At 50.1% G+C, this 103,054-nt stretch overlaps 33 protein-coding genes across 33 annotated transcripts; 9 read left to right on the top strand and 24 right to left on the bottom strand.

Moving 5' to 3' along the window:
- Window positions 1-896: 896 nt before the first annotated feature.
- KY384_005160 (uncharacterized protein) lies at window positions 897-1,657 on the bottom strand (the record flags this gene model as incomplete). Its single annotated transcript, XM_044813661.1, has 2 exons — window positions 897-932; window positions 1,391-1,657. The coding sequence occupies 2 exons, from the start codon at window positions 1,655-1,657 to the stop codon at window positions 897-899; spliced, it is 303 nt and encodes a 100-aa protein (XP_044668962.1).
- A 6,162-nt stretch (window positions 1,658-7,819) lies between these two features.
- Window positions 7,820-8,665, bottom strand: KY384_005159 (uncharacterized protein; the record flags this gene model as incomplete). Its single annotated transcript, XM_044813660.1, has 1 exon — window positions 7,820-8,665. One exon carries the CDS (start codon window positions 8,663-8,665, stop codon window positions 7,820-7,822), a length of 846 nt encoding a protein of 281 aa, XP_044668961.1.
- An 862-nt stretch (window positions 8,666-9,527) lies between these two features.
- Window positions 9,528-10,784, bottom strand: KY384_005158 (uncharacterized protein; the record flags this gene model as incomplete). The annotated part of the gene is made up of 2 exons (XM_044813659.1): window positions 9,528-10,202; window positions 10,278-10,784. 2 exons carry the CDS (start codon window positions 10,782-10,784, stop codon window positions 9,528-9,530), a joined length of 1,182 nt encoding a protein of 393 aa, XP_044668960.1.
- A 402-nt stretch (window positions 10,785-11,186) lies between these two features.
- KY384_005157 (uncharacterized protein) lies at window positions 11,187-11,825 on the bottom strand (the record flags this gene model as incomplete). Its single annotated transcript, XM_044813658.1, has 2 exons — window positions 11,187-11,572; window positions 11,681-11,825. 2 exons carry the CDS (start codon window positions 11,823-11,825, stop codon window positions 11,187-11,189), a joined length of 531 nt encoding a protein of 176 aa, XP_044668959.1.
- A 476-nt stretch (window positions 11,826-12,301) lies between these two features.
- KY384_005156 (uncharacterized protein) lies at window positions 12,302-14,323 on the bottom strand (the record flags this gene model as incomplete). The annotated part of the gene is made up of 7 exons (XM_044813657.1): window positions 12,302-12,504; window positions 12,584-12,685; window positions 12,736-13,022; window positions 13,106-13,206; window positions 13,261-13,281; window positions 13,347-13,681; window positions 13,732-14,323. The coding sequence occupies 7 exons, from the start codon at window positions 14,321-14,323 to the stop codon at window positions 12,302-12,304; spliced, it is 1,641 nt and encodes a 546-aa protein (XP_044668958.1).
- Window positions 14,324-15,227: 904 nt separating this feature from the next.
- On the top strand, window positions 15,228-19,926 carry KY384_005155 (uncharacterized protein; the record flags this gene model as incomplete). The annotated part of the gene is made up of 6 exons (XM_044813656.1): window positions 15,228-15,491; window positions 15,550-16,013; window positions 16,067-17,509; window positions 17,767-17,833; window positions 18,341-18,407; window positions 18,752-19,926. 6 exons carry the CDS (start codon window positions 15,228-15,230, stop codon window positions 19,924-19,926), a joined length of 3,480 nt encoding a protein of 1,159 aa, XP_044668957.1.
- Window positions 19,927-20,881: 955 nt separating this feature from the next.
- Window positions 20,882-22,121, bottom strand: KY384_005154 (uncharacterized protein; the record flags this gene model as incomplete). The annotated part of the gene is made up of 2 exons (XM_044813655.1): window positions 20,882-21,944; window positions 21,994-22,121. The coding sequence occupies 2 exons, from the start codon at window positions 22,119-22,121 to the stop codon at window positions 20,882-20,884; spliced, it is 1,191 nt and encodes a 396-aa protein (XP_044668956.1).
- Window positions 22,122-27,328: 5,207 nt separating this feature from the next.
- On the bottom strand, window positions 27,329-27,952 carry KY384_005153 (uncharacterized protein; the record flags this gene model as incomplete). Its single annotated transcript, XM_044813654.1, has 1 exon — window positions 27,329-27,952. The coding sequence occupies one exon, from the start codon at window positions 27,950-27,952 to the stop codon at window positions 27,329-27,331; it is 624 nt and encodes a 207-aa protein (XP_044668955.1).
- A 1,038-nt stretch (window positions 27,953-28,990) lies between these two features.
- Window positions 28,991-29,581, bottom strand: KY384_005152 (uncharacterized protein; the record flags this gene model as incomplete). The annotated part of the gene is made up of 1 exon (XM_044813653.1): window positions 28,991-29,581. One exon carries the CDS (start codon window positions 29,579-29,581, stop codon window positions 28,991-28,993), a length of 591 nt encoding a protein of 196 aa, XP_044668954.1.
- A 667-nt stretch (window positions 29,582-30,248) lies between these two features.
- KY384_005151 (uncharacterized protein) lies at window positions 30,249-31,424 on the bottom strand (the record flags this gene model as incomplete). Its single annotated transcript, XM_044813652.1, has 1 exon — window positions 30,249-31,424. One exon carries the CDS (start codon window positions 31,422-31,424, stop codon window positions 30,249-30,251), a length of 1,176 nt encoding a protein of 391 aa, XP_044668953.1.
- Window positions 31,425-31,778: 354 nt separating this feature from the next.
- KY384_005150 (uncharacterized protein) lies at window positions 31,779-33,566 on the top strand (the record flags this gene model as incomplete). The annotated part of the gene is made up of 1 exon (XM_044813651.1): window positions 31,779-33,566. One exon carries the CDS (start codon window positions 31,779-31,781, stop codon window positions 33,564-33,566), a length of 1,788 nt encoding a protein of 595 aa, XP_044668952.1.
- A 2,115-nt stretch (window positions 33,567-35,681) lies between these two features.
- Window positions 35,682-37,995, bottom strand: KY384_005149 (uncharacterized protein; the record flags this gene model as incomplete). Its single annotated transcript, XM_044813650.1, has 2 exons — window positions 35,682-37,859; window positions 37,933-37,995. 2 exons carry the CDS (start codon window positions 37,993-37,995, stop codon window positions 35,682-35,684), a joined length of 2,241 nt encoding a protein of 746 aa, XP_044668951.1.
- Window positions 37,996-39,937: 1,942 nt separating this feature from the next.
- KY384_005148 (uncharacterized protein) lies at window positions 39,938-44,593 on the bottom strand (the record flags this gene model as incomplete). The annotated part of the gene is made up of 6 exons (XM_044813649.1): window positions 39,938-41,650; window positions 41,722-42,494; window positions 42,550-43,683; window positions 43,743-44,148; window positions 44,214-44,470; window positions 44,527-44,593. 6 exons carry the CDS (start codon window positions 44,591-44,593, stop codon window positions 39,938-39,940), a joined length of 4,350 nt encoding a protein of 1,449 aa, XP_044668950.1.
- An 830-nt stretch (window positions 44,594-45,423) lies between these two features.
- On the bottom strand, window positions 45,424-45,971 carry KY384_005147 (uncharacterized protein; the record flags this gene model as incomplete). The annotated part of the gene is made up of 2 exons (XM_044813648.1): window positions 45,424-45,541; window positions 45,598-45,971. 2 exons carry the CDS (start codon window positions 45,969-45,971, stop codon window positions 45,424-45,426), a joined length of 492 nt encoding a protein of 163 aa, XP_044668949.1.
- A 1,211-nt stretch (window positions 45,972-47,182) lies between these two features.
- On the bottom strand, window positions 47,183-51,342 carry KY384_005146 (uncharacterized protein; the record flags this gene model as incomplete). Its single annotated transcript, XM_044813647.1, has 2 exons — window positions 47,183-50,763; window positions 50,811-51,342. 2 exons carry the CDS (start codon window positions 51,340-51,342, stop codon window positions 47,183-47,185), a joined length of 4,113 nt encoding a protein of 1,370 aa, XP_044668948.1.
- A 257-nt stretch (window positions 51,343-51,599) lies between these two features.
- Window positions 51,600-53,411, bottom strand: KY384_005145 (uncharacterized protein; the record flags this gene model as incomplete). Its single annotated transcript, XM_044813646.1, has 2 exons — window positions 51,600-53,285; window positions 53,409-53,411. 2 exons carry the CDS (start codon window positions 53,409-53,411, stop codon window positions 51,600-51,602), a joined length of 1,689 nt encoding a protein of 562 aa, XP_044668947.1.
- A 946-nt stretch (window positions 53,412-54,357) lies between these two features.
- On the top strand, window positions 54,358-55,486 carry KY384_005144 (uncharacterized protein; the record flags this gene model as incomplete). Its single annotated transcript, XM_044813645.1, has 3 exons — window positions 54,358-54,769; window positions 54,817-55,076; window positions 55,145-55,486. 3 exons carry the CDS (start codon window positions 54,358-54,360, stop codon window positions 55,484-55,486), a joined length of 1,014 nt encoding a protein of 337 aa, XP_044668946.1.
- Window positions 55,487-55,692: 206 nt separating this feature from the next.
- KY384_005143 (uncharacterized protein) lies at window positions 55,693-57,346 on the bottom strand (the record flags this gene model as incomplete). Its single annotated transcript, XM_044813644.1, has 3 exons — window positions 55,693-56,803; window positions 56,860-57,206; window positions 57,263-57,346. 3 exons carry the CDS (start codon window positions 57,344-57,346, stop codon window positions 55,693-55,695), a joined length of 1,542 nt encoding a protein of 513 aa, XP_044668945.1.
- Window positions 57,347-61,804: 4,458 nt separating this feature from the next.
- KY384_005142 (uncharacterized protein) lies at window positions 61,805-63,262 on the top strand (the record flags this gene model as incomplete). The annotated part of the gene is made up of 1 exon (XM_044813643.1): window positions 61,805-63,262. One exon carries the CDS (start codon window positions 61,805-61,807, stop codon window positions 63,260-63,262), a length of 1,458 nt encoding a protein of 485 aa, XP_044668944.1.
- Window positions 63,263-64,033: 771 nt separating this feature from the next.
- On the top strand, window positions 64,034-65,107 carry KY384_005141 (uncharacterized protein; the record flags this gene model as incomplete). The annotated part of the gene is made up of 3 exons (XM_044813642.1): window positions 64,034-64,210; window positions 64,327-64,688; window positions 64,930-65,107. The coding sequence occupies 3 exons, from the start codon at window positions 64,034-64,036 to the stop codon at window positions 65,105-65,107; spliced, it is 717 nt and encodes a 238-aa protein (XP_044668943.1).
- Window positions 65,108-65,590: 483 nt separating this feature from the next.
- On the bottom strand, window positions 65,591-66,682 carry KY384_005140 (uncharacterized protein; the record flags this gene model as incomplete). The annotated part of the gene is made up of 3 exons (XM_044813641.1): window positions 65,591-66,279; window positions 66,474-66,580; window positions 66,627-66,682. The coding sequence occupies 3 exons, from the start codon at window positions 66,680-66,682 to the stop codon at window positions 65,591-65,593; spliced, it is 852 nt and encodes a 283-aa protein (XP_044668942.1).
- Window positions 66,683-68,513: 1,831 nt separating this feature from the next.
- Window positions 68,514-69,930, bottom strand: KY384_005139 (uncharacterized protein; the record flags this gene model as incomplete). The annotated part of the gene is made up of 5 exons (XM_044813640.1): window positions 68,514-68,579; window positions 69,134-69,217; window positions 69,267-69,581; window positions 69,636-69,778; window positions 69,819-69,930. 5 exons carry the CDS (start codon window positions 69,928-69,930, stop codon window positions 68,514-68,516), a joined length of 720 nt encoding a protein of 239 aa, XP_044668941.1.
- A 23-nt stretch (window positions 69,931-69,953) lies between these two features.
- KY384_005138 (uncharacterized protein) lies at window positions 69,954-71,242 on the bottom strand (the record flags this gene model as incomplete). The annotated part of the gene is made up of 4 exons (XM_044813639.1): window positions 69,954-70,415; window positions 70,474-70,507; window positions 70,558-70,579; window positions 70,654-71,242. 4 exons carry the CDS (start codon window positions 71,240-71,242, stop codon window positions 69,954-69,956), a joined length of 1,107 nt encoding a protein of 368 aa, XP_044668940.1.
- Window positions 71,243-73,814: 2,572 nt separating this feature from the next.
- Window positions 73,815-74,632, top strand: KY384_005137 (uncharacterized protein; the record flags this gene model as incomplete). Its single annotated transcript, XM_044813638.1, has 2 exons — window positions 73,815-73,895; window positions 73,934-74,632. 2 exons carry the CDS (start codon window positions 73,815-73,817, stop codon window positions 74,630-74,632), a joined length of 780 nt encoding a protein of 259 aa, XP_044668939.1.
- Window positions 74,633-75,481: 849 nt separating this feature from the next.
- On the bottom strand, window positions 75,482-77,014 carry KY384_005136 (uncharacterized protein; the record flags this gene model as incomplete). Its single annotated transcript, XM_044813637.1, has 4 exons — window positions 75,482-75,618; window positions 75,696-76,094; window positions 76,327-76,565; window positions 76,890-77,014. 4 exons carry the CDS (start codon window positions 77,012-77,014, stop codon window positions 75,482-75,484), a joined length of 900 nt encoding a protein of 299 aa, XP_044668938.1.
- Window positions 77,015-79,838: 2,824 nt separating this feature from the next.
- KY384_005135 (uncharacterized protein) lies at window positions 79,839-80,864 on the bottom strand (the record flags this gene model as incomplete). Its single annotated transcript, XM_044813636.1, has 1 exon — window positions 79,839-80,864. The coding sequence occupies one exon, from the start codon at window positions 80,862-80,864 to the stop codon at window positions 79,839-79,841; it is 1,026 nt and encodes a 341-aa protein (XP_044668937.1).
- Window positions 80,865-81,983: 1,119 nt separating this feature from the next.
- KY384_005134 (uncharacterized protein) lies at window positions 81,984-84,083 on the top strand (the record flags this gene model as incomplete). Its single annotated transcript, XM_044813635.1, has 1 exon — window positions 81,984-84,083. The coding sequence occupies one exon, from the start codon at window positions 81,984-81,986 to the stop codon at window positions 84,081-84,083; it is 2,100 nt and encodes a 699-aa protein (XP_044668936.1).
- A 933-nt stretch (window positions 84,084-85,016) lies between these two features.
- Window positions 85,017-85,562, bottom strand: KY384_005133 (uncharacterized protein; the record flags this gene model as incomplete). Its single annotated transcript, XM_044813634.1, has 1 exon — window positions 85,017-85,562. One exon carries the CDS (start codon window positions 85,560-85,562, stop codon window positions 85,017-85,019), a length of 546 nt encoding a protein of 181 aa, XP_044668935.1.
- A 1,112-nt stretch (window positions 85,563-86,674) lies between these two features.
- KY384_005132 (uncharacterized protein) lies at window positions 86,675-87,208 on the bottom strand (the record flags this gene model as incomplete). Its single annotated transcript, XM_044813633.1, has 1 exon — window positions 86,675-87,208. The coding sequence occupies one exon, from the start codon at window positions 87,206-87,208 to the stop codon at window positions 86,675-86,677; it is 534 nt and encodes a 177-aa protein (XP_044668934.1).
- A 679-nt stretch (window positions 87,209-87,887) lies between these two features.
- KY384_005131 (uncharacterized protein) lies at window positions 87,888-92,401 on the bottom strand (the record flags this gene model as incomplete). The annotated part of the gene is made up of 8 exons (XM_044813632.1): window positions 87,888-89,433; window positions 89,485-89,617; window positions 89,675-90,256; window positions 90,563-90,579; window positions 90,636-91,528; window positions 91,581-91,838; window positions 91,891-92,222; window positions 92,266-92,401. 8 exons carry the CDS (start codon window positions 92,399-92,401, stop codon window positions 87,888-87,890), a joined length of 3,897 nt encoding a protein of 1,298 aa, XP_044668933.1.
- An 806-nt stretch (window positions 92,402-93,207) lies between these two features.
- Window positions 93,208-93,814, top strand: KY384_005130 (uncharacterized protein; the record flags this gene model as incomplete). The annotated part of the gene is made up of 2 exons (XM_044813631.1): window positions 93,208-93,220; window positions 93,273-93,814. 2 exons carry the CDS (start codon window positions 93,208-93,210, stop codon window positions 93,812-93,814), a joined length of 555 nt encoding a protein of 184 aa, XP_044668932.1.
- A 3,661-nt stretch (window positions 93,815-97,475) lies between these two features.
- KY384_005129 (uncharacterized protein) lies at window positions 97,476-98,746 on the top strand (the record flags this gene model as incomplete). The annotated part of the gene is made up of 2 exons (XM_044813630.1): window positions 97,476-97,572; window positions 97,716-98,746. 2 exons carry the CDS (start codon window positions 97,476-97,478, stop codon window positions 98,744-98,746), a joined length of 1,128 nt encoding a protein of 375 aa, XP_044668931.1.
- Window positions 98,747-100,970: 2,224 nt separating this feature from the next.
- On the bottom strand, window positions 100,971-102,277 carry KY384_005128 (uncharacterized protein; the record flags this gene model as incomplete). Its single annotated transcript, XM_044813629.1, has 4 exons — window positions 100,971-101,391; window positions 101,530-101,974; window positions 102,024-102,060; window positions 102,110-102,277. The coding sequence occupies 4 exons, from the start codon at window positions 102,275-102,277 to the stop codon at window positions 100,971-100,973; spliced, it is 1,071 nt and encodes a 356-aa protein (XP_044668930.1).
- Between the last annotated feature and the right edge of the window lie 777 nt (window positions 102,278-103,054).

Genomic DNA, 103,054 nt, shown 5'->3' with positions numbered 1-103,054 from the left:
TTAGGACCAGCCTAACAAGAAGCATATTTCTGACCGCTCTGGTATAGAGTCGAAAGTGGAGGGCCCAAAGCTTAATGTGCCAGCCAATGTCAAGAAGAACATTCGATCTTCCAAGTTGATTTATTATTGCGAGAAATGGTGATCGCGTCGGACGAAACCGCCAGCAGCTGGTAGCGTGAGCTAGAACCCCCTCTACACCCTTTTAAAGTATTTGTGAACACAACGAAAGTTTTTTTGACAATTTGTGTCGAAAGAACATTAGATGGGAATAGCAATTTGAGAAATTGGACCGATCAAGACTTTAATCGCAGCTAGTATCGATCAATGATCTTCACGAGAAAAGAGAGTAGACTTCAGACTTTGTTGTAACGTGCATATGGAAGCTCACCGCTGTCGGAACAGATTGCAGAGGTTACGAGTTGCTTGAGGAATCCACCGATCAAGGTGCTATCCTTGTGCATGGTGCACTGTATGAAAACATGAGCACTCGGGGACTCCCTAAATCAATTCTAGAAGCTCTGAACGCTGACGTAGAATGGTTGATACATATCCGAGTGAGTAAAGACAGCAGGAAATAGGCAAAAGAACTCTTGTTCCAAGAGTCTCTTGGCAGTCGATTCGATGACCGACGTATTGAGCGAGTCCTTTGGCGTCATCAAAGAGTGACAGATGATGTTTTCACTAATTGGTTTGCCAGAATGCTATGTCTTTCCATTATGTTCAGTGCACCCTCATCAGGAACTTTCTGCTAGGCGCATAAAAGTGTTCCAGGGAAACCTTGCAATAGAGCTATCACAGACCATAAATGTAACCTCGAATCGTAGACTCGTCATCCACCTCTCAAGAGCTTCTGACAACGCTAATGGCCACCCACAGGCGCGTGAGTTCAAAGCTGACTAACGGTATTCTGCATCGTCACCGATCTTGTGTGCCTGTAAAAGACGTTATCAAATCTACTTGTGTCAAGATCGTCACGAGCGACTTGGAAACTTCGGTTTGTTGAACCAGTCCACGACTGATAGCTATCTTTTGAACAAACGATCTTGTATGTGGTACGAGCCATTTTCATTGAAGCAGATAGTTATAATGTAGCCACCCGCAATAATCTCGTCTGTGTCCTGAAGAGTAGTACGAGGTACAGAGTGTCTTATCCTTCTCGACCAGAAGAGTGGGCTCGGTCTCTGATTATGCTTGTCGACAGAGATCTTGCACTGGAGCAATTGGAGCCCCCTCCAGGTTCTGATGCTGAAAGACATCTTCTAAAGACGCATTAGAGTGCTGGCCGTCGTAGTATATATTGTTAATTGAGACTTTTGTCGTTGTGAATGGAATGCCTTCCTTCGGAGCGGAGCCCATATGACGAAATTAGATTAGCAGTAATTTGACTCACAATGTGTAGAGGGGAAGGTGGAATTGGAGGCTTGTCCTCTGCAACACCCAACCAGCCAGAGGTATCGTCATCGAGATCTTCTTCAATTAGGACACCCTTGACTTCTGCAGGGTCAGGCGATACCTTGTTAAGGGGCGCTCTAGATGCGAAGGCTAGACGCATGTTGAGGTTAGAGGCTGGATCAACGTGGGCTGCGAACTGCCTCTTCCATTCGCTGAGTAACCCTGGTGGAGCGATGACCAATGTAGGGATATCCCTGACTTTCATTTGTCTAGTTTGTCCAGTCCTAACACAGAAGCATTGGATATGTAGGTCGTTCTCGCGTAAGCATGCGCCTGTGCTATCCTGTTGACGATGTATAGGTGTTTGCTCTGCGCTCAACTTAGCGCTCGATTGCTCGAAACATTCTCGCTAGAGAAGGAGGATCTGACGACGGAGACAGATAATAGCATAATCAATAATAGTCTAACATGTAATTAGCTAATGCGAAGCTATAGCAAATCAACCGTACCTTGCCTAGGCCCATGAGATAGCCTACGATCAGCCCAAGTATTTCCTAACCGACCCCTTCCACGATCCATTGAACAGGTATTTCTCAGAAGAGAGCATTAGTATGCTAATAATGAATGGGGCAATTGTCTCAGGTCAAATTCGGGCAGCCCTTTCTGAAAGCCTCTCGGCCGCTCCTCCCGCTTCCACGGCCCAATCGGGGGGTTGATGGTGGTGATGGTGGTTGATTGATACTGGAGTCACCCAGCACCACGCGGATCGTACACTGACAGCAAGACTATGTTACTATTGGCCTTTTTGTAATGCAGGAAATGGTCTATAGACCCTTGTTCTTGCCATATTTGTCGGGGGAGTACGGTTGTTGATGCACTGAGACTTCGTGTGATGAAACCCACCTCTCTGAGGGGATCAGGCTGCAAGGGCTGCCGATCACAACCTTCGGTGTCGCAGCGAAGACCTTCCAAGACTGGAGATCATGCAGTGGTTTATCCAGCATATTCGTCCATCGTCTTCAGTAAAAGCAAAATATTTCGAAGCATGCCGATATTGGACGATTCAAAGTGGCATCCTTGGCTTTTGCTCTTTGGCTCGACATCGTCAGTGACGTAGAGTAGAGCTTCAACTTTACTCACTCTGTCAACTCCAAAGCCTGAATCATGCATAAAGACAGCGACCACTGCCTTTCTCTCCTCCGAAGATTGTCGCCCACCTGGATTGGTCTCACTTAGGCATGGGTTCTTCGTGTTCGCTATGCCTATCAATGATGGCTTTGAGTTCGATTCTCGTTCCTGGATCGTCTGGCCGTTCGTCCGCCTCCGAAAGGGTGAGTGATGGTAACATTAATGTTTCATCCTTGACAGCGAAAGAGTCTATGATTTAGACCCTTTTATCATACTAGATAAAATATACTGTTTGCGTTCCTTTCTCGTAAAGGACTCGCTAGATTTGACGTGCTCCGCTTTGAATAACGACAACAGCCGCCATGATACGTAGTGCATCACCTCATGGCCCTGCAAAGACGGCCTCGTCAACTGCTCCAGTGCTGCTAGATTGAATCAAACTCTCATCTATAGTAATGTGGTCTAGATCGAACGGGTGGAGGCAACCATTCATGATACGATTGCGGAGAAGCAGTCGAGTCATTCTCAGCCGACGTTCTGCGTCGTAAAGCAAACGGTGGGATCCTTCTTAGCTGGCCTTGGGATTTCATCTCACGCTCGAGCATCCGAAAATCAGCCCTGGCGAAGGCCACATGAGGCCACATTTCCATACTTGAGTCGGAGGAATTGGTCTCCTTTGTATATAGTGTCGTGAGTGACCGGAGATCTTGGTATGTAGGTGGGCTCTTGGAGATCAGGAACGTAATTGAGCTGAGTAGTCAAGAAGGGGATGATTTCTTGAAGATGCCCCCGCGTTGTCATGATCAGCTGTGAGAGGGTGGTAACGCGGGAATGCCGAACATTCTTGTCTTTATGCAGGAATTCTGTGCTGTTTTGAGTCATCTGGCGAGGTTCTGCTTTTGTTGATTCCATTTCATTGAAAGCCAGACAAAGTTCGTCAATCCATGCAAAATGTGCGGGTCAATAAAAAAACCAATATTTCCCAAGGGTACTAGGGGAGACAGCGAGAAAACGCCCCAAAAACCCTTCAACCAAATAGAGAAGTGGAGAGAGGCAGATCAAATGACTGCAACGAAAACTTGTGGTGGTGTGGAAAACTCTTGAGCCAAATGCAGACCGCCTCTCTCTCGCTTGGCGTTCGCCCACAAGCCACGTACGGCTGTTTCTGGAATCCTCTCGTTGCCAGGACGTAACTTTGGAAATGAGAGAGTTTGTAGGAGAAAAGTGTGAGGACACCTTTCCTTTCCCTTCGAGACAGGAGAGAAGACGGTTAGAAGATGCCGAAGGTACTCCATTCTTCTCCCTTAAATCGTCGTCGAAAATACGTAAGAATGTCACAAGATCACCTCATAGGTAATAAGACCCCTGGCCTATTGTTCCTTGTGTCATGTTTGGTTGTTTGAGCAAATCTTCCTCTGAGTCTTCACTACTGTCGCCCAAGAGGTGATCGATAAATTCTTCGGGATCTTGTCCTTGGAACCAAGTGTCGCGGCAATCTGGGTCGCTCGGATCTTCATGAAACGTCGGTATAACATCAATGTGCTGTATCATGAGATATCTAATTCAATAGCTTTCGAGTGACAACGCCACAAGGCTCTCACACACAAAGCATTAGAGTCTTCCACTGAAGTCTATCCATCACAGTAGGGTTCGGTGGCATTTTCCAAGACTCCTAGGTCTCTCAGCTTGTCACGACGCTGACTTTCGCTATAAAGACGTGCCACTGCACATGTAGACGCAGAAACTTAACTCAGCCAATATTGCCCAAGATCCAAGAGTTGTCCTCTTCACATCCTCAAGAGAACATAATTGAGAATGGACGTAATTTTCATCGCTGGTTGTTGAGTATCAGTGCTCTCAACAGACGACTCGAGATCATCTGACCTTGTTCTCAGGGTCTGCAAGTGTACTATGTTTGTGTGTTGCTGTCATCGTCCTGCGGGGGTAACACGATCATAACCCAGCACCAAAAAGTTTTACATACGTTCATAGATTTGGCTCATGTTCGAGCCACAAAAGTCTCCTCCGTTGCAACGGAAGAAGGGGCAGTACTTAAGTTGTGCGAGAGCGGCAACGAATCTCTCAAACACCCTGTAGTGTCGGCTGACCTTTAGCAGAACACAAACATGACGATGATGTCCAAGTTTGTTGGTTGCATACTATTAGGAGATTTTCATGATCAGATCTTCTCTGTGCGCTTGATCTATGACTTTGAACAGCCCGACCACCACCAGTAATCTAGTGTTTGATTTTGCCATTGCAGCAAAGCAGGCGACAATGCAATCGATATCGTGAAGACCCATCCCAGGCGCCATAGTATCTTCTACTGCACGCAGATACAACTGCTGAATATGCTCCTCTGTCATCCATGTTCGAAGAACTAAAGGTGTAAGTATTGAAAGTCTTGCGAGCTCCTGCATTTGATAGCTTCCGAGATGGTGAAGAGCTTGGAGACGAGCCCATCCTGGTGGAAAAGGAAAGTGACGAAGTGCAGCTGAGTAGAGATCAACGGCTTGAAAGCTGACAGATACAACGGAGATGTTTTTTGGCTTGCAGGATCATGAGGGTCAGTAAATCCTCGCTTCGCACCCCAAAAAAGTTGGTAAGATTCGTTACAGATCGCACGATCATTACCGCGAGCCAGATGATTAGTATGCTATGAGGGTTCAATATGGTCGGAGCTTGTGAGATGGTCAGGATCACACACTTCATGGCTAACCTGAACCCGATCAACTATGTCGATCTTTGTTGGTAGATGGTCTGGGGATATTTGGAATTTGGCGCAATTTCTGATCCGTGAATCTATCAAGATATTACTCAGCGAGTCTCATGTTTTCAAAGGTTATAAGACTGTCTTTTCAGCCCGTCCTCATTCTTGCTCCTTGGCTTTTATTGGCCATTGAGGAATTCAGTAGGTCATGAGGCAGGATGTCTATGGGGATTTCACCGACCGAGCGAGGCGGCGAGACATAGCACCCTTTTATATCATTGACGGATTCGTTGAAGAGTGCTCTTCAATCCACCGAGCATAGACTTGCTTCCTCATTCATTGAAAATGACTCCAGGCGTCGGTCCTGAAATTCCTTCATTTGACGTAGGATACGCGTACAGAGTATAACTAAACGCCATCTTCAAGCCTAATAGAGTGGCGTAAGCCATGGGAAGGTACCATGTTCGTGACAAGGTTCGGCTTGGTGTCCGGTATGAATGGATCAAGTGTCGTCCTGTGGATGTCGAATCCGAAAAGGGCCTGAAATCAAAGGAGCTGATCGGCATGTCGTGATATACTTTCTGTAAGGAAATCGGCTAAGTCTAGGAAACTCTTCGATGTTTCTTGTGAAGGTACACTAGTACCCGCAATGTTGGCTGCAGAAAATGTCCAGATGCTTCCATGTCCATCGTATCCTGATGCTGCAGGAAAGGATCAGTTCTACCTCACAGCCTTGGTGGTTCGGCTTGTGAGGTTGGTCAGAACCCATCGCACAAGTCTTCCATTGTGGGACTCATGGCGACTCCGCCATAGTCTAAGCAAAAGCTTGCGGGGCTGACTGATCGTTCAGTTGTGCTTTTTCTTGGAAAGAAAGAATCGAAAGTGTTCCCTCCGACTGGGACGTGGACCCTACCCACAAGCTGGTAGGCTGTTGGGCAATAACACGGTTTTAAAGTAGGAGAAAACTTATGGAGTATACTAAACAAGAGTAACAGGCACGCACGAACATTCGACCTGAAGAACATTATGCTGTCAACATACCAGACCAGACATGAAACAGATACAGCATGACCGTTGAGCTGTAACTGTGCTGGTTGTATTGTGCACAATTTCATCGTAATTGTGACCGCCTCTTTTGAGGAAAAGTATGTCAGTGAAGTGCATCCAACGCACCACAACAACAACAATCTTGCCGAGCATTCCCAAGGAGAAAGTTTTATGGGGAATGAAAGAGATTTAACGGTGATGACTAAAGCCAACAGCAGAGGCAATGCCCCAAGAATTAAGTCCAGCGTATCACCCAGAGACTCACTCCAAAAGCCACAACGATCGTAAACTTGTCGACTCTTCCCGAGAGAAAGAAAGTGTCCTAAACAAAAAGAAGAAAGTCGGGTTGCTTGATGAACCATCAACAGAGAAAGCACCACAATGGCGTAGCAACGCCGTCTGATCGATAGGGGAGTTGTTGGGAGGGAGGATCTTATCTAGAAAAGACATGACTCACTTACTATCCGTCAATTCCAATGGTCGAGGCCTCGATTCAAGCCTTAATGTGGCGGGAACAATGGTCCGAGTCATTTTCATTAACAGAGGATCTCCCATACAAGATCTGTTGGCAGCCCAAGCGGTGAGGCGCGGCATAATCTTGAGAAAGATCCAATTTACGCCAGGAGGGATCATATGATTCTTCATGTCAATGTACTGTTGGAGTGGCAGCGAAGCTCTCCGTTGTTCATGAGGAGGGAGAGAGGGAGGGGAGAAAACACACTAGTACGATTCTCCAGAAATTGTCGTATTCTTCAAGTATGAAACAGAGAAGCATATACATGAACAAGAAGGATGATAGGAGTAGAGCGTACATATATATTTACCGCTTCCAGTAAGTAGCAATGGGGAGAAGAAGGAATTGAGGGTAGAAGCTGGCTGAGTATAGGAGTAAGAGGGGCAAGGAGGCTGGCAAGAAGACAAGAGAAGGAAGAAAGAAAGAAGAAGGAAAAGGCAAGGCACACGAACTCTTAAATAACCCCCAAGCCCCGCCGCTAACGACGATGAATCAATGCTAAACCTAGCGTATAGTACAAGCCCGCTCGCGTGAAGAGGGTAGTGATGGAGGATCTTTGCCACCGCTGTGTGAATGTTTCCTGGATTTGGCTGCCTGACGTGGAGAAGGGGACCGGGGGGGGGGTGAGACATTTGTGATGATGGTGGCGGGACGTGGGGAGTGAAGGCGGCGGAGGAGGAGGTTGGGATTTGGTGACGGGGGTAGGTGGAAGCTGGAGATGTCTCAGATGAGCTGCTGGTTGATGAAGTGGCCAAGTCCTGGTATCTGTTCTGGAGATTTGCTGACTCTCGGTTGATGGACCATAATGTGCTCAGGCCACCTCGGGAATGTACTCTGCGGTGCATATCGAAGAGGTGGTGTAGCCACTGTGACATCGACCACGTTGCGTCATTTGAGATCATGAGCGGCCATCTTGTCATTCAACTTTCGCCCCCTCCGCGCCTTCACTCCTAATTTGCCTCCACAACCACGCTGTCTCAGGACCCCCTCACCGTGAATGATCTTGATTTCTCACAATTTTCACCCCCTCAAGGCTCCACATCCCTCAAACCCCCATCCACCCCATCACGATCCAGCATATACCCAAACTTCCCCCTCCCCTCCTCCGTCAACAACACCTCCGGCAAATCCCTATTCCCCTCGACGCGATCATAAACCTCCCTAGTCCTATTAAAAAGATCCCGTCCAAACCTCACACAATCCACCAACCAGCCAGTCTCGCGAAACTTCTCCAAATTATACTCGACATGCGAAAAGCTCGTAATCTTCGTCCTCAAATCCTTCAGCGTAGCAAAACACGACGAACACGACCACGCCGCGTTATAGAACTCGAAATACGGCTTACTCCAGATACCCCCGCGCAGCTCATGCGGGCCAATGGTGTCGTTCATGCCTTTGAAGAATGTGGCTTGAGGGTGCTCCCATAGTTTGCCCCGGTGCTTCCACTGGAAACTGTAGTAGTAGAAATCACTCCGTAACGTCGTTCGTGCTGGGAACGCGCAGTTTCGGAGCACGGGAATAGTGCTACGTCGTGGGACCTCGTCCACGTCCGACACGATCAGTACGTCGCCGAGCTGGGGGGCTTTGTTGCCGATCTGGGAGAGGAGAGCCTGGTCGTACATGGCCTGGCGCATGAAGTTCTCTTGCTCCCAGGTGTCGTTTTTCTGCATGGTGAGCGGGGAGAAGTCGACGACGTGGTGGATCATTTTGGAGTGGTAGCGGCGGAATTTGGACCAGGCGTTTTTCACGTGGAGCGGCTTTGGGGTCTTGGTGAAGGTCGTGACGGCTTCGACGATGATGAAGTAGTCGACTTCGTGATAGAGCTCGTGGAGGCGGATTTCGAGCCAGTCGAGCTCTGTGCTGATCATGGACATGTCGTACACTTTGCGGGGTCGGTCGCGAGGTGAGTACGGGGTTAATCTTCGTCGAGCACAGAAGTCTTTGGCGGCTTGGGGGGTACGAAGCCATGTTTATCAAGTTTGAATCCTCCAGCGCTTCCGCTGTGGTCGCTGCTGGAAGAGTGGAAACTTGGCGTCATTTGTCCTGAGGTTGGTCGTAGGCTGTAGATGAGGATTAGAAAGACTGCTGCCGCTACGAGCCATCTTGAAGCTCGGTTAGGCAGTTGATAAAAGCGCATTGAAGACTGAGGAGAGCCCCCAAAGTGCTGATCATGCATGAGAGTTTAACATTTCTTCGTTGGGCCCATGAGCAGACAACGTGAGCAGAGTTCGCAGAGACGACTACAACGCTCGCTTGCAAGCAGTGCAACAGCAGCAGACCTGAAGTTGAAGATGGAAAGAACAGATGATATCAATGAGATTTGGAAGCAATCGGAACACGTCCATGTGAGCTGATGCGTTGCAACATTGGGGGGCCAATCGCCAGTCTCAGGCGTGCGGCACGACCCCGAATGGTCTGTGGCGGCAACGGCTGGAAATAGATTCAAGAATCTTCATTGTAAGACACATACGACATGGCAAAGAAGCGCTGTGTAACAAGGTCACCCTCTTCAGAGATTCCTGAGAAAGAATTCGACTCGAGTACTCGGATGGGTTATTCGAGCGCGCCAAAGTCTAGATATCGAATGAGGCATGACGAGCTGATGAAAGTAAGGACCGTTGAGAAGATAGTCTACGAGTATGATTCGAATGTGCATGAGCTCTTTATTAGAGGAGCAGTGTCTCCCATATTGCCGTCATCACATTCCTCGCGTAAAGCTCCTATCCGAAATCATCCCTACACATGTGCCCAACCATTTCCCCTCAAAACCTGCATCTCGTTGATCAGACACACCTCTCCCTTTTCCTTCTCTCCACTCTCCTTGCCATGCGCATCAACCCTCCTTCTCACCACTCCCTCCTTGATCCTCGGACTAGTCGCCCATCTCATGACCCTATTCCTCCATGCGCCAGCGATTGTACCCCAAGAGCCTGGCCACTGTCCATCCTTGGGATGCATAGCCTCATATGCTTCAAGCGAATACCCAACTCTTACGTTCGGATTCACCCACACCCCTCTCGTCGAAGATAACGGATTGTCCACGTGCACGAGACAGCACTCGCTTCCCTCCAAGTGCTTCATTGACAGCGCGTCAGATATGCCCCTGAATCTAAGGCCCGGTGTAGATGTCTGTTCATTCTCTTGGGATGAGTGGGTGGAGTAGAACGGCGCGGCGTCAAAGGCGACGATGCCATTCCAACAGCTGCGTACCGGGATGGGCTCGTGAGCTAGGATTGCCTTTCGGGAGGCACGAGAGCGGAAGAAGGGAAAGGTGGAGCTGGCGGCTTCGTGACCTTGGGTGTCTCGGAGGGCGAAGGTGTCGTAGTAGTAGGGTGGCTTGGCGAAGTCGAGGGAACAGGCTGCCGCGTAGTCGCCGTCGCGAGTGGCGAGGAGGGAGGCCACGTCAGCGGTCTATCATGCACTGATCAGCAGTCATCCAATGGCTTCCGGCTTAGCCAATGGCAGCCAGAGGAAAGGCCGACATACTGTGAAAGCGACATCATTGAGGAAGAGGGTTTTGTCGAATCTTGTACTGTTCTCTTTGTCTAGATCGGTAAGTGGCTGCAATGCTAGATTCCTCAGTCTTGACAGATATGGTATCCGTCGCAGCTCCTTCTTTCCGGCCTTCGTATCAATCCATCCCTCAGCATCCGGGCCCTTCTCTAATATCTGAGCGTGGGTTGTCTCATCCAATATAACTGACCGAGGAACGTTAAGCGTTGCAAGTTCCTCATCCAATTGTCTCAGCGCGCCTTTCGTGTCATCCCAGCTCCCTGATTCGTAGATCGAGATGTAGACATTCGAGGGGCCGAAGTATTGCACCAGACTTATGACGGCGGCATTCCACGAGCTGCGCAGTATTTTCTCATTGTTCCAATGAATGCTGGTTATGAAGACGCGGTGAGATTGCACATTAGGGGAGTCTTCGTCGTCCGGTGAGCATTGCGATAGGTAGTGATAAGGGATAGGAGGTCGATGAAGAGGGCGGCGCATATGATGAGGAGGGCTACTCGAAGCAGGCGAAATTGGGAAGAGCGACGGAAGGAGGCCCGCGGCATGCCGTGTATGGATATTGTTGCATCGTTACAAGTGGGCAAGGCACTGAGGCGTGGAATGAAATCTGAGGTGAGAAATTGCGATAGCTGACGGCAAACCTGCGGAGCGTGAGTGCCGGGCAGCTGCTGTGGGGGACTGGGTCTCCAACACAGAATCCAGGGCAGATTAGATGGAAACATGCCCACTCTCTTAAATTCAACGCTGGAGGTAATGGTCTGAATATGGTGTTGAGACTCGCCATTGTATTCTCTCAAAGTATCTGAGAATAAGTCCTTCTCTATGGCAGGGTCCACACCATATGCCGCCCGTCACCTAGAGCCCTTTTCCACTCCCCAGGGATCACAACTTCGACCTCAGCACCCTCATAGCCCCCCTCTCCTTCTGATCAGCCCGATCCCACTCCCCAATATCAAAGTCTTTCCAAGCCAATCTCCCATACTCAAGCTCCTTCAGTATCTTCCCTCCCTCCCCCCAGAAGATCGTCGTATTCACCACCATGGTAACCGTATCCCCCTTCTTTGCTCCCACAGGCAATTTCTCTTCCGACCCCGGCGGTGCATCAATCGCAAGCTCGAAAGTAGTGATGACCTCCATAACGGAAATGTGGCCGGGGTCACTGGAACCTGCAAGGGAGAGCGCGGTGACCACCTCCGATGCGCCGACTTTGGAGAAGGCCTTGTTTAAGGCGTACCAGGCGTCACGGTCGAGGCGGACTGCGCAGAGGGCTGTAATGGTGTGGTTAGTGGGTGGAAGCGGGTGGGAATGGGTGGGAATAGGGGAGGGATTTGGATGGCTTGAAAGGGGTGGAGAAGGTGACTGTGGTGGAGACGTACGGATGTCCGTCATCGTGTAGCCTGGGGCTTGCATTGCTCGAGTGGTGTCGGCATCGTGGGTCACGAAGGCTTTGTAGTACTTGCGCGTGAGCTCTAAAAGCTTCTTGTCGGGATGATGGGCGATGCGGCGGTCGTCAAAAGACATGATGACAGGGTATGTTGTACTGCGAGGAATACTAACTCTGATTGATGAAGCATGAGCGACCGAATATGAAGAACGGGAGATTCTATTTTGTTTTATCGCTACATAGCAGCCGATTAAATCCTTGACAAGCTCGCGTGCATATCGGTTTTGCTCGGATTGAGGGGCAATCTCAACACCATCGTACAATGCACCGTGTCTACCCCGCATAATTTGCATGTTGATCGGACCTTTCGCTAATTTGTTGCCTATCGGGAAACATCGGTGGAGTAGGAACAGACTTGATGTGTGCTAAGGCGCATGGTAGTGTACTAGTGGACCTGACTAACAATCTCCATGGATGCAATTTTTGAAGCCGGTAAAGCCAAACGAACATGGACTAAAGATCAGCCAGAGTCTCCCACTTGCTGCAATCCTGTTGAAGTCATTGTAAGTCTCAGTTGATCCGGGTGTCCCACAGCAAAAATCCCGCATCCTAATCATGCAATTTTTGAGCCTTCTCTTTTCTTGAAGACTAGCATCAAGGGTCCAGGCATAACGGTGAAAATATCTTGCATATCGTCGGTGATAGCGTGACCAGTCTCACCGGGTGCCAGGCTCACATCGAAACTTTGGACGATGATGGAGGTTGCAAGTCGGAGTTCCTTCAAGGCAAGTCGACTTCCAACGCAATTGTAAGGGCCTGTCAGCCCGCATCAGTCACACGTCTGGTTGTACCAATCTCCAGCTTGACAACAAGAGGGATCAGAGATGTATCATACCTAAGGAGAAGGGCGCAAAAGCCGTCTTGTCTTTGATCATCTCCGGGGCGGTACTCCACCGCTCGGGTACAAATGAAATGGCGTTTGTGAAGCAGCTTTCCACTGGTACGATTCAGCATTAGGTCCCATTACTTCCACTGTCCCCGGCTCACTTCTAGCAATGGTATAATTTGGCGCTACACATGTGACACCACCAGGTATGTACTGATCGTCAATCACAATACCTTCGGGTGGCGTCGACCTTGGCATTCCACCTGGCACGGGTGGATGAAGTCGTAATGTCTCGTTGATTATGCCATTTAGATATGGTAGGCCTTGTAGTGCGTGGTCGTCACGGATGTCGTTGGCTTGCTCAAGCTCTTGACGGAGAGTTTCGGCTATTGAAGGCTCGAGAGCGAGGTGATAGAATAGAAAGGTCAACGCGGAAGCTGTGGTGTCACTGATTTCCAAAACGAGTCAGCACAGAGCATCTTGACCCTCAGAGCTCTGACAGCTGCTATCGCCTGTGGAGAATCCTCATACCTGCCAGCTATGATAGCCAGTACAACATCACCTTCTAAGCTTGGCATCTGTTCGTCTTTTTTGATTTCAGTCCTATAAGCCTCGATAAGCCATGCCAATATCTAGAGACCAAAAGTCAGTCTCGTTGTGTAAGAGTGTTCGGACTGGCGGCGTACATCTGGATTCTCAGGCTCTGACTATAGGGAGTTAGCAGATCCTGAAAGGGTCAAATAGATTGGTAGCTGCATATCACTAAACATACTTTGAGTCGTTTCTCAAGAATGATATGTGCCTGTTGGAAAAGACGACGCCACTTCCATGCGGCGCCAGGAATGGCCTTTATCAATTCGAACAGCCATGGTACTGGCGTTAGGAGCGCTCGAGCTCCAGCTCCAGCTTGAAATGTTTCTATGATCTCTTCAACATCTGCTCCTTGGAGCATGTTGAACTTGGTATCAAACGACACATCGCCCATGACGTCGAAAGTATATCGATAGAACAGCTTTGTCGCTTCGACGGGTTGACCAGCGCCTCTCGCAAGTGTCTTTTCGAGAAGGTTTGTCAATTTGAGGACGCGTGGCTCATATTGATCCAGTGCTATGTAATGGTTAGGGTGTTCTAGAATACAAGCTCGATAGAATGCTCACCTTTCATGCTGAACGCATGGTCCCATACTCGCCGCTTGTGATCATGGAACGATCGATCGCGCGTCGTGACCAATGAAACATTCGGGGTAGAAAAATCGTACCAAGGAGCCTTGATACACCGCGAGCGCGAACCTAAAAGTATTGGTAGAGCGGCCGCTCTGAATATCGTGAGCTCATTGGGACCAGTCCGGACGAAGTCGCCGTAGGTAGAATGAATCTCATCAAGCTGGCGGTAATTATCGAACTTGCGGCTTCGGAAGACATGTTCCAGCTTCGTCAAACCCATCAATTTCGGGCCATGAAAGTGTCGCAATGGATGGAAATATTGTCGATAAATCAATACGCTCGACAACAGTGCACTCAAGTAGGCTATTGCCATCAAACTCGTGTTACCCAGGGCATCTCGCATCGCGAATTTGTACAGCATGACTTGGAACGTAGTCACTGCGATGAAAGATAGAATACTATATGTGACAAGACGAGGTGTTTGCATGTGGTGTTCGCCTTTGATGAAGTAGCCCAAGTGTGAGGTAATGCCGGCCAAAGCGCAGAGTCCCAGGGCATACGTCAGGTTGGGGAAAGGCACGATCATTATGGTATAGGGCGTGGGCTTGCAAGAGTAAGGACACAGGGAGACTCCTTATACAGGCTCGTTGTTCGAAGGAAAGGCTGTGGAGTCCTTCCAAGCCTCGGACTTGGGGGCTTGTGAGAACGTAAGGACTTCTCGTGAATGCTTTCTCTCTCGCCAGAGAAGGGCAGAATAGAGGTACCTTGGTTGGCGTGAAGAATATTTTGATGGTCTGTGAAGAAGTCTCAAGGCTAGTAATGCGGAGGTGATAACTTTGAATTCGGGGGTTTTGACCTCGTGGCAAGGGCCCCACCCTTTTGTATGTGCGAGAGAGGTGGCCAACCCCTATATCCCTCACACAAAGCAACCGTTCCACTGGCTCGCCTCATGGGACCAGATAGAGAATGGTGCGATAACAAGCCAAGCGGCTTGATATTTGTCAAGCGGGGTTCCCCACAGAAGGGGAAGCGGGGGCTGTCAGCGCAAAGAACGACTGGCTACAGGGAAAACGAGCTGCAAGAGATAGCGGTCTTATCGTGCATGCAATGAAAACAGCGATGTAGCGACTGGGTTGAAGGGAGGAGAACCAGGGAATCCATCCGCACAGGAAAGCATGTCAGGAAGCGTACTCTGTCTTACCGTCATGCGGTAGAGGGTTGAGCAATTCCATGGTGGAATGATAGCAGCGCTTAGATTCTGCATATCCATGCTCGCCATGCCACCACATCACTGCATGAGTGCATAGATGCATATGATGTGTCAACAAGCGGAAGGAGAACGCTCCGAAATGACAACCTAAATTTTGAGCTTTACGCACTAACGCTTTACCGTTGCCAAGCCGCAAATGTTGGACCAATGGTGCCTGCTCACTTACCTCTCTGTACCAATGCTTTGCGTGCTTACTGTGCCGTAGATCCTGCCTGAGTACATGGCAAGGACGTCACGAATTTCACTCAACGGCACGCCAAATGGCCTCAACGGTCATGCCCATGAAGTCAAAGAGCATGGTGGGCATCCCAATGGCGCTGCCAATGGAACCTTCGAGTCAAGCTACACTGGAAGTACAGATCTCGAGCGCTGGCGGCTGCTGGATGAGCGAGGCCGTCAGACTTGGCATTACTTGCACTCTGCTGAAGACGTAAAAAGATGGCCTCAGACCGTGGCTGATAGATACCACCTGGGTTTGCCATTGGTTCGTGACCTTGCGAAAATCTCGAAGCTTCAGTAAACGCTGATGCCGGCATTCTTAGCATCTACCCACACTTCCCCGAGCTACGACCCCCCACACGTCGGCGCAAAATGGACTCTCCTTCTTTTCCAAACTGCAGCTAGGACCTGGCAATTGGGCCTGTGAATATGGAGGGCCAATGTTCCTGTTACCGGGCCTTGTGATTGCCTGGCACGTCACTGAGACTCCAATACCCTTACCAGTAAGAATCGAAATAAAGAGATACCTTTTCGCACGACAGAATGCGGAAGATGGGGGCTGGGGCTTGCATATCGAGGGAGAGAGCACTGCGTATGGCACATCGATGACCTATGTCATACTGCGGCTATTAGGTGCCACTGAAGAAGATCCAAAAATGATCAAAGCAAGAGCAATGCTACACAAGCTGGGCGGTGCAATCTATGCGCCACACTGGGCAAAGTTTTGGTTGAGCGTCCTGGGCGTGATGGAGTGGGAAGCTGTCAATCCCATTCCCCCCGAGCTCTGGTAGGTCTGCAATGCGGAACACCGAACATCGAAGGGCTGAATTTTGACCATAGGCTACTGCCGGACTGGGCTCCAATCGCTCCATGGAGATGGTGGATACACATGCGTCAAGTCTTTCTACCTATGTCCTTTGTCTACTCAAAGCGCTTCGTCTACCCCCAGTCACCATTGATACTCCAGCTCCGCAAAGAGCTGTACACACAGTCATACCAGACCATCGATTTTCCCTCTCACCGTAACTCGATATCACCTCGGGACGATTACCATCCCAAATCGTTATTATTGCGAATCCTTTTCTGGGTCCTGGCCACGATCTGGTTCCCCTTATTACGGCCTAATTGGCTCAAACGCAGAGCTGAGGCTTGGACGCGAGACCTCATACGACGAGAAGATGAAAATACAGACTACGCGGACTTGGCCCCGGTCAGTGCACCTATGAACACTTTGGCTTGCTTCATACAAGACGGCCCCAATAGCGATACGTTTGAAAAACATATAGACCGGCTGCGCAATTATTTGTGGATGAAGAATGAGGGCATGTTATGTAACGGCACAGACGGCGTCCAAAGCTGGGACACTTCCTTTGCGATTCAGGCCGTGTATGAAGCTGGCCTAGCTGAAGACCCTAAGTGGATCCGGATGCTGCAAAAGGCGCTGGAGTTCCTGGATGATCAGCAGATCCGACACAATTGCTTGGACGAAGACGTCCGCTACAGACAAAGGCGAAAGGGTGCTTGGGCATTCAGCACAAGGAAGCAAGGGTACACAGTCAGTGATACGACAAGTGAAGCTTTGAAAGCGGTCATGATGTTGCAAAACCTCCCGTCTTATCCTACCTTAATATCAGAAGATCGCCTCAAAGACGCTATCGACACGCTCCTTACTATGCAAAATCCTTCCGGCGGCTTCGCCTCTTACGAGCCACAGCGTGCGTCTGAGCTTACCGAATGCTTGAACGCAGCTGAGGTGTTTGGTCGCATCATGGTTGAGTACGATTATCCAGAATGCAGTACCGCAGTGGTGACAGCACTCCGCTTGTTCTCCGAACATCACCCTACTTACCGCCGGCATGAGATCGACAGTGCCCTTCAAGGTGCTGTACGGTATATTCGGAAAGCTCAGCGTGCAGATGGATCTTGGTATGGAAGCTGGGGCATCTGCTTCACATACGCTGGTATGTTTGCACTAGAGTCGCTAGCGTCGCTAGGGGAGACCTACGAAAACAGCATCAACGCCAAAAAAGGATGCGATTTTCTTCTCAGCAAGCAGCAAGAAGACGGCGGCTGGGGCGAGAGCTACAGAAGCTGTGAGACTGGTGTTTATACGCACCGAGAAAGTCAAGTCGTCATGACGAGCTGGGCTGCCATTGGTCTAATGAACGCGGAATATCCTGACCGAGAGCCTATCAAGAAAGCAATCCAGTTGATCATGACCAGGCAGCAAGCAAACGGAGAGTGGTTGCAGGAGGGTATCGAAGGAGTGTTCAATAAGAGCGTGTAAGTCTAGCTAGGGTCGAATGTGAGCGCTCTCTCTGACAGCTGTAGTATGATCTCGTACCCGAACTACAAGTTTACGTTCACGATCAAAGCACTTGGAATGTTTGGCCGACGATTCGGTAACGAAGCTTTGCTGTGATAGCATTGACGGGGCCTGACAACGCAGTGAACAAAGCCATTAATTTCCGTTTCTGAGGTGAATGAGAATTTCAGCGTGACTGGAGACCGGAGAAAGCCGTCTCATGTCACGCAGAAAGCTGGACGCTCCAAGCCAACGTCCTCATCAAGGCCAAGACCTGGAGCCAGACGAGTGAGCAAGGTTACGTAAGGACGGTACGGCCGATCTGGTACCTAATCCTTAGGAGGGTAACCTGATGCGATCCCTACAGATCCGGGTACTACTGCAACCCACCCAGGCACCCACCCTCTTTGGCTTATTCACGAGAACGCGTCGGAGTATTCTTGGCTTCTTCGTCACGCCCTCCAACTGGGAAGTCACGAATTGTAAACGAGGGAACGAGCAAAGTCATATGGCCAAAATTCTGTTCAAATGCCTCAACTCAGGAGGTGACGAATGGTAATTTGAAGGATGACTGTCATGGGCAACACTTTTTGACCGTGTGGCAAATGCATAAAGCCTCAAATTAAACAGATTTCAGGGTCGATTGAGAGCAAAATAGAACCCAAGATACGTCTTGATCACTTCAGATCGTTGAGTTTGACCTACATGCTCAACCACAGGATTATCGTTTCTATTTCAAGAGTCTATGTGGTGAGAAAATGCCGGACTAACCGGGGAAGGCCTATTCTCTTTCGCGTGTGGCTGTCAAGAGCGGCCTGAAGATGCTGTGGCTGGCTTTCTCATACACTTTGTTTAACATGATCCACACACCACGAGGTAAGCGGTGTGACTTCTGAAAACCACTCAGCCGTGTGGACAGCGTCATAGTCATCTCAAATAGTGGCATTCTCGTGCGTTAGGCTTACCAAGAAGCCTTACTGACATAGCGATGGGACTTGATCGATTGCCCTCAGAATTTTCACCGAGGTGGGCACGACACTGACAAACCGAGAGTCAATTGATCTGTAAAGGTTAAGCAGCTCGCACAAAGCATGCAAGGTCTATGACAAAGTCTCCTACGGGGACTTGATGGAGGGTACATCCAACAAGATAAATAGGTTCTTAGAGCCCCGTGGAGGTTGCACTATCAACAGGTTGTGACACCGAAGATTTTATTTGAGTCGCCAAAACGCCAATAGCCTCCAGAAGTCGAAGTACGATGCTTATTCCCTACGGCCTACTGATCCCTCTTTGGGCATGTATTCAATTGTCGAGCTCACTACCCCTCACCCAAACCTTCACGAATGATACGACATCGAGGCATGTTGCATCCTTGCTAAACGCAAAACCCTTCTTCAGCAGCTCTCTTGGCTCTTTGCAAGCCATCACCGCCAAAGAGCTCCCAATACTTGACACGTTATCAGTGCAACGTATCGTCCTCGAACCTGGCGCGATCCGCGAGCCGCACTGGTACACAAACTGCAACGAGGTAGCCTACGCCATCACTGGCAAACTCCTTGTCACCATCTTCGGCAACGTCGACACCTTCTCCAGCTTCACAATTGACGCCGGCCAAATGTTCTACACGGAGTCAGGCTACCTCCAGGCCATCGAAAACGTCGGCGACGAGACCGCCGTCATCATCACCAGCCCCCGCAGCAGCCTCCCCGTCGACATCTCCCTCTCCGCTACCTTCGGCTCCCAAACCGACGCCGTCCTCGGCAACACCTACAACGACACCTCATCCTTTTGGTCCCCCATCGCCCGCACTTCCGCCCCAAATTGGATCGTCAAGCGTAACGGGCCCCCGTCAATCCCCTCCACCGCCGGTCTTCCCGACCCACGCAAATTCGACATCGAAGCACAACGCGCACCAATCGACTTCCCCTACGGCACCGCAAAACTAGCACGCTCCCAATACTGGCCCGCGCTCGAAGATCTGGCCTTCTACTCCCTCCGCGTCACGGACGAAGGTATGCGCGAAGTCCACTGGCATCCTACGACTGTGGAACTCGGCTATGTCATCAAAGGCAGCGCGCGTATGTCCATCATGGATCCCGACGGCTCCGTCGATACTTATGTCTTGAAGCCTGGGGATATGTATGCTGTGCCGGTCGGGTATCCGCACCAGATTGAGGATCTTGGCGGGGAGGAAATCCATTTTGGGATTTTCTTTAGTCAGAGCACGGTGGGTGATGTTGGGCTCAAGGCTGTGGGGACGGCGTTGTCGAGGGAGATGCTGGCGAGCACGTTGGGGGTTGAGGGGGGTGTGTTGCCGGATCTGCCGTTTACGCCCGCGGATCCGCTGATTGTGCAGAGGGTTAATCCGGTGGATCCGGTTAGGGTTGCGAAGTAGGAGGTGGATATGGGAGATTGAAGTTTGCCAGGTCGAGAGACTTTTTAGACGTGATTGATTTCAGATAGATTGAGAGTTGTAATTTTGAGTGAGATGTGGACGCAGAGCAACTTCCAAAGTGCACTTATCAAAAGACCAGAATCACCAACTTCCCTTCCTCTGATCCACTGCACTTCAAACCCCTTCCCACAGGTCTCGCATTGCCTGTCTGTTCATCAAAAGTCATGCCACCACGCCCCCACCCCGCTGACTCTCTTGACAACCCCCTTCCCCAACGTCGAGTTCGAGGAGCTTGCCGCCGTGCTTTTCGAGAGTGGAGAGCGAGCGCATGGCCGAGGCCGGAGCAGACGTCTGTTACGAACCAGACTGCTGCTACTATTGTTCTAAGATTGGAAGAGTGGAAGCTGGTTTGGGCATAGGGCATGGTAATGAGTGCTTAGAGCTGTCGAGGCGGCTGTGTGGTAACGATGTGTTCGATATCCGTGTTAGCGTGGTTCATGCTGGGAAGTTTTGTGCATTTCAGATTTGGTTGTAGGGATCTTTGTTTTGGGACGAAGATAGATTGGATTGTGCGTGTACGGGGACGCGATCAGTCGGCTTTGATGAAGCTATGGCTAGTCTGAGGCGAGCGAGCTCGTGGATTGTAAGGGTCACTTAACACGCACCGCCGCATTAGTTTGTTAGCTTCCACATGTAGGCTCCGATTTCGTTTTTTTGTGTTAGGAAAGCAGAACAATACCCATTGGGTGATGGACAAACGATGTCGATGTCATATCAGCTACTGTATTCAATTATAGGAGAGGTTCTGGAGAGAATGAAATAGTCCCATTCGGTACTATGCTCCGACAGGAACGGCGAGAAGGAAGCTAAACGCTTCTCGATTTTTGGCAAGAAGAAAGTATGACTTGAGCATCGATCTCTGGAAAGGATCATTACCCATCCACATCCGGCCATGCTATGAAGTAGCTAAAGTTCCTACTCCGCTAGCTACTTGCAACGTGTCGCTAGGAGGCGGCGTACGACCCTTAAACATCCTCATCTTCCCAAGCGGGTGATCCGCGAAGATGATGACCGCCTGGTATCCTCGGTACCTGTCTGGGATCCTGACAGCGTTTGTGACACGTCCGAGGATTGTGAGTGCTTGAAGTACCATCCCTACCCTGAATATCTCTGGCACCCCGCCCCTGGACTCACTGATCGGCTGTATGTCGATTGTGAAATCGAGAGATCCGTCGTAGTAGGTGTCGCCTGTGAATATACTGAATGCGTCTAGCTCGGAGAAGACGATGATGCGGTCCATGATAGTGAAATACCACTGGAAAGGTTTCATTAGTATTGGACCTGATGGGACGAACGGCCCCATAGCGAGCATTATCGCTGGGTCGTCGGTAAAGTTATATTTGATGTTGGATACCATGGTGATGTTGTATGAACTGTCTGACTGTTGGATATTCAGCGTGTTGTTGTCCAATGCACTAAGGTTTGACGTTGGCATCGCATTCAAATTGTCGAGAGTAGTATCATCGATAGCGTTCAGATCCTTCGAGAGAGCTGACACTGGAAAAGAAGTTTGAACCCCCGTCACAGTGCTTGTAGGCGGGCTTGGGGGAAGACGGCTCCGATGGAACAAGCTACCACCACCTAATAAACTCGCTCCTATCTTAATTCTGAAGTTCGTTTCCCCGTACTGGAGTCGTCCAACTTGATTGTCTTCCGACCAGGCTGCCATAGACACCATCGACCACATCATGTGTTTAGTCATCATGTACGGAGGGGCGGGTGTGTCCTGCCCTAATACGTTGATGCCAACATTTGGTGTCGTGTCCCGAGGACACTGCATGAGAGCTTGGCGACCATTCCAGTCCGCAAAGCCGAGAGTGCCTATGCAGTTTATGACTGCTACCCAGGTCTCCAGTCTACCTAGATATCTGAAGTTCTCCCTGCGACGAGGTTCGAGAAAAAAGTTTTCGGGGGGAACTTCTTCGTTGAGAGATAGCGAATTATTGCTGATCGATAGTCTGAAACCAGGTCAACAAATCAACCTTGAATTCCTTGACAGTCACTCACAGCTCGGCTGATACATTCAATGACGATGTGATCGGATCTCCAATGAGTGCAGCACCGCCGATGCTCACAAGCAGTGATAAGAAAGCAAGCGCAGTATAGCGCCACCATCCTGCCTTACTTTGGGCCATACTTCTAAGATAGGAAACAAAAACCCCGGTATAGCTTCCTCCTCTCCGTGGGGAACATCCCACTTTAAAAATGGGTCATCCCCTCGGGGACAAAACCCGAGAATTTGAGACCAACAAACATCTCGTAAGGCTTTCTCTGTCTCCTTTACCGTCCTAGACATTCAATCTCAATATTTTGGCGGCGCTACAAGACCTATGCAGGATCGATAAGCGGTGCCAGAGCCGATGTCGTAGATTATTGTTTTATTTAGATTGCGCTTGTACTGGAACCTCAACGTCTGGCGGAAATATGTCGCACAGTCTCATAGACAGTGCTCTTGTCCAGTAAGTCTTCAGTCAATACTTCGTGTTGTTGTAAGGGTGTCAGCTAAGTCGTATGGGCAATCTGGGAGGCTGACGATCTCAGTATCACCAGGGTCCTCCACGATATTCAATGCGCTCAACCTATCCTCGAAAATTTTAGCACGCTCCGAGCTTCCGAAGGCCGCGAGTATTTTCAATCTTTGCTGCGTGTTCTTGATGGAGGAGGTAGGTGGTGCTGAGGTTGCTGCGATATACACCCACGCTCGGAATATCGAGAAGATTTTCCTATCTTCGTCTTCTACACCCCACTCCAACAACCTGCTTTTACCCCATACACCCTCCTTGTCGATCCGACAAAATCGACAGGTGTGCCCATCGGATGCTGCTCCGAAAACGCAGGATTCTGCATGCCATGGTCTTCTTTGTACTCGTGGACAGCCCCCATGTACGCTGTCAATTGACCGATGCATGTATCAGTATATCCGGACTGTTTGGCCAACACAATGATAAGATTTGTGGCAGTGTTGGTCTTTGCTCGTGTATCGTGCCGTACAGTGTAGTCAGCTAATCCACTTAGCAGTCGGGCTTCGCCTTCGTACGTTACCTCTCGCTGTGTGGGGGTCTTTTGTTACACATTAAAAACGACTGGCCCTTTTGCCTTTGGTGGGTCTGAGTCTTGGAATTTTGCAATAAGACGCTCTTCATATATTGCGGAAATGAGTATTTGGTCAATGATAGTTCGCGACTAGGCCTTATTTCCTTGCAGAAACGGTACCGCGATAGCTTGGACTCTGGCTATATGATCGGCGAGGTAGTTGAGGACTGGAAGCAGGGGGACCTTGTTCCAGAGAATCTCAGTCGAGATGCTTAAATTGAAGATCCAGTGTGTAGCTGCAAGTCCCAACGATGACGGCGCCAGTTGTTCCCGGAAGTCATCTTTATTTACACCTCTCCGTCACTTTTGTGAGTTTCAGGAGCCATTGTGTCGAGGTGAAAGCGGTAGCTATCTGTATCTTTAGTGTAGAATCACAGCAGATATGTTGGCATGCCTCCGAGCTCATATCGCCCAATTAGGCCTAGCTCAGCCCTACACTGCTTGGCATCCGACTCTGCTCCCACATCATGTGCTTAGATAGCTTGTTAGACAATCAACCAATCAAAATATTATAAACCCCACTCTACATGAGCTTGCTTTCAAGATAATTGCAAAAATGTGCGAGTCAGAGATTGGGTGTTGGGCTGACTTAGGTGGGACGCGGCTACGACAAGCCCTGTAAACGGGAAAGGGGTTGGACAATTGGGGCACCACAATTCTTAAAACATAAGCGTATGGGGCAGGCTCTGGGGAATACCCCCTTTTAGCGAGCCCCGAGATTACCTCCCAGGACTTTGGCGTAGGCACGTTCCGATGGGATTCACGACAGACACTTCTTATCCCCAAAGCCCTTAAGGCGAACGGCTACGCTTATTATGCGTTTCTCTTTGATGACACGGCGAATCGCAAGCCCGAAGATTGTTCACCAGTGGCAAATGAGGTGGCCAGCAGCTGCTGGTATCTCGACTGTTCAGTTAAAATGGTCAAGCAACTGGAGATTTGCAAAAGTATTACGACGAATCCCTTCGCTACGAAGCCTTTGTTTCTTCCAAGTCTGCTCATTACTAAGACAGCAGGCAGTCCTGAATCAAAGTGGGAGTTTGCTACCTTAGAATCAATGCTATGGCTGTAAAGCATTGAATTTACCTTCAAAGCTTTTTGTACTCGGCCTTGAGATATAACAGGGGTGCAGCGGGTCTGTCAGTGCCAATGAATATGTCCGAAACTGATGTACTCAATACTCTTTTCTTCAACGATTCGGTACAAGCTTACAATACCGCCGCGTGCGATCCGGATGCCGAAGAGAAACAAGAGAAACAAGGGCTTTGTCTTGAAGGAATAAACAGTAATTCCGATCATGAATAAAAGGCACGCAAATTGTCAGATCGCTCAACTCAACACGATTCACAAGTTAAGATGTATGCTGTAGCCAAGTCAGAAGAACAAAAAACTGCCTGAACACAAATGTGGACATGTTGGCCAGACTTGTTCGCGTGTACGCTCACCACTATATTAGGTTCTTAGAGTCAAACAACACTTACAAGAGACAATACTTCAACTTGAACTTTGAATATCGCTCTCATTGCCACTCTAACAAACCGAAGTGGCTTTTCGGCAACATAGTTCTCGGTGCTGGATGCCTCAAACTAGCTGCGCTCCCTCGTATCGGAATCCACGGCAGCTAAGTCTAGCATTCTCATGAAATGTTGACACGCTCACTCACAGAGCGTCTTTGATATTGTCCAAGGTTCCAATACCTCGAGTAAGAATGACGGTGACAGAATCAGCCTTTTCTCCTAATCAATAATCATTCCGAATATCCTGCGCGGCGGTGAACTCCACAGGTACAAACACAGAGATCGCTACCGTCTGAATTTGGGAAAGGAGGTGATATCATTTCGGTTCAGGCGTGCCAGGGGTACAACGGTCTCAAGACCACCCAATCTACATCTCCTCATCTGGCACAGCCCTGCGCCATAAGGACCTATGCCCCTGACTAGATAAAGCCTTCAATCATACAAACTTTCTCTCGCCAAGACGCCGGAGACTCTTCCGAACGTATTGATTGGCTGTTTCGATGAGCTATAATCTCCGCCGCATTGAGATCTTCGGATCTGGTGCGCGACAGGAGCGGGTAAAGGGGCTAGTTCAAGGAAACAACTTAAGGCGTCCGACTACTATGTGGAAGAGACGTCACTTCTTTGACGTGCCGCAGCGATTCTCGCTTCTTGGTGCGTGAGGGCTGCGGTGCGGCTGTTTTTGGAATTTGGGGCTCTTTTTTTTGACGCAATATCATCATAATTGGAAGAATTCGGTTGGTGGCATGCTGGAAGACCATCCTATGCTATGTGAACTACAAAGAAGAATTCTTTCCTTTCTGATGGGCGTGATACTCAGAGTTGAAGACATGCTTATGGGCTCTTCAAGCCTTTCAGAGGCCTTGATATCTCGAAATTATGAAGCGCGCCTGAGGTTTCGATATGGCCCCATGCTTTAAAATAAACGCAAGCCGTCATCTCATCTTGAGGCGGTGCCGGTAGCCTCAACGATGTGGACTTGGTTGTATCATCCCGTTCGAGCGATATATCGGCTTTAGGTTTGTTTCATATGTCTGCAGTCAGCATTGGCAAGATGCTCAACTCAGTCCGGATGGTCTGCCTTACAATTATAGAGTGAGATCATAGATATATATTGTGCCTTCTTGTCCCTGGTCTTGTGAGCACCCATCGCCGTTGTCACCGATTAAGGACAAGACTGACATACTCCGATTTCTTTTCTCAGATCATAACACAAGTTCAGCTTCCTCACTTAAACCCCTATACGAGATGCATTCATTCGGACCCATCGCAATTGCAGCCCTTGCATATTGCTCTGCCGTCACGATGGCAAATCCTATGGCAAACCCCATCGGCCCTGGGACAGCAGAATGCAGATATCCTCCCTACACAGTCCACATCGACAGCCAAGACACCGAGCCAGGAAACCCAACCCAGACAGCCGGCTATTGCTTCACCAAAGGTAAGTGCAATCCCATCTCCTCCAAATCTCTACACATCTTACTCACAATAATTCTCAAGATTGCGTCAACACTCGAGAGAACAGCTACACAATCGGCACAAGCTGGAGCGTCGGCGGCGACCTAGGCATCAACATCCTCGACATCATCAGCGCAGGCGTCAACACCGAGTTCTCCCACACCGAGGAGACCGGGACAGCAGAAGGTGGCCAGGCGCCATGTGACGGGCCATGGTACTGCGCGCTCAAGATCGTCCCGACCGTGATCCGCGTCAAGGGAACGATGCAAGGACGAGATGCGTATTGCAGGAATGTGGGGGGCGTGAAACCTTATGAAGTGCAGATCCCGCTGAAGAAGGATGGGCAGATTTCAAGAGAGGGCGTTGGGGCGTGTGCTTGCCCGGATTTTGAGCACTGGGCTGATCCGGGCGCGCCGGGGGTTTGTCCTGCTCCTTGTGGTCATTGAGTTGATTTGAGGCTTTTGGCGATCACTATGAAGGATTTTAGCTGTGTTTATTTGGATCGATTCATGTCCGTTGTGATACTCCTGGGTGAGTGGATACATATCGAAGGCGCTCAGCCAAGTCTCGTACAACCTGTCAGATTAATTACTTTGTAACATACAACGCACACTGTCTCAAGCTTGCAGATCAAGGATTTGCTCTGCTATGGCGATTGAGGGATAGTGGAGAATCATGATTAGATTGAATAAAGTTGGGCCAGACTTTACCAAACAAGCTCTGGCACTGTTCTCTCACTTGCCTTACAATCCATGAGGCAATTTCGTATATTTCACAGCATACGATAGTAGTATCACAGCTTTAATATCGTTTGATTTGGACCTTCTCGGCAAACGAAAAAAATCGTCCGCAAAAATCAAAGGAGTCATTTGTTCGGCTATCTCTCCCTGGCCGGGCAGTACAAATTTACTTCCACAATGAACTACTGCTTCTAATGATGCATCTTAGTAGAAATACCATACTGTAATTTTCCCATTCATTGGATACCAGACAGCGTTCCAAGGGAAAGAAAAGGCCATTCGCCTTCAGCTCTGATTTCCGGGACTCAAAACAGCATTGGGAAAGGAAAGTCAAGACCATAGACGAGATTCCTTCGTATTTGATCGTAAAAGGTTAGCCCGATTTCAACAGACACCGAAATATTCTCTCATGAGCCACCGACAGTCACTCCCATCTGACTCTCTCCCCACGCCCGCACTGAGCTTCAGTCCCCAAGCAAGGTCCACAACCTTCTTCACCCCCTCCCCTCCCCTCGCTCCAGCGCACGCATCCATCTAAGTAGCGGTACTGCACCCGCCCCTCTTCGGACTAAAGCACCCGCCACCAACAACATCCACACGATCCCAGCCCGCCAGCGTCGTATCACCACCCCTCCCAATTTTAATCTGACTCTCATAGTACGAGCCCGAGGGCGCATTCGCCGGGTCCGTCACGAAATCCGCCAAAGTCTTCGTAATGTCCAGCATGCCGCTCCACGTGAATGGTTGCCCGTTCGTATTGTTGTACTGGGCCCACGTCTGGCCGAAGTGCACGTCGGCGCCGATGTCGACGGGGTCGGTGGGACTCTGCACGAAGGTGCCCGAGAGTGAGAGCCCTTCGCCTGGGTGGTAGGGCGCGTTGGGCTGGTCCTGCAGGGCTTGTGTGAGGGCTTGCGTGAGCTCGATGAGGGCGCTGTAGAGGGCGGCATTGTTGATTGGGGTGGATGAGGAGGGTCTGATGTAGATGTTGAGGGAAGAGTCTTTTTGGAGGGGGGTCTGGGAGAGGGGGAGTTGGGGGTCGTAGTTGGGGTTGGGGATATGGTTGCCAATGGTATTGTTAGAGCTGCTGGGTGCGGCGTTTGAGCTGCTGAAGGTGAGGAAGAGGGGGGCGAGTGCGAGGAGCGTGTTGGAGAAGTACATGGTGGCTGATGTGGGTGTAGATGCTTAGACAAGAAGGAAGGATTTGATATATGATTTGTTTGTGGAGGAGTTGGGAAGGAAGATTCTATGATCAAGAGTAGTCGAGAGCTTTGTGTCGAAGTGATGGCTTGGGACTATATAGAAAGCGCGGGCTTGTCTTCTCGGCGTGATAGTGTTGGCCGTGTCTTAAGGCAGCCTAATTTATTGTCCCTCAACTGTATGCTATTATTATCCAGAAGGTTCGATGTGATGTCCAATTCGCCATTGAGCTGCCATTTGGACTGGCGTATGTTGGTATCAGGAACATTTGGCTACGCGATACTCGGATCGTGAGCCCGAGGCGGCTCCTGTTTCGCCTTAATTTCACAGCCTCATCGCACGGTCGTCATTTGCCCTGTTTCCCCCTGTTTCGTAGTATATAAACCTTTGGCATCGTTTATGCGACCACGATCAACCTTAATTGAATGTGTCAAGCTCAGACATCGACCAAGCTACTTGCATGGGCCCCTGCTCTCTTGCTATTTCGAGCAGAAACGGGATGTTTTCAGACTTAACGGCATACTTCCAAACATCGCAGCAGGCAATTGCTTGATCAAGGCCTCCTTCAATATCATATTGTCGCGTATAGTTCTCGGCCCCTTTTCATACCACCAATCTGAATATAGCCACAAGCAACACATTGAACCTGCTCGTCCTCGCGTGAAAAAACGTTTGATCTTGCAGAATACCAAGTCCCACGTCTAAAATTCTGTCCAGCAGAGACCATGACAAAGACGTAAGACATATTTCACGGAATATTTTCGCCTTAAAATTTAAATCTTACAAATGCTCGTCAGATTGGTAACGAATATTCAATTTAGTAGCATCCTATGTCGATGCATAGCGATTATCAAGCCACTTCGGAACCTTTCGCCCCGAAAATTCTAGTCCATCTCTGTAAACAGGTAGAGCAACAAGCCAATTCCGTTTGAAGGATCCAGGCAGCTCTATCGAACTGGATCTTGCCCAAATCGAGCTTTGCTCCTCGCCTCGATCGCTTTAAGCGGTGCATCCATTTTCGCGGGCACTGAAACATCCATGCCCAATGACTACACCTTGTGCTGTGACAGAAATAACACTCTCATGGAGAGATGCTCCTCCTCCATTAGCCCATCCCCCCTGAAGTGTCTGGCAAATATCTTGCAAACCCTGTATGGTAAATTTTTGCAAGGTATTGTACTGGTCTTGAGTCTGCCAGACACTATACTGTACACCCTGAAGAGACGTTGGGTTGCCGCTGGGGGGGATAGCCGAAGGCTCCGAAGGATGAGGAACGGAAGTCGGTCCGGCGGGCTCAGGGGCGAAGGCACCCTCAAGGTTGGGAGTGCCAGGGACATAGACGGCGGAAGCGTTCTCGCTCAGGGCTGCCGTGAGCTGGCTAGAGACCATGTTGAGGGCGAGAATGACGGAGTCTGGAAGCAATTGTCCACCAATGGGTGTAGGGTTTATCGTGAGCTGTATCGAGGTATCACTTATGAGAGTGAGTGTCTGACCTGGGAGGGTAGCAGAATGGCTCCATGGAATGCTTTGGACTGTATCTAAGAGGAGGGGAGTGATGGTGAAAACGAGGGAGGCGGTCAAGAAATGCATAATGCTGGTTGTTTTTGACTGACGATGTGCTTAGTCTGAGGGGTATTGTATTGAGTAGGTCGATTGGTTGAGATGAAGATGTAGAAAGACATCATGAATATATAGTGTCGCTGAGGATCCAAATACTCGGCTGGCATGAATCTAGTCAGGGGATGTTTCGTCGCTTAGTGAACAAAGACGGCTCATTCAAGTAGCCGTGTTACAGCCTCCACATGGGTCACCAAGACTTTGTCAAGCTCGATGTTTCGTATGACTTACGCGACGATCGATTAACCTTATTTCAAGATATTTCTCCAGCCTCATGGAATAATGACAAGCATTAATGATGTTTTGTAGTTACGTCCAGGGCGACGTATTACGCGCTCCTTGTCAGAACCAACAGGCGGGGAGAAATCAATTGACCTTCGACATAGGACCGTAATTATCAGGGCTACAGATGGACGGGAGTTTCGTGTCTTTCCCGATATAATTGTTTCGTCAGTGGTCATAGAATACCCAGTACTTTCCGAGTCCCGTTCACCCTGATGATGTCAAAGGAAGGAAGCAAATTGCGGTTAGAGGTGACCATTCTCATCAAGGGTCATTACGTCAAGGCAAGTCGACTGTAGGAGACGGTCTTGAAGTATGTGCTGTTGGGCCAATGATCAATCCAGTTGAATCGTTTTCTTTAACCAGTTTCATTATGAGACCCCATATCCCGGTAGATCCAGAATTGCGCAAAGATAATCAGGTCCAGCACCAGCGTACCAGCACTGCCAATGAGCCAGCTCGCGTTGACAGCAATGTAGTTCCCATACTGCTCCGCCCACTCATGAGGTAGACATCCGCCCCCTTCATCGTTCTTGGGCCCTTGGCCAAGATCTCCACCCCCGTAGCCATGCAATCCCGACAACCCCGCACACGCCGGCTCGTAAGCAAAAATGCTCATCACATATGTAGCATTGCCCACGCATGCGAAAATGAAGAACAGCATGCTGACACCTTCTGTACTCTTTCTCCGCTGATTGAGAAGAATTTGCGGGATCCTGCTACCCAGATACAGCACTGCACAGAGGTAGCCGAAGATTTGACCCCATAGGTCGAACCTGAGTTCTTCGTCCGATGTCGCGACCGTAACAATGCCATCTGTATTGCTTCCATGAAGATAGCCGATATGTGTGGAGCGAGTGGATAGCCACCAGCCCAACACGCCTACACCACAGACAACGATCAAAATGCTGGTATTGAAAGTAAAAGTCTTAAGGGAGGGGGTAGGCTTGAGAGTCTCAGCTGCGGCAGGCGTAGATGTTGCGGTCTTTGGAGGGATGAAAGGCGTTGCTGGCGAAAGATAGGTTGCGTCTACGTTGCTGGCGCTGGCCGCAGAAATGTAGGAATGAATTGAAGAGAAGGAGCTGCGTTTGCCCCGATCGGCGTCGCTGATGCGCGGGCGTGGTGGTGTACGCGAATCGGGCATAGGAGATGGCAGTAGGGATGTACGCTCGTTTGCATCTTGTGATCTCTCTTCATCAGGTGCAATGGCTTCCTCTTCTGCAATTTCATCCTTCAGTGTAAATCCCTTGTAGTAGAAACATTGACCGAGGAGGACAAGGTCAGCAACGGTGTAGTAAATAGCGAGGATGATCATGGTGGGCAAAACACCCTGCAAGACCGCTCCAAGAATATTGAAAACATCTCCCGCAAGCCATATTACAATGAAGGATAGCGAAAGGCCTTCTGCCGATGATCGGCGGAAGTTCTCTATGATCTGAGGAGAGAAGACGACGACCCAGCAGGCAATTGAGATGGAGCCACAGATGCCGCTGAGGGCTTCGATGTCGATTGAAGAGCCTCTTGAGGGAGACATTATTGTGGGTGTGATGTGGCAGAGAAGATGCGAGGTGGGGAGAAGAATTCTTTACCTAATGACAATAATTGTGCGCTTTATGCATGCTCTAATGCATGACCGTTGCCAAGACATAAGAATTGTACCCACGGGTGATCCTGGTGAGCAGCTGCCCGATCCTTCCTACGTTAGGTTCACCATACTAGAGCGATTCCATTAGGCTGCTTGACTGACCGACCCTCGGGAGCAATTGCTCTTCTTCAAATCGCCAATCATATGGACATGGAGGAGCGAGCACAGTGTAGATAGGGTCTCATCCCGATGACCTCAGCTCAAAGGTCTTGATTAGATCTATGATCTTTCTTCTCGGCCAGTATGGCGAATGAAGAAGTATATCAATACACACCGATCAATGCTGAAACCATTCGCCTCTTTACGATTGTTACCACAGCCACGAGCATCTCATGCCAAGTGCATCACCATGCAGTCAATGACGTTCCTTCATACTGTGCTCTATCATACGTCTGGGGCGATGAAGAAGCGTCCGAATGTGTGAAATGTGATGGCAGAACAATCAGAATCTCGCAAAATCTATGCCTTGGTCTTCAAATGCTTCACAAACAAGTAGGCTCCCAGCTGCTCTGGGTGGACGCAATCTGCATCAATCAAAGTAATGACCAGGAGAAGGCGGCGCAAGTGCCGCTGATGAGCCAAATCTATGCTCTTGCTCAGAAGGTCTACATCTGGCTTGGACCGGTCTCCGACAATAGTGATCTCGCGATGAGCTGTCTTGCTTCTCTTAATGAGACTTTCAGTGTGGTTGATAATCTTGAGGCAGTAGATCGTTCCTCTCTGGCATCATACGATCTACCAACCTTTGATGATCCGATCTGGCCAGCAATCACCCGACTGTATTTCAGAAAGTGGTTCACACGGCTCTGGGTTATGCAGGAAGTTTTGCTGGCAAAGGACATCTACGTCTTGTGTGGAGAACAAGCGGTCACGTGGCAACAGATGGTCAAATTCGCAAATAACTATCGGATCACGAGAATGGTTGACGATGTACTACAACATCATAAAATCCCCTACAACAACCCAGAATTGCCTGACCACGGTTTCTCTGCCGTACCAATACTCGACATTCTGAGAGACATGATCGAAGATGGTAGAATTATCAACTGTATGAGTCTGCTAGAAATGGCTCGTCGCAAGCTTTCGAAGGAGCCGGTCGACAGGGTGTATGGTGTTTTGGCAATACTGCCCTCTGAGATGCGAAATAAAATTCGTGTAGACTATTCACCAACTAACCGCGAGCAATACTGGCACACATTTATTCAACTTTTCACGGCGCTGATTGAGAGCGAAGGCCCAAGGGCTCTGTCGATGGTCCCATCTCGCGGTCGATGCCTTGAATTGCCCTCATGGTGCCCCGACTTTCAGTTTGAGAATTCAATGAACTCTTTGGGAAAACATTACGCAGCTGGCGTCATGCCTAGCCACAGCGATAAAGCGGGTCCATCCTCCATCAAGATTGGTCCTGGACCCGGCTCTTTGCAAATGCGTGGCGTGCTGATGGATGGTGTCAAATCCACCTTTCCGCTAGCATGGAAATACATTGACGCGGCTCAATACGACCCAAGGAGCGCCGCCAAAGTGGTAGAGTGTGAAGAAGCCTGTCTTCGATTGTCAAGGCAAATTTATGGCGCTCAAGAAGAAGTCCCAGTTCAACATGTGACAACTCTCGTGGCCGGCATGACCGTTACGCGGTCCCATTACTCCATGGACCAAATCCGTGCAGACTACAAGCTCGCTACACAACGCTTTCGTGATTTCTGCAAACAGCCTTCGGATCAACAGGGGACTCAAAGTAATGCCAATCAGATAGCTTTTGACAGATATAAGAGCGCGATGAAGATTACCTGGCGGCACACGAACTTCTTTACCACGACGAATGGTACTATCGGCGTTGGCTTGGAAACCATTGAGCCAGGGGATGACATCTGCATTGTCTCGGCTGCGCATACACCGTTCATTTTTAGGAAGAATGTAGGCTGTGAGACGTATGCTTTTCATGGTGAGGCGTATGTCCACGGACTTATGGACGGGCAGGCTTTCGCTGCTAAAGATCCTGTGAGCAATGTACAAGACTTTATAGTTCAGTAGAAGCTAGATTAGCCAGATCTCCTTGTCTTGCAGACCTACCTCCGACCATCTCGACAAATCGGTGGATACGATCATGCGTCCAAGTAAGCAGAGTATATTGATCGCTTGATACCTCAATACGCCAAGCAGATGGAATTGTGCCCCGATCTCACTGCTCCCCAGGCCTCGGATGAGAAGCCTCCTTATGGTCGCGCGATGGTGGGTGATCGCCTGTACCCTCCGCTCACCTCGACGCTACATAGAACGGCAACACCTGCGCGACATCCAGATGAGCGGGTGTTACATTTTCGTTGTCTTGGAAAGCCAAGTCTGCATATTCTTGCCTCCACAGATTCTATACCTTATTGGACCTCGGACACCACCAGAGTCTCTTCACTCGCTATCCACGGCTCAGACATTGACATCCAATGAAAGGCAACCTTTGATCAAAGTGAAGTCACACCCCCGTCCAAGGATGCGAGTGTCCAAACCAATTAGCTTTGACTGTGCAGAGGGAAAGCGAGGGCAGGAGGGGAAAGAGTGATGAGAGCATGTCACCATAGCTGCGTTTGGAGAGAAGTGGCTCCTGGTGACTCCGACAAGGTAAAATTGAATTTCACATGGTGGAGGACGCGTAAAGCGCCCCCATGCAGTGGTATTAGCCCCGGTAAGACTCGCGGTGCGCTTAACGTACTACCATGTGTCGGAAGCAGGAACATATCCCACTCAACATCCCTCGTACCTCTGTATCGGAAGACGAAGTCGGCTATTTCCCATGTGTTCTATTTTCCGAAAGACACGTTCACAACCCCACGGCCAATCCCACCCACGCACCTTCACGGCCCCTTCGGGACCGCCAAATTCTCTATCACAAGCCCTCCGTTCTCATCAGCATAACGCCATTTCTTCCCAGCATCCTGCGCAGCACTCGAATTCAGCGGCTTGAACTGCTCAAAGTTCTCCCTGCCCGTCGTATCCCTACCGTCTCATCAGCATTTCCCCTCCCAAACCCCCCGTCCCTTTCAAAAAAAACCAAGAAGGAAAACTCACTTATACCCCAACAGAAAATTAGGCCCACACAACAACGGATTGCGCCCACAATCCGGATCCGTCGACTGCTGCACTCTCACATTCCAATCCGTACCATCCGTACCACCCCCACCAGAAGAAGAACAATTCAAAGCCTGTTCGCCCGGCCGATCTGCGCCCAGTGCCGCACTGCAGAGTATACCAGCCTGCCTATCATCGCCAGGAGCGACTAGGAGCCAGTAATACGCTATAGCAGCGGCGCGATTGAAGGCGACTTCGGCGCTTAGGTAGAAGCCTGGTGCGGGAGGGATGTAGGGGCGCCGCTGGCGGGGAGAGCTGCTGCGAACGTGGTTGCGATAATGGTGGAGAGGAGGAGGGGGATTGTGGATGTGCGCATTTTCTTTCGTGTTTTCGTTCGAGATGGAAGACTGTGACAAGAATGGGATGGGATGGTTTGGTATTGGATTGGATTGGATTGGTGAAGCTTTATAGAGATTTTCGATGGTGAAAAGGAAGGCTAAATGGGGCTCTTGTCCAAACCAACAGGCGTTGATAGCCGCAGATTAGGTAGGTATTGAGGTGAGACTTGACATCCGCTTGGCGCAGCCGCATGAGGAACATTTTTTCATGAAGATACATCCCTAGGTTTCGTGGGCTGTGTTTCGCGGGGGGAAAGACCCGGATATTTGCCCTATTGCTTCAGGGTTTGCCGCAAATAGCATACTTTGTAGATGTGCGAGATAAGGAATTGCAGACTTCATCCGCTGATTATTGTCGGAGACGACTGGAAAAACCAGACGATTGCAGTGGATTGCGAAACCCCTAACTTGAGAATCTGGGGCCCACCATCCAAGGATGAAAAGCTCACCCCAAGAAACATGTCACGGTCAGGATGTAGCGTTATAAAACTTCACGTATCTCAGTACCATGCAGAGTTTGCTCCCAACGCTGTACAACCGACGAGATTTTTCCAGAGAGAAACGACGAATGACTTTGAAAAAAGTAATTTGATAACAAGGGTATCTTTCGCTAAATGCATCGTCGTAGCACTTTTCTCTTCATGCGCTCACATCAATGCAACATCATACATACCTATACACCCCTGACTCATGTCCCTTGCTCTTTCAACCATGCAGCATGCTTTTTTGTTTGCGCCTCCCATTCCTTCTTGAGCTTCTTTGTTCTACTCTTCGCCAGCTCGTTGCCTTCCTTATCTTTGGTCGGGAGTCCGGCGGCGTCCCACTCTCTGAATTGATCCAGGTAGGCACCGACCTTGAACATATCCGAAGGCTTCAGTCTCCCCTGGTCCTTCCTCTGAGCAGCTTCAGCTTCTCGTTGCCGCTTCGCTTTCGCCTTCTGCAGCTCTCGCTCCTCCTTCGCTTTCCGCTCTTCGCGTTTTTCCTTTGTCAGGGGCTTGATTAGGGCCGGCTTATTGCCGTCTTGGTCCTCCAGGTCAATGTCTCGATCAAAAAGAGCTTTGTCTCGAATTTCGTCAGCGATTCGTAATACACGAAGTTGAAGGCCAGCTTCATCGACAATTGACTCAAGAGATGTCTGGAAGAATTCCATGACGTCCGCGAAAGGTTGGTCGGGGCGAAGCACACTTGACTGCTGCTTGCTAGTCGCAACGGCGTCATGAATATCAGCCAGGGTAAGGTCACCCTCGTTCTTAGCCTTTCCTCGAATCTCGTCTCGAAGACTTGAAATGGCTACCAGAGCAGGTCGTGCATTCTCCGATACGTCCAGGCCAGACCATCCAAGCGATACGTCGGTCGGTCTCGCTGTACCATTGAGTCCAAACATGTTGACAATTGCAGTGATCCATCGTGCGATACGGTGTGACACAAGCGGCTGCACATTAGAACCAGCAGAATACCACTTCGTAATTAGTTCTAGGATACTACTCATCACAATACGGGTGTGGAAAGAGTCAGCAAGAGCATTGTGCACCTTTTCTTTCGCTTGCTGAAAAGAAACTTCGAGAGGATCTGGGTACTTCTCTTTTTGTGGGCTTAGTGAGTGGGCGTCTGTAGACATAATAGCGAGTGCCAGAGGATCCTTGTTCCATTGCTCGTCAAGATCCAGATGCACTTTTGCGCTTTCTAATGAGTTCCTGACTTTAATGAAGAATTCGTTTACTCTTCCCTCCCACGCGACACTTTCCTGCTTCAGCTCGTCTGTGATCTCAACACTATCTTTCCATGACCCGAGGAGTAGTACTATGCGAAGCTGTCGCGACGTCCAAACGCCACGGGTTAGGGCATCACGTATCGTAGTAAAATTCTTCAGTGATTTTGACATTTTTGCTCCCGATATCGATAGATGACCCATATGAAGAAAGTAGTTGACCCATTGGTGTTGCTGTTTGTGCGCTTTGTCTACCCAGTAAGCTTCACTTTGCGCTAATTCATTGTCGTGATGAGGAAAGGCTAGATCGACACCTCCAGAATGTATATCAATCTTGTTTCCTAGCTTTTCAGAGGCCATCGCTGAGCACTCAATATGCCATCCTGGTCTTCCCTCGCCCCAAGGACTTGGCCAGCTTGGCTCCCCCGGCTTCGACAGCTTCCACAACGCGAAGTCGGCTTGCGACCGCTTCTCAGGATCTCCTTTGGACTCTTTCCCTGTTATTGCACCTTCACCATCAGCTTGAAGAGCAGCGTCATTTCGATTCCAAGGCTCAAGACGTGCATAGTAGTTGTCGGCCTTCTCAAATGCCTCCACGTCAAAATATACGCCTTTGGATGTCTGATAAGCGAAACCATTGCGTTCAATTCCTTCAACAAATTCTACTATTTGAGGCACGGACTCGCTGACTCGTATAAGCTGATCAGGATCAAGGACATTCAGATCTCGCATGTCCTTCGTGAACCTCTCTTCATATCGTTGCGTCAGACCCGTGAATATACTGTGATCTTTAGCATCGACAGATTTTCCCTCCTCATGATCAAGATAAGGCATCAGAATTTCATCCAATGCAATATCGTCCACATTTGTTGGTTTCCCGCCCGCTCCTACATTCTTCAATGCGCCAGCTGCAGCCAGAGCCGTCTTGATATGCATTTTCGTCTTTGCTTCTGTGTCTGATTGTGAATCCCGGCTCAAAATGTCATGATACGTCTTAGGTAGGGTAGATACGAGCTTGACAGGGGCTGCGTTTGGATCGGAGTATTGGAGGTTTTTCGAGAGGTGATATGAGAGTGCTTGAAGAGTGGTAGACAGGTCACTGGGTCTAGTTGATTTGTATCTTTGGAGCAGGTATTGTTGGCGGCCTCTGAGGATAATCTAGAGAGTATTAGTGGCAGGTTCTAGAAGATGTGAGGTTATACAGCTGGTAGACCCGTTGGCCCCTGTGTACCTTGTCGTCAACATCCGTAATGTTCATCACATACTGTACCCTGAAGCCAAAGTAATCCGCCATGATGCGGCGCAGGATGTCCGAAGTGACGTACGTTCTGGCATGTCCCAGATGCGCGTCATCATACACCGTTGGACCGCATGCATACCAGGAGATGTGCAGGTTTTTGCTGGATGGCATGAAACGGTCTTTATTCCGTGTCAGGGAGTTGTAGATACGAATAGAGGGTGTCAGGGCATCCGTAGAAGCTTGAGGTGCCTCCCAGGGGGCTGTGTCTGGTTTGTGGACGCCATAGCATTGTAGCTATGGAAAGACCGTTGTGGAAGATGGCATGCGTCTCGTTGCTGTAGGAAAGGGTTCACGGTAGATGTTGACTTTAAGCAGCGACGCCAAGGTGACAGCAGACTCATGTAACCGTACAATGGGTTGGATAGCGGAGCCTGGCGTGCAGACTAAGTAGGAAATACCACTGGTGAATCTTATGGTGACTCCCGTCCGATGCTCCACCTGCCAAGTGTTGGATGACTAAGCCTATCCGCAACCAACGACAGGGGTGATGACTCATCATTACATACCCAGAAAAGTCCCGGGACTTTTGTGGGTAATATTTTACTAGTCAGCTAATAAGCAAATATCAAATTAATATAAGTGACTATACTCTCTACAAAAGTAGCACTAAGTCTCTCTTATAATGAAGCTACGTTCAATCTTCAAGCTCTCGCCGTCTTCCTTATGCTCCTATAGATGAGCACTACTAGCTTTCAGAAAGCCGCTTTTGATCTTAGGAAGGAGGGTTTTAAACCTAGGGGTTCAACTTGAATCATAGTGATGTATATATGGTCATTATTTTCCCTCGGATAAGCCCATCTACTCAATCCCGTAGTTTGTCTCAACACAGAATTGGGCATAACACCTATCTACGCATTTATGATGTAAACAATTCTTCCTTGGAGATAGAGGCTATCACCGTATTACTCCGGACGTACGGTGTAGAAAAGTTAACCGACCATGCTCTGACATTTACGTTCCTTGATATCCAACCGTAGTCGATCACAATGGCCCAGCACTTGTCCACCGCAATGACGCATGGCTCATGCCGTAAGCTATTCACCTCTCTGCTCCTTGAACGCCAATAACTAGAAAACCAGTATGCGGTAAATGCACGCTCATCTTCCACGGAACGCCCCAATTCAAAGTACTGTTCTCAAATCCCGTCTCCTCCTTTCCCCCCCTCCCCCCTCCGCCCGATCCCCCATTGCTCCCATCCGCGGCTCTGCTATGACATAAAGCTCACCGGCTGCTACCTTCAAATAGTCCATCTGCCACTGCATCGACTGTCGTCGAGTATCCGGGAGCGTAATCAGCACCAACCTCTTTGTCGAATCCTCCGCCCTACAGCTCCAGACCGGGGAGCCGAAGCAGTTCAGTAAATTGACGGATGCTGGTAACACGATCACATCTTTCTTTTGCGGGGACTGCGGGACTACGCTCTGGAGGGAGAGTAATGGGATTTTGGTGAGTGAAAGGTCATCGCGAATTGGCCGTCGGTTGGAGCGGGACTGGGCAAGATATGCTAATGCCGTAACGTTGCCGTGGATCAGGGAGTCAAGGTTTTGAAAGTAAGTGGCCGAGAAGAATCGATCCGGTCATTTTTGATGAGTTGTGAGCTGAAGATAGTCTAGGAAGGAATTCTAGATACGTTGTCGAGCGAGAAGCCGAGTGTGGAAGCATATGCTGATCGAAGGGTTGAGTGGTTCTCCAAAGTGAAATGGGCGGAACAGCAACTGTCGGGCACTTAAGATGAATTGAACATGGAAACAAGGGCCGTGATTCAGCAGCTAAACATTCCCGTTGTATTTCCATAGAATATCGTTGTTGTAGGTAAGTTGAAAGGCCGGACTGGCATTCACATTGCTCGAGATATCAGCCGTTGCGGTGTAAAGATCGAAACACCGGCAATGCCTTGGGTCAAGCAAGCAAATGTCCGGGCAAGGCGAATGCGAGTTCAAACGTCCCAGTCCCGCCTTAGCTGCTCCACCCATTTGCTGACCTCCATCTCTTCGCCTCGGTACACAACAGTGTCTTCACGTAGCCTTTCCTTGAAGTGAGGCACATCGAAGTAATCGTGCTTCGGATTGCACAGCAAAAAGGGCCTTCGATCTTCTTTCACCAATATAAGGCAACTGTCACAGATCTCTATCCCATCGCAGATTCTACACTGGTGTCTAGTGCCTCGAGTGCTCTCTCGGTCGTTGCAGAAGCCATTGCAACCCCAATGTCCAGGAACCTTCCATTCATCGTACTCCATTTCTGGTAGCTCACCGAAACCTTCTTCAATCCGCGTGGGCGTTGCGGTATTGCTTTCGATGTTCGATGCCACTGGTAATTCGGCCTTCGATAGTGCTAACTCATTTTCAGGACTGGGATTTTCGCCTTGATTTTCCCGCCTAGAATCTGACTTATTTTTACGTACAGGCCATCTCGTTGTGAAGGCGGCGGCAGCATGGTCATCATGACCTGCCGCTAGTAATGTTGCTATAAGCTTATCAAAGGCATCCCAGTCGTTAGCAGGATCGTCGTCGGTCAACAGGTCAATGCCCAGCTTGATATGCGGTTTGAAACAAGCCGTAGCTAAGACTTCTTGTTTCATGAGTAAATACAGGCTCCCAAGAGTTATAGTTGTGTCGTTGGTTGAGAAGAGGAAAATGGGTTTCTCGGTGCTGTCACCATCATCCTCCAGAACCCTTCGCTGCGATAATCTTTCTATCTTTCGGACAGTTTTATCGTATTCTGAGGAGCTCTGATCGGACAATAATGCTAAATTGTAGTACAGGACCGCGAGTTGAATCGAGGCTTGAGCTACAGCGTAAGTGAGGTGAGAAGTCGATTTTGAGGTTTTGGAAGACTTGATCATGGCTTCCCATGTTCTCACAGCAACCACTTCGTCCTTGAACTCCCTAAGAATATAATGTCCGAGCCAGTAGTGTATCCAAGCTGCATCACTTATTCTCAATTTTGCTCTGGCCACTTTCATCGTCGACTCAAGATTCTTTCTGATGAATTCTCTTTGGTCCGTCTCACGAGCTGTTCTGGCAATAAGGAAGTAGAGATAACTAAGGGGACATGTCAAATGGTCTTGCAACAGCAATTGAAAGGTGGAGAACCCTGGTTTTGACGAAACTTTGTCATCCAATTCTTTCAGGATACCAAGGACGGCTTCATAATTCTTCTGTCTGTCCAGTACCTGGAGCATGCCACCTATGATACCCGGCTCATCTGGGACTACTTGCAAAGCCTTTTTGTAACTGTCAAGTGCGAGCTTGGAGTTGCCATTTTCTTCCGCCCAGGAGGCAATCTGGTGGCATGTATGCCAAAGATAGTCCCGTAAGCTTGTCTCACGTCTTGAATCGTCCAAAATTAGCTCCTGAGCTTTGAGCATATGCTTGATTGCGTTATCTCCCCGTTCGTTTCGGTGCTCATAGTTCGCAATGCCAGAATGCGCAAGCCAAAGATTCTCGTCAAGCTGCAATGCTTTGCAATACTCTTTAAATGCATCTTCTTCATTTGTGAATTCTTCTAGGGCTTCGGCGAGACGGGCATGCCATAGAGCCGTTTTTGGACGTTTGGCCCATTCTGCGATTTCGCGTACCATCGTACTTCCGACATCTTTCCTCGCCAAGAATGCTGGCAAATCCATCTTATGCGTCAATTGGTTTGTCTGTAGAAATAGACATACAACAATTAGCCTGAAGTTCCGCCAGGATACAGACAACCACGTTAGAGCCTCACCAAGTCCATATATCTCCAGATCAATAGGACACAGCGCGAAGAAGCCCACAAAGTATCCTCCAGCCATGCAGTGGCTGCAACTTCGGTCACCTGTCTGAAAACCTCCGTATCTGACGGTGTTATTGTCGCGCTGTTGCTTTGATCAGCGTCAGAAGCGAAATGGATATCCTCATCTTTGAACCATTTCTTGATGACCGAACTAGATGCATCTGAGTAGTACCATTCCTTGAATCTCTCGATCAGAAGCCCGAGCCACCGTCTAATATATTTGTCTTCGCGTAATGTCTTCTTTAGGAGGACCTGGATCTCATACTTTGATTCTAATTCAATGGCAGACAAATCAATGTCTTCAACATATTGCATCCAGTCCTCGGCAAAAGATGTTATAAACTTGTTTTCCTGCAGGGCATCCCAGACATCATCATTGCACCACATGTTTAGGCAAGCTCTGGTTACTTTCAGGCGAGCGTCGTGAATTTCTAGACCAACCCCTGCAACGATGCCTCCACTGTTCTGTCGGAAGAACTCGCCGATACTGGCGTGTGCAAAATTGACTACTGTCGTGTGAGGATCTGACTGAAACTCAGTCTTTGTGTCTTCCCCATCATTTGAATCTGAATTGATTAAGGTAGAAGTAGAACAGACAACGCCGTCATCAGGAACCAGAGACTCTAGGTCAGTGGGTTCTTTATGATAGCTTTGCAAGTCCTCTGTAGTAAGCCCGTCGACTCGAGTTATGGTGAAAAATGATGCATAACGAGTTCGGAGGTCTCCTTTCCGTACGTCAACTTGTAACCCAGGTCAAAGCTAGGCAAGTCAGAAACAAACCTTCCATGTCAATCAGGCCCTCGCCATCTGCTGATTGGATCTTGAAGAAAGTGTCGAGTTCCCCCAATGTCAGGTGGCGTTTCGTACACGCAACCCAAGCTAGGATTTCATTCAGGTCTGCAATTGTGTCCTCCGTTGATGTGTCGGCGAAGCGCTTCAGAACATGGCGTATTGTGTCTGGTAATCCTCTGGGAAGTCGTGCAAGCGTTTGGCGAATTTGATCGATCCTTCGTTTCTCCGAGATCTCCTTGATCATCAGGTCTACCCACAAAAACATTCCGTCGGCTCCTGCCATTAGATTCTTCTCAACCTCTTGCCTGAAGCTTTGGGAAACACGTTTGAGAATTTTTACCTTGCCAACGCTTTGCTTCACATACTCATTCATATCCTTCGATGTCTTATTTGCTGAGACGAAGATGCTAGCAACATTGTCGCCGAGAATACTGTCAATAGCCTGATTTAATAAAGGACGACCCACCAGTGCGATCTGAATGCGAGGTCTTATTTTACCGTCCACCTCTTCGTGCAGATCGACGAGAAGTTCAAGAAGCTCTGGGACTTCATTTTCATATGCCTCGTCAAGCCCATCTATCAATATAATAGCCTTGTTCCCAAGCCCTTCCTTTTGAAAGAATTCAATGAACAGGGTACGCCAGATGCCTTCGGTGGTATGGATCCTCCCAATGGAATTGAATACGCTGAGGCAATACTTAGCATAGACCGGGTCATTCTGGCATATCTGAAACGAAAGACTCCTCAGGATCTGTTCGACTGATCTTAGCTCCTGAGAGTAGTCTTTGCAAAAGAAATATGCCACCGACGTCCATCGAGTATCACCAACACCTTGAGGAAATGAAGCTGTCATATGTTGCACGATGTTGGAAGAGGTGAACGATTTGCCTGCTCCGGGTCCACCGTACAACCATATTGTGGAAATTTCATCCCGAACCCACGCTTGAAAGACCGGTTCTTCACGCACCCAATTGCCAGAATTTGGCATGCGCTTTCGCGATATGCTCTCAAAGATTTCTTGAGGCATGTGGCTTGAATTGAGGGAAGCCTCCAGTAGCTTCCGATCTCGTTCTTCTTTCAATTCTCCTTTCAGATCTGGAACCCATGACGCGATCGAGTCAGCTCATTATGGTTTCAAAGAATGCATTGGGTTTGAACTGAAGATAGCAATTGATACTCACCATGGATACCCACATTCATGTTTGCAAGCTGGGATCTCATCTCGCCCACGTTGTTATTGATGCCATCTAAAGTTCGAGAGCTCTGTGTCACGGTTGAGAATGTCAAAGCACCAACTATTCGCTCCTCACTCTGCGTCAGTCTTTCTAAATTCTTCAGCTCAGCCTCTACTTTCTCGTCCTTGCCAAGGACAAGGCCTGTCAAATACTTCTTCACTCTTCCACGCTTAATAGCTTTCGCAGAAAGATCGAAGATACGAAGCAAAGACAGGATAATATTCACGATAACCTCGCGAAGTTCGGCTGGAATAGTATGCGTTGTGTGGATTTTCAGGCGCATGGTAAAATCCTTTAACTCGGCAAAAAGTGTAGTAATTGCATCATAGCAAGCACTTACACCTTTACCTGTCTTTGCGTAGATTCTGTCAGTCAGGAATCCATTACGACGCGAGGAGAAAAGACTCAAAGGCTTACTTCAATCAAATACATTACCGCGCTGAACACCAGTGCACTCGGAGGAAAAGCTATTTGGGCTCCCCCACCGGCCAGACTGCAAAGGAATTCGACTGGTTTCAGTAAATTATTGAGAACTTTGAACAGCGTGTGCCTTTTTTCTCTGAACTCCGTAAATCTTGACTGTTGGTTATCAATTTGGTGAAGTAAGGCGTCCACTGAATCCAAGTCCCTGCCCTGGGCGGCTGGACGCTGGCCGAGTGTATCGGCGTAGGTAGCTGTGCAGGCGCAATGAATAAGTCTGGAGAATGTTAGGATAGCAAGTAGTACATACCAGCAGCATGAGCCCAGATGTCAGCAATTTGAGTCTCATTCCCCTCGCTCGGTGACAGAGTTGCCATGATATCGACAATAGAATACTTCGACTACTATATAGAGCTTTCCGATGTCGGCATCATGACACCTGTTCGGCAACAGCGACGTCGAGTGTCGTATCTCGGACAAGCGCCAAGGTGATAATTATCCCCATCTTTATCAATTGTGTAAAGTGTATAAGCCGAAGTGATAATTCTTTGATGACATAGATATCAAGATAAATCTGGAAGGCAGTCATGCCAGGGTGTATCCGTGCTGCTGATAGGGCAGCCTAAGTCGCGCCAGAAGTGAAGCATGAAGAATGCTTACTGTCAATTGCCAGTAATTCAGCCTTGTGGCCTCGCTAGTTCTTCTCATGACCCCGCTCTCGATCGTCCCTCGGCTGAGATGGCCGACTTCATGCATGACTAGTATGCACCGGCAAGAGACTCGTACTTGTAAGAATCATTCCGCCAGCGGCCCCCCCCCCAGCGTCTTCCTTATCGTATCCACTGATCAATGGCATCTTGAGCAATACTTGGTCTAAGAAAGTCGCGGATGAAACCCGCCAAGGCGATAGAGCATAGTTAGCATACTAACTTTGCACAAATACCTCCACCGTTTAGACAACGAGGTGAAGAAGTTTTAGCGATCCCAGTCAAACCCATGGCGACGATGGACGGGAAGGTCATGACAAAGCTCTTCAAATACCACACGCTGTAGATTCATTCGCTATGCTGCTACGCTATGCTATGTAACTCCAACAAGAGCGCCAACGCTACGAATTCTAATCTATCGGTCAAGAAATCTTCTCCATTCCAATCCTCCCCACAGATATAGTGATACAAAGCCCACCCAAGCAGCCATGCAGAGTGGTTCAGAAGCCTGGCATGACTGCATACCCTGTAATTGACATGCCACCATTGCCATCACTTTCCCAATCCCCACCGGCTCCAAGAGGCTGTCCCTGGAAGATAGCCCGGCCCGTCACATTCCTGTAATTCAGTCAGCCACCATCACCACCACTCGAAGATTCCGGGTCTCAACTCACTGATACTGAATCAAGAAATTAGGCCCACACTCCAACGGACTGCCCCCACAGCTAGCATCCGTAGGCTGCTGGACGCGAATATTCCACTTATCCTGATCACTGCAATCGAGTCTTTGCTGCCCAGGCCTATCCGGACCGAGTTGCGACGCGCAGCTCACAGTGGCGGGCGAGTCCGCGCAACGCCAGATTTTGGCCGAGTAGGAGGAGGTGCCGTTGCTGAAGCCGACGTTGCTGGCGAAGTAGAAGGCTGGTTCCTGCGGTGCGGTGGAAGGGCCTACTTCGGTGGTGTCGGCGGTGAGTCTGTAGGAGGTGGGGAGGGCGGTCGTGAGGGTCGATGCCATGAGGATTGTCTGGGAAAGTGAAGGGCGGCGCATTTTTGGTGGGTGATGTGAGTGTGACGTCCTGAGATGAACAGGAAACATGCTGAGATGGGTACTTGGTACTTGTATATTTATACTGTTCTGTGAGTGTGAGGTCGAAGAAGGCCTAGCTTTTGGTATAGGCGCATGTTGGTGTAAGAGCGTCGTCATGCGCTTGCCGCCAGCACGGGATGGCGTGGGAATCACATGCATACCATTTAGGTTCAACCATCGGTTTCCGATCGAAAAGACGTCATGGTGATCATGATCATCGCAGGGAATTCCCACCTGTTGCGTGGGGAGGGGGGTCCACAGCTGCTCCACCGAAAGCCAGAGGATTGATGGACATGTTATACGCTTGCCGCTTGAAACGCTGCGGCTCAATATGCCCTTCTAGGTATTGGACTCGCTTCGCTGCTGCTTAAGCTACCCTAAGAATGATGACGATCTTGAGGCAGCGCTCGCTGCGCCAAAGCCATCGTGATCGTGGCATGTAATAGACAAGCCTGGAAGGTTTGGTATGCTTCCCGCCGAGCAGAAAGAACGAGTAGATAGATGTGAGTGGAAATTCGAAAACCCTCGTGAGCCTATGAAAGCATATGGCGTCCATCTCGCCACAAGCTGCTGACTTCGCATCCTTATATTGAGATTTTCCAACCCGGAATCCACAAACAGCGGCTGTGCTTGTTACATCATCGCGTAACGTACTCATCATTCTAGGCCACTGACCGTATGAGAGCATAGACCCATCGAAGAGCATGCCTCTTGAAAGAATGATTCGGTGATCCCTTGTGACCATGCCAAGGGTGGAGACGTATTTTGTAACTCGTTGATACAATGTTTATGCGACAAGGAGTGAATCACGAACTCGACCGGAAAAGCTGTACTGTTATGAAAATTTCCGACGCTACCCAATCGTCATCTCGTAGCATCAAGATGTATTTTTGGTCTGTATAGACGTTCTACCGGAGGCTAGATTCTCACCTGGGTACGGGGTCTTGCTCCCTACCAAGTTCAAAGTGCTTCGACTTCACGATCGCAGGACTTTTCTTGTTGGAAAACGGAAATCACCCGTGGAGGTATTCGCTCAACTTGCTTCGGTTATACAATCACACGATCGCTGATGCCCAGGTTCACCTACGTATATCGTCGGCGTCGAGAACCTTCACCTCGAGAGGAATCTCATTCCTAATCCCCAAATGGCTTTACGTAAGCAATAAAGTTTCTTAATCACGTAGTGTTGGTCGAAAGTCAACGATTTTTGACCTTGAATTCGCGATTTGCCAAGTATCAGATTCTTTAAATTCCTCCAGTAAATCATCTAGCCATTGGTCAAGGGCCTCGGTCTGATCAGGGCGGAGCTTTGCCTCAGAAGGCACAACCTTCATGAATGAATGATCACGGCAGAGATTCACAAAGGGAGGCTTGCGATCTTCCTCGACGCATTTACAGCAAAGATTGCACAGGGGACACACTTTGCACACATTGAACCAATCAACCTCGCTCAAGTCTTCCTCGCAGCATTCACAAAGAGGTAACCCAGTCAAAGCTGCCTGCTGGTAGACAAGTCTAGCACGATCTTCCATGTCGAGAATCAAGAAACAACGAGCCAAATTGTATAATCGTGCGTTTGCTAGCCTGTCATGTTCTCTGATTGCTGAAATGAGACCACCTATGCTGCGGCATATGAGGGTAATATCCGGGCCAATTGGTGTGCTGTTAGACTCTTGCGTGCTTTGTTGGGCTATTTCGAGGTTCGGCCGCAGTCTTCGCAGCCAATCTAGGCAGCTCATTCCGTACATATCAACAACAAACAAGCTCGCACCTGCTTTGACTAGATACTCCGTAATTTCGTTTGACGCCCGCCTAATTGCTATGTTCAGTGGGGTCTCTCCAAAGATTGATTTCATATTAAGATTGCAGCCTTTGGAGACGAGAATTGAAATGATGGCCAGTTCACCCTTGTAGGCTGCTGCATGGAGCGCGCTTATGCCATGTATTCCCGTGGCATTGATATCGGCTCCGTGGTCAAGAAATAGACTAACTATATCGTCAAAGCCCTTCCTGGCCGCCATCATGAGCAGTGTTACTCCGTCGACATTTGCATGGAATTTGGCTCCTTTTTCAATGAGTAATCTCGCTACCTCGAGACGGCGCTGTTTATTATTCATCCAAAGTGCGTACCATAACGCCGTCAATCCTTCGTCATCCTGCGTGTTCACATCTGCCCCACCTTGTAGCAATTGACTCACGACGTCTGTGTGACCATTGTGTACTGCATGGAAAAGAGGCGTGTCACCGTCGCTATCTCCCGTGTTGACGTTTGCACCGTGTTCCATTAATATCTCTACAACGTCTCTGTGACCCTTGCGTACTGCATAGGAAAGAGGCGTGCCACCGTTGCTATCTCCCGTGTTGACATTTGCACCATGTTCCATTAATATCTCTACAACGTCTTTGCGGCCTTGCCTAGCCGCTTCGTGTAGTGCGGTCATGGAATCATCGTCCAGGGCCTCCACATCGGCTCCATTGGAGATAAGCTCAACTGCTAAGTCCAGGTGACCATTATATGTAGCAAAGTGAAGTGGTGTGCCAAGCGATGTTGAAAGATTGATATTTGCCCCTTCCTGAAGTAACAGCTTTACAACCCCAAGGTGGTTTTCTCTTGCCGCTAAGCTCATTGCACAAACGTTCTTCTCATCGACAACATTTGGATCTGCGCTGTGGTCCAAAAGCAACCTTACCGTGTTCACATAACCTTTCTCAGCAGCCAAACGAAGGGCAGCAGCGAGAGAAACAGATGTTTTTGCTTGCTCTTCGGGACTTTCAGATACTTTGAGCGGGGCTCTTGTGACTTGATCAAGAAGCAGAAGCAAAATTTTCCCATGACCTCGACGTGCGGCCGCCTCTATTGCTGTCTGTATTTCACTATCCGAAAATTTTCTCTCTCTGCCGCGTTTAAGGAGTGTCTTGACGATCGTGCTCTGACCGCCCCGAGCAGCAGCATCCAAGACGCTATGGTAAGGACCTCCTTCGACACTCATATCAGCTTTCCACTTCATGAGACGTTTAAAAGCCTCTCTATAGCCGCGACGGCAGACTATCTGTAAAGGGGTCCCGTATTGAACACTCAAGGTATCTATATTGGTGTTCTCATTTTCGTACAGATACTCGATTGTGGGGACTAGTCCAAACCAGCAGGCATAGTGCATCGAAGAAGTATCAGTCCCGCCGATAGCACCATCGCATTTTGCAGGCTCTTCGACCTCAAAGGCTTGCTTCCACCTCTCGAAATGGTCGTTGTATGGGTTCATAAAGTCATGTACCAGACCACTTATGGCATCATACGAGGTTTTAATGAGCTGTAGATGCACGAACCAATAACGTGTGGCGTAGGCCGTGAACGATGGACCGTCAGTAGCGTTGCCAGAAGCCCAGGCTGCTTCACAATTCAAGAAGCGGATACAGTGGGCAGCTAGTTTGAGATGCTGAGCAGCGTCTGTTGATAACCTACCGAGGGATGAAATGCCAAGGTAGGGCATAGGTAATCTTTCCATAAGATAGTCTTTTACTGAGGCATGCACTAAGTGTAGCGTTTTATTGGCCGAGGACGAGTCTGAATTTTCACGTCTAAGCTCGACAAGAGATCCACAAAGACCTTTGATCTCGCCGTTTATGAAATCGTCATCAAAAGCGTCGGGTAAATCATCTTTACAGAAGGCCTCCTTTTTGTCATCAAGTTGCACCACAAGGGCTTCAGCTATCTCCTCAACTGTCAGTGGTCTGCGGGCAAATGTCAACCATCGAAGGATATCAATTGCACGATCTCGTTCTTCAAGATCCTGAATATACTCCCAATTACGATCGTAGACACGATAGAGCCCTTGAGGCATAGCTTGCACAATATCATGAAGGGCCTTTCTGCTTTTGCCGCCACGTATTCGGTCTTGTTGCAGCTTGATCCATAGAAACATGCCCTCACATCTGTCAGAAATTTGTAGAGCAAGTGTTTCGCGAAATGTAGGATCCTGTCGAGGCAACTTTTCAGCCACTACAGCTTGCGCGAATAGAGAGACGTCGCTTCGCACGTCTTCCTCATCGACTCTCCACTCCAAAATTTGGCACCCTGGCGACGCACTCGAGCTCAGCTCTGTTTCAATATCAACGGTGACACGGCTAGTTATCAGGACTCTAACTTGAGTAGAGGTAACAGCATCTTTCAGCTTAGCTAGAAAGCGCGGTCTTTCATCATTGATGTTATCGAATTCATCAAGTCCGTCCAGGACGAATGTACACGGTTCGTGCGTCTGTTTTGATATTTGTTTGAGCAGAGTCCAAATATTTTCACTTGATGCTCTTCGATCATTTTGCTCCTGGCGCAATTGATCGACCAAATTGAGAACATCACCCCCCGCCCGGCTTATTTGGGTGATCCATGTTCGTACAGTGCTGATGAGATGGTCTGCTCTATTCTTATGGTTTGGAGCAAAGCAGTAGCCGAGAGGGCTCTTCAGGTTTGTTCGGAAGTACTCAATCAAATATGCAGAGATGATGGTCTTGCCAAAACCAGCAGGTCCACAAACCCATAAGAATTTTGCACCAGTGCTGGAGAAGTCTTCGGAAATCCATTTCGCGAAGACTGAGGTATTTCGAATCCAGCTACAAGTCCCATCCAGGCGTAAAGAGACATTCTTTTCGTATTCATCATCGTCCTTGGGAGCATCAAGCCAGATTTCGACACTGTTATGCTTAATCGTATTAGCAGCTTCCAACAATTCTCCAAGACTGCTCGATATAGTATGTGACACTAAAAGAGGTCAGAGTCAATGTTGCGTTGTGGCATCGGGTCCGTACAATCTTTCAAAGCTTCGGCCGTACCCTCTCGCGGGGTCACTATGCCATAGAGTACATCCACCAGCGCTTCGAAGGTGTTTACGTCGTCACTCAGCTTCAGTTTCCCACCAGTAGCCCACGCTAGTCGACTGCTTTTCGAGCTCGTTCGACTGGGCTCAACTTCGTTTCTAATTTTACCAAGATTGATGACCCAATCATCGTTGCGAGCTGAGCGTTGCCTCACAGGCAATTTGAGTGACGTGCTTCTATACTCCACTTTATCAAAGGCTTTCTCTAGGCTACGCAAGACGTTTGTTATGACCAGAGCCGTTTGCGGATCGTCCAGGCGAGTGTCGTGAGGATCCGCAAGGCCACCATCATGTATACCAAGCGAGTTCGCCCAATTCTGTAACTTGAGCTTCGAAGCATTGAAGCGAGCTATTGTTGTCTGTGACCCTGTCGCAAAGTCTTTGTAACTGTCGACTCGGTCTATGATGTCGATTGTGGCATTGTACAGAGAGACGATACCAACTGCAAGGCCGGCGACCTCCATCGGATTAGAAGGACCTCCTATACCATTCTTGATGTTTTCCAGAGACGTATACTGGTATAAGAAATGTCTGGCAGCTAACTCCGAGAATACGGGAGGATGGTGGCTGTCATGGAAAAGAAATCGTGCGCAGCGCTAATTTCAGCCTGGCATCCATGCCAAGGCAGAATTGCTTAGGCTACAGCCAATGCTTTGCAGCCCCAGCTGGCTGATTCAGCTTTGGAATGAGATAGCGTTGTATCTTAATACATTGTTGTCGTCTAGCCCGATGTGATCTCGTAGCTCCAAGCCTCCTTCCCATCTACGAACAGTCTGAACCTACAGAGTCCCTGACCTGTCTCCTCGATATCTTCCATTTCAATGGCAGCCACCTTGCTATTGCCGTCTGGTATATACTTAACCATGTTATCTCGTCCCCACTCTTGCCAATCCATGCCACCTCCATCTTTGTCCTCCCAGTATGTACGTAAAGGCAGGTAGAACATGCTTAGTGGACTCGTACTGAACTCAAAGACGTCTTTACTTCCTTCTTCTTCACCTTGGCCCTGGAAATCTGGCGGTGGCGGAAAGCGAGTTGCAGCAAACTCATGCCGATCACCGCTCAGCACAATAACCCTCACCTTATTTCCTTGCTTTTGCTTGTTGATATTTACCTCCCACATCGCCCGCAGGACTTTTTGGCGCTCGACTAAGTAGCCACCCCATGTGTCTTGCGCATTAATCCTCCAATTGCGCGTGAACGGGATAGACGAGACGACGACTTTGAACTTTACGCCTACCGGCTCGGGGCGAGCAAGCCATGCCAGTAGATCATCCAATTGCTCTTTGCCCAGCATCGTCTTTGCCGCATCGGTTGCAGGCGCCGCCGTTGAAGGGGAACGATACCTCCGCGTATCAAGCATGAAGAATGTTGCGGGACCGTTGCGGAAAGTGTAGTATGTCCGGTTACTCTTCACAGAAGGCGGATTCGCGGCGTGGTGGTAATGCATCCACGGATCAATGGCTGCAGGATAGGGTGCAGATAGACCTTGGTCCCAATCATTTGCGATTTCATGGTCGTCGATCACATGTATCCAGGGCAGAGAATAGGACACGGCTTGATAAAAGGGAGAGGAGTAGACGCGACGATATTCTGCGCGGTAGGTTGAGGGATCGCTGTCATGTCGATGCGGAACATCAATGTAGATGAAATCGCCGAGGAAGAGCATGAAAGATTGTCTGGCAAGGATGTCAAGGACGTTCGAGAGGTGGGAGAGACCAGGAATGTGGAGCGGGTGAGAGAGCGGGTTGTATGGGAAGTTCGGCTTGATGCAGGATGTTGTGAGGAAGGTGACCTTATTGCCTCGAGCAGCAAGAGGTGGGGCGGTAGTGAAAGAGCCGGTATGATTATTTGTGAGCTTGTATTCGTATGTGGTGGCCGGCTCAAGCTCAGCAACCTCGACAACAGAAGTGTAATCTGTATGTGCTGTCGTTTCGTGAATCGTGCCGCCCGGTTTCCAAGGGTCTGCTAGACCTGGCTCTGAGAGTATGGCGTGGTAAGAGACATGTAGAGGGAACCGAGAGGGATCGGGCTCGCGGATCAATATCTTTGCCGTTGTTCCAGATACGTGACCAACGCGTGCGAAAGAGAGATCGTGACTCGGATAGAGTACGGGGCCTCTATAGACAACGTCTAGTGTTCCCAAAACTAGGAACGCATTGACAGCTAATATCACTGTGTTCCATATTTTCCATGATGGCGACGGCAGTCCGAACGCGCCGCCCCTCACAATATTCCAATAGGTGTTCGAACCTTCTCTTTCTGCTTCCTTCGAGGAAGAATGCTTTGCAGCAATGTCATTGTCAACCGACTGTCCTGCATTGGCTATTTTTGGCTTGAGGAGAATCGAGGCATAGTAGGTAAGCGCAAAGGCATATATCAGCGGAGGAAAAGGATGGCCGGGAATCTATCGTAAAATAAGCATCTGTGCTCGACTTTATACGCCACTACTTACCCACCTGAAGAAGACGTAGGAGAGCAAACGGACGGCTGCCGAGCTCAGTCCAGCCAAAGCATCGAATTAAGATACCATGCTGCGGGTCGTGAAAAGCACCTTGTATCAATAGGTATGAGACATATCCTCCACCAGGAGAGACTCTAGAGCCTGTTTTGGGGGAATGTTAACCTTGTGTGGACATTCGAATTTGATGTGTTCTATGAAGCATTTGTCCTGCGCGTATCTACGGGCCCGGGAAGCGTCGTGTCCCTAACAGACGCTAGTGAGATACGCGAGATAAGATAGATAGCCCCTTTTTCTTCTCACAACCATACCATCCTCTTCAACTTCACGCATCCTAATGTATATGATCTAGAAAGCAGATGTCATCTTCGTACGCTGCATTGCCTGTTCGCTCGCAACCATATCATATACACTGATCACCGCTCTCCCCTCACCACCTTCAACCTCAACCTGAGTCAAGCCAACAACCAGGAACGCGTTTCACACCCTCAATACTCCGTCCAATATTCTGAAACGCTTTGCTTGCCGTCTTCAACACAAGCGAGATTGCTTTCCAGTTCTTGAACAGTATTAGCGTCCGAATACCCGTCCTATTTTTGCAATATCAAGGCAGACTTGGCGGACAAGCACACCACTAGTGCAGGAACAGCCGTTGCCATCCTTGCTGAGATATCATCGAAGGCAGATTCGGACCACAAAACCAGTGCAAATACCGCTGCTATCATCCTTGACGAGGCAGACAAGCAAACCGCTCGTGAAATCAGAGAGTGAGACAGGTGTAAAGTCACCCAGCTAAATGTGCCCTAATTGACCCTCCAATGTCCCATGCATCCTCTGATCATTACTTTATAATGCCTGAGATGCTGTCATTCCTCATTTGCGTTCTCAGTCAACCCTCCATTCACCATTTGTTCCAGGAGGCTGGTCCTCTTGTTCTAATCTCTTCTGCAATATATAATCTGTTACCCATCATTACGGTTTCCTGCTCCATAAGCCCATCTTCCTCGCATCTACTACCATGAAATCTCTCATCCACTCATCCCTTCTTGTACTTCCCCTGTCTCTCGCCGGCGTGATTCAAGAAAGGCAAGATGTACTGCAACAGATCCCCGCCACAGGCAAGGCACCAAACACCTTCAACGCGCCGAATGTGGATTGGGAGAGAGGCCAGCCACCACAGACAAACGCTCCTCTTCCTGAGCAGTATCGCGCCAAAGACATCGACCTCCCCTTCGGACGCCTTATCAAGGGCAATGTCAAGTACTTCCAACCTGGAGAGATGAACACACCCACAGGCGTCACCGACGAAGCCGGCGCAATGGGCGTAGCAGACTTCGCAAACCAGAGCGCCTGCGGTATCCCCGACAATGTCTACCGAGACAGCAAGGTGGCCATCCATCCGTACTGGCTAAAATATGCCGGTTTGGACCGTACGTCGCACCCCTCTCTCAACCGCACGCACTCACCATGATCACAGGAATGTGCCTCCAAGACGTCTGCATCGCAATCTTCACCATGACCGACGACATGATTGCCAAAGTGACCGACATCTGCAGCATCGACCCTGGCGACCCTTCCCACTGCGCCTCACCCAACGACATCAAGTTGCCTAAAAAGAAGATCCAGACAATCAACCACTACAAGGGCAAGACGGAAGAAGTGCCAGAGCTGAACGGCGTGAACAAGTACCAGCATCCCCAACCCATCTATTGGAATTTCGCGAAGTGCTTGGGCGAGGTAAGCCGCCTCCTCCCATCCCCCCTTCCCTCTCCCCCTTCCCTCCCCCCCCCACTAACACCCTTCAGGCCATTCCCCAACCCCCCTACAAAGCTCCCGCCCCGGCCCCTCAAAACTGGTTCTCCACGCCCCTGTACCCGGAAAACAACGCCGACACAGTGCAAGTGGGGCTCAAACAAGCAGGCAACAACCAGAAATCGTACCCAGCCAAAAACTGGCCCACGTACACGCAGGCGGTGACGCCCGGGAAGGATAAATTGGAGGGCTTGGTGCTGAATGTGAATGAGAGTGAGTGGAAGAGTGGGGATCCCGTGCCCAAGTGGACGCCGGTGGCGGGGGGAGGGGGTTTGGTGTTGTTGGGGGAGCGGCAGGGGGAGGGGGAGGGGGAGGGGGGAATGATGGTGGTGTAGGTGCGGGCAATGTGACGGGGGCGGGGGTGGCATTGGGACCGGTGAGCGCGGTGGGTGTGCAGCCGGCTACTGGCACACCGAGCGGAGGGGTTGTGATGCCGTTGAATGTCAATTAAATAGACCTGTCGACGGCTGGTCCTCGGGTGTGTTGAGCTTCACTGGAAGAGGAGGGAATGTCATTAGATCGATACTCTACCGATATAGCTTCAAAGTATCGTTGATGATGTGTCAGCATTTAATTTCGAGTGGCCCTTTCGGCCTGAGAATATCGGCTGCTTCCCCGGCTGCTTCGTCGATTCCATCGAGGAGCAAAGCCAAGGATACGGATCGCTCGAGGATTCAGTAATCCATGTTCTCGGAAAACCAAACCAGGAACGCTTATCTTCCAATTTGTCAGGTTGTGCTTTTCCTCCTGTAAAATCTGAGAATCCTCCCCCCCATCCCGACGTTCCTGTAGCAATGACCTTCCTTGGCTTGTTCTCGTCTGAAGAAGACTTCTCTGTACTTTCATAATCCGACCTATCTTCCCGTGCACTTCTCCTCTGTGTTAGGGGGTTCCCCTCTAGAGACTTAGGGCTGGCTTTGTCTTGTTCATCTTTGTTTAATTTGTTTAGATGGGAAGGGGCGCCATAGATTTCTTCGCTCGCAGTATCGCCCTTGTAGTTCGCCCAGAACCGGGCGATAGCTGGCTTGAATAGAGGATGATTACATTTTTGCTCATGATAGTAATTTATCACTCCATACTCGTCTTTGTTCATCACGTACTTCGTCGGCGCACTTTCTAAGGCAGCCCAGATTTCGTCTCTTTTCCGTTCGAAAAATCTAATGACCGTGTATGGAGGGTCCTTGGAGTATCTCAAAATGTCGAGAGCTTTTGATATGGTCAAGGGTGCCGAATTATTTTTCACCATCATGTCGACCTGTGAGCTAATTTTGTGCATCGAGACAATAGCTGACGCCGATAATGCTAGACTCATGCCCTTGAAGGCGATGTCAAGAATGTTGATTTCAGAATACGATTCCGTCTTTGGGGAACTGGTTGCGGCGACATTCTGTCCGTTCACAGCATTGTCCAATTCAAGTAGTGATTCGGCGATCTTATCGTCTGCATTCTCCAGGCTTGTTTCATTTGGTTCATCTTGTCCGTTCGTTGAATCAGCCGGTTGGGGCTCGTCATCGCCAGTTATTTGTGCTTCAGCCTCTCTGTGCTGGGATGGATTCTGAAGATGCTGGGCAACAGCTTCAAGCTGTACCCTGACTTGATCAATCATTTCGACATTAGTAGCTCGATCAGCTTCAGCTATCGTCAAAGACTCTCTGAGATAGAGATGATTAATTGCGATTCCTGATTGGCAGGGTGGTGTAGCACTAACAGGATCTGGCCTAGCAATAGCATATTGATAGTTGAAGCATGACTTGTTAGCGTCGCTCGCAACTCCTTGACATCCTCATCTAAAGTAAGAGAAAATCGAAGCCTAGATTTCACTCCTTTCAACCCAGTGTCTTCCGCATTTTGCACTCCTAAAGCTTTGTCGTAGGTCGAAAGTTTCTTGAGGAAGTCTTCGAGCGGACGCTTGCAAGCGGCGACAGCTGCACGGACTGCATCGAGATGAACCAGGTCATGCTCCGTAGGTTTGAGAGTATTCAGTCTTGTCAAGGCTCTGCTGAGGGTCTCGAGCTCCACCAGGAGATTCTGATATCGAGCTGCGGTCTCACTACTCTATCCCTCGGTCAATACCCTGCGGCTCTTCGTCATCGATGAGTGAGGAACATTACCTTCTTCAATTCACTAATGATAGTGCCAGCTATCCTGCCCACAAGAATAAAATCACCGACACTTATCCCGATCGGAGCTGCCATGGTGAAGTGGAGGAATTGAAAAGCCGTAGTACTAAGTATCGACTCCGTGCGCAGGATCTCAGCCTGATCTCTGGTGGATGGTGGGGTCATTGCATAAGGCAGACTAGCCAGGCCACAAGGCTGACAGATACAGAGAGGGTCCTTCTCCCCATCTCATAACGGGCGGGTAACAAGCGCATAGCCAGCCCTGGAATAGTCCAAGGCGCGCTGCGTACAACTACTCACATCATCAGCATAATGTAAGTTAGTCTCTCTCCTCTCGATCATTGGTGTAGAGACACCCACAAAAGGCGGGTGTGTGGACATATCAAGAGATGAGGTAGGTATATATAGTGCTCCTAAGATGCTGCTCTGCCACTATGTCAGTTTCCCATGGCAATTGAAAACAGCTAGATCATCTCATTAAACTCTCATCAACATCATACATACACCCATAACCATCAATAAGGATACTCATCCGGCCTCTTCGGCCGCGGCGGTCTCGGCGGGACCTGTCGGGGAAACCCCCTTTCCTCATCTTCCACAAACCGCTGCCCCGGCCACGAGCTCTGCTGACTTGCCTCCTCCTCCCCCCTCTCCCTTCCTTCATCCCCATCACGCCGCTGACTCTCCAAACCCCCCTCTCCTCCCTCCTCCTCGGCTCAGGCTCCCACATAGTCTCCAACCCCTCATTCCTGACAAAAGTCCTGACACCCGTGAGCGTCGCGGACGGAATCTCCGGCAAGCGTCTCAACTCCTCGCCATCCCCCTCACCCCTAGTCGTCCTATTCCCCGAGCTCCCCGTCAACGCCTTAATGGGGCTCATATACCACTTATCCCTCTCGCCCTCATACAAATACCTTCTCCTGCGCGCATGCGTGCGTTCCGCCACAAAGAACGCGCGGAAGGCGGTGATGGAGACCATGGAGATGGCGATGCTGACTTCGATCTGCTGCCAGAAATCATTCCAGGTGTGGTCGAGCGTGAAGCGGGATTTTATGCCCGCCATGCGGATGATGGCGACGACGCCTTGGCAGAAGTTGAGGCAGAGGAAGATGCCCATGCCGATTTTTTGGCGGGTGGAGCGCCGGTATTTGGTTAGGATCCAGATGGGGATTATGACGACTGTCAGGGGTGAGAAAAGCTTGGAGGGTGTGGATTTGGTGTCTTTGGAAGAAGGAATGGGGGGACTAACTCATCACTTCGGTCGCAATATCCAGCGTTGTTGCCAGGATCGTGATTGCAGTTGCCCTGATGAGAAGGGGTCGGTGAGCGCACGCGTCTGAACCCAGAGTCAGTATTGCATCAAACCGAACGATTTGGGGATGAATCTACAAGCCTTGATGCCCGTCTCCGGACAAGCGATAAATCCATCAATCGCACAATAAATGAAAGACACGGCAGTCACTCCAGCCGTGATCTTCCAATACATACTGATCCACCCCAGCCGATCCACCAAGCGTCTGAAGAATGCCAGAAAAGCAAACTTGACCGCAAAAATGGCTGCCCACGAAACAATGAAATAGGCATGATATCTCTCCCGAAACCAGTTCGCTTTGGCGCTGAAGGATATAAGAGCGCCTGTCGTGATACCACCCGCTTTGTCCAGCCGAGCGGACAGGTAGATTGTCGGGATCAACTTCGAGAGCAGGCCGAAGGTTGTGATAGAGCAGGCTAGAGCGAAGAAGAGGAGGTAGTCGTCCGCTTGGAATTTGCGGTTTAGGTGCCATCGAATCGCGGTGCGGGCGAGGGCTGTGAGAGTGGCGATGCCGAAGAAGAGGCCGGTTACGAACTGTGTTTTTGGGTGAGTTGGTTGTTGCTGGTGGATGCCAATTGTGCGGGGAGGGAGAGAGGGAGACCTTGAAAACATCTTCTGAGATTACACCCTCCAACGCCCCCATACTGGTGGTGCCTGGTGGCGCGCCAGGATTTTTGGAGCCTTCACGTCTGCCTTCGTTGGTGGTTTCTTCCGATTGATGAGGAGGATCCGACAACGATTAAGTAGCTCCAGTCGAGCTCCGAGAACGCTACTAGTCGCGCTCAGCATCTTCTGCACCGTCCATATTTGTGCATATTGAGGAAATTGCGCCTGTAATGGTGGTAAATTTGTATATTCCAGCGCGACGGATTGAGCATCGAATATGAAAGAATGCAAGAAGCCTCCACACCCTTCAATTGAGGTCGAACACGCAAAAGACGGGATAAATTTAGGATAAATCATGCGATTTGGGTCAAAAAGATGAAACACGATCCTTGCACATTTGCTGCAGCTAGAAGCTGCTTAGAATATCGCGTAATCATTTGCGCGCATATCCCACTGGCCTAGTTCGGTCGTGCAAGAGCCACATTACGATCTTTGTTGCTTCTTTTCGAGGGTGAAAATTGCTCTGGATTCATGCCGTCCTGACCATCGTTTGGTTTCATACGTGGTTTGTAATTCGCCCTGCCACGGATGCTACTCCACGAGACATGTCGCACCCGTGTTTGGAGCTCTAGAGCCAGCTGGGGACGGGAACGGCCCTTCTACCGGCCATGTCTCAGCCATAGTTTGCCTTGAAGTTGACCGACATAGTCCTGGAAATCCGAGATTAAAGCATCTGCTGCTGTGTTGGCAGTAATGCGTGATCGCTCATGGCGTACATGAACCCTGACTTCATCTGGCCTTCCTGATGGAGAACACCAACTTCCCGTGCCTTGTTGCTATCTAGATTATTGAACAGCATGTTCGGCACTCGACCTGGGACTGGGAGAGCTACCCCGGGAAGGCGTCTGCTCCGTGCTTTCCGCCACTGCCGTTCCACGTGTTCTTCGCCCGTTGATACAGCGTGTGGAGTTGTTGAAGTAGGTGTCCACATTCTGTAGAGAAACTTGATTTTCATCTCGCATGCAGATGCACAATCGATGCATGCACATGTGAGATGAAGCGACGCAGCACAACGTATGCAATCATTGTGTGCTCTCTAGATCAAGCTGCTCCCTTCATGGCTTTCGGAAACTCTTCTGTCGTGCAATCTTTCACGAACTCGTAAAGATCTTGAGTACATTGAGGGGCGTGTGCCGCGACGCGCAAGCGCCATGTCGTTTTATGGCACAGCATGCATAACCGAGATGTATCTTGCCGTCTATTTTGAGGCCATTGCTTTTGAAATTCACCCAGTATTCCACAGAGATAGGGGCCTCAAATCCGACAAATGGATGGTGCTGAAGAGAGCGGCAGGACTCCGTGTGTCAAGAGTTCGATGCTACCTCTATTCAAGCACAGAGAAGTCGATATGATCATCAATCAGTACTTGAGTGGAAACCATATCTTGCTCGTCGCCTCCCACATGAACAATGATTATCAAGGGACACCCAGCGGACTTCGGCGACAGCGAACTTTGGCGTTCCTCCCTAGATTTCTGAGGAGATAAGGAGGTTCTCCAGGTTGAAGGTCCCTAGAGAAAAGCTCCTGGGCTGTGGTTGGTGCGCATGTCGGAACTCTTTAGCCGAGAAGCTAGCCTGGAGACTAGGCTGGCTTTGGCATAGACTCTTATGTCTTTGTTTTGGGAGTGTTTCATTAATCTTTTCATAAAGCACAGTTCACACCCTCTGGACTTTGGAGAGCTCGATAGTGCTGACGTACGCAGTAGGATACTCCTAAGCGAAGTCGTAGTTTGCAAATACGGCAAATGTGTTTACTGGTCTGCCGAACGGCGACTCAGGCTGCTGCAAATGATGGCACTTCCTAGCGGCGAATCGCCACAAAAAATGGCTGTACTTACGCTGGCGAGGTAAATGCCTTTGCTTGCACATGTATGAGGTAGGCTGAGTGAATTGACATTTCTCATTCACCGCAGCCGGACCGCAGACCACATTGACTTAGCGCTACTTCCCCTGTGCTCGAAGTCGCATATTCCGTTTTAGGTATTCTGAATCACTACGTCAAGTACGTGATAATGCCAACCTATACCTTGTTCAATGGCTGCTTACTTGATTCCAGCGCGTTCTTGGTGCTGAGTATTGCGCGCTCCCTCCTGATTTGTTGCTTGATGAATGATTGCTTTGAGGTCTAAAGGTCCGCATGATCACTCTCAAGCCCCTTCTGAGCATTGTTGCTGGCACGACGTCGAGCCTCAAATTTGACGTCGAAGGGTGCGAATGTTGACGCAACGACCGATAAGTGTTTCAAGGTTTTTGAGATCAGGGTGGCGGAGTCTATGTCTGAGTTTTCGTATGTTCTCTGCATCTTCCATGTTCGCCTTAAGACTTATGTGATTGAATCACATGAGGAGGACTGTAGCAGTACAGAGAGCCTATTGGGCTGGTCGTGCAAAGATTTCAAGGATGCGTGTATGTGAATGATAGTGGCTGTCACTCATCTGACTGGTCCCCAGACACGCGGAGGGGCTGCCTACCTTAAAGTCGAATTGAGGTGGTGCAAGCGCTTTCCATTATTACCATCAGATTGGTGCTTTCTTCTTCGTTATTTCTTTCCCCAGCATGAAGATTGTGACTATGTCTCCCCATTTCAGCATCAATGACATCCATTTCCTAGCCAAAGACATCCACGACCTGCACGATCCGATTGCTGCCCATGTCACTTTCTTTGAACGTCTGGTTTTGACATTGAATTCAAGTTCGCAAAAGTTCGACTCTTGGGTTTCTACGTGGCTGGGTGACCAAATTAAATATTCGAGTCAACTGAAGGCACTCTGGGGTTCTGACGCTTGGGGCAATATCCAAAGACTGCTAGAGAACATCAAATTGACGTCGCTTCATTTCAAGACTTCGAATCCATCAATTCAGCCGAAAGTTTACTCGAAACTTTGGAGGGAAAGGCGGTCATCCTCAAAGCAGAAAACGAAATCTGGGCAGGATTATCCTTCTCAAATGCTAGAGACCGCGTTGGAACTTGAGAAGCGAATCGATCAGCTATGCGCGTACACTCACTTGATATCTCCTTCGCTGTATCAGGATTTTACTCGCAACGAGCAGGACACATCCCCATCTAGATCTGAAGAGCCGCGGGCCAACAGAAAAGCTGCTGTAAGTCTGTATCATGCAGCCCAAAGATCAGGGACATGCTGTACCTTGTGCGTCGATGTCCCTCCGAAGTCCGTTCAGCCTGACAACACGTCGGGTTCGGAAGCGCCCTCTCCGGGGTCGACTCCATCTACTCAAATGCCTTGTTATAGGCTGCTGGTGGCGGCAGACAAGGTAAATTCGCGTACGGAAGAAATATGCTTGGAGCATGTTCTAACATTCGACAATGACCTAACGAGTCCGACGCCACATAAAGCAAATCTTGCAGCTCTAATGTACGCTGCATCAGGAAGCCACGTTCGTTTGCAGGCACAAGCTCTCGACTCTCTAACTTCCGAAACAGTCTTCAAGGTGTTGCGAAAGGATGTTGTAGACTCAGAACATTTCCACCGAGAGAATCTTGACAGATATTTCTTTGATGAGGCGGAGATAAAGCCTCCGACACGATCAGAAAGGTACGAGCTCGCGTTCAGCTTTGCACAAAGTTGCTTCTTCCTCCTTGGAACACCATGGTTAGCGAACCTGGATAGCAGACAGCTACAAAGGCTCAGGAGGAACGGAAGGGCTGCTGCCTTGGGTTGGACGAACGAGATATTGCCTTTGGAGCGAGTCTCACGCATAGATCAGAGTGCGCTCTCGATGTCGTCTCAACTAATGCGTATTGGTTTCATATTGATAGAGATTGCGATGGGCGATCTTGAAGGCGAAGATTTTGCGAATCTAGAAAACCCCCTCACCTTGGCCACTCTTGTGGCAGGTATTGAGTACTCGAGAGCCTGCGAGTTTTGCATCAATGGTCGTCTCGCAGCGCATCATTTTTGGCCGGAGGTCAAGAATTGTGTCAAGGAACCCATCTGGAATACCGACATCGGCAACTTGCTTAATGAGTTTGATAAGGAGGTTCTCTCAAGGTGAGAAAGGAGCATCATTGAACGATCGCCACTGACAGTCTGTGCAGGCTTAAGGGCGCGATGGAAGCCTCATGTCAGAAAGGCTGGAGAAATTACTGATTTTCGACCAGTTTCCGATTCTGTGTTGGCAATCAGGCTTGGTGTGCAGTCATTGAAGTTCTCAGCTAATGCAATGTCAGAAAGAAAAACTACGGCGAACGATTGACCTTAAACCAGCCGCTTTTGAAGGAAAGATAGTTCTAGTCTGCCGTAGAGCAGCGGCCTTTCACCACGCTCCTTCCTGTTTCTTCCATCGAACAGTCCAACAACGACAAAGATCAATCAAGGCATCGACAAGGTCGGTTCCCGCTCCCAGACACCATGCGACTCCAATAAGCCACCGTTCCCAATCTGCGCAACGCTCAAAGGCCACAGTCGCAGCGGTGGTCTACGGGCTTGTTCCATGGCAACGTCGCATCGTGCTAGACGGCGCCAACAGACCTTTTCCGCAATGCTTGACCAACCAAGACCATGCGCTCAAGCCACACAGGAGTCAAGACTTCCTATCCCAGAACATCTGGACCTTGCATCGCCTGGACGTGGCTTGCTGCATAGCTACCGGGTAATCTTGCTATTGTAGCAGAAAATGCGACACCCGGAGACCTGCAGGTAGAAGATAAAATGTGCAAGCTTTCTCGTTCGTGCTATTTGTTTGTGATTTTTTTTCACATCTACTTGCCATCATCCTCGTCTGCAATCCTCACTTCTCCTCATGAGAAAGAATTTTCAAGTCAACATGGTCCACTTCATCACCGACCAACACACCAAGCGCGGCCCCGATTGGATATGGTACATGCGCCTCGCAACCCTCAGCGCCGTCGTCGCCGACGTGATCGTGACAGTCTTGCCCGTGAAAGATCTCCTAACCGTGCAATGCAAAATCCCCATCACCGCAGACTTCAACCTGGGCGTAGTGCGTCTCCTTTCTCCTCCATCGCCCCCCTCCCTCCCTCCCTCCCTCTCCCCCATTCCCTCCATTCCCTCCATTCCCTCCATCCCCTACTCTTCCACTAATCTCTCACATCTCAGTGCGCACTCATCACATTCTCCTTCCTCTCCACACTCCTATCCACAGGCCCGAAACCCTGGCTGCGCATCCTGCCCTTCCCACCCATCCAATGGCACATCGCCATCGTGACCGACGCTATCATCATGGGTCTCTGCCTCGCTGCCGCGATGACCACCGATCCGACCTGCAAGGACGCCTGCAATATGTGCGTCGCGCATCACTACACGTCCATTAAGCTGGTGAAGCAGACTTGCCATTGTACGTGGGAGAAGGATAAGTTGGCGCATTGGTCTCGGGGTTTAAGCGCTGGTGGGGCTGGTGGGGATGGAGCGGTGCTGGAGAAGAGGTATGGGACTGTGGGCAAGGATGGGAAGACGAAGGAGTGAGTGTTTACCTTTACATAGTATTTCTCCCATTGGTTTCGCTCCCCGGCGTAGGAAGAAATGTAGACAATGAATGCTGATGCGAGTTTGCAAAAGTGGCCACGCGAACAATTTCTCCGCCCAAGCAGGCATGGTGACGAATATATTTCTCTTGTAAGCTCCTTATCCCCTTCCCTGCCCTTTCCCATCCCTTCTCCCTCCCCCTAACCCACCAAACGCTAACCACCCACCCCCGCACAGAATCGCCCTCTTCATCATCTGGATCCTGTACATCTGCTACATGCCCCAACGCGGCGATCCCAACATCTACGCTGAGACCGCTTCTGAGGACCACCCTGATGCCACGACTACCGAACCACATTCTAAGGCCGATGAAGAAGCTAAGATCGATACTGCTGGGGATGTATCGTTTACTTAGTTACCGCGGGGAGGGGGTGGGGGCGGGGGCGGGGTGGATATGATGCGTCAAAAGGGGAATCTGAGGAGGAGGGGGAGGGGGAGGGGGAGGGGGGAGGGGGAGGCAGTGAGTCCGTGCGAGACGAATGTGGAAGTCGTGGTGATTGCGGGGTAGGATGCTACCTACTGAGGAGGATAGGTGCTTGACTTTGAAAAGTTGGGGTGAGGATATTGAGGGGTGGGTGATGTGGGAGAGAGAGAGAGAGCGAGAGAGAGAGAGAGAGAGAGAGAGAGAGAGAGATTGCGCATCATGGCAACGACGTGGTTACGTTGCGCTTGCCGGCGTGAAACTTTCATGAGAAGGCGCTGTGGAACGGGCAAGTGTATATAGCGATGCCGTCTTGTTACCAGATGCTCTAGATATCCCAACCCAACCTCCAATATGCTTACAATTGCAAACAATGACAGTCTATGTATGCAAGGCAAAATGTACAGACCTACAGGATCATACACCGCGAAAGTAATACTCATCCAACACCTCATGCACCTCATTCGCATCCACCTCTCTCCGCGCATAGCACCTCAGGATATGATGCAGAATCGCCCCGCGCTCGATATCGAGCGACATGGTGCTATCCCCATCACGTTGCGTCTCGACTTCACTTATCGTCGTCCTAGCCGGTAGCTGTGGGAGGGGCTTTCCCCTCAATTGTGTGACTCTCAGACATTGCGGTGGAAGAGGCACTTCAGATGTTAAGTCTGACGCTCTCACGTGGGTACTGGGTCGACTTCCCATCATGGGCATTGGCAGGGAGAAGTCTCCGAAAGAAGGGGTTTCCAGTCTCCTGAATTTGATGTCTGCCTGACTGGCTTGGCTTGGTGGTCTAGGTGGAGCGTTGTGGTTGGTATTGATGGTTTTCCATCCACGAAGACCCCATGCACCGACGAGAGTCGAGAGCACCATCATGGCGAAGCAGGCCCAGAAGACAGCCCTGTAACCCTTCAATAGCGCGTCTGGGGACTCTTTGTCTGGTAAAGGGGATGAGTCAGTGACTGAGTTTGAGATTACGGCGAGGATGGCAATGCCGATCGAGATGCCGAGTTGGGACATCACTTGGTACACGGCTCCTGCGAGCGCTTGGGTTTCGCGAGGGAAGATGGAGGTTATGAGGAGATTGGCTACCGTGTAGTTGACTGTTCACATAGGATTAGTAGGAGTGGTAAGAAAGGAGGGAGGGGTGCTGTACCATCTACGGATATCGGAAGCAGGAGATTGACCCAGAAGCCGGCGTACCACCAGGACCACTCGACGTGGATGATTGCCATGAGGAGAGGAGAGATGGCGCAGAGAGCGGACGTGATGACGACGTAGTAGTTTACTGAAATACGGTGGATGATCAGACCGGTTATGATATTGAGGGCGCCTCCGGCGATAATGTTGGGCATGAATCGCACAGCCGTTTCGATGGGAGAGAGGTGCTGGACTCTTTGATAGCTTTGGGGAGTGTTAGTGTGAGTGTGGTGAGGATATGAAGACGCACAATAAGCTGAGAAACCATTCCATGCCTTGTAGAGTTGCCCACGTGAGCAGGACCATGATGCAGATTGCGGAGAAGGTTGGGTCCTTCCACAAAGTTTTGGGGATGAGAGCTGGCTTGCCCCTTTTTTCTTGAACGTGCATCCAGAGAATGAAGAGGGGAATCGTAGCAAGTCCTATTATAAGGAGTAAGATCTTCGCTGGCTCGCGTAGGTTCATAATGTTGTCGGACATCTGACTATTCTCGTTCAGCGATTTAATTTAGACGCATCTGAAGGCAGAAACTTACGAGAGAGAGTATGAGAGTAAACCCATCGAGATGCTTGAGAGCAAAATGCCAACCCAGTCCACATCTGTCTTCAGCCTGTCCCAAATTACGCCTTCTTTCCGACGCTCGTGAGGCAGACACCAGCAGTTGATAGCGAAGAGCATCATGGCAACACCAGCAGTCCAGTAAAGTCCAGCTCGCCATCTGATCGATGTCGATTCAACCCATCCACCCACTAATATGCCCATGGCAAAACCTAGCGGTGTTCCGAGACCAAGGCATCCGAAAGCGATGTTTCTGATCTTACCTTCGGGAAATGCTGCGCTCAGTATGCTAACTGCGGTGGGAAAGCACATAGAGCTGGCTATCCCTTGGAGACCACGGAAGATGACCAATTGGAGGCCTGATCTGGCAAGACCAGCTGCGAGGATGAAGATGCTCAAGCTGAATGTGCCAACCAGATTGATGATTCTGTTGCCCACTACATCAGCAATGGCGCCGGACAGAAGGAGCGTGCATCCGCATGTGAGTCTATGTCGTTGCATGTTAGCAATCTACGCAATGAAGAAAGCGGGATTCTGCGTAGAAAACTTACGAGTAAATCAAGGCGGGCCTGTACACAGACGTGTTAATCTGGAGCCTGAATAGCAATACTGAAGAGCAGACTCACCACAGGAGTAGCCCGCGCGACATATGCAAATCATCCCCAATATCAGGAAGTAACACCGTTAGCATGCCAGTGTTAATGGCTCCAATTGTGACCGTAGCATTCAAAGCGGCGATTAAGATGACCCTTCGACCCTTCGACATGACCGGCAATGCTGCTACATCTGAGAGTAGCTTTTGCTTCATGAAAGACGACGTTCTCGTCAAGCGGCTTGAGATGGCCATCTTTTCCATCGTTCACTGTCCGTTTCCTCGAAAGTCTGGGGAATGCAAGCATAAGATAGAACTGGCGAAAAGCCCACGAGGCACACATAGAGCCGTGTTGGCGGTATGGCTGCCATGCTTTGCAAGTGGGTAGCATCGTGGCCTTGCTGTCGGGAAGTTTCATGATAGGCAGCGGAGAATAGGAAGATAAACGAGTCCATCAGCACGGATCTGAGTAAAGTCGATGATTCAAAAGATGGAGCCGAGTGATTGGAAATACTTGAACGTCCAGTCCCGAGAGGCTTCTCTGCCTGCTGATAGCTAAGCCTAAGTCGTCGGATAGGCAAGCTGGAGTCATCCTTCGAGGCACGGTGTCTTATGCAATGCTCGCTTGGAGAAGTCAAAAGTCAGGCCATGAGACTGCGGTCTCTTGACGAGGTTGTGGTCAAACACATAATCTTGACGGCGAAGCCTCAGGGACATTCTCACCTCCGGATGGGTAACATTCCGGTCCCCACACGGTCGAGTACGGAAGCTTATCCGTCATAGCGGCATCATATATACCTTTGTACTTTGACATAAGCGAAGGAAGAAGGCCAGCCGACGAATCCTGCGGAGGCTATCCGTCCCACCTGGCGAGGCCCGTAAACTCCGAGTCAGCGTCGCCGCGCTGGGCTTCCTATGGAGCAGACGTGGTATATCTTCGAGATGCTCCTAGATATGTTTGTCGACGTGTCCTGCCAATCAAATAGCCTACAACCGGGCTGAGTATTGGTACGGGTCGGCGTAGGCGGCTAGGTACGTTTCCATAGCTTCAATCTAGTCACACGCGACAGACTTATTGCGAAAGACTAGAATAGTCTGGCGCGATCTAATGTTGGAATGAAGTCATAGTGTATATAGATGGGTTATGCATGTCATCTTCAAGTTACAGCCACTCAGATCTTGGTAAAAGCCAACAATTGAGCCGATTGGTGGATAGACGAGACGCTAAGCACAAAGGCGAGAAGATGACATAAGCATCCTGAACGCCTATCATCTGAAGACGGCCGCATGTCAACTCAAGAGTTGTGATGCTTAACGTAGTCATTATACTTCGGTCTTCAGCTATGCTTCTCTCATGTCTTGCTGAATGGGGAGATCTATTTGTTCATGATTCTGGCCCAACAATAACAGCATTGCCGTCTCCACCATGCAGACTTGAGTACTCGATCTTTAAAACCGATGATAGTAGTCATCAGGACCACAATCAAAGTTGTAGATCCACAGGTAGCCCAGAAGAAGCCCTGTGACCTATTTGTATCCCTGATATCTGGTAGATTCATACCGAAGTATGACGTAAAGAACGACATTGGAAGAAAAATGATTGTCACGATCGTGAATACGAGGATTGCCTTATTGTTGAGATTGGCCTTCAAAGCGAGATCATTTTGCTCCAGAGTTCGTTTTTTGAATAGCTCGTATGTTCGTTAGTACTCTGAGGCAGGATTTGTCTATGCTACTCACAAGGTCTAGCCCTCGACCAACGTCTTTCTCAAGTGTCGGTAAAGATTTGAACTGATTCTGATTCAAAAGCTTAGACTCCTCAAGTCTTTTAATGATGTCTTCATAGATGTTCATTCTCTCGATCAAGCGATTGGTGTTGGGATAACAGCCCCGAGGTTTCGATCGCTCAATGATGGACTTGCAATCAGCTATGGATCTATCAAAGAAATCGGCTCTTTGTTTGGCAAACTTCTGCATGTAATAGATCTCATTCAGATAATTTAGTGTTTCATCCACCAAAGATTTGGAGAAGTTATCCCCATCTGAATGCGAGAGCTTTGTGAACCAATTAGAAATCAGCTAGCCATATGGATAAATCAACCATCTTACGAGGTTTCTTTCTACACTTGCATAAGCAAGTTGCATTCGGGCCCCAGAGTTGTGAGGGTAAAATTCACATGGTGTACGAGTCAGGTTTGTAAGGATCTGTGCGACGAAATCGTCAAGGCAATAATTGTTTAGGACTGCGATGACTGTTAGAGTGTCAGCTTATTGTAATGAGGGAGATCTTACTAAATGGAGCACAGCGTGCAGTCGCAGGCGTCTGCACGTCGACACGTGGGAACTGGATGTGACCGGCTTCCATCTCCTCTCCAGTGGGGGTAGCACCCGCGAACGATGACATGGTGAGCAGATAACCTAGCAGTCTCAGTCTTGTTGCCGCCTGGAGGACACAGAATTGCTACCATCTTTTCTGGACCAGCTACTGTACGTGTCGCACACAAGGAACCTACCAAAATATGCATGAGAGGTTACTCGTCCTGGGGAATGCATCACCGGGGAGGACGGTAATGCATCAAAGTCATTGCTTGGAAATATGTCCGCAAGTTGGGCCGGAATGTCAGTCCAGACACTCTGCCAGTATGTAGCCTTGAATCTGCCTGGAAACGAATCCTTACTGTCAGGCGAGAGAACAAGGTGATCTAGATCATTGAGATAAGGATGTAATCCGACACACCCGATTAGGATATTGTACACGTCAAGCTGATCCTTTATATAGTCCATTCTTCGGACACTTAGAACATTTAGACTGTTGGTAACGAAGGCGTGTTTTGTGTCCTGAGACTTGACGATGCCTGATTCGCACTCCAAGAAGCTCGCCTTGATGGTCTAGGTATTAATTTGAGCAGAAAATTCCGAATATTTAAAATGCGTAACATAAACTCACATCAGTGTATGCGTTCCAAGCTGACGGCACGTGACTGGCGAGCGTTAGCACGGAGTCTGTGGGTAAGCCCCATCGCCCTCTTACATCCAACGACATTTCACCGAATCTGGTTTCCCCGAAAAGTCGGTAGAATAATGTTAATCCTGGAATGCTTTCATTCATCAGACATCACCAACTCACATTCCCGAATGTCTTTTAAAAAGACTTCATATCGCTGGCAATCGTTTTCACCAAAGTCGCAGATTGATGCTCGAAGGTGTGGCCTTCGAGGGAAGAAAAAGCATGCTAATTCAATCACTTCCTTGATCGAGGGTGGGATAGGACGTCTCCGAATTCCAAGACTGATTAAGAGGGCCTTGTAAAGAGATGGCTCATCGTGTTTAGACCAATTACGGCAGACTTTTAGGCGCCCCAAGACATCCACATGGCGTGGGTAGGCTTCTCGAACTTCCTTCCTGCGAATTCGTTGAATGTTCTCACGGTCAAACTCCGAGTGCTCTGGCTGGACGAGGCCCCCACCGGCCCCCGGAGTTGTCATATCAGATAATGTCTCCTCGGCAGTATGATGCTTGCTACTCTCCAGATCGTCGCATCTGGTGTTGAAAAAGCCAGTCCGGGAATGCCATCTTTCAAGCCAAGCACGCAAGTTTAGGAGCTTGAAAAGCTTCAACGGCTCAGCAATGGCGGTCAAACCAGGCTTCTCGACATAGACCTTCTCCTGACGAGATTCCACGGGTATCGTGTCGGTTGTAGGGGCTGTACTCTCCATAGGCGGTGAAATTTACAAGAAGTCTAACAGAAGGGTCATCTAAAGAATCGTTGAACAGCTAGAGTCGAAACGTACTAATACACCCAGACAACTTTCGAGACCTCGGAAAGAAGTGCAGCTCTGCTCTTGTTATATTGAGTGCGCGAACATGAGCTCCACGAGAAATTCATGCACGAGGACGCATGACATCAACCGGGGGCTAATCATATCGGGGGTAACATAAGTAGCGCCCAGAAGCTAGAAAACACATCACACAGACTCAGGGACGCTCATCCGCCTATTGGATCTCTTTGTATTCCTCGAATGATGTGACGAGTCTCGTTCCGGGAGGGTCTGCTTTCTGTTGTCTATGGTGCCTGGAAGCAGGGCCAATGCCATTCCGAGAACTGAATGGCGTTTCCCAAAATATTATTCATGTGAGAAAGCCTTCTCTCTCTTTAAGCATGGCATAGAGTTTCAAGCTCGGAGCGTATAAAAACAAGGCTAGAAAGAAGCAATTTGGCTTGAGTGCAGGCAACAGCATAGCTTGCATGTAAAACGTGCAAATAGCAACACCGTGAGGTCAGAAATCGGTCCCGAAAACCATGCAATCAGGAAGGACATGCAGCAATAGCGGGCGATCAAGACGAGAGAAGCGCATATTAAAGCTTGAGAGCCACGAAAATCGCTGAGAAGAACTGTCCTTTGGACTCGGCCGTGCCTTCGAGGCGCAGAGATGCTTGAGTTGTTTCTCGAAGGTCACAGCCAGTCAACGTGCCTCTTGGTTGATCATGTAGGCTACAGCTATCCAGAAAAGCCATTCTCTCGCAGATTAGCCCAGTTACCAAAGCCATAAGATGAAGGAGAAATGGTGCGACAGAGCAAGGGTGATACACAGCAAACATAGTTTCATTGAGCAATCAGGAGTGGCCTTTCTGCACCCTCTGAAGATGCCCTTTGCAGCCACATGGCAGTTTAAGGGTATATCAAAACAGGAAATGCAATGGCTTATTTCGGCCGAGTCCTTCAACACATGTATTCACCAGCCATGGGCGGGCTATTTATGAGCCTGTCATCGGGGAACAACTCTTGCTCTAGGCCCGAAAGACACGCAATCAAGGAGGGTGGTGACGTGCTTGAAAATGGGATTGCTGCCATCTTTATCTCGCCAGAGTAGCCCAAGATGAGGCCGGAGAATGTCGGAGAGACTGGACTGTCAGCGGGCATGACTGCCGATGGACTCCCCAGGCTCGCAATTGAGATGGCAAGATAGCCTTACGGCATTCCCCATCCCGCATTGAAAGAGAACGCTCAATACATCTCTTTCGAGACGTGTCAGCTCACCCGACGAGCGCCACGTTGTGTAATGTCCCCCTCCTCTTGGTCTAGATTGCCTATACCGCCTTGGACTGCCCACTAATTCTCCGCTGAGTGATAAGGCAGTGTTCAAGCGTGCGAATAGCTCCGCCATCAGGCTTTTCGGATGGCATCCGCGTTGCTGGATCCAACATTGTGGTTGGTGGTCTGAGGAGGGTTGGGCGGTAGCTGCATTAGTTGGACTTAAAGCTTGGGCGATGGCGGCGGGGTAGCTTGCATGAGCTCTAGATCATTCCCACTGCAGCAGTAGTGGATGCATGTGTTTCTCAGATAGGAGGAATATATGTGCAGCTCATGGGTTGAATGAAGATTTGGAAGTCGATGGTACAAATACCATCCCAGTGGCGTGAACAAGATCTCGATGAGGACCCTGAACCTCTTGCCTTCTTTCTATACAAATCCTTCGAGATCCTTCTCTTCTGTCAGCTCGACACATAACGCACTAACAACATGTTAGTCAGGCTCTGTTGACCAACACAGAATATATTATTGTTTAGGCGTCGAGAGAGGAAATTGCGTTGGTATTTGCAGATCATACAGAAGGCCTGGGTGGATCTCCAGGTGGTCTGAGCTCCCAAAAGTGACGAAATTTAGGGGCACTTTAGGGTTCAGTCGGAGATTCGCTGGATGAGCACGTCAGCACAAAGAATTCTACTGAGATCAGCTCGTATTCATCGTCCACGACCTCCTACAGGCAGGTAGCACGGTCAGGACCATCATCACACACCCAATCAACATCTCAATGCTCCATTAGACACTCAATCAGCCTCGTTGGGATCCAGAAACACCTGTACCACGCCCCTATTCACTCCCTCACTCCACCATCCCCTTCCACACCACCAAACATTCCTCCCACCCTCCCAAATGACAATGGTCGACTTCAGAGGCCCGTCGGCCGCCCCCTTCCCCCACCGCAAACCTGTCGCTGGTCCCAGCATCACCAGCCGCACGGACCTCCGACCCCTAACAAAAATACACCAAGACACAAGCTACACCACACCCCCTCATACCACCACAACCACATCGACAAACACAAGCTACTCCCCCTTCCCACCCCGTTCCTCTTCTCACAATCCCTCCTCCTCACCCGGCTCCGCCCAACAGCCACCCTCCCACACCAACAACCCCATGTTCACAACCCGCCGCACACCCTCTCAATCTACCACCTCCTCCACCACACACACCCACACATTCACGCCCTCCCGCACGCCATCCAATGTCTCCTCAAAAATCAGCCGCACTTCCTCCACCCGTTCGGGCGCCTCAGTCGCTCCAACCTCCTACGTCGCGCTCATGCGTAAGCAAAAAGCGACAGTCTGGTGCGATCGAGCACAGCCCGAAGACCCGCGTGTTATCGCCCAGCAAAAGGCCGCCAAGATCCGTGCCGGACGTGAAATCTCCGGAATTCAGGGGAAGATTGCGGATGGGCGGACAAGCACGAGCGGGAGCATGGGTAGCGGCAGTCTTGGAGTGAGGAGTAAGATCAGGCATCATGGCGTGCCAAAGGCGAGCGGGTACCATAGCGCGAACGCGAATATGGTGGGCGGAGGAGTGCCGATGCGGTTGAGTGCAAATGAGGTGGGAGATGAGGGAACGTATAATGGAAGCGTGACGGGCTCGTCACCGCCAGGGCCAGGCCGGATTTTGCACCAGCGCACGAATAGTGGGCAGAGCAGTGTCCGTGACTCGCGGTTTTTGACGGTCGATACGCAGCAAGGAAGACGGTTTAGTCAGGGCAGCACGCCGATTAGTGCGCAGAGTGGGAGTGGGCATGGGGAGGGGATACCAGAGCTCGAAGAGAAGGAGAAGGGGGAGGAGGCTGTGGTGTCGGCGGGACCGAAGAGCGCGACGTCGAGTGAGAGGGAGAATAGCTTTGGGAAGGTGGGGGAGATGGCACCGCCAGTACCGAGGAAGGATGATGTGCTCGGGAAGAAGAAGGATGGAGATTTGGAGAGGAGGGGGAGTGTGGAGGTTAGGAAGAACCCGTTTACGCTGTTTATTGCGAACCCGGATGTGGATAGCGATTCGGACTGAGAGAATAAATTATACGTTGGGGGATGATGGAGCAAAGGGGTTGACTGGGAGGGAGAGGGAAAAGCAACAGCAGGACGAGGGGAACGAAGACGAAGAGGTAAGAGTATACAGAAGGACATGTTTAAGGCAAAGGAAAACACGGCGGTGGTTGTGTGTCCTTTGCCGTGCAGACAGGCATCATATTTGGTCATTTCTAGCTCATATGTTTACGGGGACGGTGTACATGAGATATCTGATAGAGGGTTTGAAGGAAGACAGAATTTACCGGCAGGAGTGGACTTTCTATATAAATTGGCTCAATTGCATTTCAGAGCATCGTTGAGCTTTCCAATTTTATTTCCAAGCTTTTATCGTGAGTTTCCAATGCTGACGCTGGGGCTCGCCCGCAGGATGCGATATGTATCTCGTAGGGATATGTACCATGACTCTAGGAGTCATGTATTTGTTTAGTCTTTCTCTGGCTTCCATATGCTTCACCAAGCTCAACGGTACCCTAAGAGCCTTCTCGGCTCCTCGACATGATACTCCAACACGCCTGACCTACCAACTCAATCTTTACATTCCCTCCTTCGCATTCCATGTCCCCCAGCGTCTACACTAATGTGTAGCCGCCATCAACGACGATATCTACAACCCCTGCAGTCAGTATTTTGCTTCTGACATGATATTTCAGAAAGGTTCACTAACCAGTCCCCGTCGAGTAACTCCCCAGCTCACTTGCTAAATACACGAACGCGCCTTTAAGCTCATGAGGCTCGCCTTCGCGCCTACGGCTTGTTAGCCTTCCCTACTCTCTTCCCAGCATTCCCACTCAAGAAGAGATGAAACATGGGCCAATGAATGGCGAACTCACCCCATAGGCGTCTTTCCCCTCCAGATCTTCTTCGTCTCCTCTGGTACATAGTCCGAGATCTCTGTAAGTATATACCCCGGACTCACGGTATTGGCTCTCGCGAATTGCACCATTTCAACAGCGACACTCTTCACTACGTCCGCCCATTATGTCAGCATTCACCCCTTGACAGCGATTCAATTCTTCCTTCCAGAAACGTAGCCAACTCACCTAACTGTATAACCCCAGCCTTAGCAGCATTGTACGCCGCCTGCAACTGCGGCACATTCACAATATGCGCACTCATCGACGTCGTGGCGATGAAGCTTCCCGCTTTAAACTCCACACCCCCTGCCCCTCCAAAAAAGCGTCCAAAACAATCACTGCCCTCTTCCTTCTGACGCCTCCAAATCCTTCCCGCTGCTCGGGCGCAGTAGAACACGCTGTCGAGATCGGTGGCCATAACATTGCGATAGTGCTCGACGGAGCCGTCGAGGAAGGTGCCTTCTTTCCAGGGAATGCCGGCGTTTGCGACGAAGATGTCGAGGCGGCCGTTGAAGTCGTCGAGGACGGTGTCGATGAGTCTTTCTACGGGGGCGTACTGGCGGATGTCCGAGACGTATGCTTTGCCTATTGGAACAAGGTATCAGTTTAGTGGTAATGCGCTACGGAAGAGGATGAGCTCTTCGAATGATTTATTTCTACCAGTCTTGGAAACCCGGGAAAGGATGGAGAAGGAGGAAAGAAGGCATAGCAATTAGAATGAGACTTGAGGTGGAAAAAGAAATTCACAAAGCACAATCCCCCTACCCTCCTAAGAACGAAAAGCTCGACTTCGGGAGTAAGAAAAAACAGCACATACACTTAACCCCATACTTCACCTCAATCTCCCTCGCCCGCTGAATTGCCTTCCTGTTCCCATGATACCAAATCGCGACATTGGCACCACTTTCCGCCAACGCTTCCGCGACAGCAAGGCCGATTCCAGCACCCGCGCCCGTGACGATGGCTGTCTTTCCATGATTGGAAAGGAGGGCTGAGATAGATTTCGAGGATGGTGGGGTCGTGTTATTGTGTTTGAAGTCGCCGCCCTCTAAGGGGCTAGAGCTTGTGTTAGCGGTGGATAGTGGGGCTGATGAGGGCACTAGATGGGCTCTGTGAGATGGTATTTTTGTTGATGGCGGTGCGAACCGGGAATTGGCGGGACGAGGACAGCGGTAGCCGCCACCCATTGTATTTTGGGTAATTTAGTAGGAGGTGGAGGGGAAGCGGTTTAATTGGAAAGACGACGTGGTCACTTGGGATACGAAAGTCGAAAGCGGAGTCGGATGGTGATGACGGGGGATGACTGTAAGAGTCGTCTGATTGGATCGGAGGATAGCCACTAAGACAGAAGGGGGACAATGCTTTTCAATTCATACGAACGCGACGTCTCCCTCTCTGACGACGGCGAGCTCTAGAATTTTTCTTGGCTCGACAAGACGACAATATGGTCTATCTGCCGATGTGTGGAACTTGAAGGAGGATTTTGATCCTCTCAAGAAGTCCATGGTAGGTTCAAGAGCCCTTGATGAGCGGTCTCAAGCGTCTCCTTGCTTTCAATTTACTTCTATGATTTTATGGAAGAATCTACGTCGAGCGGCTTGCAGGTTCAGTGTGCAAATGCCTTCGTGACTACTTGGCTCTAAAGAAACATGGACTTTCAAGAATTAGCTGTTTGTGTGTTATGGTTGTCTGTGCTACCCTCTGTTTGTTTGGTATTGAGAAATGCGTCGTTTGCAATCTTGCATTCCTCAGAATCTCTGCCACTTGGCTTTTCCAGCCTCCAATATGCTTCCCTCAACATTTTCACTTCGTACACCTTCCAAAATTTCACATAACTTTTTATTTTCATGCCCCAAATGCTATTGAACCGCATACTTCCTGGCGATTGAGGCCAGATCCTCCCCTGTGAGGACAATGGACGCTTTCCATAGCGTTGGAGCAGTCGCCGGCATCGCAGCAGGCGCTTCCGTTTTCTTAGCTATTCTATTGACAACCTTGATTGTTTTAGCGCTAAGATGGAGACATCAGCGATTGCTGGCAAAACAGAATGCGAAATGCGATGGGGCTGGCGATAAGCCATGCTTGAGGCATTTCGAGAACACGGAAAAGTCGATGGACATGCACAAAACAGACAATAGCAGAGTGACGTGCAGATGCTCAACTATACCTACTGTACCGTACACCCCACAAAAGTCGCGGTCCTATCAGGAGAGCAAGGTAGCTGAATCGCCGCAAGTCTCCGTCAAGATTCCTTCTCCTGATCTAGAGCTCTCACCAGACAAAGAAGGATGGCCCCTTCCACCTCGCTTGACGCCCTCTCACAAGAGACTGAGATCTACGCCTGCACGTTCCTTCAGGACCAATTCATCAGGTGTTTCCCCATTTACATTGCCGAAACTACCTCCAAGAGCAGGACAATCCCAAACAAATATTCCGGAGACTTCTAACACGGGCTTTCGCCCGTCACCACTGTTCCATGCTCGTGGACCAAGCATCGACCAGGAAAAGAAGAAGACACAACGAGAAAGGGCAGCAAGTACACCAAATCTCCCACGGCCCAAGACTGCAGAATCCACCGCGCCTACAATCAAGTCAGTAGAGCGACCTCGTCCAAGTCGGTCATCTAGCGTCTGGTCTCAGGATCCTGGAATCGTCCCTGACAGACCTGTCCCCCCTTGCCTATTATGAGCACACCAAAGCACGTAGCCCCTGCGAAAGTCCCCAGTGAGGCAGGGTCAAGGACAGTCTCCGACGTGTTTAGCGATCATAGCTCTGTGCTGGGCGGCTCTCGAACCTTCTCCCCTGCGAACACTGATAATACCTCTGTTACAATGTCATCACCACCAACAATAGTAGAGGACACGGAGAGAGCCACTGAGAGCGACCAGAGCAATGGCATGAAGTTCGACATAATTTGCCATTCTCTGAAGTCATTCGGCGACAACAGCCTACAGTCTACCGCTCAGCGTAAGAACTCAGAATCCACACAGCCAACGCCTAGTGAAAATAGGGCTCATCAATGTACCAGCAGCGACGACTCACAATCAAAACGAGCGACAGAGATCTCACACTTTCAAGCATTCGTATCCGGCAATCCCTTCACTACAGACTCCTCCTCCTCCTCATCCAGTAAAGGCAACCCACCAAGTCGAAAGAGCCACAAGAGCCAAAAAAGCGTCTCCTTCACCGATACCCCTCGCCACCATCCCAAAACCCCAATCTCAAGTTCTAAGTCCACCAAAGTATCCGACCAAAAGCCCCCAGTCCCCCTCCATTGTCCCACACCTCACACTACACCAAGGAAAGGCGAACCAATCTACTACCACCTCCCCTCAGCCCGCGAGTTCCAATTCGAGCTCGTCGCCCCACCGGATGGAGCCTCCAACCCATCCACCAAACCAAATGGAACCCAGCCCTCAGTGCCCTCAAGCCCTTCGCCCTCACCCCCTTCAACCCCCTCACGCAAGCCCCACCACCCCCATCGGGAGCGCGACATCCTCTCCTGGGACGGCTCACCCCTTGCCCACCCATTACATCTCCCTAAGAAAAGCTCCACCAGCGTCTTCCGCCTGAGCACGGACCTGCAATCCCAGGCTTCAGCCTCCTCGCGGCGCAGCTCAACCTCCATCTCCAAATTCCCCGATCCGCCAAACTTACCTCACCGTCATCCCTCCCACACGCTGCGCACCGCTGTTCTCAACTCGCATGTGCGGAAATCGAGCCAGTTGAATGATGGTGACAGGGGAGTGGAAGGCGAAAGCGGGGTGGGAAAGGTGAGGGGGCCAAGGGTGCAGCCGCCACGTATCAAGGCCAGGAGTAGTTCGAAGAGACACTCCCGAACGGGCAGCACTTCTCCTACGAAAGACGTGATTGGTATGGGGGTGGGGGTGGGGAGGCATCATAAGCACAGCCGAAGCAAGAACTCTAGTGCGTCGTTGAAAGTGGCGCAGGCGTTGAGGAGGATGAATAGTGAGGTTAGTGAGGGAGATGGGTTTTGTAGAATTGGAGGAGAGGAGGGCGGGAAGGAAGAAGCGGGAAAGGGGTCGCTGAGGGCGGATTTGTTCGAGGGGTTGGGTAAGGGAGAGAATCCTAGTCCTGGAATTGGTAGGGATAGGGAGAGGGGGAGAAGACGCGGTCGAGGTTTGTGGAGGAGTTGGAGGTGAATGGGAAGGTTGATGTGTGGGATGGGTTTACAACGGCGGTGAGGGGTGCTTGAGTACGCCGCCTGTCCGGTTGGGAGAAGAAAAAGCAAGTGGTCGAGTGTTTTTCATAGCCTCACAATCAACGGCAACTAATTTCTGCGATTCCTTCCATTTCTAACATACACCTCTAACAGCTCAACTGCCACGAATCCGTACGTCTCCACTTTGTCTCACCGTCTCCCTCCCTTTCCCTATCCCCATTCTCCTCTCCCATACCCTCACCACCGTCCTCTCTTGTCCGTATTGTCCCCGCACCAGCGCCCAATCCTCCTCCCCCACCCTCGCCTCCTCTAAACTGCCCGCCCTCATCAAACCACTCCCCAACATTCTCAGCCGTGATCCAGCCTCCGCTGCCAGGCATAGGCGGCGGCAGGCCCTCTTGGCCTCCAAGCACTGTATACGGCCTAGGGGCTTCCCCCATCCCTTCCCCATATCCTTCTCCTCCTACAACCCCTCTCCCAACACCATTCCCACCATCAGGTTCATCATCCATCGGGTCCGGATCAGGATGTAACTCCTGACACCTCCCCACAGCCTCAAACAATTCTCTAACCTCACTCTCGTCATCGTCGGTGCTTGTGCCATTCGTTTGACTGTTGTTTCTCTGCCCACCTGTTTCCCGCGTTTGCGTCGGAGGCACAAGTACGAATTCTACAAACTCTTCCTCCCCATCCCCACCCCCACCCATCTCCTCACCGAGTTGGAGCTGGATATACAGCCCCTGCCCCTGCCTCCCTTCACCATCACCAGTCGCCAAACTCTGCAGCGCATGCAACACCACACTCTCATATCGCACCCTCACCCCACTTTCTTTCCTCCTGCTCCAGAATATTAGATTCTCACTCGTCACGTACACTTCTATGTCTTTTATCTCTACGTCTTCACTGCCCACACCACGTATTTCACTATTGCCCCCATTCACCCCACCCAAACTCCCGGCCCCATCCCCATTCCCATTGACACCGGCATCTGCGACCAGTGTAACAAGGATAGGCGCAGCAAGGAGATCACTCCTCAATATCCTGAGGGTGAGGGAAGGGGAGTGATGGTGTAGGATCGGCTGGGAGGGGTGGAATGTAGAGGGGGTGGTGGATTCGTAGGCGGCGAGGGGTGTGAATTCGGTGGGACTAGGAGGCGTGTGGAGGGGTTCCATAGTACTCGGCAGGTGTGGAGGGATGGTAGGTGAGGGGAGAGAAGGTTCTGTAGCTGTGAGGGCGGGGAGGCGGTTTGTGGTAAAGTGAGTTGATGGACCAGGATACTCAGGGCTTTTTTATATAAGTCATATTTCCGATAAATCCGGACATCGAAGAATGGGTTTTGGTCTCAAGGTACAATAGTTTAATATATATAAAATAGACTTAAGTTTTTGCAAGTTATGTATTATATTAAGAATATTATGTGTTCTAAATTTCAAATCAATCAAGCATTGTCTAAGGATTGAAATACTCAAGAATCTATTTCCAGCTTTTCCGAAAAAGGTTAGAAATACGATTCATTTTAAAAAAGCCCTAAGTATCGACAACCCTTGCTAAGATCCCCCTCAGCGTCGTTGCGTGCCTCTTCAGAATTAACGCGAAGGGTCATGATAGTAATACAATCATACGCTCGCAAGTATAAGTCCATCTATACAGCCTCAATAATTGCCGGGAGGGGGGGTCCCAACTATGCGGGTGGGACGTTAGTGAAATGATGCTGCCTAGCTGCTTATCACACCTCACTACTTCTATTGCGTGAAGACTCCATGATTCATTTTTTCATCGTAATCTGTGCTGCATGTCCGAAATAGACAAGCTCGCTATATTGGAGGCTTTTGTTTTTGAAAGCCCCGCTCATCTAATACTTGAAGGGTCTAGGACACCAACTTGATTCGTGATGTCGGCGAAGGACGACTTGACAATTGACCCTTCATGGATGTCCGCCCAGGCCAAGCGAGATGGACTCATCACGACTTCCCAGCTTTGCCCCGAACAGCCTTATCTTTGGCTCCGTGTGCCATCAGAAATTCAAGTCACCCGTAGAATCGTGTTCAAGACACTGTCCAGCGACCAAGGGAAGTTGAAATTCCCTACCTCGCCATGCTCCCGGTTAATGTCATTCAGGATACAGTGGTGAGCCGGATAAGTTTCATGGGACTTACGAAAACTCTTTTAGTTGGTTTGATGCATTGATCACCACTCCGTCCGGTCACGACCGCATTCCACGTCGGCTGTTGCAACATAACAAGCATGCTATTCTCAAGCCATATCTCCATGTCAATGTTTGGGATTTCAGAATGCCGGATGAAGGGCTTCGTGACTGGCTTCAGGCGATCCAAGCGGACGACATAGTCCAAATCATTCCAAAAGCTCGCCATGGCGGATGGCTGAATCGCGTTTTCGAAGCCGAGATTGTGCTGTCCGGTGTTGGAGACCAATCTGCCCATCAACAAATGTCGGCTTCCTCCGATCTCATGAGTCCCGTAATCCAACAAACCGGGCTTCATACCTCATATGGCTCGAGGTCACACATCTACAAGAAGCTCCAAGCCTGGCGAAATGATATTCGTCTTATCACAATACAGCCTGCAACACCTGAGAGCCAGATCTCCTGCTCTTTGAGTCATGCTTCGCTTGACGATGACCTTCACGCCCAGTATGAGTGTCTGTCATACTGCTGGGGAAATTCAAGGGACACAAGGCAGATCCGACTTCATTACAATGTCACAACAGGAAATTCTTCTGCTGAGTCTATGCTGGCTGTCACACCGAATCTATACGCCGCACTTGAGAGGCTTCGTAATGACACTCGTCCCCGAAAAATGTGGATCGATGCTTTGTGTATCAATCAAGACGATTTGCAAGAGCGAACAGAACAGGTATCGATCATGCGAGATATATACGCACATGCATCGACCGTAATTGTCTGGTTGGGCTACGGTAACGACTCTGTCAGAAAGGATATTCAAAATGCGAACGAGGTAATGCAACGTTATCATAATGTTCGTCACAAGGATACCACTGATGTAGACGCCACAAAAATGCACGCTCCGCTTCTTGACGAAGGGTACTATCACGTGGATGCTGAGATCATCTCTTGCGAATGGTTTAGGAGGGTTTGGGTCCTGCAAGAAGTTTTCAATGCCGCCAGTGTATCAGTAATGTGTGGAGACACGATCCTGTCATGGGCCATGATACTCAGAATCAACGAATGCTTGAACCGGTCCATGCTCGTCCCTCAACCTCTCGCCAAGCGTGTCATGCCAAGTCTCTTTGCACAACTCTTTACGCTTGACAGGTTCGGACCAGGTGACAAAGGACTGACCTACTCAACTCTTTCTCAGGAACTTGACATATTAGATATTTTCATACGTGGACTCGACCTCGACGCTACCGATCCAAGAGATAAGGTCTTCGCCCTGCTCAGTTTTGCAAAGGAGACGTCAGATCTCCGTCACATTGACCCAAGTATACGACCTGACTACAACAAAAGCCCAGCCAGGGTGTTTGCCGACTTGACTCGCTGGTGGATATCGACCAACAAATCGCTTCGAGTGTTATCAGCAACACACTTGTCTTTGGGGAGAACGTGGCAAAGACTATCTCCTTACCAAGATTTTAGCCATACAACAGAGGCAAATGGCCGCGCGAGTTGGTCAGTATGGCATGACGGTAAGAGTAGTTGGACAAGAGGTACATTAGGTCTGGCTTCATCATGCCCTTACACTGCTTCCGGAACCCATGGAATGGACCTCGATGCCCTCTGGCAACCCAACGACCCTATGTTGTTGCGTCTTAACGGACGTCCGATCAGCAAGATTAACGAGATTAGCACATTTCCTTATTTCCCATTTGTCAAGCACATAGACAACCCGGACCATAACGCAGACAGCCCTTATCAAGAAATGTATGACGCCTACGTAGCTCTCTTCGACCCTCTGAATTGGAAAGCCACCTGGAGCTCTCCTCTTCAGCGAAACGATTTCCTACAGTATCAGCGACCGGACACAGAGCATGAGACTGCTTCCAAACGTCATGAACATTTCGCTGCCCATGCTCATTGGGATCCGCGTGCTGGAGGCTACGTAGTAAAGGACATGGCCGTCGGCTGCCACAACCCTTGCTTTTTCCGTACGCAAGAAGGGTATCGGGGACTCTGCCCTTCAGCGACGCGGCCTGAGGATATCATTGTCGTTTTAGAGGGCGGGCAAGTGCCATATCTTCTTCGGCCACAACCACAGACTGGAACGGGAGATGGAACCACTACAGCAGGTTCAAGTCAGCAATATGCGTTCATTGGCGAATGCTTCCTGCAGGGCTTCATGCACGGTCGAGCAGTTGATGAGCAGAAAGATGGGCATGACTCTTTTCCACGTCAGCTCTTTGAGCTTGTCTAGGAGATTCTGAGTAGCTCTCCTGACTCCAATACGGGGGCGCTTTGTTTGCAAAAACCCATTCGCATGAGGCCTGCTGCTCTTCGCAGACATTAATGCACGTGAACCGGTCCATTATCAAAGGATGTTACTACATCACCTGGATAAGCTTTCGCACCACCACTCACCCACCTTAACGCTTGCTCAAGCAGCATCACGCGCGAGACTCCTGTGTGGGTGGGAGACAAGGGAGGTACATTTCTAATGTGTTGTGGTGTCAAGACGTCAAAATTATACCCCGAAATCGTCTTTGACTTGGCCTAGGGTGAGGGCCGTATGTCTTTATCAAATTCAGTTGTGATCTGCCTGAAACTTCGTTTTGGTGTTCAACAATACACGTAAGCTTTTCCATTTCTTATATGTTGACACCTATTTCCTAATACCCAAGGTACCCTCGGTAGTTCCAATAGTAACTCTCTCAACGGGCCTTCATAGAATACTCTAGACCCTTCTGTCTCCCTTATAATCGCTTTCCAGCCTGTGTTTTCGCTTGTAGATGTCTCTATAATCAATGCTAATGGCTCTAAAGGCTCTTGAATATCCAATACAACATCGTGTTTTTAGCCACGCCAAGGTTCTCACGCTCAAGTCTAAAAGGACATTAAGAATTGTACAGAAGGCCCGCAAATTTCTATAAGCTTTCAAAATACCAACGCTTCCATTGTTTCCCATGAACGACTCGGCGTGCCTGAGTGCGTCATTCTTTATCTTACACCCCCTGTGCGTTTTCCTTTTTGCCGAAAACAACTTGACCGGAGAGAACCATGTTCAAAAAGAAGCGTAGGATTGTGATAACCACGGATTCCACGGAAGGCGAACTGCCTCCCTTTTCGTCGGGTAAAGCGCCTGCTTTGGTTTTATCAATGTCTTTCTTTCCTTCCTGTCGATGAGCTTTCTTCAAAGACTTTGGCCTCGGCGAACCATACCGCCCAACCTTGCCAAAGTCCGCCATCCACGACGCCGACCTTCGAAGAGATCGATCTGAACGAGACCCTCAGTTATCCTATGAGTATCATCAACCAAACTCCGAAGACGTTTGGCATCGAGTGTCACCAATTTCAATCTCTTCCGGGTACCCAATCCCAAGCTTATGGGACCAATTTGCATGGGTGAAATCCCTCGCATGCCATATCGATCCTTGAGCATATCAACCCCCTGTTGTAAATGATTCAGCTGGGAAAGAGATTGCGTTGCGACATATTTTTGTTGTTGGTTGGCATGCCGCAAGCACCATGTTTCTTTGCTGTCGTAGAACGAAATGGCGTTTTTGGCACCCCAAACCGCAAGCCGCAAGTGATCTTGCTCGAGAATTATGGCCACAGTGGCCAAGTCGGTCTCTAGAGACTCGTCTTTTTCGAGGATCTTGTGTACATCGTGGCAAACGGTGATCAGACTGGCTAGGCCGACACACCCAACGCCCAAGCTGACTAGTTCAACAGCCATTATCTGGGTCAGCGGCGGAAGTGCTAATTAATGTAGAAAATAATGGCAATACTTAGACTTTATGTCAATAAACTCGAAGTCAAAATCTTACTATGAGATTCCAAGGATGAACAGGGACATTTTTTGAGATGAAAAGAATGATTGAGAGGCGGGCGAGGGGCGCTCTAGAGTACGGACTAGAAATTGCCGGTAGCTATAGAACTAACTACACTGCCCTGCTCACGCGGACACTGATTCCTAATCAAATGTGCATTCAAAAGGCAGGGAATAATAAGCAGGCAAAGGCTGGTAGGAGAAGGCCGCATGACCACGTCCCTCGAACAGCAGACACACAACCTTTTATTGCTACCTATATTAACGCATCAAATGATATCTGTTGCTCACCTGAACCCCTGACTAAGTAATACCTCCGGCAGCCCTCAAAGGGCAACTTTGTTGAGCACACCTTAAGCGCTGACAGCAGACGGGGGCAGGTTACCAAGATGGGCGTTCACGATAGGAGCACCAACAGCCGTCATGCGGCCTTATAACAGCAAAATGAGTGGTCGAAGCGCAATATTTGGAAATGCCAGGAAGTCGTGGCCACACACCCTCTCAAGCCCCCAGCATATTCCTGGGTGCCGCCTATTTCTAGGTACAGCCTTGTTCTCGGAACAGCCCTTTTCCGGTGCAGCTCAGGCAACAAAAATTGCCTCACATTTTCTGAGCAGTCGTCGTAAGCTGCCGCCTGGTGATCACTGATCACTGCTCTATGTTCGCCGGGACGAAAGTGGGTCGGAGGAGGGCTGAAAACAGCACTCGAAATTGAAATCCCGCTGACGAATCTACTTTCACTCTCACCTACCTTACCTTAGCTTGTTCCCAATTGCCCTAGCCTCTAGGTTCTTCAGGACATTAGTATTTTGAGAATGCAGAGGATGGAAAAGGCGATTCGATATACCATACTCGCTAGATTGATTGAATGGAATGGCTACATGGTCTTGTGTAACGGCTTGACCAAGAGTCCAAACAGAACGCCGAGGGTTTGATCTTAGCCCTTCTGCCTAATCCTCAAGGCTTTGAGAAGCTGATGAAACCCACCACTCGAAGCACAAGAAGTATCTGCTCTAATCTCACAGGGTGATGCTCCAACTTTCAGCGCCAATACCGTCTGCACACGTGTAATTGCCCACAGCGTACTCCTTACTCGTACCTTCACAAGCTGGATCGCTGAAAAGTGTGAGACTATAAAACAAGGCTGAATAGTCGATTTTGAGGATCGGTTCCGTTGCATTCAGGCAACCACTTGGTCCTCTGTTGGTCTCGTTGAAGAAAGTGTCATCACACCCTTCGTCGGAATAGTATGTGACTGTCCATGGCTGGCTGTTGGGGTATAGCTCCTTTGTAGGGGATGAAGCTGAGACTGATTCCTCGGCTGGATCGACGCGATGGCTCTTGGTTGGAATGTGATTCATGTTTGCGACTGTGAAGCCCAGCACAAAGATGCTGAGGATTCCTAATAGAGTCCTTACGAACGATTTGTGCCGTCCTATCATTGATGGTAGAACAGGTGATACGTTGGAACTGTGGGAGTTCTTTTCCTCCAGTGCTGGAAAAGCTTTGGGTTCATCCTTATAGGTTACGCCATGGTCCGTGTAGGCCGCCATGGCTTCCGAAGACATTCGAGAAGAGAATGAACTCTATTCCCGATATTCTGTAATGCTGTTGGTCCCTAGATGTTGCAGTAAGAGTGTAAGAGATCGAAGAAAGGATACGATACTTAACCTTACACCCTGTACTAAGTCAAGAGGCATTAACGTCAGCGGCTGCGTTGGAAGTGGCTAATGATAGCTCAGCTGCCTTCATGGGAACAATGAAGGGTGATCCCTTGAATGATTGATGCCATCGGATCTCGCTTGACCAACGCTGCGCCAGGATATTTCTACCTGTAACTCAATGAAACCGCCAACATCACAGCAATTCACCGTCGATCACTGACGTACTGTCAATAGCCTTGGATGATATAATTTGCTCCTCCACTCAGAATGGCAGAGGGTTGGTAATCGAGAAGACCCTTGGCGATGAGCTACACGTTTGGCCAGGCTAAAAAGTGTAGGACAGCAGTAGTCTCTTTTAGCTGACAGAAAACGACTGTCACCTGCACCACCTGCGAAGAGGGTCGCCGCATTGGGACGCCGATCACTCAGTCAAACGCTTTAGTGTCTCAGGGATCATAGCTCTCATCTCGTTGGCAGGCACATTATTCTTCCACCTGTGACAGAGTGACGTGGAAAATAGACCTCCTAAGAAAGCCCACCAAAGAATTCAGCGAATTCAGCCTCTCTCCTAGCTCCTCTCCTCCACCTCCCTAAGCTCTTTCCAACATCTCTCCACTGCTCTCTCTGCCCTCTCCCTCTCTTCCACTCCCTCCTCATCAACCAACCCTTGTCCTCCCACTTCGACCACCCTCCTACTCACCCTTTCTAACTCCACAAGCGCCAGTCTCCCCTCCTCTCTCACTAATTCCTCCCACTTCCTCCTCTCACCCTCCCATCTCGTCTGCAGATGTCTCAACGCCCACACACTTCCCACCGCGGCAACAGTCCCAGCCTCATATACCGAAGTCGCAGAAATAGTGACGTAGACCCAAGCCGAGAGACCGGTCGCAGCAAGGATGGTAGACCATGCTTTCAATACCAAGCGCTGCGCCAAGCTGTGCAGAGGCGGAATTGTCATTTGTGCAAGTCGAGCGCGGGTGTGGCGGATGGTCGGGAAGTAGTGCTGAGGAGATAGCGGTTCTGTGCCAGCTGGAGTGTCAAAAGCGGGGACCTTGCGATCAGGCAGTACGACATCGCCGACTGTAAGCCGTCTGGGCCCAGAGGGAAGGGTGCCATAACGCCGGAGCTCGTAAGCTTCGTGCGACTCTATCAATCGGCCTTGCTCATCTCGAAAGTTGCCTTCATCGGCTGGCGAGGAGAGCGGCGCACGGAGGGAAAAGGGCTCAACGAGGCCGGATTGGTAGAGGCGGCCGCTGAGGTATATCATTTGCTTCTCTGCGTCAGGGAGGAAAGCTTTGTCGAGGAGCGAGGTGAGGGAAAGGGTGATGGAGTCGCTGTGGAAGGGGAGGAGGTACCAGGAAAGGCGAGTGTAGGATTTGCTTGCAAAGGCTGCGGAGAGGCGATCGCGGAGCTCACTGTGGGCATTTTCAGCCCATGTGTCGATTGATTGGGATAGTAGTGCGCGGGTGAGTGGAGAGACGGTTTGGGAATCCGCAGTGGCTGTGGCAGCAGTTGTGGCGGCGGCGATAGAGTTGCTGGCCGAGGTAATGATTACATGGATGAGGTTTGAGACATGAGTAGGTACTGTATGCGGTGATTCGATGGTGCGTGCTGAGATCAGCCAGTCAGATATGGCTGTGATGCCGCTGGAAAGCCAATAATTCTCAACGACCATTGATTTGTCGATTTCCGCACGAAGGGTTATAATGCCGTTTGAAGCGGCATGTAAGTTGACGGGCTTGATCAGAGCGGTTCCGGATCGAGCATCCTCCGGAACCATTAAGGAACTATTGACAACGCCTTTGACCAGCTGTGTACGTTGGTCTAGTCCGATATCCGCCAACTTCGTAAGGGGCGTCAAAGCTGCGGTGTCATCAAGGCTCTCTGCGTAGATAATGCTTTTGTGAACAGGGTATGTAAATCTGGACACTCGGCCCGCACTATTCGGCGTTTCGAGATCCAGAACGAGTGGATTTGTAGTGCCTCCTTCAGATTCGCTTGTTGGAATGGCTTGCACGAATATCTCGAGGTTGTGCTCGTGCAGGATTGATGCAGGTATAGAAAACGTCTTGATCAGGGAATGTCGATCGTCCACGTCTAGATGCTCGCCATATCTGCCACTTTGTTAGTTTGATCCCTATGCTTCACAGCTGTAGGCAAATGACCTTAGCAGCAGAGCCTTTTCATCGCTCTCATCTTCATGGAGCCTCTTCTCCCATTCCGACTCATCCAAGAGCGGATCCGCGAGCAGGAGTCTTGCCAATTGGGTTATGCTAGCTCGGCTGTCCCTTCCAAGAACTGTGGAATAGTGTCAATTGACATCGTGGAAGTCCTATGTGATGATTCATAACCCACTTGCTACTCTTGTCACATTATTTTCTTTTTCCAAGCCCCTCAACGCCAGCCGTAATTGGCTGAGGTTGACGTATGTGCCTGCTTCAATCTCCAACGCAGCCAAAGCTTCATAAAGCTTCTCAGCATTGTATGGTATTTCTCTTCTTGCATTGACCGCTGTCACAGAGGCTATAGTAGAGGCTAGTCGTATGCTCGAAGGAGGTAGACGGCGGCCGATGTGCGCGTGGCGCCCAGGAAGTGTTAGGGGCAATCTCTGAAAGGGATCATGAGTACTTCCAGACTCTCGTGACGAGTCTTTCCCTCTTTTGATCGTTGTTAGGGACGCTGCGGTAGAAGCCTGCCGACCACTGATGTTCCGGCCTTGGAGCTTGCCATTCCATAGGCGGCGAAGAGTCTCGGGCGGCCGTTTCCACCCATTCGATATTTTGGAGAGGCAAGATTGACATATGTAGGAGCTTCCAATGACGCCAGGGAGAGTTTGGGTGAATGCCAGTGACTTCAGAGGCATTTGTAGGATGTTAGGAGGTCGCGTCCGAGGGGTCGCGCCCTTTGGTGCATAAACCTCGGCACGATGCACGCTATCTGTTATGGTATGGGAGCAATATACTTACTGAAATTTGCTTTAAGATACAAACGTGGAGGTGAGATATAATTAGGAAGCTGCCACTGCTTGCATGACATTGCTATCTACACTGACATACGTTTTCGCCATTAGATTCATGACCACCGCGCTCATCGGCCACCATTCGCTTGGTATTTTAGCAACGCTGTTGCTATTCCAAAGTCTGCTACATGTCTCCTCCATCATGGATGCATTACTTCCACGTCGCTCGTTTCTAGAGTCCTTGCGTCATGATATGCTCGTTCGAGACCATTACCTCCCCCTACTCTTGCTTCCCGAGGACCTATATATGCATGTCAATTAAATCCAGATTGTCACTAGAAGGTTGAAAGAACTTACACGCTGATCCTACGTGCGACCTGCGCAATATCTGGGTCATTTTCCGCCTCAGTTTTCGCTCTTTCAAGTGCCTCTTTACGGTCCTCAAGACTCTTGCGAGTCACTTCATCGTGTGTTGGTGGCAATTTCTCATTCTGCAAATCCACCTTTCGGGCATCTTCAAAGGAGTGGATGGCCTGTTTGATACCCTCCGCCCCAAGCATGAGTGTTCCAGCAGGTAGTCTACCGCCAGATGCAGTCTTGAGTTCTGTGACTCGTTCAGACTCTTCTCGGAGGACTTGGAACACCCTTGAAAGCCGCCCGATAGCAAGGACTTTATTTTTGATTTGGCGCCGCTTCGCCTCGGCTGACTCCTCGATAGGTGGTGAGGCAGGACCTGTAGAGGATATTGGTGTATCGTCCTCGAGTTCCTCTTTCGAGCAAGTATTCAGGATAGCGATCAGCATGTCAGTGATCTTTTCACCGACGAACGGCAGCGACCAAGTGAAGACGTCCATGAAGTTAGGCAGCCAGTAGGGATGAGGGGTGCAATTGAATTGTCTAATGTTCATCACATTGTTCTCGTACTTCAATACTGCGGCCTTGTTGTTGTAGACATCCAGATAGTTGGGCGCACTGAAGATAGTCATGACACTCGGAAAGCCAGTAGTTCTCGTCTTTCTGTACATGCGGTAGCCTGCATCTTGAGCCTCGTGAGCGCGTATGACAGATAGGAGGTTGTTCTTCTCCAGAAAAGCGCATGCTGATGGGTAAGAGAAGAAGTATGAGCACCCTCGAACGTGATTGTGCACGAAGAATTCCGATGTCTTCTCTTGCCCAAATTCTTCCAGTGGGTCGGCCCACAGAATATCGCACATTAAACCATGGGTGGGGGGCTCCCGAAAGCGGTCAATCTATGCATGTCAGCTTCATGTGGATTGAAAAACAATCTTATTCGTCTCTCACATTCTTGAGATCTTCGAGAGTATGTAGCTCAGGGCTGAGCCCACCATGTATGCAAAGGAATTGTTTGTTCATGATGGCCGCTAACGGTAGGGCGCAGAAAGACGTCATGCATGCTTCGTAGATTTTTTCTGAGTACTTGTGTTTGCATTCGAGCTTGAAGGTAAAGTAGTCGGTCAAATGTCGGCATTCGTGATTGCCACGGAGCAGCCACAAGGTGTTGGGATACCATATCTTCAAGGACCACAGGTACAGAACGCACTTTAATGAATCAGCATCAAATCTCAGTTGAATGCGCAGAACTTGGTAATACCTCGATGCTGAAATAACCTCGATCAACATAATCGCCAAGGAAGAGGTATCGGGTCTCAGCAGGATCACCACCAACTTCGAACAACTTCATCAAATCAAAGTATTGGCCGTGTACGTCGCCGCACACTGTTATTGGCGCATCCATCTCAAGGAGATTGGGCTCCGCCTCCAATACTTTCGTCCCTTGTTCTATGATCCATAATGCTTGCTCTTCTTTCAACCTACCTTCGCGGTAGAAGTGCTGTTTGAGAAATTGTAGATTCGGCTTGTTATGATCTTGAGGTGAGCGAAATTGCTCATCGGTGGGGGGATTGAAAGCTGGCGCTTGCACATCTGGTAGAGATTAGCAGACGAGGCTGGAGGCGGATCATGACACACTTGCCTTTGCAGACTCGCTCTTGGGTGCTGACTTCAGTACCATCTTCCATGGTATGAAGCGAGAAATCTATGTCAGGCACAGGCTTCTTGGTCTGAATGGCCTGGCTGATGTGAGGGGCGCTGTCGATATTCATGGTGAAGTTCGCGGTGCTTGAAAGTTGGAAGGAGCGAGGTGGCGGTGGTGTGCTGAGCAGATTGAAGGCGCAATTGAACTGGAGTCAGGTCTGTTGTTATGCCTACGTTATCATGTCCTGTACCTCTTGCTTCTGGTGCCTAGACGTTGTAGTCGCGTGCTGTTTGCGATGTAGGAGCTACTTCGCTTGGTCGTCTCCGCAGAATAGCACCAAATAGGGCTGGCGTGGTAGGGCGAGTCCAGCTCGTGGCTGTCGAACGGATTGTACGAGTATCGAAGGCAATCTTTGCACGATCTGCTGCTGCTGAGACAATATGCAGGTGAAGGATTGCGGCTGAAGCTGAGAAGAGTTGTTGGTGCGAAGAAGGAAATCCTTCCGAGTTGCCTTCAGCGCTTGTCGTCGTGTGCTGTGGCTAACGCCCTCCCCCTCGTCCCATGGGGTTCTGGCCGGGCACCAGAGGCCGGCTACTCTAGAGCGCGGGGGCCCCAGCCGATAACGGCTTGGCGGCTCCCAATCGTTCAGCCTTATGGCCCGGTCAGCCACTACTGGCGGAGGCATCAATCCGTCACAATCGATCGCCAGATCTTAACCTTTTCTCCACGATTGGAGTCAATCCAGGCATTGGCAATATCCGGATGTGGCTTTTATAAGGACAATAATGCCAGAAGCTTTCCGTGTCGACCTTTAGATCAACCGCACTGGTCTTTCCGTGAGCATTGAAGCGCATTCGAGCCATCCACGTCTCCATATAGCTTGATCCTGCCCATGGAGTACACTAGCGATCGATCAGGTCCTCGCTTACTGCAATGTACAGCAATAGTATGTCTTATAGACTCCCTTTGGCTAGATATGTCTGAGCTGACCACTTCAGAGCCTCATCCTGTCCTTGCCCAGGTCCCCTTGACCGTCTCTCCCTTCATTTCCCTGCCTCGCGCTCCAACTCTACCCTACACTTACAAACCTTTACCATCAACCTTACCACCTTCTTCAACCGCATCAGAAAATGGCACAGAACGTGAAAGATATATTATCGCTCCTTCTGGCCATGCAGCTCATCCAGATGAGATCATTGCCTCGTGTAGTGCTATCGAAGCACACATGAAGAAGGCGCAGGACGATGCCAACAAAGCGATTCAAGCTTGGGAGAACAAGCTGAAGGAACAGGAGCTGGCAGAGAAGCGAAGAGTTGCTCCAGGTTGGCTGGATCGTGATGAGAAAATTCTCGAGCCTGAGAAAGCTCACTCCCACGTCCATGGGTCACAAGAGCATGGAGGCAGCAATGGTCAACATGCGAGTCTCATGGACCAGCAGAATGATGATATATCAGGGCAGGCGAAGCACGAAGCACCCTCTGACGCTGCAGGAGCGGAACTTGATAGAGCCTTTGGAGGCATTGCTATCCAAGGACCGTGACGGAGCAACCGAATTACCCTCAGACAATAAAACATCCTCTACTCCAGCATCTCGATTCCAGCTCCTATGGCTCCCAAGCCTGTGATTTTTTGCTTAGCAAGACTCTTGTAGCTCTTCTGCGACATGGGGACACCAGATGGCACAATAGCACGCACAACCCCCAACAATGAGCCCACAGAATATCCTGTGCAACACGTCGCACGGACAGCACGTAGTACAGTCAAAGACCTAGCATCTTTGTAAATCCGTACATAAGTGGGTAAAGTGCTGAGTGGAGCGCGAGTTTTCAGCCGTCCGCAGCAAGCGTTGCCTCTCTTGCGAGGTGCAGAAATATCTTGACTTTCTTCAGGATGAGACTTTGTCGGGGTTTAACTTTCGAGATCTTGAAGGCGAGTCCTCTTCGCGCTGCACGTTATTCAACCGCCAATCCACCATGACGACGACACCTATGCAGTCGCACATTCAGAAAACAACTCGCTCACGGTTTCCTACTGTCCGGCGACTTGCAAAACAGTATACTCTGTGCCTTACGCAGGGTTGCGGTAAAGGCTGAAGATTAGTGGTTCGCCTAGCACTCTGTGGCGTAGCTGGATATGCTAAATCCATTAATTTGCATGAGGGGACATCCAAGCCGAGCTGGTATTTGCAGATTGAAACAAAAGATCCGAGGGACAGCAGTAAGCACCAAAACTTTACGCGATTTACACGTAATCGACATGGCAATGCGTTGAACTTTCAGCATCCTTCGCGAGCGGACCACTTGGCTGTAAGAAGGATCTTGATCCTTCGAAATTACTCGAACAATGATACGGCCTGCACGATACAGCGCATACGAGTCCGCATAACGAGGTTGCTCCTCGTTACTTAATCTCAACCCCCCAGAGGCTATGAAACATGGCAACAAGGGCGGAGCAGTATTGCTCAGAGGACTAACGAAATGAGAATTCTTACTCCAATTCCTGGGGTTGCGGATGTAATAATAATAGCAGCTGTCATTCTTTAAGCTTGAACTAGACCAAAGCCACACCGTTCCCTCGCGAGAGTCTCGCCAATGAAGGGCTACCTCGATCTGTGGTCGGATTAGTCCTTCCTTCTGTCTTCGCTGACGATTCCACCTCAAACGGGAGACGAAGGATCTGACTGACCCACTGGCTGCTCGTCAGCTGCATGCACCTCCTCTGGACCCGCAGTATCTGGAAGGATGCTCGTGTCAGGAGAACGAATCTGCATGCGGCACGTGCATTTGCTCCACTCGGCTCCAGACCTGTGCCTGACAAGCATTGATCGGTAACTTTCTCGCATTTCCAGAGGTGACGCTGCTCAGAGAGCAAGTACAGCCACGCAAGTTCCAACTCACATAATTGCCGCCACCACCCACCATGCTTGAAGTTCTCCAAACGAAGGAGGATTGCTTACAACTCTGATGAACATTCTGCAGGAACAATCTTCTTCGGCCAAAGACCTGTTATGGCTTCCTCCGACACTCTACCACAGGCAGTTCCAAACTTCTTCCATGCAGAAGCCGGCGCCTGGTACATTCAAATCACGAGTGCAATATGTTTGCCGGTTATTGTCATCTTCGCCGGACTACGCGTATATGCAAAATTGGGACTGGGGAGGAAACTGACATGGGATGACCGTACGATCTTTGACACTTCAATGGCTATTTGAATCGTGACTGACACGTTTCTCAGTAACGTGCACTCTGGGAATTGTGATGCTCACCACCTTTAATCTCTGAAGGTCAATTGCTCATGGTATTAATAGCTTTCCGGAATCATATTCATTATACTATGTCTTGCCGGAGTCGCCCCGGCGAACACGTTCACCCACCAAATTGACATGCGTAAAAGAGGCATTGCAGCTCCACAGCTTCGGGTATGCGCCTACTGATAAGAGTATTTGCCAACCTGAACAAGGAGGCTAACATGACATAAAGTTGACGCTAGTGCTCGAGTCTTTATACGGGCCCTTTGTCTGGTTCATCAAGCTGTCGCTCTTCGTAGTCATAGCGCAGATATTCCACACCCTCCGATGGCTGAGATATCTGGCTATTGGTGGTGTTGTCTTCACGGGCCTTTTCTACATATCTGCCGTGATCGCACTTCCTACTCTATGCGCTCCCACGGTTGGAAGCAACGAGGATGGCTACAGGGACCGCTTAGGCTCAAATCGTTGCAGAGGAAGTTTTCAGCTGGGCATCGCTGTCGGAACGGTGAATGTACTGAGTGATCTATACCTCATCATTCTGCCGTTACCAGCCGTTTGGGCTTTACAGCTTCCTGTGCGACGTCGGGTGGCGATCGCGGCCATGTTCTTGGTTGGCTTGATGTACGCAAACTCTGCAATACCTACAATTGTGCCTTCATCGCGCTCAAGCTGACGATTGAATAGTGCGCTGGCCGCCAGCACAGTCTCATTTTACTATCGCATTAAAGTGGCCCTTAACCCGGACGAAGTCTGCTCCTTCAATATTCTACCCAACTGGCTATTCGCGTAAGTCTTTCCACCCCGGCCCCAAACGTTTCCTACCAGAAACTCTACGGCCTTCCAATTGACACGAGGGATCTAGCATCGTAGAGATGGCCGCCGGCATAGTCGTCTGCTGCATGCCATCCGCCATGCTCGTCTTCAACGGCGCAGTAAAACCAGCCGCCAAATCCCTTTTCAGCTCTTCCAGCCACTACATCCGCTCCAAAACCCCCTCGCGCTTCTCGTCCCAACAAGCTTCTTCGCCACCTTCATCCTCGTCAGGGTCCCGACAGCGCAACTCTGCACCAAGCCTCGGATTCGGAATGAATGAAAAGGAACCGATGGGCTTGGGCAGGAGCGTAGAGAGGACAAGTCGCCAGCCCATCATACCGACTGAGTTGCCATTGGCACATGCGCAGTATCCAGGCGCGGGATCAACTTTCTTGTGGGAGATAGAGAGAGCGGGGTCGAGTGAATCGGTGGAGGGGGATGTGGAGGGTGGGAGAAGAGAAGGGGGGAATGCTCAGTGGCCGTATAGGGGCGAGGGCGGCATTTGGAAGACTTCGCAGATTGTGGTGGAGAACTCGCCTAAGGGTGTACAGCGATGAGACATAGTAGCATTGAAATCGAAAGGAAACTCATTCAACTGAAGGGGGTTCCGACAAGCACAGACTGGTGCAGACACATGTACCGAAAGGCTAGGGGTCAGCGCATGACACGACATAAGAACCAAATCAGCTCGGAGACTACACAAATCAGGAGGACCGGTGGTCGATTCTGGTACTCTCACAGCACTTAAACCCATGTCGACTGAGAGCTCAAAGGTGGGTCAAGGTCGGTCGTGGGCGTAGGTAGACGACGGCATGGACAATCAATCCCGGCTCGCAATCATTGAATGCGTAACTCGATAGCTACTGTCCATGATTGATCTATAGAGGAGCTGCCTCTAAAGAACGGCTCTAAAGCTCCTTATCAGCACCTGTGAATAGTGTGGGGAGACCAAACTCCAGCGCTGGTCGCCAATCGGCGGCCTCCGTATCTCCTGCCCGGCAGGCTCCGATGCTTGGAGGCAGATATAAAGATGCCCACAGCCTCCTGTGATACACTGCAACAACGAACACTTACACGATCAACCTTTGAGACTCCAGAACTATCGTCGCAGTTCCGAATACACGAACAGCAATTCGCTATGACAGCCCCTCAGACCACCCCATCAGTGAAACCAGCGTCCAATGACCTGGATATTGGTGTCGTCATTGACGGCATTGATATCGAGCACTTGAATGGTGAGTAGAAGTGCATAGCATGACCTCGAGTTTGAAAGAAGTTCTCTGGCACATAAAGGAGCATTCCGTGGAACGGTAACCTCCTGGGTAAGTACACGAGTCGGGGTCCCTCAACAGCACCCGAGCTAACACCCTCTCCCCAGACAATGACTTCCAGCTCATCCACGACGCCCTCTACGCCCACCAAGTCGTCGTCTTCAAAAATCAAGCCAACTGCTCCCCGAAAGCCCAGTACGAGCTAACCCACCGCTTCGACCCCACCGCCACCGGCTACGGCCACGGCAAGACCCTCGACGCAAAGAAAAGCATCCTCCACCCAGACCTAAAAACCGTGCCTCACCAGCCCGAAGTCCAGATCATCGGCAACGGCCACCTCACCGAGTACGAAGGCCTGAAGGACTTCAAGCTCGTCCACCCGCACCACCGCAAATTCCACAAGACCCCCATCCCGGAAGCTGACGATCTGACGCACACACGCTTCTACCGCTGGCACATCGACGCCGCGCTCTACGACCTCAACCCGCCCAAAGTGACGACCCTGATGGCCGTCTCAGTCCCAAAAGGGCGCCGGCAGATCCTGCGCTATGACGACGGCACGGGCGAAGAACTCGATGTCCCACTTGGCACTACGGCTTTCGTGAGCGGATACACCATGTACGACATCCTCTCCGACTCCGACAAGGAATTCGTCCGCACGAGCAAAGTCGAGTACGCGGCACACCCGTACATCTGGATGAGCGGGGCGAAATCCCGATCTGACGGCCTGGGGCTCTTCTCTGACGGGCACGAATTGTCGGAGTCTGAATTGCCGCCTATCGAGGCCAGCAAAATCCAGACTTTGCCCATGGTGTGGAAGAATCCGATCACCGGGAAGTTGGCGCTGCAGATGCATCCGTCTGCGGTCAGGAAAATCCACCAGGCGGATGGCACCGTCGTGGAGGATTTGGAGACTGTTAGGGCTATTGTGCATCGTTTGCAACGACCGGGCATTGAGCCAAAGAGGGTGTATGCGCATGATTGGGAAGAGGGCGATTTGGTCTTGTTTAATAATCAGGGGGTGCTGCACTCGGTTGTGGGGGCTTTTGCGCCTGAGGAGGTGAGGCTGTTTAGGCAGTGTAATATTGCTGCTAGTGAGCCGCCGTTGGGGCCGGCTGCTGTGGCTACGGCTGCTTGAGGGGGTTGAGGAGTAGGGATGGAGTTGCCTCTGGCTGGGAAAGGGGAAGGAAGGGGGGGGGAGGGTTCTTGATGCTTTGTGACGGCTGATATCTTTTTACGTGGATCAATGGATAGGGGTTGGGTTTACTCAGTGGTATATAGTCGGCCATGAAATGAACATTTAGCACAAGTCCCGCCGCTAACATTCCTACTTGGTGTTCTATATCATGAATGACCAACAACGTCTGCGCTTGGCTCGACACTCTGGATCTTCACCGTGTCAGCATGCCTTGTCGTGGCTCGCTCTATCTTACAGGACTTTGCTTCTCATTGACTTATCTATTTATCCAGCTATGTCAAAGCCATCGTGCAGCCGGTACAACGCAGCCGGCTTTTCCACACAATCGATTCGATTTCGTACTCCACGAAACTCCCCAATATCTTCGATCACACATCCTTCCATCTACCTACCCACCTAAGACGTCAATGTCGTATCCACCTCCTCCCCCTCCGTCCTCCCCACATAAACCCACATCCCCTCAACGCCATCAACATCCTTCCACCCGCCCGTAACAGGTCCCCATCCACAATTCTGCACCAGCGCCCCCGCCGCGAGCCAGATATCAAAATACCTCGCCCTTACCATCCCCACCATCCCCACCATCCCCACCGTCCCCACACGAGTCGCCCTGGCCTGTATGACGCACGAGCCCTCTTGGCGATGGAAAACCACCGCGTTCATCTCGGCCGCGTGGAAGTCACGTGTTGTTCGGTCCGTGAAGATCGGGAGGTGGAGGAGGTGGTCGCAGTCGGTTTTGAGGGGGCGTTGGGAGGTGGGGAGGGTGTCGGCGCAGCGGACGGGGCCGTTGGGGGGTGGTGAAAGGGAAAGGGGTGGTTGCGGGGGTTGGGGTGGGGGAAGACAATGGGAGAGGAGGGGGAGGAGGGGGAGGGTGATGAGTGCGGCGGCTAGATTTGGGAGGTGGTAGGTGAGCATTGTTGCTTGTTGCAGTTGCAGGGGATGGCGGCTGCGGTAATGAAAGTCGAGCTGCTTGAGGCATGGAGGTGGACAGTCCTGCTGTATATGATGCAGGTTGAGAGGATCAGCGTCGCGTGAGCCTCACTGAGCTTACCAAGGGAACCCCAGACATGTCGTGATGCATGGCATTTTTGGCGGCTCAGGGGGGGACAATGAGTCGTGATGTCGAGGAAGGGTAGCGCATGGCTGCTGTCTTTCAACAGGTTCATGCATGGTGGCTGAAGCCAAAGTTGTGGTAGCGATCCAATAATGCACGCGCAGACCAATTGGTGCTGTGAGTAAGAATCGTCGTGTTTACCTGGCAGGTCGGACCGTGTTGTGAGACAATCTCAGTGAGCTCAGTACATCAGCATTGCAAGGTCATAGAGGCTCTGGCGTTGTGAACGGCTGTTTCATGACGATGGCTTGTATCTCGATAGCAGCACAACAAAGCCATATCTTTCATAGATGCCGACAGAGGGTTTGAGCATTTTGTAGATGTGGAGGGTATATAAATGCATAATCGTGAACATGATGAGGCTGAATAGGCGCAACGTACGCGTCAATCATTGCGGCAAGCGACGACCAGTGGAGACGGATACAACGTAGATATCGTTGCTTTCCGTGCACTGATCGTAAACCCTCCTTCGAGCGATACGCTTGATCTCAGAGAAGGCACGTTCAGTCAAATCTAGCGTATAGATGACTATTGGCCACAATGCGGCTGCAAGAATCGCCTTCATAGAGAAGCACTATTTCCTGCGAAACTGGTTCCACCCCACATGCCCAACCCTACATTGTACGTCTCCACGCATACGCGACGGTATGGTGCAGGGGTTGTTTCGGGAACGAGTGGCTGTGATCATTCCATTATGACAAGACGAAATGGTTGGTTGATACGAGATGCTTTCGTGACAGGGAGTGACCTGGGATGTTGTTTTGGAATGATGATTGAATAGAGGTAATAGTGTTGGCGGCGAAGGGAGGAAAGGGAAGGTTTTGATGATCCGGGTATGTGTTGAGGTCGGCGGTGGCGGCCAGTAGATACTGTGACTCGGACACTGCATTGACTTCGTGAACCGATGGATGAGACCAAGAGGTGTGATCAGCCAGCCAGGTCATAAAGCAGCGGTGCGCCTATCTTTTTTGCAAAGGGGGCGCCCCATGCATTGCGTAGGTACAGTTCACCTCACGGTCTTTTGCAAGTGTTCATTTCTATCTCCCAACATCATACAGCAGTCCCTATCCTTCCCTGCTCTTTCTCCAGCTCCAGCTCATGCAATTCCAGCTCCGTCGTCACTCTGATCGCATGCTCGACATCATATGGGTGCAGATTCGGGTCGTTCCGATCTATTGCAACGATCTGGGGCTTCGATAGTCCCTCCTGATGTGCAGCATGTATGCGCCCGCCCGTCTCTTGCAAGCGTGTAAACGAGTCGGCCCGGTCTTCGTAACTGTCGGTCTTCCTGAGCCGCTTGCTGCTGCGGCTGCCGAATTGGCTGGGGAGGATGAGAGAGAGGAGGGGCTTCAGGGTCGGGAGGCAGACGCTGATGACGCCGACGCTGCATTCGGCCGCTGTCCAGATTAGGGTGTTGGTTATGACCCCTGAAATCCCATTAGTGGCGGATGAGAGGACAGTGGGTTTGGTACTTACAGGAGAAATCTGGATTGTCTATTTGCAGTATTGCTGAAAGGAGACGGACGATTGCGATGACGCATTCGCTATTGGGGAGGAAGATTGTGAGTTTCGTGCTGTGAGCCAGGGGAAGATGGGAATGGACACTTACAGCCCGCCGAGCAGAAAGACCAAGGTCAACGCGCCTTTTTGAAAGTTTGTGATCTGTAGTCGCCACACCATGTTGACGGGAAGAAGCAGGATGAAGAAGTCGAAAGTGATGTTGATGAGGGCGAAGGCGAGGTCGAAGCTCCTCAGCGACATGCATTTGGCGTCGGTTATGGTTTTGTCCCACCAGCCATTGATTGGCACGCACAGCCAGATGGCTGCGATAGCCTCTGCGAGCCACCATGTAAACACCAGCCCGATCATAATGTTGACTACCAGTTGAAATTTCTGGGTGATGAATATTCTTCGGTACATGAGGAGGGCAGCAATTTTGATGGAGGGAGTGGTGGCTATGTAGATCTCATTGAGGGCGTATATGGATTTGAGGAAGCGAAATAAATCGTGTGGAGAGAGGGTATCGATGTGTTTTCCACCACCATACAACACGCCTGTATTCCTTGTGAGCTGTGTCTCAGGGAGGGATGTGGCTCAACTTACAGAAGTGTAGGCTTGCAATGACGCCCCAAGTCAGTATCTGTGCTCGTCAGCGCAGGCCACATGAAGTATTGAGAATGATCCTGTACCAGACAAAATAACACAGCATAATCATCCAGCGCCCATTGCACTTTCTTCAGCTTCCGTGAAGTGAAGCGGGCCACCACGGCTAGCGTTGCGACTGCCGCACATGGATAGATGGACCTGAGAGTGAGGGGCCCTTTATCGGCGGTGAGGTCAACACCTGGAGATGCCATACCAGACGGCTATGAATGGGACTCGTCGACATGCAATGAAAAGGCAGTGAGTGTCTGGTGTATGGAGACGCGGATGAAGGAGCAAGTTGTCCATCGTGGGGATAGTGGAAGTGATGTATCAAGCCTCAGGCTTGTTGTGTGATTGAAGCGGCCAAGATGCAAGATCAACGTCAAGCCTCCCTGTTCCTGGCGTTGCGAGATCGATTGGTGCTCGGCTGGCAAATTATGCCGGCATCATAGTTCGGATTTAGCTTGATTGCGATGGAGATGCTGGACAAGGCTGTCACGCATTTGGCTGCTTCCAGCGACATGTTTGTGTGTTCTTTCAAGAGCAACGATAGGAGAAGACGGTTGATTGGCAGAGAATAGTACTATTAAGGGATCGAAGCACGCGAGTGGCTTCCTTAGTTGGTTCCAGCAGGAGATAATCAAGTCTTTAGCTCGACATAGCTTGATATAGGTTGAGATGGCGATGCCGGTTGCGGATGTAGTGCAAAAGTAACTGTCAAATTGGGCTTCGGAACGGCGGATTTGTGATCCGGGGGGAGGGGGGAGGCCGGAAGAGACCACACAGACCTTCACCGGCGCCCCGCTAACGAAAGCCGCTTTCATCATCCTTCCAACATCTCCTCAGTCCTCACGCCTTTCGCAATGCCACGCTCGGGATGAATTATGTCGAAATGGGTCTCGACATTACCTCGCAGTCATAGCTTGGTGGTCGACACTTCTCAGAAGTCTTCAGGATCTATGGTGCAGCATCATGCCATTCGAGACTTT

This window comes from Bacidia gigantensis, assembly GCF_019456465.1.
Source record: "Bacidia gigantensis strain McMullin 20006 chromosome Unknown contig_245, whole genome shotgun sequence".
NCBI lineage: Eukaryota > Fungi > Ascomycota > Lecanoromycetes > Lecanorales > Ramalinaceae > Bacidia > Bacidia gigantensis.
The sequence above is the reverse complement of the archived record's forward strand: the minus strand, read 5'-3'. Positions and strand labels throughout refer to the sequence as shown.